Source organism: Anastrepha obliqua, chromosome 5, assembly GCF_027943255.1.
Source record: "Anastrepha obliqua isolate idAnaObli1 chromosome 5, idAnaObli1_1.0, whole genome shotgun sequence".
In the NCBI taxonomy this organism is placed as follows: domain Eukaryota; kingdom Metazoa; phylum Arthropoda; class Insecta; order Diptera; family Tephritidae; genus Anastrepha; species Anastrepha obliqua.
In genome coordinates this window covers 96,435,604-96,579,782 of record NC_072896.1, presented here as the reverse complement: position 1 = coordinate 96,579,782, position 144,179 = coordinate 96,435,604, and the positions used below count along the sequence as shown (strand labels likewise).

Genomic DNA, 144,179 nt, shown 5'->3' with positions numbered 1-144,179 from the left:
CTTACTTGCGAAATAACTGTTAAGTAGGTAAACATTTACTCCGATAGCTAAGCGGCAATTAGGACCCTGGGCTCTATTATGGTGCGCTCGAAACTGATCACGGAGTGTCTGGTTTCACTTTCGACTACATCCGAACTCTTTGACATAAGGCTAACCTGGGTACTTGGTCATAGCGGGACATTGCGGGAAACTGCGAAGCGGATGAGCTGGCCAGACAAGGGACCTGTGAGGTATTGTCCCCGGTGGGATCCCCTTGACAACCTCCGCTCTACTCCTGGAAAGATGGGATTCGCGTCAACTCAACGACTGCTGGGCAAGTACATAAACGTTTAAAGTCACGAAATCCTTTTGGCCACGGATACATCGGAGGTGTTCGAGGCATATTCTGAGGATGACGAAGTCTCAGCTCTCAAATTTTGTAGGCGTACCTACGGGGCATCATCCGTGGGGTATACATGCGGTGAGACTCGGAATTACTTCAAGTCCTTTTTATGGCAACTGTGTGCAGGATGAGGTGGAATTATCTCAGCACCTGCTGCACTGGACTAAGATTTAGGCATCTTGGTTCGCACTTCTTTCCTTCGCCTGCTGAAATAGCAGTCCTTCATATCAAAATTTGAGGCAATATAAATCGGCGAACACAACCGCAAATTAGTCACCGTTCGTAATCCACAAATACCTCCTTCTGAAGTAATTTTCGTATGAATATCTTATTTTTGGTTTGAAATATAGTAAAAATATTAAAAGAGATGAAGATCTAACATTTCAAGAAACGAAAATACCCATGAACTTTAACCAAAAATGTTTCTAAGTTAACAAAAGTATCAGCAAGTAAATCAATTATTAGTTGATTGTTTTATTTGCTTTCTATGAGGATAATTCAATTTGAATAAATTTCAACGAAGTAATCTATGCGTGGACGTGGTTTGATTTCATTTCAATTTGCCAACAACGCTGGGCATTCATCAGAAAATATATTCATTAATTTGTAACTATTTCGTCCATACATTTACACTCATACAAATACACATTTAGGGAGCTTTTGACAATTAAGACTAACAATTCAACTTAACCCTGCACAGTACAGTATTTTATGATCATGGCTACTTTTTTTCCCGTTGCAGTTAAGTTGGAGGAGCTTGAAGCTCCTCGGGAGTATGGTATAGTAACTCGAGGTGTGAGGGACGCGTGAGTTTGTCTGCGTTGGTCCTGCTGTGCGTTCCGTACTTGTTGTTGCGGCTTGATGTTGACGGTCGGCCGCGCCACGGGGACGGTTGCGGATCCAGAGCTCTGCAGCAGGGAGCAACGTAGTCACGTGTCCACTCACGGATGGTGCGCAGACCAGAGTACCCCCGAAAGTGGCAACAGCCACTGCAAGAATTGCACTTCACTGATGTTAGGTTCCGAGGAACCCTGACCTGACACATGGCAGAGAAGGGCGGGGGACCAAGACCTGCCGGTTTATCCCCAAAATGTGATTGGAGCAGGAAATTTGTGGGTCAGAGAGGGAGTTGTGTTGCACCGGTGGTCTCCTGACTAGTGATTAGTGGCGTCAGTTTGAAGTGCCGACACATTCGACGATGAAGCCTTTGAGGCCAGGGCCACCTGTTGGTAGCAGCAATAAGTAGCCACATACTCCATATGTATCTTAAGGCCTAAGCAGGTATTAAAATGATGCCACCCGTTGCACTTATTGCACTTAACCGAGGTGGAGTTCGCGTGGAGCCGTTTGTGGCATATGCAGCAGTAGAATACTTCTGGTCCAGGGTTGGTTGTCGATACCAGCCAGAGAAGTATTTGGAGCGTTGGTTGCCTAGTATTTCCAGGGTTTCCAACTATTGATTTGTCAGGGTAACCACCATCCTACACTTCTTCGCCAATAGTCAGTCCTCTTTACTTGTGTCTGAATGTGAATATGCAGAGCTTTCTGTTCCAAATGCTCTTCTATGACGAGTGTAGGAAGATTCTCGTGTATTTTGTTTCATTAATGCATACCAGGCTTTGAAGTTTACTGAGCATCTTATTAGTTCAATACTGATTGACTCCATCTGCCCAGACTGATTGCACTATCTAGCCTGTAGGTTGTCAGAGGTCTTACGGTCACTATGCAGTATTTTTGGGAAGTAGTCCCAACTCTGTCTTGCCATAGAACTAAAGGTCATTAGTAGGAGTGTTAAGCCGCGAGCGAAATCACATTGGGTGTATCATTGGGTATGGGAATAAGTTCCCGTCCTCCTCCGCTGCTGATACTATTTTTGTGTTCGCTCTAGAATATACTCTACGCTCTAGCAATAGACGGCTGCTAGTGCGCTTGAATTGAACTCTCAAAGAAAAGCGGTCGGAATGGGACGGCGGACATGGCAAACTGATTTTGGTGCATGACAACGCCAGGCCACATGTTGCTAAATCTGCCCAAAAACATTTAGAGGGACTGGAATGGGAAATATTACCCCACCCACCAGATTTCCCAGACATTGCACCTTCGGATTACCATCTGTTCCGATGAATGCAGTCAGCTCTTATTGCAGAGCGGTTCGCTTCTTACGAGAGCATTGTAAACTGGCTTAATGAATGGATGAAGTCAAAAGAACTCGAATTTTTCGTCAGAGAAATCCGTATGCTAACGAGGATGTGGCAACACAATGGTGCGGAAGCGCTAGTTGGATTCTGGAAGAATCACCACAAAAACCAACCAACCAATCCGTATGCTGCCTAAAAGATGGAGTAAAGTTGTAGCTTCCAATGGCACATACTTCATGTATGATTTAATTGTTTAAATAGTTCGTAACTTTGGCTAAGAAAGGACGAAAACTTATTCTCACACCCAATACTTTTATGAAAACATCAGCTTTCTCCCGCCAAATTTTATGAAGGTACTCTAAAACATTCTGAAATATGTAAATAAATAAATATCAAATTTTAACTTTGTGTTGATTTTACTTAACACATATAAATTATATAAGAATTCAAGCTCATTGGATCATTTACACCCTCGCATTAGTAATGCAGGGTTAATCTTTAACAATTTATCTCAGTTATTGTGTATGGTAATACAATTTATTTTCATGTTTACAAGAAATTTTACATGTAAATTTGTGTTTCCAACACACGAGCGCACAAGCATGCCGGCAGACGCGTGTCAATCAAAACTCTGATTCAACAAGACGTAAATACAGATGTGCAAACACTCACCTTGCGCAAACGTTTTTTGTAGCAACTCAACGGTATGCGTTTCCGCAATGCTGCATTTAATTGTTGCCAAGAAGTTTTTCTTTGAAAATGTAAAAATGTCAACTTTGAAGAATTCATCAAATTGGCACACACAGGGACATACACACACACATACATATGCTCACATTTTTCATAAGTCGCAAAAGTTTATTTAGCAAAGCCAAAAAAGTTCTATAAAATAACTTTTTAAGTGAAACTTTTCCGAGCATTCGCCCAACATCTGCAAATGTTTTCAATCCACCTACCTATCTCATCAGCCATCTTGCCATCTTCATTCCTGTTCGCCTTGTCGTTCGTTGTCGTTGTCAACGGTGCGCCACATAATTTTTTACCATTGTAAGTGACAAATTTGCTTAGGTGCGGCAATAATTCAAGTTAAACAGGCAGCATCATGCCGACCAGGTCTAGTCCAACGTGCGCTGAATCGTCTTCAGGTAAGCAGTAAAACCTCTATTTGTTGCTCCGCAGAGATGTCTAACTTCTTACATACATACAAATGCGGGTATGTGTATGGATATGTACATAAATGTGTATCGGTCATCCCTTTTTAGTACAGATTCCCAAATAGTTGTATAGTATACACATAAGCAAGCTTGTATGTATGTGTGGGGATGAGTTCTAAAGGGCAACCTGTCTGTTGCTGCGTCAAATAGCAAATCACATTAGCACTTAAGCACGCGGAAGTGACAAAGATGCCACAGCGACTTTGCCTCAACTAAGATGAGACCCACAAGACAGCATCCGCAACATTTGCCTACAAAGATGCCAAACAAGAACAAAAAGAAAAGCAGCTGTTTTCCTTCCGCACTGTGTCGCTGTGATGTATGAGGAAAAGAAAGTAATTTAACAATCAGCAGTGGCAGACAGTAGCAGCGAGTGAGAACTAGCCAAATGGCAGCAAGTAAGCAAATAAGCAGGTGAACAAAAATTAGACATCTAATTTTTACTTGTCACTATTGCCATAACCAAACCTAAAGTTCTCACAATGGCGGTTTTTTAGTGTTGTCACAGGCTGTGTTAATACTTGGGAGAGATATTTAAATTTATATACTTTATATATCTATAATTGGCTTGTACACCCTTTTTTAGGTGTTTGGCCGGGTTCCCCCTCCTATTTGTGGCTTGCGTCTTAATGTTGTTCCACAAATGGAGGGATCTACAGTTTCAAGCCGACTCCGAACAGCAAATATTTCTTATGAGGAAACTTTTCATGGCAAAAATACACTCGGACGGTTGCCATTGCCTGCCGAGGGGCGACCGCTATTAGAAAAAACATTTCCTTCATTTTTGTCTTTCACCGAGATTCGAACTTACGTTCTCTTAAATATCGTTTAAAAACATGTAAGCAACAAGGACTAATAATCTTTGTATCGCTTTGTAATCGCATTTATTGAGTATAGAATTTCGCAGTAATAAAAGATTTCACGCACTCAAGGACTATCGAGTTTGAGCCGAAAGACAAAATTGCCGATAACTCTTGAAAAAAATTTTTTTCGGGCGAACAAAAAAATACGTGTCTCATTATTTTGACCAGAGAGCAACATATTTAAGTTACATCGAAATCGAAGAACATGACCCGAATAGCCCGGTTGAATTGAAATGGAAAGCATCCCCTATAAAGTGTAATTGAGATAAAGAATATTGCCGGCAAACCATTCACGGCGCTTGGAAAATCTAGAATGGTTGACACTGAACCCAATTTTTGGAAGCAAATTTTAATGACTGACGAGGCACAGTCCTCTCTGAGAGCGTGCTTAACAAATTTGCCGCAGTTGGGAAACTGAGAATCCACACGAGATCCATGAAACGCCATTGCACGACCGGAAACTAGCTGTTTCGGCCGGCATTTGCGCCAAAACCATCATTGGGCCATATTTTTGCCGGGAAAACGAAACGGTCGATGGAAACCGATATCGATGGATGTTGGCTCATTATGTCTGCCCGCAAATGCGTGAGAAAGGTTTAGACTGCTACTGGTTTCAACAAGGCGGTGCGCCGTGCCACACTGCGAATACAACAATTGAATTTCTGCAACGGAAATTCCCGGGGCGCCTAGTGTCAAAAAGAGGCGACATCGACTGGCTCCCCAGATCACATAACTTAAATCCCCTACTACAAGTCCTACTTGCCCTCGGTAAATCCTTTCAGTTAAAGTTGTATAACTCCTTCAGTTTTCGTCTGATTTGCTTGAAAGAACACAACAATCGGATCAAAAAATCGGTAAAATAAGCCTAACGCCTCCCAAGCACCTACTTGCCCTCGCTAAATCCTTTCCAATTAGCCTACAGCTTCCCTCTGTCATCTTTCCCGCTGTGCAGTATTGTGTTACCATACGCTAACGTGCTTTTATCACTGCCGTTCCATCTCATTTCGCTTTCGCCGAGTATGTCGATGTAGTAGGTCGCCAGCTACACTTCGAATTGGGCTTGTCTGGATGCTTCCCTGCGAGTCCTAACATTCCATTGTGCTATTCGTGTCCTGGCTCGTGTGCCAAATGAGGTCATCATAGAGGAAATCGCATATCCGAGGCTTTTGCTGCGCACATTCACCGAAGTAAGCGCAGGATCGTCTCAGCTGTTACGATCAAACTAATGAGATCCCCATGTAAATGAAAAATTTCCACCCTTCCGTATCGTAGATTTTATGGTAGGATTTTGGAAAATTCCGTGGAATCCTGTCAGCTGAATTGCTTTCTCATCACACAGTGTTGCCAAATAGTACATTTCGAAATCATTTACTAAATAAGCTTAGAAAAATTTTAATTTTTATTAAAATAACTTAAAAACAATGTTGAATAATGTTAATTATAAACAAATTAACTATTTGCATATTTTGGTTTTTGGCTTTGGTTTATTAAACAATAAAACATTGTGACTGATAACGTGGATGTGTGAAAAAGTGTGTATGCAAAAGTATCAATGGCAACATTGTGTAGATACAACCAAACACAAACACACACAAGCCGATGTATAGTATTGTGTAAATATATAACTAAAAGAACGCAGTTGTTCTCTACGGGATAAGTTTTGCTCAATTTTGTGTTCTCTACGAGATAAGTTTTGCTCAATTTTGTATTCTCCACGCGCTGCGGTACGGGACCACAATATGTCGGTTAGTGTCCGCACTATTTGTCTTGCGTTGGTTATGTTAATTTATTAGATTACTGACAGGATAGGTGATTAGCCTGCCGCTACCACTCCTAAATAGTGAGAATGCCCAACTGTCGTTGCTTAGGAACAACGCCCTCTTACTGCTCGGAGAGCCATCTGTATTTCACATTTTTCAGCAACAAAGATTGCAGAGATGATTCAGGACTCCGCTAAATTTAGTGTGTCTGCGCTATTACTGCTATTGCCCGCTTACTCTTGTTGCCGCCACTGATGCAATGTGTAGCTGTGTGTTTTTCTTTGTTTTAGCAGCTACAAAGCAAATAATGCGCGGACCCCGGAGCAGAAGTAAAAATGGAAAGAATAAGTTTTTGGGTTTGAGGAATGAGTTTTTTTTATTGTTTTTTAGAAACAGGGAAAGTAGGTAAATTTGGGAAAGTGCGAGGACCGTGCTTCGCGAGAAATTCGAACCCACAACCTCTGGGATGGTAGGCTAGTACACCTACTAACTCGCTTAGTTTTGTTCTGATTGACTTGAAATTTCGTCACGTAATTGCAGAAGCGCCAGCCTCACCAAATCATCAAAAATCGGTTTTCAAACATCAAAACTGTCAAATCTCCTCAGAAAAACTGTTGTAACTCCCTCAATTTTACCCTGATTGGCTTAAAACTTTGACAAATAACCTTCCAGTAAAAGTGCTATAACTCGCTCAGCTTTGCTCTGATTGGCTTAAAATTTCGACACGTAATAGCACAAGCGTCGGCCTTTCTAAATATGTGAAAATCATGAAAATAGGTTGTCAAGCAACAAAACTCTCAAATCTCCTCAGTAAAAGGCCTGTAACTCCCTCAATTTTGCTCTCATTGGCCGGAAACTTTGAAAAATAACCTTCCAGTAAAATTGCTATTGCCGATTGCCTTAAAGTTTTCATTGCACGATAGCCAAGGCCCCGGCCCTTCCAACGATAACTCGCTCAGCTTTTCTTAAAATTTCCACACGTAATAGCAGAAGCGCCAGACTTTCTAAATATACTACAATAACGAAAATCGGTTGTCAAACAACAAAACTGTCAAATCTCCTCGGAAAAAGTGCTGTAACACCCTCCACTTTGCTCAATCAAGTTAAAATTGTGGAGATGCGAAAGCTGATATGGAAATATAATTAATTAGAGGATCATATATCAACATAGATAGATTTGAATTCAAATTTGCTAGTCGTCGGCCATCACTCACAATCCACACGAACTTTCCGCAGATGATTATTGAATTAAAAAAAAACAAACACTTATTGGCAACAGATATTTGCTACTGGACGTCAAGACTAACATTATTAATGGTTTCAGTGCTGTTCCTTAAGTTAAAAAAGCCGTTTAGTACTTCAAATCTACAAGTTTCGAAGATGCCGTGACCTCAGGTACTCCCATTTTTTGCTTGATGGTAATGGTAAGAAATAATTTATTTTTATTTACTAAAATTTGGTTTTTTGTGGGAAAACTAGCGACGCGGATGTTGATAGGATCGGAAGAATAAGGCTACCACTGCAGTGTCTTTCCAAATGAAGTAACATCACAGTCATGCTAGCATACTGCCTCTAAATCTTTACAGCCCAATAACACTCCCTCTATAGCTGGAGTTGAATGTAGAATTATTCAAAATAAGGTGGCTAAGCGGTACACCACCAATCTTGTCTGGGTCACTGAACACAGTGACATTCCTGGAAATTGCATCTCATATGAGCTGCAAGGAGGGGAGCTGATCTAAAATCTGTCATCTCTTTATAGTATTTTAGATAGCTCGGAATCAGGTCAGTACACATTGTGCCAGCCAATAATAGATACACCACCGAGTTCTTTTGTGAATAACAACTCAGGTAGAAGTGTTGAAAACATTAGTAGGTTCCCCATTTATTTCAACCGAACCCATCTACTTCAACCACAATAACATAACAAGCTACCCTTGTTTACGTATTGATGTACATATATTTAAAAAAATCACATTAAATAAGTAAAAAAAATCACATTGAGTATTTATAATTTGCTCTGGGACTATCCAGCAATTGGGCCACAGACTGTGGCTTAAGTGTAAACCCGAACAAAACTGAACTGATGCTATTCACTAAGAAAACAAAGGTACCAAACTTTAATCCCCCAAAATTAAACGGCATTAGTCTTATGTTAACCCAATAGGCAAAATACCAAGGTGTTATCTTAGATCCCAAACTCAGCGGGAGATCCAACGTAGAGTACAGGATAAAGAAAGCGAATATAGCATTTGACACGCGTAAGAGAATGTTGGGTAAAAAAATGGGGCCTCCACCCAAAACTATCCAATTGGTTCTACACAGCCATTGTAAGACCAATATTAACATATGCGGCACTAGTCTGGTGGCTCGCAATAGAAAAGAAATACAACCAAACCAAGATGAACAAGATACAAAGAACAGCGTGTATCTTAACTACAGGAGCGCTTAGCACCAGTCCTATTGAAGCGCTGAATGTACTAACTCATCTATTACAATTAGACTTACATATAAAAGCAATCGCTACATGCAGCGCGGTGAGGCTCAGAGACATAGGAAGCTGGACAACAAGGTCGTAGAGTCACAGCAAGGTCCTCCTACAGGCCCCGACCTTAACTTCAAGAAAGACTTTGCGGTATGTTTTCCACCGTGATCCGAATGGGGCAAAGGGAAGGTGATTGGAAGATACGAAATATTGAAATCTACACTGACGGTTCTAAGATGAACTATGGTGTATGAGCTGGCTTCCATTCGGAGCCACTCAACCTATCTCAGTCAATTCGGCTTCCTGACTATGCTACAGGCAGGACTTTTAGCGATCAGGGAAGCATGCAAATCACTAACAATCAACAAGAAAGTTGGTGCAAGAGTAGCTATCTTTTCAGACAGTCAAGCAGCTATCAAGGCCTTAGACTCCAACTCCATTTCATCCAAACTAGTCTTACAGTGTAAAGAGGAACTGTAATTGCTTAGTTATTAGCTTGGAATTACTCTGATATGGGTTCCCGGTCATAGGAACATACGTGGTAATGAGATAGTGGATGAGCTAGCAAGAAAAGGTTCGACACTAGACACAGCAGAGGCGGTGGCAGTCTCCACCCCACTCAACACAATAAAAGCATCCATTGCTTTACACTATCATGCTTACGTGTATTACAACAAAAAACAAATGACCGCCGTACAAAATCCAGAGGACGAATCACCTGTTAGGATGCTCTCGACCAAACATTATACGCATCAGTGCAACCCTTACAGATCATTGGAATGTGGGGGAACCTACAGCCAAACTCAACCTCCCCTTCAATCGCATCTGCAGAAGCTGTCAAGCGAAAGGGGTGAAGAAAAGTCTTTTCCACTACTTATGTGAAGGACCAGGGCTAGCTAGGGCACGACTTCGCTCTTTCGGTAAGAGCATTTAATACAGCAAATTAATGAGATCTCAGACATCGAGATAAAGAATTTTCTGCTATACTTGGCTCTCACAAAATGGATGTGACTTAGAAGAAAGAAAAAAAAACAAGACATCATCACACGAGGACAGTGGTAGTAAAACGGTGCTGGTCGCTAATTACGATTATTAGAGTAGAAATACTCAACCACTTCAACAACAAAAACTACATTTATAAGTTGGTGTTGTTGTTATTGTAGAATTGTATTAACCCTTGCCGTTAAAGTCTATTCACCTGTCCTTAATTTCAATTTCATCTGACGGTAGGCCCAAGAAACATTTTGCTTTGATGGTCTGGATTCCGAAGCTCTGAACCTGAGGTTTGTAAAATTTTTGCAAAAGTATTCGTCTCCAAATGCACAATATTTACAAATTTCGAGCACGCGATTACAATTTGAAAGAAAATTATGGAGGTCCAAGTAATTACATGCTCGGGCCAGTTGACATTTTTTAAGGGGGAACTGCACAAATTATTTCTCAGGAAAGCGCAGAAAAGATAGAGCTCCATTTCTTCATGTGCCATTTCGAACACCCTTTGGCCCCAATACGATATACGAAGGTCTCAGAAAGTTCTTTAGAACCCGCCTTCAATTCCATTCAATTTCCAAACTCGTAGGTGTGAAAAAGCTAGGTTTACCATTTAATTCCCATTGCAGAAGCTGTGGGGACCTTTCAGAGAAGGAGACTGCATTTTCTCTGTAAATGTCCAGGTTTGGCAGCTAGACGACTAAGGTCACTGAGCGCTCCTTTCTTCGACAGTCTGGGGCAGAGCGCCAACCTAAATCCCATCAATCTTCTCCGTTATATCAACAGCTTTGGCTGGCTGTAGATTACTGCCTGTTGGAGGTCTCATAATGGTATCAAAACGGCGCTTCAGTGCTACTTGAGGAGTGCCAGACCGGCACTTCAACCATTTCACCTGCCTATGTACATACCTACATAACGGCCATGTTGATAGTTTTTGGTTTTGAGGAGGTTATATATCAATACACGAAATAAAATTAAACCAGCACTTCGCTCAGAACAACCAGCTCCGTACACTTTTGAAATAAGCGCTCTTTACCCAACAATATTTATTATAAGAGGCTTATTTAATATTTATTGTATTTTATTCAGATTTTTTACCAACTATTTGAGCGAACCTACACATATTCGAGAGGTAAGTAGAATCGGTGAAAGGATTTTAATTTCTGAAAGGAAGTTTATATGTAGTTAAAAATAGTTAAAGTCAATAATAAAACCATCCACAGAAACACTAGAAGCATTAAAAAAAATTACATACACATACTTTATTTAAAAACAAAACGTACACAAGTTTCTAGGTATGTATGTAGATGTGCACCCACAAAGAGCAGCATACGTAGAGGCGCAACACCCAGTAATAGCATACATTAAAGCGAGAAAAATTTGAAAAAAAATTAAATACTTGTACAATAAGTGAATTCAGATTGGCCAAAATGCACAAAATTACAAACTAAATACATTTACAATTATTTTATCGCTGTATTTTGCAGAAGAAACAGCCTTACACGACAATTTGTATTTTGTTTTGCTTGTGTGTTTACGCATCGACAGTGGCGGCCAACCAGTTTAGGACAGCATGCGGGCCAAAGCGAAGAATAGCACGATGGCTGCAGCGATAGGAGCTGTGGCGCTGGAGCCGTTGCAGAGATTGCCAGTGCAAACATCGCACGACAACTGATTCACGAACGGCAAGGAGGGATCTGGCCGACAGCCGGATTGAGTGTTCGAGACATCACCAAAGTAGCAGGCGCGCACGATTTGTGGATGACCGGGCACTGAAATGTAAGAGACATGAAAAAGTGATGAGAAACGTTGTGGAATAATTAAAGATAATTTCAAAAGGCTAAATAAATTCACAACTAATGAGTTTTTAATGCGCGCAATTAATAAGTAAATAAACAGTGGAATTTGCTTGTAGTTGGCGCTGTACGCTTGCGTATGGCTGTGAACAAGTCAGCTTGGCGCAAAAGCTTGTTTTGCGAAATTATGATTACAATAAATAAATAACAAAAAAAGCAAGAAAAAATTGTTTAATGTGCTCACGCCTCAGTGCTTTCGGTACTACGAAATTTTATTACTCGTACGTACGTTTTGTTGACCTTGAAACCAGTTTTACGTGCGACATTATTTCACAGCCTAATGCTTTACGTAACGCTTGTAATTTTATATGCACTCAGGTAAGTATGTTTATTAGGCTGCATCAATCTCCATAAGAGAAAAATTGGTACTATTTTTTCAGGGATATTATAATACTTATCATATTAGTTTGGGGCGAAAGAAATCCATTATTTCACTACATCCATCTACCAAGAAAATAATGGATTTCTTTTTCCCCAGTTCATTACAGCCATCTACCGAGAAAATAGTGGATTTCTTTCTCCCCAAGCTAATAATTTAAGACTTCCTCCAAAATATTTAAAGATTATTAGGACTGACGCTGGCTGGCCTGCATTAAAAGTATCTTAAAAATGGCATTATTTTGAGTCTTTTGTTAAAATTTTTGAACATTTTTAGACAGATCTTTTAAGCTTAAGCTCTAATATCGTGATTTTTTCGGGAAAAATATTTTAAAAAACTAATTTTATTTATCAAAAACTCTATTTTTGTGGGTACTTTCAGTGCGGCGCACATAAATCTTAATATTTTTCCGAAATATTTGTCTGAAGTCTTAAAGTTTAAGGCATTTATAATTCCGGTGGAAAAACTGTACCTTTTCTTGGCGAGGCACACTAATGTATACATACTTGCCCTAACTGCTATTAATTCGTATCCTTACGATTGGTTATCATAGGTATACACTTTTTGGCAAAATGATAAACAAACCAATTTCTTTTTTTTTTATAAAAATACCAAAGAACACAAAGTTTCTAACTTTACACAAATTTTCCAAATTTTTTTTAATTTTCATTAAGACTTTCAACTTTTTACCAGAATTTTGAGAGTTTTTCTGGGTACGCAGGTTTATGACCCATTGAATCTTCTTTAATGTAACAAAGTGCAAGAGACAAGTGACTGCAAAATACCGATTATTGGCAGCTTTCATTTTTTGTTGACCATGCAAGACTTCTTCTATATAAAAAAATTGTACATGCAAAAATTGTACAAAGCAAGTAAAATCGGCAATGTTTCAGTGAGCTATAGAACTGCATACCCATAAAAATTCTAAAAACTCTGGTTAAAAAGTTGAATATTTTCATTAAATTTTATAGATGTTGAAAAATTTTGAAAATTTCTAAATATTTTTTAAAATTGTATGGAGAATTTCAATTTCCCTTATATAAGGTAATAGTTGTGGTACGATACTACAAAACTTATAAAAACAATTGTGGCGTGTTTAGAATTTTAAAACGTGGTGTACATGTGAAGAAGGCGACCTTGGTAGTCTAGCGTAAGGGCGCTAGCCTACGATCCCAGAGATTGTGAGTTCGAATTCCCCACGTGAAGCAAGGTCCACGCACTTTTCCAAATTTACCTACTTTCCCTCTTTCTAATAATTTTCCATCCCAAAAACGTTTTCAAACTCACTCCTCAAATCCAAGCTTATCCTTTGCATTGTGGCTGGTAAAATAAGCAAATACAAAGAAAAACACCCAGTTCAACATTGCATCGTGGCGACAGCAAAAGGAAGCGGGCATTACACATTGCATCCGTGGCGCCAGCAAAAGGAAGCGGGCATTACACATTGCATCAGTGGCGCCAGTAAGAGGAAGCGTGCAACCGCGGTAAAAGCGCAGACACATCAGCTTTAGCGAAGTCGTCAACCATCTGTGCGATCCTTCGGGCAGAAAAATGTAAAACACAGGACTGGTAGCGGCAAGCTAATCACCTACCCAGTCAGAAATCAAATAGTTTAACGTGAGCAACGCAAGACTAGCTTGTCCACGCCCTATGCTCCTGAAAGGAGTGAACAAGGAAACAAACAAAAAATATATGTGAAGAAATCGTGAGGCAAGAATTATTTGTGGTTAGTGTGAGTTACTTTGAGAAAGTGCTGGAGCCGCTGTTAAGCTATTTTCTTCTCAAACAGAATTTGACTATTACTTCTCTGAAGGTTTAAAAATATTATGAATATATATATTTTTTTTGGAGCATATTTTTTTTTTACTTTTTTAAATGCATATTCAAACAAGACCTGGTTAATTTTCATTGCGTTTGATTTATTAAAATGTTGTGTTGTTTCTATTAATCATAATGAAAAATATATGTAGTTTTTTATAACCCAGGAATTCGTAACTGATCATACATAAATGGTTATAATAAAAAAATACTGATTCTGACTGTTTTTAATTATTTTTTTTAGTACTGAATTATTTAAATTTAAATTTTAATTCACTGAAAGAAATAACAGCTGTTGTAGCTTTTTCAGTAGGGCAAACATAAACTATATTTATAAAGTTTAACTAAAAAACTGCAAGTAATTCATAAATAAAAAAAACCTCTAAGTGATTTATAAAAAAAAATCAGATTTATTTCTTTCGCGGAAAATTACAAATAATTCATAATAAAAAAAAATTACCGAAAAACCGATTTACCTAATAATTAAATTTCTTTCATTGAAAATTACAATTTATTCTTTATAACTAAAAAAATACGAATAAAAAATAAAAGTTATCTAAATAATTAATAAAAATATTCGTATTTGCTCACATTGGAACTATTTCTTTCATGGAAAATTGCAAATAATTCATAATAAAAAGTAAAAATTGTGGAAATTTTTTGTTGTTTTTTAATTATCAAAATAATTCATAAAAATAATCATATTTGCTGATATCTAATTTATTTTTTCATGGAAAATTAGAAATAATCCATTTAAAAAAATTACAAAATTTCCAAAAAAAAATATCTAAATAATTAATAAAACTAATCGAATTTGCTAACATCTGATATACTTCCCATAAAGAAAAATATAAAACATTCACAATAACAAAAAAAGAAAAAATCCCAAAAAGAAATAAATAAATAAAAAATTAATAGCAATAATCGTATTTGCTGATATCGGAGTTCTTTCTTTCATGGAAAATTGCTAATAATTCATATTAATAAAAAAAAATTACCAAAAAAATAATCTAGATAATTAATAGAAATAATCATATTTGCTAATAATATCAGATTTACTTCTTTAATGCAAAATTACAAATAATTCATAATAATAAAAAAGTACAAAAAAATGTACCAAAAAAAAAAAAATTAAAAACAATTAATAAAAATATTGGTATTTCTGATATCTGAATTATTTGTTTGAAAACTGAAAATAATTCAAAAAAAAAAAACAAAAATAATAATGAATAAACATATTAGTATTTCTAAGATCTGAATTATTTGTTTCATGGAAAATTGAAAATAATTCATAAAATACGAACAAAATCTTAAAAAAGACTGTACAAAAAAAATTATATAATAGATAATAATAAAAATAGCCGTATTTGCTCTGAATTATTTCTTTCCTAGAAAATTAAAAATAATCCATTAAAAAAAATGTACAACAAAAAAAGTGTAAATAATTAATAAAACTAATCGTATTTGGTGTTACCTGATTTATTTCTTAGATGGAAAATTATAAATATGATACTTCATTATATTATTATACCAAAAACAGTTATCAAAATAATTCATAAAAGTAATCGTATATTTCCATATCTAATTTTTAGTAGCAAACAATTTCTTTTCATAGCAAGGTAGGTACGTAGGTTGAGTGGCTGCCGCAACGACACACTTAGACCTTTCGCAGGTCCACTGTGATACCACTGAAGCTTATTCTTACCCTATGGGTTCCTTTTCAAGCCATCCGGTAGCTTTAATAAACGAGCAAAGCTTCGTTCGCGCTATGTCCGCTACCTCAGTTAAAAATGCCGTATCAAGAGTGCGCATCCTCCTCATAGGTAAACTTTCAGACTCACATAAAAGGTGTCTGACTGTTTTTTCTTCTTCTGTATTAAAGCAGCTTCTATAGAAATCGAAGTACGGGAGTCCTAACCTTCCAGCGTGGCTGCCTATTAAACAATGACCAGTTAATAAGCCTATAATTTTTCTTATGGCTTCTCTGCTATATCTAAACAAGATTTTCGATCGACCGCTGTTCCGTTTCGGCCATGTCTGTCTGCTCAGTTCGCATGTTATGAGGTTTTGCCAACTTGTATTTACCTTTTTGATGGTTTCTCTATCATAAGTAATTTGCTAGTGGCTATAGGCATAGGTATCAGCGTCTTATCCGGTTGGAGATCGAGCGTTGTACCGATTCGGGCAAGTTCATCTGCCTTGCAGTTCCCTGCTATATTTCTATGGCCTGGCACCCAAATAAGGTGCATTTTGTAGCACTTACATACGTCATTTAGAAGTTTAAAATATTCTAAGACTGTTTCTGACGAGTGTGTTTTAGATTCAAGCGCTTTGAATGCCCGAGTATATGAAGACTTCATTTGTGGATAATACTCTCGCATTTATTTCTGTAAGTCCCTCTTTTATGGCAGTGACTTCCGCCTGAAATACACTGCAATGATCAGGTAGGCAAAATAATTGGCATACTCCGAGTTTATCGGAGTAAACCCCTCCACCTACTTTGTTGTCTAGTTTTGAGTCATCTGTATAGATGTTTATATCATTTTTCCTAACAATAAGCACGTTATCCAATTCCTTTTTGGAAGGAAATACTGTGACGAAAGATTTATTTAAGTTGACATCCTTGGTCTTACAGAAATCCGTAGTATCAGGAATGCAGCGGAATTTTTCTAAAATTGAGGAGTCTCCTCTCTGGTTCGTTCTGAGTAGACTGATTTCTCTTAATCTGAAAGCTGCTTTGGCAGCTCTTTGCTTACCGAATTGCTTTATTGGTAATAGGTTAAGCATAGGGTGTAGGCCTAAGGGCCCCGCAGATGCAAAGACTGATCATTCTTTATACATGCACCACCATTGTTTTTTTAATATTTAACTTTTCTAAAACCGGCCACCATACTAGTATACCGTATGTTAGGATTGGTCTGACAATTGTATCTAATCTAAATCTTCAAACACTCTAAAACTCAAATTATTTCCGAAACTAAAGTGATTAGGGCAGAGATACGCTGCCGCCATTTTGTTTTTTCCTTCCACTGTTCTGCGGAGCTACATTTTCCACACTACCGTATAGATGTCTGAAGGTGTGCTTAACAAGTTTTGTTTTAGTAATTTACATACTTTCAAAACTTATTCTTTGTAATATTTAAATTAATCAAATTATATTAAATAAAAGATTTCTTTTATCAGCCGCATTCTAGTTTCCAACAGAAGCCTCATTTAATGTCAATCTGCGAGTTAGAAGCAAAATTTCGAATAAATTTATTCTGCACTGAAATCAGTTGATTACTTCATCGATACTCTCATATTTTTAAAAACACTTGCGTGCATAGTTATGAGGTCACTAATGTATATATATACGAGTATATGGGCATGAGGTAGACTCACATGATTTTTTTTGTCAGCATTTGCCGGCTGAGGCAAAGTGCGAGGAAATCTAAAGTCAAAATGAAAACAAATGGATGGGATTGTAGAAAACGAATGTTAGGTGGTTAGCCGGAGTATTGAGTGGCTGAATGAGTGGCGTTGCTAATGGGCATAAGCTCGCATAGAGGACGTATATATGTATGTATATATGAACAAATATGCAAAACAGCTACATATTATTCAAATTTTTTGAGCTTCAATAATTTTCTGTTTAAATTAAAATTGGAAAAGTTGATTTACTCTCATGCAAATTAGATAATATTTTCTCAAGGTTTTTACATACGGATGCCCATAGCTACGTATGTATTTGATGAGGCTGAACTGCAACTGAAAATGAAAATGCACTGCAAGTAAATACAATTTCACTAGCACAATTCCAAAAATGAAATAAGCAGTATTGAAAATAAATACAAATATTTTATATGTGCTTCATTACATTTAAAATGTTTTCGGCGGAAGCAAGCAATAATAAAAAAATAAAAAAACTCTGATTCTGCATGTCTTTAATTATTCTTCATTGTACTAAATTATTAAAAAAGAAATATTTTTCACTAAAAGAAATAATAGCTGTTATAGCTTTTTTCGGCAGGGCAAGAAAATATATTAATTTAAAGTTTAATGAAAAAATTACAAATAATTCATTAAAAAAACAAACAAAAAAATTTGGCGAATTTGGGAAAAAGTAATGAAAATAAGAAATAGTATTCGTGTTTGATATGCCCGTTATGCCTGTCATGGCTTGGAGGAGGCGGATAGCACTGAGCACTTTCTCTGTGAGTGTCCTGCCTTTGCTAGAGCGCGACTACGAGTTTTGGGTTCTGATGTCGGGAGAATGAGTAATATTCGTTCTCTAAAACTGGAGGATATTTACAGATTTGCCAAAGAATCTGGAAAATTCTAACAAGACTAACTATCTCTATCTCTGTCCCTATTCTTTCCTATCTCTTTCTCTGATACTTTTCTCCCTCCCTCCTTGACTATCTACCCCCTTTCCAGAGCTTTAAATACAATGGGCTTTTTAGCCTTGTTTTAGGAAAATCGGCCACCAAATCTCCTGGTGCTCCTTGGCTCGACCTCTTCAAATTCAATTCGTGTTTGATGATATCGGTTTTATTTCTTTAAAAATAAATAAAAATTTCAAAATTATGTTTAAAAAATATTCGGGCGAAGTTAGTGTAGAAAATCTTCTCTACTACTAGTTTTCTGCATTCCAAAAGGGAAAAATTTGAGTGTATGAAATACTGAGACTATTCTTTCAATAACTCAACTAAAACATGTAATAAAAATAAATAATAATAAAATAAAAATAATTAGAACCAAAATACGTATTGTACATCTTAACTTGAGCAAAAACTATTTCGGAACTCACAACAACGAATCTCGTAATTTCCGGGATTCAGAAAATTATCGCTGATTTAAATAAACGACTAGAGAACACCAAGTAAGAATTAATTTCATTTAGGGATATGGTTCATTGTTTAGGGATATGGTGCGGAAGCGCTGGTTGGATTCTGGAAGACTCACCACCTTAGCCAACCAACCAACCAAGGGATATGTGCAAGGTGACGCAAAATTAATCAACCAATTTTGTTTTTTAACACGTCTTTTACTAAATGAAAACAAAATGATTTTGAGTGATAAAAATCATTATTTTGACTTCTCTAAATTGGATGATTAATTTTGCGTCTCCTTGTATATGCATATTATGGCAAGACAATTTTTTTTGACAGACTCAAGCAGGTTCGGATTTTGGACAAAATTATAAGAAAAAAATCCAAATTTTAAGAGAAGGTTTACTGACTAAAGAAATAATGAAGTTAAAATCCAGATTAAGGGGTTATATACCTTGTGTTGGACTAAAAAATCGAAAATTTGTTTATGGTATATTCTAAAAGTACATCATCTTAAAAATATAAATTCAAAAAATCATAAAGATCGGAGTACTAGAACGAAAGTTACAGACCGTGGAAACGCGCGACCTTTCTTGGAACGAGAAGTGCAAGCAAAACTTTAGACGCGATTATCTCGAAGTCGTGTTTTTTTTTAAATTACCGTAGCGGTGATCATTATTTATCAAAAACTATAATATTTGACCGATTTGCATAAATTTTTTTTAATTATTCGGAGTTACAACCTCGTAAATCTGAACGGTTCAGTCTTTATGTATAAATATTTGCATAGTTCCCTGGAATTATTTTTTTTTTTTAATTTTTCAATCCCTCAAAAATCTTTTTTTTTTTTGGTGCAAAGCGGTTTTCATATCGAGAAAAGATTTTTTGGGTAAAAAAACCGTTCAGATTCACTAAAAAACATTTTTCTAATTACAATAATATTTCAGTTTTTTTGATTTCAGTTGAGCTGCTCATGCGCTACCGTGATCACCGCAAGCCTCTTCTAAAAAACGGCGTTTCGGGGAAGGGGTGATATCAACAATAAATAATAACATTTTTAAAAATAAAAACACCAAAATGTGTACTTCGAGAGTTGCCCTTCAGTATGATATATGCCTCATTTGAATAAAAGTTCTAAAACATGTTTAAAAAAAAAATTATGACAATCGTCCATTTTTTCGGGCTCAGAAGGTATATAACCCCTCAATATTAACTAAAGTACTATGAATGTTTTTTATTTTAATACAAACTTGTAGTTGAGGATTTTTTGCTAAGAAGAATGTGTTTTTGATAACCATTTTTTATTTAAAGAACCACAAGACAGTGTCACAAAGCAAATTATTATTTAAAATTGATTTTGAATGGTTTTTAATTTTATTTTTTTATATATATAAATCAAACTCAAACTTGCAAAAAACCAACAAAAAAACAATAAAATTTCGCAATATTTTAAAAATTTACTTTTATCTTTTTTCTACTCACAATTTTTTCCTTTTTAAATTAACAACGTTTTTATAATTATTGCAGTTTTAGATGCTTTTTACTTTCAATATGCGGTTAGGGGTAGTCAGAATTTTCAAAAAATTGGATATTTTTTTTGCGTTTTCTTAAATTATAATATTTTAAAAATATTGTGTGAAAATTTGAAGGGAATACGTCGAATACTTTTCGAGTTATTCAAGAATTAACAAAGGGCGCTCGGGCGGTCGAGAGGAAGTAGCTAGCAGCAGCCCCTATGAACGTCCATTTTGGTGTATATATAAGTATACCTAAACATGTATACTTCCTATTTATACCCTATTACATATATCTACAATTTCTAGGTAGTACAAGTAAAGTGCTGAAAAATATATTTTTTGTTACCAGTATGCATGTATGTAGTCGTTGCACTGAGCAATTTACTATAGGACGTGATTCTAGAAAGCTTTCAAGACAACTTCGGAGTTCTGAAAATATTAATAAGTCACGTTCAGTGAATAGAAAAAATGTGTTTTAATCCGAAAACAGCGAAATAATGAGTGCTGCCCGTATGAAGGTGGCAGATAAGCGCGCTAACGATAACAATCGAGGAGACAGAATGCTGCGTAGGCAACAGCAAATCGATGTTTTGTAAGGTGCTATGACGGCTAAAGAACTATTATATGGCCCAGGAATAGATGGCATAGCATAAGTAATAAATAATTCGTATAACTCTATATAAATCTATAGAAAAACTTTAAATGCATTTTTCGCAAAACTATGTTTTTTGAATTGGTGATCTCTGCAACTTAAAAACTGCTTGATAGATTTGAATAAAATTTATACTGCTTTTAAATAACATAAAAACTTAACAATTAAATTTGAAAAATTTTGAAAAATTAAAAAAAACAAACAGCTTCGATCAGGCACAAGATTATCTATAAATAAAACTAATTTCTCTTGTCCGATTGATTTTAGATGAAACTTCAAGGACTTGTGATGATCACCGCAGGGGACTTCTGGAGAAACGGACTGCACACATACAGCGATAACTTTTACAATTATTAATTTTTTTTTTTGAAATTTAGGTTAAGTCAAGTCGAAACATGATGTATTAATGCAATGTTTCTATTTTTGTAAAATAAAGCAATTGACTAGCAAAAAAAAAAAATTGGAAATCATTATTTCGTCATCGGGCCTCTGACTACCCCTAACCCCTTAAGAACAACATTTCGCAAAATTCAGTAGAAATAATCGTCCGAATGAGTCGGAAATTCAAAATTTGGTGAAAAAATTTCAAGAAACTGATTATGTTGAGGATAGAAAAAGGACTGGCAGACCGAAAACTTGTCATTCCGTTAAGAATATCACTGCTGTAGCGCAAAGTGTTGCTGATCAACCTTCAGCTACGATATCTTGACGTTCTCAACGGTCAGGCATTCATGAATTGACTGTTTGGCGGGCTTCTGACCACCCCTTAAAGACCGATTGCCACTTTTACCTACTTGCCGACCTTAGTTAGATACATAGCTTTTTTCACAATTTGTGATGTTCGAAATTGATTTTAGCGCTATACTCTAAGGGACTTTTTATCTCATAATTTTAAGTTAAATCCGAATCTGCTAGGAATGATGTCGGAAAAAATAGATCCATACAAATCGACCCACCCTAATGCATAAGTATATATTATTTTACCTAATGCTAGATATTACCCATTAAATGCTGTCCATCTATAACAATACAAACACGCATACAGTAGACATAATGTCATCGAACTCACTACACCCGCTCACAGCTGCAATTTTAGCCACTCAAGCTCATCATGATCTCATCTGCGAATGTACGAATGTCTAAATATAGTTATTACTAAAAGCTTAGATGAAGAATTGCCAAAAAGGGAAACTGATTTCAATTCTACTTTCGAATATATATGTATTTGCATGCATCTGTATGTGGCTACAAATATGATACAAGAAAGCAGATGATACTTTTTTTGTTTCGGACACAGGACTACAGATGCTGCTATTCTGTGAAAATGAAATTTTTGATTTTCCAAAAATTTAATGTTTCATCTCCAAGTAGTGGAAAGGAAAAACCCAAAGTTTATATGAAATGTTTGTATGAAAAAGTAAATATGAAATATGCAAGTGGATTTCATATTTAACAATTCTACTTATACACTTTCACTTTGCTTATTAAAAATAAAGATTCATGCGATTATAGTATTCAAAAGTTGCGTTGCCAATTCACCAATTTTAGACTTCACAATAAACATAAATTGTGCTAAAAGCAAACAGAGCTTGTGAAATGTAACATTTGCAATTTGAATTTACTGGGTGTGGAGAACTTAATAACAAATAGGGAAGAATATAGCTACAAATACCTAAATGTTGAGTATGAAAATGGGCTAAGTAAATTAATTAGTGGGCTAAAGTTTAACCAACGAAAGCACAAGTTCATAAGCGGACTCAGCATAAGGAAAGTCAAAAACCTTGGGTAAAGTTGGTATCATCTGATTCTTGTGAAGTCTGCGTTATTTAACTAATAATTTAAAAAAAAATCCTTTATTACAAAAAATAGCAACATTTTAATTGATTTGTTTCGTTAAAACTTTATAATAACTATATTATAAAAAAATAAATTTTAATCAAATTTTACGTAAGTGAAATTTGAGACGAATCCTAAGAAATGTGAAAGTATTTTAAGTAAATTTATACATACATACAACTACGCTTTATCTCATTAGTTGAGCTCTTCTCCTTTAGCTTCTGCAGTAATCCTCTTGAAGCTCCTGAATTTGTTTTTCACTCACAACATTTTCAATGTAGCCATTTTTGCAAAACTTTTTACTTGAATACACAGTAGAAAAAGTCTTGGCATGCATGGCCAATATTTTGCATATAAGCATCCCATATTTGCTATAAAATTCCCACTCACCAAGGCCAACTGTTTAGCAAAAAAATTGGAAATGGAACTATCTTCTTTCTTCTCACACGCATACAAATGTATGCCAAGAGACAGTATTTTATTATATCAGACCAAATGCAAGCAGCTAAGCCTTATTTTGGACAAATTGGCCCAAAATGTACATACACATACACACATAGATCTGGTATTTTCACACTTTCGCTTGACGTTTGCAAACTTTAATAGGTAAACTTAATAAATTCGTTGATGATATCAAAGTTTGTACTAAATTTTATATGTATGTATAAGGTGTGTATTAAAAATATGTATGTATATGTATATGTATATGTACATATATGTAGAATATGAATCGGCAATACGTATTTGTCGTACTTAATTAACCAAGCTTTAGGTCATACCATATTCGCCTTTGAAGATGAAGTGGCAGAGCTACTAAAAATACCATAGATGTATAAGCATGCACGAGTATGTATGTATGTATTTATATGCACACGCATGATAACTAATATATGCTGTACTTATTGCGTTAATTTTTATTAGTTCTAATTAAGAGATTCTTCCAACTACGTTCAGCCACTTTACTTTTATGCCGCAGTGGGCATCGAACCCAGGGCCATGTACATATGTAAATATGAATGTTAAAGAATCTATTTGGCTTTGTCTGCTTTTCTCGTGTTCTGTCTACGCATGGTAGACTAATTTCTTGAGGCGTTGTTAACGGCATTATTTAATTTTTTCTGGGGTAGCAATTTTTTTTTAGAGATGGAAATCGAGAAAATGATGCACTCGTAAGCAGGCATCGAAATATGATGTGCCTTCTGAATAAATATATTTTTTTTACTCTTAGTCTTAATAGTAATAATTTTACTATGCTTTAATTTTTCTTTGCTTTGCTATAAAAGTTATTGTGTTTGTAAATAAACCTATTAATTTTTATTAAATTATTATTTCTTCTTAAAACTAATATTTTATCACGAAATGAAGATGTGAAACAAAAAAAAACGGAGTATGAATTTTTAATAAAATTGTTTTTTAAGCTATTTAGTTTTATACAAATTATTACTTTGTCTTTAAGCTCATTCCTATAACCCCAAAATGAATCAAAGAGGGAGCCTCTAACTTCTAGAATGGTAGTTATGAGTTTTTGAAAGTTCACAGCCAACTAAAAATCATGGAATTCTAAAAATGTTGGGTCAATTTTCAAAAATAAAAAGATATTCGAATTCTCACCTCTTTCTTTTTGGTATAGAATCTTTAGAAAAATGTCATCCAAAGGGCTAATACGTTTTTTTTATAAATTTATTTACAAATTTGTATTAAATAATTTAGTACAAAATATTTTTAAATTAGTAGAAAAGTTGCAGCCAAATCGTTGGTACAATAATTTTGTATGTTATTTTTTTAAATCATTTTCAAATATTTATTATATTTAAATTATTTTTTTCAGCTCATTCATTAAACTTTGATTTGCTTCATTTTAAAAATAGACAAAAAATCCTCGAGTACTCATATTTTGATTTTCTATAAGAATTAGAGTAAATTTTTTTATCATTTTAACATTTTAACATTAAAGTTGTTATTTGTAAAGCTCATTTTTTAACCTTAAAATTGAAAAGTGAAGTGCCTAACACTTAGTCCGGGATTATTAATTTTTAAAAAAATTTGTTTAATTTTTATTTTTTCATTTTAATATTCTAGAGTTCTACAAGAGGAGTCATGATTTTTTACGATGCGTCGCCTAACCAAAATAACGAAATTCTCAAACTTTGATCCCACCATTTTACAAAAATTAAAAATTCTCTCGCACTCATTTCTTTCTTTCCGATATAAAATTGAAACAAATTGCTAATAATTATTATTAACTCATTTTAAAACTTTTAGAAAAACTATTTTTTGTAGTTAGGGTGAGGTTAATCCACTTAAACAATGAATAGGTTTCTTGTTAAGTCAAAAATACAAAATTCCCTCCACTCTCTTTCCAATATACAATTAGTAGCAAAATTTCAGTCAAATTGCAAGGAATTATTTTTTTGGTTATTATTATTTTTTAACTCATTTTCAAATTTGCCCATTCCTTGAGCTTCAAAATAAATATAAAAAGAAGTGTATCGCTTCTAGAATGCGGCCTTCGAATTTTTGAAAATGAGTTTCTTACCCAAAAATCACAAAATTCTCAAAATTTCATATCCTCTAAAAGCAAAAAAAAAATCACGAATGCTCATATTTTCCTTTTCCGTATAAAATCTTTAGAAAAATGTCAGCCAAATAGTTCGTAAGTTTTTTTATATTATTTTTTTAACTCATTTTCAACTTTGTGTTATCTAATTTGTTTAACCCATTTTCGGCAGCTGGTCGATTTTTCGACCACCAACTTCGGACTCCAATATCTCAGAAACTAAATGTAAATTTATTGATCAGTTTTCACAAGTTTTAAATTTGGAATTTAGTTAATTTCCAGAGCATAATTTTTTAAGAAAAAAAGGTTCAGGCAGATTTTTGTAAAAGAATGAAATTATCACTATTTTTACGTGCAGATGAAAAAATAATGAAAAACAAAAAAACAAATAATTGTTACTAATTTATTGTGAAGAGAAAAGATGAAATTAAGAGAATCAAAAAAGTAACATATCGATATTGCAATAATTTTTACTGTTTCATGGACGTAAACTTTAGTGGTCGAGAAATCGACCGCTGGCCAGGAACTGTCATGTAGGATAGAACAAAATCTAGCAATATTTTTTTCTTATTGAAAGAGATGGAAGTGATTATCTTTGTGGTATAGGAAAGGTACTACCCCTTCAGGGAAAATCACTACTAGTGAACCAAAATTCTAGTTCAGCACTAGTACCTTACCTCCAAAATCGAACCTGTCCTATATTGGATGGTACGGGACTATTAGAAAATACCTACAAATCGAACTAGTTCTCATTCGTCTAATATCGAACTAGGGCAGAACTATCCTAAAAGGGATGCAGCGGTGGAATGTTGGCATTCCGCTAAGATTTTTAGTTCTAGAGTTTTTCGCTTGAGTAAATCGGGTTTTGCCCGTCCCATATGGCGAAAACCCAGAGATTTTCAATACACAAGGACCGTAATAAATGTGGAAGCAATCAAATTGGAAGAAATGTTTTCTGAAATTGGTAAGCAATTAATCCTTTTTGTATACGTATATATAATTGCACTATTTTGTAGGCCCAAATCCCCCTATGATCTCTTTACATTGTTTTTTGATCACAAATATTACCACTTTCACAAAGGAGTATGCAAACCAACACAATGCTCCAATTAACATCACGCCAATCGAAATACGTAGGTTTATTGGAATATTGTACCTATCGGGGTACCATACTTTGGCACACATTGACCACTACTGGTCTGTTCGACCGGACATGGGAGTTCCAATTGTGAAGCAGGCTATGAGTCGTAATTGGTTTAAAAAAATTAAGCAGTTTTTCCATCTCGCTGACAACACGAATTTAAACGCAGCAGACCGTTTTGCGAAAGTTCGTCCTATTACTGACGCTCTCAACAAAAAGTTTATGTAGTTTGGAGTCTTTAGCCATAATCTCTCTATTGACGAACAGATGATTCCATACTTTGGACGCCACTCCTGCAAAATGTTTATCAAGGGAAAGCCAATCCGGTTTGGGTTGAAAACATGGTGCTTGTGATCTGAAAGTGGGTACTTATTTTCTAGTTCATTGTACGGGGGAGCAGCAACCCCTCACGATAAAACTATTGGTCTAGGCGCACAAACAGTCTTAGACTTGCTTGCCAATGTATCTGACCCCGAGTGCCACATCATTTTCTTTGATAATTTTTTTCTCTTCATACCGTCTAATGTGCCCTCTGAACGAACGTCGATTTTTTGCAACTGGTATTATTCGCGAAAATAGAATGGGCGATTCTCCTTAGAGAAATTTAAAAAAAGAAATACGAGGAACATTTGACCAACTACTTGATCATCAGCAAGAAATATTTACTGTTCGGTGGAATGATAATGCTGTAGTCAATGTTATAACTAATAACTCCACAGTCAATCCAATTATTAGCACTAAAAGATATTGTTCGGAAGAAAAAACAAACTATCACTATCCCGCAGCCAAAAGCTATTCAAGAGTATAATCATGGCATGGGTGGTGTGGATCTCCATGATAATGCGGTGGCAAAGTATAGAATAAAGTCACAACAGAATTATTGAATTACGACAAGGACGAGGACGAGTATGAAAACGAACATGGAGATGAAGGTCCATCGAACCTTCCTCGGATCAATGAAAGGCATGAGAAGCACTGAAAACAAATTTTGGCGGTGTAAATTTTGCAAGAAACATACTATTTTTACTTGCAAAAAGTGCAATATTCATTTACATATGTACTATATGTTTTGATGATTATCATAAAAATTTGTAAGCTGACTTTTCTATCAATAAAACAACAAAAAAATATTTGTATTTGAAATAAAATTAAATAAATTGACTTCGTGTGCTAAATTTTTTTCATAAATGTTGTATTTTTTTTTTAATATATTTGACGGTTTTTGGCCAGTGGTCGATTTTTCGACCAGTCCATATCTAAAACACCGATGGTCAGAATTTTTTTTTTTTTTTTAATTTTTCTTGATTATGGTCCTATAAGCACTGACTAAAAAGGAAATGGAAAAATTATGTCGAATTCTTGTAGCGGCCGAAGATGGGTTAACCTCGCTCTTTAACCTTCAAAATGAAACAGGTGTAGGTGTTTAGCTCCTAGAATGGGAGCTTTGCATTTCCTGAAAGAGTTTCTTCATCTGACTTTCAAAACTCAAGAGATTTATAAATTTAAACTGCATCGTATAAGTAGCTTCTACCAATATTATGATCTACGTCCTTGTAGATGCGAGTTCTTTTCAAAGCTCTTTCCCACAATCTCTGTTTGTTCATCGAGCTCACAGTTGACAGAAGTACATCTGTGTTAGTATTCCACAGCCTCCTATTTATTTTCAGGTTTTTATATGTAACAGAGTTCTTTTCGTTGTAATTTTTATAATTTAGGCACTGCATATTAAACACAAAAGCGGCTCAAAAAACTTGAGAAAAAATTTCCATAAAAAAGATACTCGTATACTCGTACATACGCATATGAATGTGAAGAAGATTAGCTCGCAATTTCTTACAACAAATCGATTTTCGTAACTATGGGAAATATAATAAATGAATAAATAAACGATATATCGTATGACAATAGACACATACATTCATATGGTACATTACACAGTGTTTATTTACAAAATAACTGCGCGATTAAGAATATTTCTGAAATGATACAAAAACCGGTTGGGGATTTCCGCTCGACTGCGAGCTTCGCTTAAAAGTTAAAGCGCAATAGCGGGCAAAACACGTACAACTTCATACCGAATAGACACACATACATACATATGTATACTTTAGTAAATTAATATGCTAGTATGTACATATGTATGTATGTAAAATGTATATGAACGTGCAGAAAATTAAGAGAAAAACTACAGGTATGCATGACATCATTGACATATTTGCTTGTAGTTAGAAATGTAGGAGCTTACTTATGTAAGTAAAAATAGTGATATACATATATACATATGTATATATTATATATGTACTAATATGAATGTACATATGTACAGTTACGTACAAAAAAAATGTTAAGTGCTTGTAGTGGGCAAGCAACGAGTGGAACTTTTAGCTATTCAGTATTATTTTTATGACAAAATGGATATAAAATTATAAAAAACTAAATAACTTTTAACACAGGGATGGGGTCTTGTATAGAGTTCTGCGCAGGGATATACATTTTTTAGATTTTTTAATTTGTTTGTATTTTTTATTTTATTTCAATGTTTTGTTTTTAATATATTATATATATATATATATATATATATATGGGGCATTCTTCGCCAACCGGACACCCCCATCTGCCCAGAACAGTTTTTATAAAAAAAATTTTTCCCTATGCCGAAATAAAAGCTTATGTCATGTACTTTAATTTGTCATGTGGCACTTTTTAAATATTCAAGATGGACGACGAATATTGACAAATATGTTGGAAAACACCAAAAAAAAATGAAGTAGTTTGTTAAGAAAAGTAGAGAGAGAGATTCTGGTGCAACGTTCGACTGTTTCATTAACAGCACTAGTTCTTGATGTATTTCACATGTCAAACGGTACAGAAATAATTTGAACAAATTATAGAAAAGTCTAAACGAATAAACTATTAAAAATAAATCTGTCAAACAGTTCTTTTTAGAACTATTATCGTCTAAAAAATGTCGGGAAAATCGATAAGAGATCGATGCATTAATCCCTTTAGAAAAGTAGGTCCATCTTGAATATTTAAAAAGTGCCACATGACAAATTAAAGTACATGACATAAGCTTTTATTTCGGCATAGGGAAAAATTGTTTTTATAAAAACTGTTCTGGGCAGATGGGGGTGTCCGGTTGGCGAAGAATGCCCCATATATATATATATATCGTTGTTGTAGTTGTTTGTTTTTTGTTGTGCATTACCCAAACTACGTTTAAAATTATACTGCCGTGCCCCCGTTAAGGTATATCATTACTTCGGGTGCATCAGCGGTTTTTTAGACCAACATCTATGAGTCAATTGACCCCAGATTGTTTTGAGGCCAGCAGGTATACAACTTAACGGAAAACTTTTTAGTTTATTTAGTTTAATCTACAAACGCTCCGGCTCTGAAAGTATTCAATTGGAGTATCAGCTGGTGATAGCAGATAAAAAGGAAAGCCTCCTCTGCGTTGCAAACATCAGGTGGAGAAGGACTTGGCCTCACTTGGCCTGATGTAACCAACTGGCGCCGGTTAGCACGAGAAAGAAACAACTTGCGCGCTTTGTTCAAATCAAGCAGCCAATCAAGAAGAAGAAGAAGAATGGTTGTCATACTCGTCGTATGCGACAGACGCTGATATTGATTAGAGTGCAGTCTATCGCTTCCATCCAAAAAAAAACAAGAATACCTTGGTCATCGCTTGCATTGAAGTTGATTTTTTCCACCGATCAACTTTTTAGTTTAACAGTAAAGTAAGTCATTAAGCGGCCTTTTTCTGGCAACAACAGTTTTTCAACAATTTTTCTACAACGACAACATTCCAGCGCTTTTATATGCCGGATCATGACAGATCTCCGATATGTTTCTTACGGTAAAATCTGCATTAAGAAGAACAGGATTTGTGGCCGATAGAGCTGTAAGGAAGAAAGTGGTATGCATCCTGAAGGAAAGAAAGAAAGCATTGTGCATCTGAAAGGGCTGATAGAAGAATAAGACATACAGCACTATTTCGCTTAATGGAAGATTCATATAGGGCGTTGTACTAATAAAAAAATGTTTATATTAAGGTGATAATATTTACTTAGGAAAATTAAGGAAAAGAGTTAGAAATGTTCTTATTTTACTTATTAATTAAAAAAATGTTCAAATAAATATGAAATAAAATCTTAAAAACACGAAAATACTTATTTCGCTTATTAATTAAAAAAAAATTTTAAAATAAATATGAAACAAATTCTTAAAATCACGAAAATGATTGCTACTCATATTTACTGTTTTGCTTATCCTCTGCAAAGTTCAAATATTCTACCCGAAACTGTATATTTATTAGATGTACACATTCGCACACCTTGAGCGCAGCCATAAAAATGCTAACCGAAAGTTGGTATTATATTAAAACACTTTCAGTTTTATTAGCCCCGGAGAAATTATGTCACTGAATGAGTAAACAAAGTACAACAACTGCGTTCACATAAAGTGCAACTGCTTTCTTTTTCTCTTACTAATCAAATATTTATTACTTACCATCGAGGACCTTCTTCATGCAGCCGGTGGCATTAACGTTGAATAGGTTCTGGAGGAAGCGTGGCGGGGAGACGCGTGCACAATCGAATTTCATATCATCGCTCGCTTCGAATTTCTCACCACATTTTGGATGAGTGGCTGAGTCACAGAGGTAGCACTGGATGGCGAATGCTGTAATGTGGCGGAGAGAGAGAGTGAAACGATTTAATTATTATTAAAAACTAAGTGGTTGTGGCTGTATTTGATTTCGATTTTTTTTTGTTTGGTTTTTTGTAGTTAGAAACTTCTAAAGTTTTGTTAATCGAATTCATTTTACTGAACTGTTTTACTGTTGTTTTAAATTGTGGTTAAATCTTAATATATTCTCAGTATGAGTTGTAATATAATTTTTATATTACATTTTTTGATTATATTATTATTTTTGCATGCAATTTTTATTATTATTAATAATTTCGTAATATATAATTCTTCTTTTCATTTCATGCAATTATTTTTTTTTTTCAAGTTGGATATTTATGCATCTCAATATAAGCAATTTAAGAAGTAAATTACGATAAATTTGATGAGGTTTGTCAGACGGAGTTTGACTATAAAGTCGGTTTTGGCGGCAACTGTAAAAAGCCAAAAGTATGCATTTCGGCTTGTTTTCCTAATTACTGTGGCATATTTCAGGCTGAAATTCTAGCCATTAATGGGAGAAGTCCAAATTTCTGAGAGAAGTCTATATCTACTCTGATAGCTAAGCGGCGATAAAATCTCTTGGTGGGATTGTCAATAATCAATTCATTTATCGTAAATGCTGGGCATCTCTTAACGAGATGACGGAATATTTTCGTATAGTGACATTCCAGGAAATTGTAAGGCGGATAAATCACCACTCGTCTACCTCTTGGTATAGAGTTTGTAGGTATACCCCTCTCAACCCATAAACTGCGTGGTGCAAGTAGCATTTCACTTCAGCCAACTCAATTTGGGTGGATAGTCTGACATGCAATGCTACAAAAAGTATTTGCCTAAACTGGGATGTAAGCCGCTCAAGGGCATTACTTAATCGGTCAAGGAAAAATTTCTCTATGTTATAGTAATTGTTTTGATCACAGACCATTAACTCCTAGGCCGGCATGCTTAACGAACAAAGTACCTCCCTTCGACAATTGCAGAAGCAGCAAGAATGAGGAGGAAGAAGAACATGCCGGACACATGTGTGGCATGCCACTAGATTTAAATACTTTAGCTCATCGTTCTTGCGTTATACTGATGACCTTAGGGATATGAGTGGAAGCCAGATAAATGGATTTGCACTTAAAATAAAATTATTTAACGAGGAGAAGAAGGTAAATTACTACTGTGGTATCACAAAGAATCGGCAAGGGTCGAAATGAGTTGGTTTAAAGACCGACTACCACTCTTAACTACCTACATACCTAGATGGAGCATACGTGGCATAGCAGAATGCTCAACAAACAGGTGGTAGAAAATTTTATTTGAAAAACTACTATAATAATCGAACTGCCAAATGAGGTGGACTTCCGCTATAACAAAAAAAATGTTTGGCGCTGCCACCTAAATTTTTTTTTTGAAAGTTCTTATTGCATTTTCGTGGTAAACATTTTTTCTTGATGCTAAAACCCAAATTTTTTTTTTAATTTTTTTGGTGCTGCCCTCTAAATTTTTTTTCGAAAATTCTTATTGCATTCCCTGGTAAATTTTTTTCTTGATCCTACGACCTAACATTTTTTTTTTAATTTTTTTGATGCTTCCACCTAAATTTTGTTTTGAAAATTCTTATTGCATTTCCATGGTAAACATTTTTTTTCTGGATGCTGCAACCTAATTTTTTTTTTAATTTTTTTGGTGCTGCCACCAAAACTTTTTTTTTAATTTTGACTTCATTCCCGTAGTAATTTTTGTTTCTTTATACTTTCTTTTAACTCTTATGACATTCCCGAGGTAACAATTTTTTTTATTCATGCTAGCCAAAACATTTTTTTTTTTAATTATCAGTGCAAGTTGCCCTAAATTTGTTTTGGGGTATGTTTCTTTACGCAAGTCTTTACTATAGTAACACAAGTGAAAGGTCCGAAGATCATAAACACCTTCGAAATGGCAGGACTAGGACGACTAGGATGGTTGCTATTGCGGAAAAGCATTTCATAGATACACATTTTTCTATTTAGTTATTTGATGGCACACAACTCTTGAATAAGTTGAGGAAAATTGAGGGATTGAGCACAGTAAAAGCTTACACTTTTTCTTACTAACCTGCTTGTTTGCTAAGCGTAAATTTACACACAGGGAACTAGAAATGGTGAATGACTGCGCAACCGTGTACCGATTCGAGCGACCACTGAAACGGTATCTGATGGCAAATTACCACATCATAATTAAAGTCCATTCACGCCAAGGGATTATTTGAACATCTTTATTTGTCTAAACATGGCTACGTTCTTTGAGTGAAAGTGCACGAAAAAGCGGTATTAAATTAACTACTACAGTCAACACGAATGGGAGTGTCAATGCGCACTGGCACTAAGAGCGAACATTTAAACTCGTTTGGTATAGAAAAATGTGTTATAATAGGTGTCAGGTTTCCACCTCTTTTACTTTATTAATATTTACATTATGCAGTCGAATAACAGTGGAGTAGTTTTTAACAAGTGAAACTCATTTATAGAAAATGCTGATTAAACAGAAACGAGCGTGCAAAGCTAACATTAAGACGAACATGTGAATGTGAATGTGAACTGTGAAGCTTATTATGGAGTTCTAGACTTGAAATAAAGACTTGAAAAGAAGCTCAGACCGACATTTAAAATGAGATATTATTGTATTTTCAATGCATTTTTATTACAAATTTTCAGATTGTACGAGCTATAGTGTGCAAATTTCAGCCATCAAATTCACTATGGGATGTTTCTGTTCCAGTGCTTTAAAGGACCAGTTTAAGTATACCGAAAACATAACCAGTCCGTCGATTATGGGGCGCTTACAGGATTTGAGACCACTTAGTTCACATTGCGGTGAGTTTTACGTAATAGAGAACTTGAGCTACAGGCTTACAAGCTTAAATCAACTCAAAAAGTATAACTTCTTGAACATTTGAGTACAGAAAATTCTACGCTTCAATTCTATGAGCTCTGTTAAAGTTGTGCTAAATTTTTATTGAAAACTCCTTTACTTTTGTCTTATTTTTGGATAGGATTAAATTCTTAACGTCGTTAATTCTTTCTTTATTTTGCTTTTATTTTAATTGAAATATTTTGAATAATGATTTCAGGCTATTATATTTATTTATATATATTTATTATTGTAATTCATTTGAAATACAGTGTTTTATGGTGCCATATTTCACAAAAATTGCGATATCAAAAATTTAGTGAAGAAAAATTTAGTTGTTATGCACTTAGTTAATATATTTCTGAGACTTAAACTAACTTCTAGAAAGAATGAATTTATGAAGAAATAATTAAAAAAAACAAAAATAACTAATAGATGGAAAAAACATTATTTAATTTTAAATTGTTTCGTATTACTTTAGTTTATTCTATTTCATTTTATTTAATATTAATTTATTTTATCTAATTTAGCTCTACATTAGGTTATAATATTATATTTTATTTAAACTTAACTTGTTTCATTTTATATTAGCTTATTCTTTTTCAATTTATTTAATTTTATTTACTTTTATTTGATTTAATTTTATTCTATATTAATTTATTATATTTTACTTAATTAAATTTTATTTATTTAATTTGATTTTTTTATTTAATTTATTTTTTTATTTGATTTTACTCTATTTTATTTTCTTCCTTTTATTTAATTTTGCTTTATTTAATTCTAGTTAAATTCATTTTGATTTATTCTATTTAATTTTATTTTATTTTAATTTATTTTGTTTTATTTTTATTTTGTTTCATTTTGTTCTACATTAATTTAATATATTTAATTTAATTTAGATCTATTTTATTTTCATCCCATTTTTCTTATTTTTTATACATTTTCTTAATTTAATTTAATTTAATTTTAGTTTATTTCATTTTATTCTATTTCCTTTTACTCTATTGTATTTCATTCTTTTTCTTTTTATTTATAAAATTATTTTTATTAAAAAAATTCTTAGAACTCACCTGAGCAGGCAACACTGGCAATCACGGCAAAAGCCAATAACGATTTAACTGCAGAAACCATTTTGTTTGTTTTGTAATTTGAATTGGTGGGTTTGATTCAAAAATTTGAACTGCATCGTTGGAAAACGTTGAGCGTTTGTATGGAAAATAAATAACAAAAACAAATTAATATATTTAAATTGCATAAATATATAATATATATATATAATATGTATGCATGTAAATGTAACTCAAAATAGCTTGAATGTTACTTTCCAAAAAATTTTGCAATAATTTTAATGTTAAAAAAAAATTTAACTCAAAGACCTTATAAAGGAGCATTTTATAAAAAAATTAAAAACGCTTCACCAATTCCTAGAGTTCCAATTTGGAGCCACATAGAGCAAAAACACTGGAAAAGCATTTGTATGTAATCTCTAAAACATCTACTTTTAAAAGTTTTCAATTTTTTTGCTAAAATATTGTTTGCCATTTACAAAAAGGCAGCTTTTTAACAAAACGATATTTTCCCATTAATAATAATAATAAGTAAAATTAGTTTTTCTCACAATATTTAGATTTGACATTTTAAAATTTATAATTTTTTAAATTTATAATTTTTTTAAATCAATAATTTTTTAAAATTAAAGTATTTTCTTGAATTTTATGTTATTATTTAATTCATCAGTATTTTGTACGAAAAAATTCGAACACTTCGTTTCTCCAAAACGAACAAAATTACTTTTCCTTTCAACGTAAAATTGGAAAAATTATAAATGAAAAGAAAAACATGAAAAATTGCACAAAATTCCTCGGAAAGCACTTTAAATTTTTTTTAAATAAAATTGTATTTACATATATATTTTTTTTATAAAACTGCAAAACACAACACTTCCTTTGCGCTAACCTGAGAGAATGATGCGTAGCAGACGTCTTGTAAGTAGCACGATACGGGCGCAACTGTGGCGGGCGTGGACACCCAAACACCGAACTGGATTAGTGACTAACTTGTCACATACAAACTGTATAAACCACACATACGCACACACACACACTCACAGTGTGGCAAATATACTCATACTCACAAATAGTAATGTTGTCATTCAAAGAAAAGCGCTACGCTTCAATGAATGCCGGTCTGATGCTCACTTTTGTTTTGAGTGAAATCAGCCACAAAACAAAACACAAAAAAAAAAAAAAACACAGCTGCCCAACCCAATGAACTTTCTCTCCCTACCCCCACAATAGAAGATATACACATATACGTATATGCATAAAGTAGGTGTAAGAGCACGTACCGAGTGTCATCACGTACATAGCAAGTGAATTGTTGCATCGCCATTTATTTGTGCAGTACAAAAATAAAAATAAAAACAAAAGTAGAAATAGAAACAAAATTTACTTATTCGTTGTTTATTATTAGGTTATTTCGTTGCTATTTTGAATTAAAAATATAAAAAAATCTTCAATGGCACTCATCTCTGGCGTTCACTCAATTCACGCTGAGCAATAGTTTGAGTGCAAAAGTGTAGCTGCTTTGGTGCTTGCACGACACCCCAACGGCCCCGTTTTTCGTGCGCTCCATCACTGCTTTGTTTTGAGTGCATATTTCTTTCATATCACTTTTTAAGATGATGTCAGCTGGTGTGCTGGTGTTAATTTTTGTTTTTCTTTGCATCTACGCTGTCGCTCTGGCTGAAGCATTTTTTTTGTGTCGATTGTTGTGAACAACTTTGGCTGCACTTTGGTATTCAAGTCGAATATTTCTGCGTTTTACTTTGAGAATTTTCGTAACAATTTTCAAACAAGTTGTGCCAGTTTTTTTCTTGATTTTTATTTGTATATGTATGTACATGCATATGTATGCATGGTTAATGTTATTTTCATTTATGAGGCAATGCTTATTAGGCGTACCGATAGGAAAATGATTACACCGCAGTGCGAGTATTACTGGGTTAGTGTTAGCCACACATTTCTGAGAAGCTTTAGCGTCGTAGTAACATGCAATGACAATTACAAATAATTTCAGTGGAGAACTTAGTAGAAGCTACTTTTATTTATAAGTATATTCAAGTGAAAATATTATTTGCGATTAATGAGTCAATTACTGAAAACAGTTGTGTTATTGCTATTGTAAAAAAATATATTTATTTATACAAGTACGAGTATCCCGAGTAAAAATGAACGTATATACTACATTAGAGATGTTATTCACGAAAATCCCGAAAACCCCGAAAATAATCCGGAAGCTAGCTGAAAGCGGTTCTTATATAACTCAAGGGGTACTCTTGCCATCTAACCTAGCACTCAAGGGCGACTTTTCAAAGTCAAAGTGTAGGTTAGGTTAGGTATATCTGGCTGATCTGAATAGATGTGACATATCACAAGAGTCCGTAGTAATGTTGGAGTCATGTTCAACGTAGTTCGCGATACATGTTTTGCCAAGTTTTAATAAGCATTTTAAGCTTTTTGCAGCAATATTCTCCATAGATGAAAAATATACCGATCTCAGGTAGTTGTAACGAGTTCTGCTTAGAGCAGGGCAGTGGCAGAGGAAGTGTTCTAACATACCCCTTTATTGTTCGTATAAGTTACACGCGTCGTTCTGAACCAATCAATTTTTAGCTACAAGATATGGAGTGAGACAATGTGCCGTCAGTACTCCAACCAATATTTTACATTCCTTCCTTGGTAGTGATATAATAAAGTTGACTGTTTTCATGTTGCAAGTTCGTAGCATAATTTTGGAAATCCTGTGGGAGGTGGTGGCTTCCCATATAGACTGCGCTTTCAGAGTTAGTTTCTCGTCTAGTTCCATCTTCAAAAATTAGAGTGAGGCATAAATGTACGACGTACTTATGCTAGGCAAGCGAGTAGCCGCCCGCCCGCAAGCTCCTAAATTTATAATGAGAAGAATTTATAAAAATAAATTCCAAATGAGAAACAATAAATTCCAAATGAGAAAAAATAAATTTTAAATGAGAGCAAGTAAATTCAAAATGGGAGTACGTAAATTCCAAATGAAAAGAAATAAATTCCGAATTAGAAAAACTAAATTTCAAATGAGAAAAAGTGAATTCCAAATGTGGAAAAGTAAATTTCAAATGAGAAAAAGTAAATTTAAAACGAGAGAAAGTAAATTCAAAATGAGAAAATTTAAATTCTAAATTAGAAAAAGTAAATTTCAAATGAGAAAAAGTAAATTCAAAATGAGAAAAGGTAAATTTCAAATGAGAAAAAGTGAATTCAAAATGACAAAAGGTAAATTTATAATGAGAATATGCAAATGAGAGTATGTAAATTTCAAATGACAAAAAATAAATTCAAAATGAGAAAATGTTAATTCCAAATGAGAAAACGTAAAATTTAAAGTGATAATATGTAATATCAAAAGTAGCTGGTTATACGGTGAACAGTTTAGTAATTTACACCTACCGAATAAACAAAGGTTACCCTATCTTCTGGGCGGGTTGCAACACTTGCAATATACCCGCGACGTGCTTTGTATTTCTGTTATATTTCTTTCGGATATAATTATCTTTTTCTTTTGAAAAGTCACTAGTAATAAAAGACAAATAGAGACAAATACGAAATACATGCAAATATTAAGTTCTTACCAGTAATATTTGCTCTGTCAATTGGCTAGATTAGGATAGAATGGTTGCCCGGAGAGAGGGCACACTTGGACGAAAATCTGCTAATAGGACAATTAGACATTAGAGCTACAAAACTATCTATAGATTGCGTATGAAACATGTCTTAGCAAAATTATGTTTTTTCCACTTTCAAAATACCTTTTCTCATTTTGGATTTATATGTTCTCAATATGTATTTATATCTCTCAACATCAACTTTTTTATTTTTAAAAAAACTTTTTATACTTTTTCATTTCGATTTATATATTTAAATTTTGGACTTACATATCTTCAATTTACAATTTCTCAATATAATCATACATTTTCTATTTTGGAACTTAAAAATATGTTGCTTCTATTTTAAAAATTATTTGGTTGTGTTATTTTTAGCTAGAAAAATAATACATACATTTTTGATTTCATATTTATTTATTTATTTATTTATGAGTTTTCATCTCGAACTGATGAATTAGTAGGGGTTTTTTTTGTCTAATGGAGTTCGATTTCTAAGTCGCGAAGATCAAAAAAAAAATTCGAAATGTAATATTTCCGCCATAACTGAATAGGTTGGTGCGTGACTACAATTCGGAATTCGGAGAAGGTAGGTTTGAATCTGCACAAAAATGAAGAAAAAGTATTTTCTAATAGCGGTTGTCCCTCTGCAGGAAATAGCAAAACACCGAATATATTTCTGGCATGAAAAAGCGCCTCATAAAAAATATCTGCCATTCGGAGTAGGCTTAAAACTGCAGGTCCCTCCATTTATAGAACAACATCAAGACGCGCACCCCAAATAGAAGTAGAAGCTCGGCTAAACACCTAACAGAAGTGTTCGCGCCAATTATTTATTCTATTTTTTAAACCGAGCTTCGACATCGCGGGTCCAGTGATTTTGCAACGAAGTATCCAGGAATCAGTTAAATAATCAGCAAAATCCTGGCCTGGTATGTTAATCGACGATTTTGTTGGAAATTTTGGATTCCCATAAATCCTCGAAACTAATGGCTACTTGGAAATGTAATTAAAAATATAATAAAAACAATAATTTAACAGAATCTCAACACCTATCGCTCTTTATGTTTCTTTGTCTGAAACAAGTTTTACTGATATTCTGAATACGATGCCCTAATTTAAATATAATTGTTAATTAGTCTGTTAGAAATTATTGACACATAGACTAAATATGCAAACAAATAAATAAATATGTACTTCTTAGCTTTCAGAGAATGGATAATTACTAATACCTTCTCTCCAAAAGAGTAGCCTCTAACAAATCAGAAAATTTTCAGCTAAAGCTGTTATGGCATTACCATTCAACCAGCAAGTTTTTTGGCAGTTCAATAAGGCATGAATAGGGTTCAATAAGGCCATGTGAGAGTCCACTTGGACAAGACATTCAAATCTCGTTCCTTGTGAAGATAAAAGGAAGAAATATAGGCAAGAAAGGATAGAGTAGAGGACCAGATTAAAGTTCTCCAACTCAGCGGGGTTTACAGCGATATGAGCTATTTGGAAATCAATACTAAGATTTCATGAAAGGTGTTGATATCATTTTTTTTCATGTAAAATTATTCTTTTATAAATTAAATATTTCGTATAAATTTCCTCAACTTATGACGTTTGGAGTCCTTGGTTTGGAGCATTACTCTCATACATAGCATTTTTTGCGTGTTAAATATTTTTGATATTCAAAGAACATATTCCATCCCTATTGTCCTAAATTTGAGAAGCCAACAAAATAGCTCTGCAACCCCCATAAGAAGCAAGACTACGCTAGTAAAATCCGCTTAATCACCAAATATTTTCAGAGCGGGGAAAATAAAGTTTTATAACATCAGTTAACCTAGAAAACAATAGTTTGCATGTAACCTCATACATGTAAGTATATAAATATGTATGTATGTGTATACTTACGTTTTTGTAGAGTTCTCCCACTTGTCGCCAATAGGCCATGTCTGCGCCAGCAGGATGTGGCTGTACCTTGTACTTATATATGGCAATAAATGCCAAAAGGAAGCACGCGACATAGTTAACCAAAGAATCCAGTCGCGATTTTGTGTTTTCCTTAGTTGTACTTTATTTTGTTATGAATTAATTTTTGGTACTTATTTTTGAAGGGCTATGAGGGTGAAACTCCACTAAGGAAAAAAACTACATACATATGTATGTATGTATGTGGTGTGAAACACAAATTGATGACATCACAACAAGAAAACAATAGAATTGGCGCAATAAACTGCGAGGGTAACTACTTATGTTTTTCTATTTTTTTCTGTTAGGTTTAGCTTGTAGAAGAAAAGTTGAAAAAATTTAAATTTTTTTTATGGGAAAACGGACCTCACTTGAAAAAAGGGACGACGCTATTCGTCATTATAAAGAGGGCAAAAGCCAACGAAAAACTGCAGAAATTATTGCTATTAGTTCCTCAACTGTCCAGCACATTATAAATAGAAAGGTTTCATGACGAAAACAGGATTGAAGATAAGAGCAGATCTGCGCCAGATAAAATATTTAATGCTGCAGATAATAGTTGGATTGTTCGCAAAGTTAAAGAAAAACCCGATTTAAGTGCTCCAAAATGAATGAACGAAGTCAAAAAATACTTAGGCAAGATCTGTAGTCCTGAAACTATTTGTAGAGTTCTGGCGAAAAAAAATTCACAGCGAAGGACTGCCCGAAGTAAGCCGTGGATTAATGCTCGTAATAGAAAACAAAGAACAGAGTTTTGCAGACAACATTTGAACAAAGATATCTTATCTTCTTATCTTATATCTCATATCCAAATATGCATTTTAGAAATAATTTCGGTATCAATTTTTTGCTTTTCAAGCTTAACTAATTGTCATGGATAGATAGGTACAATTGTTTTTCTCCAATTAAGGGCTGTGGACAACCTTTTCAGCTAAGAGGTGGGCACATCGCCCTACCAAAGACATTTCGTTCTGGAAGTCCGTTGTTTTTGCAGATAAAAGCAAATTTAATATTTTCAGGTCTAATTGGAAGTTCTGCGTTTGGAGAAAACCAAACACCACGCTTCCACCATGTAATTTACGCTCTACAGTTCAACACGGCGGGGGCAGTGTGATGGTATGGGGTTGCATGTCCTATTCAGGCGTCGGAAACTTAACATTTATCGAAGGAAATCTGAATAAAGAGTTATATCTCGATCTGCTAAAAGATAATTTAGTACAAAGTGCGGATAAAATGGGCATTATTGATTCGTTTAGGTTCTATCAAGACAACGATCCTAAGCATACGTCTGGTATTGTAAAAACTTGGCTTATTTGGAACTGTCCACATATAGTAGAGACACCGAAACCCGCACAGAGAGTCCAAAATTTGAAGGCAGTGCTGGAAAATAAATTAAGAAGTCACAATATTTCTAATGCTTCTGATTTGAAACAGGCTCTACAGGAAGAATGGGATAAAATTAGTTCCGATTATACAGCAAAACTTGTAGAATCTATGAATTCCCGATCAAAAGCTGTTCTTAGTCAAAAGGGATACCCCACTAAGTATTAACTGGAATTATGAAATCGAAATATTAATGTGTTTATGTTTTGTGAATACTTTTAATTTGGTGCAAAATTAAAACTGTGACTTCAAAACTGTAACTGAATTATTTTAATTTGCCATATCTTTCTTATGAAAAAACATTTTTTGTTATTTTTTGTTATTAAATAAAACATATGATTTAACAATAAAAAATATAAAATTTTTTTCTGTAATGGAAATGCCATTTGATATTTTATTGTAATAAGAAGAAAACATGTTTTTTTATTCAAAATTAGCTTTATTCATCAACGTAATTTCCATCAAGAACAACAATCCTTCCAGCGCCGCACAGTGGGGATTTTTGTACAGAGATGCGGAAAAAAGTATACATCCCAAAAAATATTTACATTTTTACTACTAACGAAGTTGTATATATTTGTGTATGAAAAGAACATGTCTAAAAACTATTTTTTAAAAAAATTAAAAAAAAATTTTTTTTTTTAATTCATAAATTTTAATTTTTTTTTTTATTAATATAAGCCAGCAAATATTTACGCACAGGATACATGTAAGTTCATAATTCTGAATTACCCTCAAAATGTCAAAACAAAATTAAAAGTGTTTCGTTATCATTATGCACACACTAGAAAGCGTTTAGTTATTATCATTGCCAAAAAATAATCAGTGGCGCCTAGTGGCACCTGGTGGCACCCGCAATTGATTAAAACTGAAAGAGACGTTATTAAGCAACACGTTGATACTAGTTTCTGACCGTAGGTAAATGTAGCTCAACTTGCAGATCCAAGAATATGAAGGAATATGACTTTATAAAAAAAAACTGTAAGTCGGAGTTTAGTAATTCTTTTTGATTTTATTGTTGGTTCTATTCTGGAATTTAGAAATACCATTAAACATTGCGTAGGTGGTATGTTGCAAATTTGACTTTTTCCGCAAAATCCCCAGTGTGCGCCGCTCTAACATTTCAATACCACTTTTGTAGAACGATTATCTTTTGCCTCTAAATAGGCCTCAGTTTCAGCGATAACCTCTTCATTAGAGCGAAATTGGTTACCGACGAGAAGTTTTAACGGGTCTGCGAGCATCCAGTAGTCGCTGCGAGCCAAATCTAGCGAATATTGTGAGTGTGGCTGCAATTCGAAGTTCAATTCATAAAACTGCATGCTATTGTTTTGATTGACTAGTAACACGGTGCGGTGTCTTGATAAAACAAAGTGGTGAGCGAACGCGGCACCAACTGTGAACAGGGTTTCTTCACAGTCAAATGCTCATGAATATTTGATAACTTTCCATATCGTTACGATGTCAGCTAACTCACGCTACTCCACTTTTCGATCATTCAAATCATTTGGTGGATTTTTGTGATCTTTTCTGGTGTTACCGCCTCTTTTGGACGTCCACTGCGTTGTGCATCATTGCATCATCGGCGCCACTACGGCCACGATTGAAGTCAGCAAACAAACGTTTTATTGTTGTTTCTGATGGAGCGGAGTCCCCATAAGACTTTTCAAACAATTGCGAGGGCAATGTCTTTCATTTGGGTCACAGATGGTAAGAGAGAGCTCTGATAGTATTAAGAAGTATGCAAAGTTTTGATGTGACATGAAAGCATTTATTGATATTAAGCGGCAATTGATTTTTGTAGCACCATTCATTGGCTCTATTTATGTCGCACTGCATTAAGGGGTTACATACGTCCAGAAATTTCATCTCTCATCTTTTGATAAATTTTTTTTTTACGGATTATTATTCTTAATAGTTTTAGGCGTATTTTTGTGTAAGTCGATTGTAAATATTCTCCATAGATGCGAAGTTGTGGTAGAAAATGTAACTGCCCGACGAGAGTTTGATGCGCACAGGTAGCTGCCCTTCGTTTGAGGCAGCTGGCCATTACTTTTTCCTGCACGGTCTGCATGATAACTTATACAGTTTGTAATATTTTTTGATGCGGTTTTTTTTAAATATTCGAAAGTGTTTACTCTGTAGTTTTCGAGCCAGGTTTTTTGATATTTTTATTGCATTTATAAACATAATCAAAGTATGACATTTATGACGTAAAAGGCATACTTTTTTTAAAAATCCGAATTGACAGACTATAACTACAACTTTAGTTTACAAGATTTTTTTTATACTTTTTACAGATCCATCAACATTTCATGGAGAAATGATGGAGACCGTGAAACAACTTTTTTCATTGTACTTTGGGTCACGTAAGTTTTTATATACTAATTTTTGTAAAGAAAAATTAAAATAATTTTTTTTATAATGCTTAAGTACTAATAAATAATGTAAGAAATTTTTTTATATTTATTTTTATTGTTATCCCTTCTAAAAACAGTTTTCTTTCAGCGGAATTGATATTAAAAATTGATATAAAAAAATTATTATATTCAACAATTCACCTTGCGCTACTTTTTTGTAGCGAAAAGTGTCATAACTATTTGTGCATTAATATATATAGATATATATATTTATATATATAATTGGCGCATACACCCTTTTTGGGTATTTGGCCGAGCTCCTGCTCCTATTTGTGTCGTGCATCTGGATGTTGTTCCACAAATAGTGGGACCTACAGTTTCAATCCGACTCCGAACGGTAGATATTTTTATGAGGCGCTTTTTTATGGCAGAAATACATTCGGAGGTTTGCCATTGCCTACCGAGGGGCGACCGTTATTAGAAACAACTTTTCTTCATTTTGGTGTTTCACCGAGATTCGAACCTACGTTCTCTCTGTGAATTCCGAATGGTAGTCACGCACCAACCCATTCGGCTACGGCGGCCGTGCATTAATGGGAATTGGAAATATTGTTTTGCTAGGCTTGCAAGCGCTACCTTTCAAAGTTTAAATTAAACCAAGTGGAGAGGCCTATAGAAATATACATATGTACATATGTTTACCCATTTATAAGTACTAGTTCCACTTCACTTTACTTTACATATTTCTACGTAAATAAAATGGAAATTAGTCCATTTGTTAGTGAGTGAGTCATATAATATATTTTTTAACAGTATAATTAGCGTTGAGAGTACACAAAGACTTGCCTAAGTTTGACACATCGTAAGTGTAAGCAAGTATGTGTATGTTTAAGTATACAGAGTCCATGGAGTGAATACTTTTTAAATATAAATATATCGCAACTTTCAAATTGACAGGTATATGCGAAATGAGCAAACCAAACAATACAAACAATGACACTTACTCACACACCGTGAATATTTACAGTACTATGAACTTGCAAATAAAAATGATAATTGCCTTACAATTATTTTTACAGCTTTGTTCCTTTTTCGCTTTGTTACGTTCGTACCGAACACTCATGCACGTAAACAAAGTAGTTATGGAAGTAGTTAAATGCAATACATACGTAGATATGTGCTTAGAAGCGAGTATGTATGAGTGTACACTCTACAAATTAATGTTCCTTTCTACATTAAAACAATTTGAGTCGCTATAAAAATGCTTTCAGTTCCAATTATGTGCGCTAATCAAAATTTGTACACTAACGGCTTCCGCAGCCGAGAGTATTTGTTTGTGGCCTATTAATCTGAAGGATGGATTATTCGGATTATTCGCCAAATCAATCAAGAAATTTCATATAAAATATCAAAAGCGAGTAAGTAGTGCAACTTGGTGTTAATTTCAGCGCCTTGAGAATGAGGTGGAATCATATCAGCACTTACTTCACAGCAGCCCTGCTTTCGCGTTACTAAGATGAAAGCATCTGGACTTGCATTATTTACCTACTCTTAGATTATAATAGATTTGTGGGGGGTTGGACAAGCGCAAGCACTCAGTCAGGAGACCATTGTACTACACCCTGATAGATTCCAGTAGAAAGAATAGAGAGATAAGAAATATAAAATGTGTGATTGGTAAGACGGAAAAATTTGTTTGAGGTCACTCTTCAACAAATCTCTTGGATTCATTGATGAATCTGAAGAGATCCGGAAGAGGAAGAACTTTATCTATACTCAGTATATCGCAATCCAATATCCTAAGTCTGGTTCTGGAAAACGCCGGACAGCTACAGAGAAAATGCTCTGCAGAGTCGTCAACTTCAAGACAGGCTAGGCATATCTCACTGTCGACGACCCCCATGGCAACCATATGCATTCACCGACTAACTTCGAATAGCAACGTGGGTTAGCAAGGGCTTTCAGTGCAGCTTGAAGAAGTCACTACAAATTCCAATACTGCTACCCCGCCACTTTTTCTCAATTAGCCAGTATGCCTCGTTCAAAACCGCATATACTTCCGTAAAGAATACCGTGGCCATCTCAGATAGTCTTGCTGCAAAAGCAGGCCCGAATATAGGCGGCGAAATATCATCGGCAGCACAAGGCAATCACCACATTCTTAACAGGTCGTTCGGCAATTGAGGAAGTCATTATGAGGAAATTAATTGATTTAAAGAAGCAATTTATTATTATCAGGGGACTTAGGAAGATCTACTGCGCCTCCTCCATGGATTCAGGGTACAGTAATTCTCTCAACAACGCGATAATTTTATTACGCATTTCATATTGCTTTCGCTGAGCCCAACTTCCTCAATAAATTCTAGTATTTGCCCTATTTTACTGAATTTATCAGTGCTGGTGCCAATGCGTCAGTATTGGGGCCGATGAGAGCACATGTTTGATGGGTTCATCTTCCTTCCTTCAAAAGCAGCGAGTTCCATTGGAGCATATTTTCAGGTTTGTAAATGTTAACTCAATCAACTAGGGATATGTTAGAATTCCTGTGATGAAAATTGCATACAATTTTTAAACCGGTTTAGGCCATTGATTTTGATTGCAATAAACAGCGGTGCATTGTCCCGGCGGTGCATTGTCCCGGTATAATCTCCTTTGTGTTTTCTCCTCCGTCCTGAATTACAGAGAGAAGAAATTGTCCTTACCTAAGACACAAAATGATTTTTCGATATAAATGTGGCGGACACCCATTTTCTTAGCTACTAATCTGTCATTCGTTCGCAGTAACTCCTTTGTGCTCTGTAACCCACAGGACAAGCACCCGGTTCTTCTGATCTAAAATATTCAGTTTAGAGCTTTGCTTCCTGCCTGGCTATCAATAAGGATGGACCTGTGCTTCCGTTATTACAGGTATAGTTGGATTCAAAGCTAAAACGAGCTCATCTTTCTTTAGCGTACATGTAATTGCGCTTGAATATTTAATATTTACCAAGGCGAACCCATACAAGATGGTGACACGAGAGCAGCTGATTTTGCGACTTAATTGGGAAAGTGTCCTGCGTCTTTGTTGTTTGTTCGTTTAGATTCTCACGGAAATTCTGACATTAAGAATCACTTTTGCGAAAGCTAAAACGTGTAAATGTTGTTGTTGTTGCTCGAGTGCTTTCACCCTAAATAGATTCGCCTTGGTCTTTATCTATCTCTATTCCCTTTTATCAATGATTGATTGCAATCGGATCACTGGGCACATAGTCTAGATGTCAGTGGTGATTAATTCCCAGACCGTAACTTTTTTATGCCATCTGTGACATTTGACAATTTTAATCATGGATACTTGCATGGTACAACGCGTTAAAATTACTGCAACTTATTGCGGAAACAGTCGATCTTTAAGAAGAACCTATCACAAAATCCGATGGAAATAATCATCCGAAAGGGTTAACAATTCAAAAGTTGTTGAAAAAATTTGAGCAAACTGATTATGTTGAGGATAGAAAAGGGACTGAGAGACCAAAAACTGGACGTTCTGTTAAGAATATCGCTGCTGTAGCGCAAAGTGTTGCTGAACAACCTTCAGCAACGGTATCGCGACGTTCTCAACAATTAGGCATTCATAAATTGATTGTTTGGCGGATTTGCGGTAGACGCACTCATGATGGACATATAATTGTTGAGAGCCGTAACTGCTTTGAATAAAGATAGTGAAACTGAAAGAACCTAAGTTTTTACGTTTTTTATTTTAATAAAAACCTATTATCTAGTCTTTTGAATGACCTCTTACATTAATTGTTAAAATACGTGACTGCCATAGGTGCGCTGCTGTATTTAATGTACAAATTAAATGCACATTGGAACTTAGGGACTTTTTTTAGAATAATACTTCAGTGGAAAAGTGCTAAAGCTTCAAAGTGCTAGTACAGCTTTCTTAAATCTATAAGTACATTTATACCAATACATGCTTATGCACTCGTACTTTCATATATTGGCATACAAATATATAAGAATAAAATGAGGTACTTAATATCCCAAACAGGTTTTTTTGTTCTAACTGATGTTGCCGAACTGTCAGTTGTCGGTTGCATTCAGCACATTTTAACTGTTAAGAATAAAAATATTTTTTATAAAAATTATTTTATACATGATTATTAATGCGTGCCAAATACATGAGATATGTAATTAAGTATTTGAGTTTATATATATAACTAGAAAGGTATGGATGCGCCTATACCCAACAGAGAAATCCACTAGTACCGAAGTAATTTAAGAATTTTGAGTCATGACTTGATTCAGGAATGAGGAAGTGTCTTTTTTTCCTCACCCTATTACCTTTTTGATAGTAGAGGAAGTAGAAATTCATAAGATAGATGAGTCTTAGTACGCTTTACATTCCTCTTTCGATTATTCCAAGTCAGCATTTCTATATTTTCTGATAAGCCCTTAGTTCAATCCAAAATAAAAATCGTAATATTCCAATTTTTGTATAGTATTTATGCAAATTCGACGAGTTTTTATACCAATTTTAAATCACAATAAAAAAAAATTGGTACGCAAAAATCAAAATTTATGAAAATTCGAAAAGTTTTCTTAAAAAAATTGTATTGAAATTACAAAAAAAAATTGAGTACGCAGTTTTATAGTCTATTATAATAAGTTTTATTATAACAAAGTACAACTTTGAAGTGGCTCAAATTTCTCGCTTATTTTTGATAATTTTTTTCCTGACGATGTTTTCCATTTTTGTTCATTTCTTTATTTTCTTTATTTATGTTAATGGCAACAACCTTACTGACTAGATTTACAGGAATACATAGCAAAAGCTTAAAAACTAAAATTAAATAGATAGTTATTTAATAAATAATAAGACTAATAAGTGTCTTAAATAGAAGACGCGGCATCGCAAAATCAAGATAAAATCTTCTAAGCTCTTCCTGTCCTGTTATAAGAGAGAAGCAATTAAGGTAATTAGATCTGAGAACTTCAACATAAAATGAATTATAAGAGGGAAGTACTCTACTGAGACCATTGAAAATTATTTGACCGTGTAGTTCTGAACAGTCAATGGTACCGGGTATTATGGCGTATATAAACCTTAAGCTTTGAGCAAGTCGTCGGATCTCAAGTGGTAAAATATTGATAAGCCTGAGCCTATCACTATATTATGGCAAGGGACTATCAAAATTTAAAGGTTGAAGAGCAAAACGTACAAACTTACGTTGAACTCTTTCAATTCTAAGAGAATGTGAAAAATATATCGGATTCCAGATAACGGAGGCATACTACAACTTCGAACGGACTAACGCATTCCATAAGGATCGAACGTAAAAGACGAATTAAAAAACACCAAAAATCACGAATTTCATTGACTGAGACAAGAGTTACATTTGAAATATAATAAGTTGACGATAGGGGATTCATGGACTCGGAAACCGTCATGTGATAACACTTACTACTATTAAAACATAGATTGCGCCCAATCAGTTAGAGCATTCAAGTCTTCCTGTAATAACAATGAACCCTATGATCAGAAAGTACCGGAAATGTTTAAATAAAACAAAACAGAGTTAAATTTCAGGCAAATTTATTTTATCTCCTTCAAAATATGACCCGTCTGAAGCAACACATATGTATATGCCAACGTTTAACCCAGTCCTTCATGCACCCCTGGTAGGCGAAGAAAGGATGACCTACAGCTCCTTCGTCGCATTCCCTTTGATGTCCTCTATCGACGAAATGGTCACTTCAACTTGGGAAACAAAAAGAAGTCCACGGGGGCATATCAGGTGAATACGGTTCTTGCACGATGGTATTTACTTGGTGTTTGGTCAAATAATCCAGCACAATTTGGGCTCGGTGCGATGGCGCTTATCATCATGCAAAATCCAATAATTTTCCACTGTTTGCGACGTACAGCATCTCTCAAATGCTTCAAAACGGATAAATAATATTCTTTATTGACTGTCTGGACCGATGGAAGGTACTCATGGTGCACTACGCCTTGACAATCGAAGAAAACAGTCAACATCACTTTCTCGGTACTTTTTGATCATAGGGTAGATCCCGATAGACATGAGATTCTGCAAAGTTTCAAATCGTCTGCATATAGTAAATATTTAGAAAAGTATAAACAAGATAGAACCAACGATGCTACCTTGAAGTACTCCAGAAGTTGCAAAAAATGTGTCATCATCAACAGTAACTGTTTCCTCTAGTGGAGTTTAGGGCCTGGATAAAATATCTCCATCTTGTTCTGTTCTTAGCCAGTAGCTTAATTTCGGTCCACGTCTTTCCAGACTCTTCGATTTTTTTCTAAACCGTTCTTTTCCGTAACATTTTTGGGTGACCAACCTCGCGAGCACCTTGTGGGTTCCTGTCCAAGACTTGGCGACAAATTTCCCCTGCGCCTTTGCGAAGTGTATGGCCTATCCATCTCCACTTTTTTATCCATATCAAATCAGCTACCGGTTGAATTTTGCACTTCTCGCCTACAGCTCGTCATTGCTTATAGTATTGGGTCACCATATCTTCCATATCATGCGCATACATCTGTTTACGCAGCTTTGAATTTTGTTCACAATCCAGATGTTTGTAAGCCAGGTTTCTGAGCCATACATTAGCACCGGCACCACATTTGACTTGAATATTCGGAGTTTTATGTGCACGCTGAAGATACTCGATGACCATATGGAACGAAGTTGTGCGTTTGCTTTGCTTATTCTGGCGGTAGCATCTAACTTAGCACTATCTTCCGTGGCTATGATACCGTTTAAGTATGAAAAAGTATCTACGCTCTCAATTTGATAAAAATTCAAAGAGATCAAGCAATTTTGTGTAGACCGAATACTCATCGCCTTAGTTTCTTTCGTGGTTTATTTTCAAACCTGTCCTTAGTGATGTTGAGAATAAGTCGACAATTATGTTTTGTATATCGGCGAATTTGACGGATAAGAGGCAGATATCATCGACGTAAGCGATAACTTCAAGGTGCTCATGGAAGTTCCAATGAATACCTCCCCTTTTCCTCGCGTTAAAGCTTTTCAGGATATTATCAATCAAAATCCGGAATAACAACGGAGAAAAAAGGCATCCTTGTCGGAAACAAATGCATGGGATTTTGTATTCCCAATTTCAACAATCGAGATAAGCTGAATGGAAGCATAGATTTTCAGGTTTCCAGAGAAGAATTTTGTGCGAGACCGTGGCAATTGTTTTCGAAAAATCAATGCATTTGATGGCAATTTTACGCGATTTACACAACTGATTTTCTAGTGTTATTGAACTCCAGTTTCATTTACATATTTGATATTTAACTTTTCTTGTACATGAAAAATAGCCAGCTCCAGACTTTCAGCTCGCCTCGAACCAGTAACTACTATCCCACGGCCTAATGTGCAGAAAGCATGGTTTTTGTGTATACTTCGGTTTTGAAATTGCCATATTGAGAAAACAGTTTTATCTACTCGCAACAGGCTCCGTGTCTCCTCTCGAAAGTTGTAAATTGGTTCAACTGCTTGTTGTTTTACCTGCAGGGTCTGTCCTATGCAGCGTAAATTCTCATCCGATTAGCTATATACATATAGACTTATGTGTGTAGTTTAGCATTTTTTATTTAATTATGCTGCATAGCTTAGTTTTGAGTCCACGTACACACACATACATACATATAAGTTTATGTACGAGTACCTATACACATCCACACGCAGGGCTTAATTGCTAAGTGGGAGGAAATTTGTTACAATTAGCCTTTTGCTGGGTAAGGGTCAGACAGAGTTCAAATGGATTTCGACTGTCCAAGTGTAGCAAAGGCACAGCCACATATGTTTGCGAGAGTGTGTATAACTGTGTGTGGTGTCGAGTGATGTACGAGTGATAAATTAAAATATAAAGAAAACATAATTCAAGTTAAGTAAATTTGGGTTTTAATTGGTAAAAGAGTAGGTCTCTAATGCAGGCAGCAATTATACGAAATAAAAATGTAGCGCTGGCGTTTGCTAGCCCTCTCATTAAATATGAACTTGAATTTAGGCTATTAGAGTTGACAGGAATGCAAAGGGATGCTGAGTTTTTTCACTCTGAAAATATGTGGCTCAATCAACAATAAATGTAAATTTCTTTTTACACACATACATGCGCATATACTACATATACGTATTGCACATACACATAAATGCATGTGAGACTATTTATAAACCCTGCAGAGAAAACCTGTACTAGTGAAACTATTATCTGGTTCAGTAATATATATATCATACTTTTCTTTCCGATATATCTTCAGAAACTGTGAAATGTATTTCAGAAAAAGTTAAGTATAATTCAGAATAACCGAATTTACTTCAAAGAGCGAGAATTGTACTTTTAAAGGCATGAAACACGCTTCACAAGTTAAATGTATTTTAAAAATATGTACTCGATATCTTCCGACGTACATTTCATCTAATCTGGCGCTCATGTAATTTTTGTTTTATAAAACTGTAGTTTATTCTAAAGTAACCCACGTCTTCATTAAAATCTCAAGCTTAATAAGAATTTAAAAAATAGTGGGTGCGTAGTTGTTTAGCCCATGAAACTTTTCCAAATGCACGACACTTTTTTTTATACGCAGAATATACGAAACATCGTCTGGGGAAAAAAATTATCAAAAATCAGCAAGAATTTTGAGTGGCTTTAAGCTTGCACTTTGTTGTATTAAAACTTCATAGGATATACAATCGCGTCCCCAATTTTTTTTTTAATTTTTATTAAAATTTTTTTTTGAAAACTTGTCGAATTTTAATCGATTTTAATTTTTGCGTACCCAATTTGCTTTTTAATTTTGATTAAAAAATTGTATGAAAACTTGTCGAATTTTAATTACTTTGAGCTTTTTGCGCACCTAAATATTTTTTTAAATTTGGTTGAGACATTTTTATGAAAACCAATGAATTTAATTCTAATTTTGCGTACCCAATTTTTTTTTTAATTTTGCTTACTAACTTCTGTTTACTAAATGTTTTTTTTTTTTAATTTTGCTTACAAATTCTTATGAAAACTTATCGAATTTTAATTAATTTTAGTTTTTACGTAACTATTTTTTTTATGTTGACTAAAAATTTTGATTAAAACTAGTCGAATTTGATTTTTGTGTACTCAATTTTTTTTTTAATTTTGATAACATTTTTTTATTAAACCTCGTCGAATTAGAGTTAATTTTAATTTTTGCGTACCCATTTTTTGTTTGTTTTGTATTTTAATTTTGCTTACAAATTTTTATGAAAACTTATCGAATTTTAATTAATTTTAGTTTTTAATATACGTAACTATTTTTTTTATTTTGACTAAGAATTTTGATTAAAACTAGTCGAATTTGATTTTTGCGTACCCAATTTTTTTTTTAATTTTAATAACATTTTTTTTATTAAAACTTGTCGAATTTTAATTAATTTTGATTATTGCGTACCGAATGTTTTTTTTTAATTTTGATAACTTTTTTTATGAAAACTTGTCGAATTAGAATTAATTTTAATTTTTGCGTACCAAATTTTTTTTTAAGTTTGATTAAAATTTTGTATGAAACTATAGAATTTTTATAAACCTTGTACAAAGCTTGAATTATTGTGGTCTTTGTTAAAGATGAACTATATTAAAAAAAACAAATATTTGAAAAAAGGATTATAAGTAAATAGTCACAATTTGTCAATACGTGATGCCTTCATAATAATGTCAGGGAGTGTACTTATGTATGTTTCTAAATCCAGTTCAGTACTATTGAGTTTCTCTGCAGGGTAAGTTTCGCACTGGTAATTCTCCCTAAACACTTTTATACGCCTACACTTGAAATTCCATTTCGTGTACCCGATTCAATCGCATTTAGTTCCAGTAATTCTTTTTAAATGTGTTTTAAGGGCATATGGTAATTAGCTTAGCTACGAGTAATTGTTAAATGTGAAGCGTGTAAAGCATTGAATTAAAAATAATACTGGGAACAAATTCTGAATAATATTTACATTTAAGTTTGTTTTTAATTTCCGATAATCTTTCTTTGTCTAAGCACGATTTTAGCATTCATTGCGCTTTTTTAATGATACTCTGTAGTAGAAAAAGTGGTTTTATTTAATTCGCTTTTTATAAAATGGCAATTTGGCGAATTCATTTAGAATAAAACTTGTGTAAGTAATCAGGTGCGAATGTAATTGTACCTACATACAGACGTTTTATTCTTTATATATGTATTTAAGGACAAAACTGTGTTATTAAATTTGAACTGTACTCAACTGTACCCTAACAGAAGTAGCAGAAATTGAAAAATCTCACAGTGTTCAATTTGAAGATCTTAGCTCAATTTATTTTTTATATTGAACCATCTTGAATCTGCTATTTTGAATTGCGAAAAATTTACATTGAATTTAGAATCAGCGACCCTAAAAGACCCCCTAGTAGTTATTATTCTAAGTTTGACTCAATATAATTTAATAATTTGGAATTCGCACTTTCGATCTTAAAGGGTTAACCTCATTTAATTCAAAGGACTTATAATATAATTTTTTTAGAAATTTGCATATATGGATAATACAGTGTACGATCCAAGCTTTAATGAGATGATGACTTGACACAGCCAACGAAGTCGCTGGATCTCTATTCGCTGCGCTATATCTATGTCGTCGTAAAGCTCATCGTTCCATTGCCTGCGATGCTCGCGGTCACGAATGGACAAATGTCCAAAAATCTTTCTCAGAATCCTTCTCTCAAATACTCCAAGGGATGCCGCATCAGATATTGTCATCGTGCAAACTTCTGCGCTATACGATAGGACGCGTATGATGAGAGCTTCGTAGAGTATTACTTTTGTGGCATCATGTAACAGAACTGCAGATGCTTTTTTTTTATTAGCAGACTTTACGTAAAAAAGCTTTGTAATTGCAATACGGATCGAATCCAAACCTTACTGCCAGTATTTAAAGAGAAAAGAAAATTAAATTCAAAAGGGAAACGATACGATTTGTATTGTTTCGTATTGCTTCTCATTTTTTTTTTATTTCGAGTCCACAACGTAGCGGAAGGTGAATTGAATTGTGAAAAGCTGGCATAGAATCAGCGACCCCAAAAAAAGCCCCAGTAATTATTTTTATAAACTTAACTCAAGGTAGTCAAATAATTTAGTAATTCACACATAGGGAATTAAAAGGTTAACGTAATTTTATTCAAAACTGATTATATTTTAGTACTACTCGTATATGGGTTGGTTGGTTGGTTGGTGTAGGTGTTGTCTGAGTGACACAGCCATTTTGATACACCTCTGTCGTTATTTAGTCAAACCATCTTGAATTGACTATGAATATGCCTATAGCATCAATATTGTTTTCTGCAATTTTTTTTCAAGTTGGCCATCGAGAATTTCCCCAGCATTCTATGTCATAGAGCACTCAGACTTGGGCACTCACACAGATAGTGAGAAACTGTTTCTTTAGCTTCTTCTTGATTGCAGTTTCTACCCATATTGTTGTACGGCCACCCCATCTTCCTGGCATGGTCTTCCAAAGGCCAGTGGCCGGTTATTGTTCACGTAATTCTGAAAATGTCTGCTCGTGGTTTTCTTAACCACTCATCAGTTCTGGAGTTGATGAAATTGGGCCACGTTTGTTTAGTTAATTTGCAGGTATCCGTGTTAGTCCATCTGTCAGGGACCTGCTACTGAAATAGCGAAAAGATCTCCCTTTTGCAATATATGTGTATTATAGTGTAAGATTCAAGCTCTAATTTGAGGTGGTAATTAGGTGGTAATCTACAACACATTTTTATCAGCTGCTGGGCAGTTGTGGTCTTCAACGCATAAAAAATAATAAATAAAAATAACAAAAAATTAAAAAAAAAGGAATTTCCATCCCTCAGAGTTCAATTGCTTCATATTAACAGTTCGCTAATCAAAGTTCGATTGTTTTCGCTTTAAGAAGTCCATATTTAATATTTTAAAAAATTTAGTAATTTAATATTTTATATTTTTCAATATATTTTATATTTATGTATATTTTATATTTAAAATATTTTAAAATATTATTAATTTTTAATATCTTAAATATTTCAGTATATTCAATTCATTTATGTGAATATTATTGCATGACTCACTTGGCTTTGCCAGCGTTGCACCATTCTTTCGATTTTTGGAAAACCCGAAAACCGATTTTTTTGTATAGTACACAGTTTTTCTCCAAAATCTGATGCATTCGCATGAGATAACTTGTATTTAACATTTATAGGCATTTATGTAAATATCTTCACCATGTCTTATCACGTTTTGCGCAAATACCAAACACCAACTTTCGAAAAATTTGAAAAACTATTATCAAAAAATTAAAATTTTAAAAATAAAATAAGAAAAAAAAATGATTTAAAAAGAACTGTTGATGCAGAAACTTTGTATTTTCTTACTTACCCCCAAAAAATAGTAAAAAAATTAAAAATTTTAAAAACTAATGACGCATTTTGTATTTTTATACAGTGAGCACATATTAAAAAAATTTAATTTTTTGATATATTCCACAAATAACACAAAAAAAGTGTTGCACATCACCCCACCTCATCTTATGTATCGGTACGTGCATCGAGAAAAAAATTGTTTGCAGCTCAACTTAAATTTCCTTGCTTGCTTACTACTTTAGCACAAAAAATCATTTTACCAAATTAGTAGGCGTTAAAAACTCAACAAGTGGCGTGTATGGCCAGTAAAGATAATACAAAGCCGATAACCATGTTAATGAATCAATGTGATTGAATAATATTAGCATCGACTGTGAAAACAACTGTGCATACATATGTGTGTGCATGTGTATGCCAAGAGTGTATGCCTTACACATAACGAAGAGCCAAAATGTAGGCAACAAATACGCACAAATATTGATCACTCAGCTGGCGCACAGCCAATTTGATAAACAGCACCAAGCCAAAGTGTCTGCCAGTATTGGACCTCCTTTTTGTACACAATTTTAATTAAGAAAGTTAATCTAATCTAAAAATAGAACAACGTCGTCTGGAAGAGTGTCTACTTTCGACGCCAGGGAACTCAATAAAACCGTATCATGATTTGCATAGAATTAATGAAATAGTTCGAAATTGAGTAGCCTGATTACATCTAAGGGTGGGGTAAACCAAGATAATTTAAAAAGAATGATGTAAGAAGATAGTAAGGAAAGTAAACAAAGCCAATGGCGAAATCGGAAAGATATTATGTCATTAGGGTAGTTATTGAAGAGATTCGAAATATCAGTGCTTAAGTCGACTTAAGATAAAAATTAAATTATTTTTTTTAAGAGGCGTTGAATTCAGCTATTAATATTGAATTAAATTCGTTGCATTAATTTTAAATTTACTGTCATTTAAAAACGGAATTTTTATAATATTATTACAAATATACTTACGTATACCTACCAAATTTAAAATAACCCTAAGTTGGCATATTTACATACTTACCTTTTAATATAAAAGAGCCACTACATATAAATTGTCAGATAAGTTTTTGGTTAAGCAATGCTATAAAAAATTGGTTTAAGAATAAAAAAAAAATGCTCCTAAAGTAAAACTAAAAGCGCAAATGTCTTTCCAATTTACGAATGATAAAATACGAAGGTAGTATCGGACACATTTTGTTTCGCGCAATCCTAAAACAAAAAGTGGGAAAATTTAATCTTCAAAACGCTGAATATTTTTCAGTTTTCTGAATAGCGTTCTAAATACTAAACGGTTCGAATAATTTTCTAGTTATTCCTTTATTTATTATTGTTAGGATTCGTTAAATATTAAACAAAGGTGAAAAGACTTATACACTGCGTTAAATATTTTTGTTTTTTTATCGGGACATCTAGCAAGTGCAGCACTCAGACATGAATTAATTCCATTGTACTACACTTGGATTCCCTTGTAATTTTATTTAAAACTACCCGATCTCCGAAGAAATCTGAGTAGAACTTGTGGTGCCAAGGAACCAAGATGGTCGCTTCTTAAGACCTCAAACCTGATTCGAGCGAAGGCGGGGCAGACGCAGACTGCGTTAAATAACTTTAACAAGTTTCCGAAAATTTATTTCTTTCGTACTTAATTTTACTAATATAATAATAATAATAATAATAATTTTTTAGTTTATTCTACTAAAAAGATCTAAGATGCAAACAAACTACACGAAATTTCCATCAAAAATTTAGCCCATTGCATTTCTATATAATAAAGTGCAAATTGCGAGTGGCGAAAAATCGCATTGACTTTAGACAATTTTTTGCTGTCGGTCCCAACCATTTCCTCCGTATGCAAAAAAAAAAAAATTAAATCACAGAGACACTTGCATACCTCGTGCAGACGATGATATATGTAGTATGGTTGAGCAAAAAGCTAGACGACCATCCCAATAAATTTGCCCCAAATCTCCTTCTAAACGAATGTCACACACGATTGAGGAAAAACGACATTTTCAACTCTGCACTAGCTTAATTATCTCATCTTGCAAGAGGGTCCATCGACGAAGAAATCTCGGCCATTCTGTTCGACCTCATCGTCATGAGAGATAAAGGAAGTTTCAAGGGAGCCTGGAAACTAGGTCTTTCTGGCTATCAATTACAAAGAATCGGAGACCGGAAACCGGTTCTTTCTGGCTCTCTCCATCCATCACAAGGAAACATAAGATTCATAAACTTTTTGTTAGTTTTTTATACAAGAAATATTCAATAAATAAAGAAACAAATCAAAAGCTTGCAAATAAAAAAAATATAATATATTTGAATATAAAAAAAGTAAATTAATTAGTTTATTCATTTAAGCTAAATCTTTTTGCCGCGCATGTGAATCAAACTTGCGGAAGTTTTTGAAAAACCTTTCATTTAATAAAAAGTTATGTATTAGTAAAAAATTAAAAATATTTAAAATAATGTAAGAAGAACCAACAGAGTAGAAAAATTTAGAAAAGGAATCTTAACCTATTACGTTTTGAGCAGAAACTCTCGTACACTCTCAAACCCGAAATGAGTTTTCTGCACACTAACATCTCTTGTAGCATTTCCTATCGTGTAAGCAAAAACATGTAATAATATAAGCTTCTACTACTACTTGTTTTATAATTTCGCACCCTCAGAATTCAATAATTTTGTCTATTTGGAAAAAGTTTTGCTACTAATCTATGAGATTAATATTCCTATTGGGCACAAAATTTATTTATGGTGCTTGAAATAAAAAAAAATAAATAAATAAATAAATAATTGGCGCGTACACTTCTGTTACGTGTTTGGCCAGGCTCCACCTCCTATTTGTGTCGTGCGTCTTGATGTTGCTGCACAAATGGAGTGATCTACAGTTTTAAGCCGACTCCGAAAGGCAAATATTTTTAAGAGGCATTTTTTTCATGGCAGAAATACACTCGGAGGTTTGCCATTGCTTGCCAAGGGGCCACCGATATTAGGAAAAAACTGTTTCTATAATTTTGCTGATTCATGCATGGAGATTCGAATCCACGCACTCCCGAATCGTAGTCACGCATCAACCCATTCGGCTACGGCGGCCGCTTCGATGCCTCAAATACAAGAGGCAATTCTCTGTAGGATGGTTGATGATTGAGGAAGTTTGGCCAATCTGTTATGGGGGAAAAACAAAATTTGAGCGAGCAACTTCTGTTGCTACGTCACCTGGTACTCGGCAGGAGCTATAGATTTCTAGGTTTGCTCTTTAACTATGGTAAAAAAAAATTGTGAAGGGAGTTTTGGCTGTAATGTCACTTAGGGATTCGGCAGCCGAATTCTGCACTATCATTTCATACGTATTTACACACTCGTCCAATCAATCGAAGCATGTCATGAGCAATGCTTGCGTTGATTTTTTTCGTGTGACATCAACATATTCTCTGTTATTTCGTAAGCAAGCCACACTCATGGCCCCGATGACGTCGGCTAATCAGCTGATTCTTTCAATTTCACTGAGAGTCGGTTAACGGTCTGATCTTTGCAACAACTTCTGAGTTATTTTCAACAGGCAATTGTATTGTGTTTCAGTTGAATTTAATACTTTAACACCTCTCAGTGCTATTTTCATCAGATGGTATCGATAGAAGCAAGTTTTCAGGTTGAGGAAAAAAAAATTGTTTTGAATGAGATTTATTTTTTTTTGAAACTATTCTGGATACGCTCCAGCGTAACTTAACCTTGAACATAATTTACAACAATTATTTTTAATTTAAACGATGCTAGTCAAATCGCAAGTGCGTTTTCCACTAATAACACATTTTTACTTTAAAAGTGTTTTACTTATCAGGTTGCAAATAGTTATGGTTCTCCAACTTTAACCGCTTATATTATATTAAATCAAGTAGGATATTTTGCATTGCCGTTTCCACATAATCCGCAAATTTCGTAGTGTTGTCGCATGCGACTGCCTTATATCCGCCGGATGAAACTGCCTTATATTCGTCCATGTACTGTCACTTTAGCAGCATTCGCACGAAATATATGCTGAATGTTTGATACTGCTGCGACAACTGTGTTAATGGCCGTACCATTGCAATCAAATTCGGGCTTAATTATTTGTAAGAAAACAAGCGTAAAAGTGGATTCTTCAAAACTTTTTGTGATACTTGGAATTGGCGTGGCTTGGCTATCATATACTGGAACTGGTTCGTTAATAAAAAAATATATATACTTATACGCAATTCAATTATCATTTAATGGATATCACTGAAAGGAGATGTTTAACAAATTTCTAATTTCTGTATTTTTGAGCCAATTTCCTTACACTATTTCATATATTTCTATTAAATTTAAAGATTTATTTAAGTATGCAATATACCCAATAACACAACCTGTATATTTTCATAGCTAGAAAAATATTTCTAAAAAAAAATCGACCCATCCTAATGTACATGTTTACTTCGAGCATATACTCAACTTCTCTCTACCAACTCAGTCGTGCATATTTGCTTCTACACTTCTTTATCGACTCGCCATCAGCCAAGCATAGCTCCACTTACCGAATTTTAGGCGCCTATTCCTCTATTCTTCTATGCGTGACTAGCATGAAACCAAAAAAATAATTGAAGCCTCAACGGATTTGAGGTAGTAAGTAACTACAAAAATAAACAAAAAATATACAAAATAAGTTATGCTAATTTGCAAGCTCTTACCAGCGTAAAAACGCCCTTCAAATTGCGCGTCCCTGAAGCATATGGCGTGACTGGTTGCTGTTCATTAACTCTTCTCTGTTTTACTTAGCCTACTTTTTCCTGTAAAATACTTATTTCCATGCCACTACGTGTTTACATACATACATACATACACATATTATTGTGAAATATTATAACGGTATGTTTGCATATCCTTTGTTTGTGAAACCAAAATCCAGGCGTTGCCCTTGAACTTAGGAAGAGGTTTGGCAAAATTACTTAACAAAAAATGTAATCACACACCAAATGCCTCTACCTGAGGTTAGAAAAAGAGGTTCCGGTGTAAGTAAGTATTGCAATATTTTTTATGCAGTTGAAGGACATTCACCCTTAGCGTGTCAACGGACTATTAAATATAAATTAATTTTGACGCAAAGGTGCACGAGATTATGAGCAGAATCTGTAGTGTAGTGTCTAGGGTGTTCAAAATGTAAAGTACTCTCATACATAATATTCAAATAATTTGGATAATATATGTTTAATATCAGGCTTGAGTTTTGAGGGCAATTAAAAAAATGTGAAGCATTCGTTTTATGGAGAAAATGCGCGAAACACCTTACTTACTTACATAGGTGGCCATAACAACCCGTTACCGAGCTACGGCCAACATCACTAGCTTTCTCCAGGCGCCTCTGCTCTGCGCGCGCCTTCTCCAATTCTGTACACCAAGCGAGCATAGAGTTTCCTCCACCTAGTCTTTCCACCGGAGCAATGGTCTTCCTCTGCGTCGGCTTCCTTGGACTTCGCCCTCGAACACCTTCTTTGCTGGAGCTTCTTCATCCATACGCACGATATGCCCTAACCAAAGCAGGCGTTGGATGGCGATGCGTTGAACTACGTCAATGTCGGCGTAGAGCTCATAGGTACAGCTCGCACAAAACATCAGCGAAAAAAAATTCTCAAAAATCAACCCGAAAATTTGCCGAGTTTTTATAAACTTTTTAAAAAGTTTGAAACCATTTGTGGAAAAACATCAAGACGCACGAGACAAATAAAAAGAGGAGCTCGGCCAAACACCAAATAAATAATGTGAGCACCAATTATATGTAGTTGGGCCTTTTAAAAAAAATTTCACGTAGGTAATGCCATGCGCCTTTGACTAAACCTACTTTTCTGTACCCTATCAAAGAATCCGATGCCATGGCAATAGAGTAGAGTAATTTAATTGGAGGTTTGCGCTTCGATCTAAAGGTGCCCATGCCATGACAATACTGGGTATAATTTTTTAATTCAAGTAAAAACCGAGATATTTAAATGAGGCATCAAGATTGTAGCCTCAGTATCTGATTTTCCTCAAGTGGTCTGGCAGCCTTTTCAAAAATGTCGATGTATTGCCAACCAATCCTTCGAAATGGCTCGGTTTCTCGAATCCAGTGCTGGTTTTTTTCAGTTCGGTGATTACTAAAATGACACCATGTGATTGCGAAAATAGACTTTCCTGGAGAATTGCAGTAACCTGTAGTTCTAGTTAAGTAGAAAAAAATGCATACTCGTAGTTTACATTAGACTCAAAATCTGGACCAAATACATACACATGTGATCAAAATAATAGGTACATGTTGGAAGTTCTGACAGAAATCAAAGTTATTATTTATTAATGAATTCAGTACAAAAAAAGGTTGTACTCGTTTATTATATATACATACTTTACCATAAGCAAAAACTTAAAATTTTTAGCACAATTCTGCAATGCTAAGAAAAAAAACCCAAAATTGCATAAACCGCCATAAAAAGCTGCTCAAAAAATCGGTACATTACAGCATTTATATTAAAAAAACCTTGAAATGGTATAAAAAAAAACTTTTTGTTTTGTACAAAGTTAGTAACCAGTATATCCACCCTTTTGCGATATAACTTTCGATATCCTTCTTGGCATGCTCCTAATTAGGGATCTACACGTATCTTCACTGATTTCATACCAACATTTTTGGACTGCACTCCACAAATCTTGCTTATTTGTAAAACTTTGTTTGCCCAATTTTTGTTTAAGATGATCCCCATAAGTTTTCAATTGGGTTTAAGTCCGGGGATTGGCTAGGCCAAGTTAGAAGGGGAACTTTGTAATCCTCGAAAATTTTTTTTTAAAAGCTTGGAGGTAAGTTTTGGATCGTTGTCTTGTTGAAAGACCCAACGCAGTGGCATGTTTTCCTCCGCATATGGAAGCATTACTCTCTCCATTATTTCCCTGTACTCCAAAGCTGTCATTTTGTTTGTTGTCTGGAAAATCGGGCCAACCCCATACCATGAAAAGCAGCCCCATACCATTATGCACCCACCTCCATGCTTTATAGTGTTTTTGGTAAACCTGATATGGAATTCTTTGCCTTTGGGACATCTCACATGTCTCTGACAGTCGTTTCCAAACAGGTTTATCTTAGTTTCATCACTCCATAAAATATTTGTCCATTTCTTTTCACCTTCAGGACCGGACCAGTTTGAATGCGATTCAGCAAATTGTAAACGCATCTGTAAATTTTTTTTGCGCATAAGGGGAACTTTTCTGGCTAATCTTCCAGGAAGATTTGCTTTTTGTAAACGCCTTCTTACTGTCGAAGGACTTACAATGTTGCCGATTTCTGCAGAAATCACCTTTGAAGAGCAAAATGGATTCTTTTTTGCCATAGCTAATATGCGACGATCATCACAATCAGTGTTCCGTGGTCTTCCACGGGTTTCTTTTGCCGCTTTTAACTTTAAGGCATTCTGTCAAAGATTTTCCATCCTTTCTAAGGTTCATTACCAATCGTCTCTCCTCAGATGTACAGTGACTTTTGCGACACATGGCTGCATAAAAAATTGTTTTATTTTTGGTAAGTAAGCTTCTACACATAATACCCTTACCAATTCGAAGCAGAAAAACATCAAAATCAAAATTTTATAACGCAAATCTATACAACAAGACGAATGTACCTATTATTTTGATCAACTGAAATTGCGCTCAAATTAAACAACGTCAATAAAAATTTACAGTTACGTCAAGTGACGCTTTGTTTTTATACTGAGCAGAGTTGCCAGACATAACACCGCAAGTATGGTTAACAACTACTTCACAGAGATGTTAAAGTTGAACAAAATACTACTTTTAAATATATCGTTTCTAGTGTACTTATTATTTTGATCACATGTGTATATTTCGTTGGATGAAGCATTTACTTACCCGTAACTTCAAAGATATTTATTCGGTGAGAAGGTTTTGTGTGTTATTCAAAAAAAGGTATTTAGCAGCTAAAAATGGTCCATAAGTGTTAAATACCTTGAGAAATGTGGGAACAAGAACCTAAAATATAAGGACCAATTAAAATTTTTGTACATGTTTTCATTTTGCATATCGTTATCAGTTTATGTTTAAGCTTACAAGCGAAAGAAATTACTTTCAATACTTTTTTCAATGAGCTGTGTAATTTATGAAATTCCACTGAGGTTCGGCGAAGGCATTTGACCCTTTTATTTTATCATAAACAAATTCTCCATACATATTCTGATAAAAAATGAGAAAAGGATTGAGTAAACATTTTTAACTCTTAAAAACATAAAAAAATTGGCCTTTACACTCCTGTTAGATGTTTGACCGAGCTTGTCCTCCTATTTACCATATGGCGTGCGTCTCGATGTTGTTTCACCTATGAAGGGACCTAACGTTTTAACCTAAATGGTTTTTTATGAGGAGCTTTTTCAGAAATGCACTCGGAGGTTTGCCATTGCCAATTGCCATTTTTAACCCCTTGCGATCGGTAAATTTCTCTCATGGAAGTGCAGCTAGTCGGAGCAAATTTAGCTTTTCGGAGTTATTTCTCCCTTAGTCATTTAAAGCAATATACGGATATTAATATAGAAAATGTTATGTATTGAACGTATGATATTTATTAAAGTGAAACTGTGTAATTCTGGTATACATATGTATGTAGTGTATGTGTAAAATATTGGAATCCGCGGGACAACTTGTTCGGTCGGTGTCTCAATTACGTCTGTGTTTTTCTCATACATGACACCCCTTAACACCCAGAGGCGGAGTAGAATTGTGGGGCCTGTCGGTCGCGCTTCGATCTGCGCGGTTCTTCCGGTGTAGGCGATGACGAGGCGACAGGCTGTAGATTCGTTGATGGCCCTGGCGATTGAGTCTCCACGACGTGACCAGAAGTACTTGAATCAACTTCATCAGATGATTGGATTGTGCTGGCTTCGACGTCTTCGGTTGACAGTCTTTCGCAATCGGAATCTTCTGATGCCACCCGACTACGATGCTGGTCCTGATGTCGTTTGATGACCCTAGAATCGTTCAACCGAACCTCATAAGATATAGGCCCAGCCTGATTTTCCACCAGGCCCTCGATCCATCTCGGGCCCGTCGAATGATTACGAACCCATACTGGACTGCCTGAAATAAAAGGTTTAGTACTGACAGGGTCGGTGACCTTACCGTAAACTATTTCGTGAGGTTGAATTTTGTCGAAATAAGTTTTTAGCTCACGATTGAACAGTAGCTCTGCAGGCGAGCGGTTCGTTGTTGAGTGCGGAGTGGTGTGTTGGTGGAACAAATATCTAGCCAGGCTGAGATCGATGTTTATGCCAGGCTCTGCTTTCTTCAAATAATTTTTGGTACTTTGAACCATTCGCTCCGCCTGCCCGTTTGTAGAAGGATGGAACGGTGCAGAACGGATATGTCGAATTAGATTGTTCTTCATAAAGTTCTTAAACTCCTCAGATGTGAAAGCTGTTCCGTTGTCCGACACGAGCTCATCAGGTAGCCCATGCATGGCGAATATTTGGTGTAACACCTTAATAGCGGCCGCTGATGAAGTTGAATTAACGACGGCCACTTCAAGCCATTTAGAGTAGGAGTCGATGAGTATGAAGAATAATTTGCCTCGAAAAGGACCTGCGAAATCCACATGCAGGCGGGACCATGGACGTTTTGCAGATTCCCAGTGGTGCGTTGTTGTTTGGGGTTGATCGTTACGATTTTGCTGACATGAACTCCATAACTTCGAGCAACGGCCTTCATTTTGACGATGCCAGGATGTGGTGCATGTAGAGTTTTCAAAATAGACCCTCGAAGAGTAGACGGGATTACAGCATTGCCCATTCTAAGACCAGCGCGGTGTACCAAATTGAAGTGGTACGCGTTGAGAAAAATTGATCGACGAAGCATTGTGTTCGAAATTACGTTGGGGACTGGTTTTGTTGTGGTGAAAATTCCCAAGAGTGGACGGTGATAGGTGACAAGCGTAAAAAATCTGCTATATAAGTATAGTTCTTTAAAACTGATTTATTGTGTTTAAGAACACTTATGTATCTACATACACAGTCTGCCAAGACATTGAAAATAAATTTAATTTTTCGATTTAAATAGAAAAAATAGCACTCTTTATTTATCTTTGACCTTTTTGTTTCGTTTTTTCACAGCATTTAAAGGGAATTAATAAAAAAAATAAAATTCTTGTGAAAAGCATCAACTGTAGCAATAAAAACAAATAACATACTATCCGACAATGTGAAATTTTTTCTATTGAAATTGAAAAACTGAATTTATTTTGAATGAGATTTAAAGATTTTTTACATTTGTATTAATTTTTCTTTTTGCTTTTGTTAAAAATACGTGTGTTTAAAGACTCTAAGCTGCATATTTTAAAATATTAAAAATTGGAAATCTTTCCTTTCCTCTAAATAATATTTTGCCGCTAGACTGGCGGCACTGAATTTCACGAGGACTTGCGAATGCCGCCACTGTGGCGGTATCGAACGCAATGGGTTAATTTTTTGTGCATATGAAAATTGAATAGCCTGCGCTTTTATGTTCTTATACTTATTATACGTAGAAATACAGAAAACTAAAAAATATGAAAAGAATAAATTCAACGGCATTCGAATGAAGAAGACTTGTACTATAAGATGCTGCGTATGTTTTTTAGAAATAAAGAAATTGTGACGCTACTTAAACTGATATATAGGCAAAAACTCTTTTTTTTATTTTCTATTTTTGGTTGAAATATATCGTAAATTTGAGTTATCATGCGTTGTTGTGACCATGGATTCAAATCCAGCATGTCGGAAACCCCTTAGAAAATATACTCTGGTTTCTAGTAAAATTACTTGTCAGTCTGTTTATTGGTTTGTGCAAAAAAAGAGAATGGCTCTGTATGAAGGCTAGGCAGATTAGTAATGTTTTTGATTTCCATTCGTCTGGAATTCGCCAAATATCGCGCTATTGCATGTGCAAATTATTTTGCAGCCCACAAATTCCAGTTTTTAATAGGTAATATACCAGTATCTATTAAATATCCTTTGAAGCATTAATGAATGCGAGAAGTCAACCTTACATCTGACACTGCTTGAGCGTATTTGGCATGCAGACCCACCAAGCGTTCATTGCAGCGTTCATTGCAGCGTTCACACGGTAAGTAGGTAGGTAGGTCTGGCAACTGCCAATGTGATACACTTGATCTCTCGAATATCCATTGTGAATATCCACTGGAACTTTTCCTTTCATTATGGGTTCCTTTTTAAACCATTCTGTAGCTTTTATCAACGAGCAAAGCTTTGTTAGTTTTAGATGCGCTATATCCGCTACATCTATTAACCTTCCTATACCCGCGTTAATTTTTGTAACACATATACCCGCGCACGGTCTCACAGACCGAAAGTTCAAACTACATAAAATATTAGTTTTTTCAAACAAAACTAAAAACAAATTATTATTTTTCAATCCCGTAGATGTAATAAAAAAATAAAACTACGCATTAAATTTGTATTCACTTATTTTATTGATTTTAAGTGATTAACAAAAAGAAAGAGAGAAAGAGAGAACAAAAAAGCCATCAGAATCGATATTTTTTTCTTAAGTACTACAAAAACAAAACAATAACATATTTTTTTATTTACATAAATAAAAATAAGTTATAATAACTGAAAAACACTTGTTGGACAATACATAAATTATAAATTATATTAGTTTTTAGTCTTGAAATAATATCGCAATTCATGTAAAAATCTGCCTTAAAAGGAAAACTTACGCTTTTACCTCTTAAAAAAAAAAAGAAAACATTCCTTTTCTAGCTTAAAAAATATTTATTTGCAATAAAAACGTCAAACTAAACTGGGACACACTGTAGTATTTTTGAAACGCGGCTACAACTTCTTCAAATAATTCCCTTATTGGAGCTAGTTTATCTACGGCAGTCCTTTCCGCTCGCATGAATTTATTGTCAAATCTTAGACAACGCATTAATAAATAAAAGCGATTCCAGCTCATAGTTAATCGAAATATTTCCGAAGAGGAACCATCTGTTTTGAAAAAATCTTTAGCATTGAAGCGACTATTTCTCCTAACTCCAGCAAAGATTAAAAGGCCTAAAAAGGGCTTCGATTTCTATGTTGCCTGTATAGGTACAGTCGCTTTCTCTTGAAAAATTAGGTTTTATGAGATCAATATGTTCATTAGTATACTTTACAATACGATTTATAACAACTTCAGTAAAAAATAATCTCCAAACCTCGCCTATTTCCTTCAAGTTTTTTGCTGCTTTTCTAGGCCCTGGCAGTTGAGTGACTATATTCCTAGCGAGACGTCTTAAACGATTTGACGGAGCATCATTATTCCACCTAGAGTGTCCTTCTTTACCAAGATAAAATTCTCTATCATCTATCTCATTCAACTCCTCGTCGATGTCTTCATCATCTGCTTGCTCGGTATCATAACTTTCTACATCTCCTGCAACAAAGTCTTCAACGTCGCTGTCATTTTCATCCTCATAATCAGAAGTCGAATTTTTTTCCTCCAAAAGTCTGATTTGCTCTTCATTCATTATAATATTAAAAAGTACCTGCAAAATAGTAAAACGTAAAAAAATAAGAAAGAAACAAAAAATAAAATAACTGCTTTCACTTCACAAAAAATTGCACATAACCGCGTCGGTCTCACAGACCAATTTTTATAAAAATCACCAACACGCCTGTCTAGTGCAAACGCCAAACAACACTAATATAGAGCTTGCAAGAAAACCGGAAGCTAGCAGTAAATTCAACTTTGTAGAGTTTCTAGAAAAACAAAAATTTACGTAAAATCATTTTCTCGGTCTCACGGGTATAGGAAGGTTAAGAATGCAATAGCAAGCGTGTAAACTCTCACAAACTCACAAAGGAGGCGTAGTTACCTGTTAGGCAATGACTAGTTAATACACCTATCCTGTTACCTGTACCTTCTCTATTAAATCTCAAAAGGCTTTTTGAGCGATCGCTGTTCCATTTCGGCCATGTCTTTTTGCTTAGTTCGCTTGTAGTCAGGTTTTGCTAAATTGTATTTACCCTGTTGATGGTTTTCCTATCTATTAGTAATGTACAAGTGACTATGGCCATAGGTATCAATGTTTTATCCAATTGACTATCAAGAGTTGTACCAATTCGGGCAAGTTCATCTGCTTTGCAGTTTAAAATATTCCGTGATTATTTTTGACGACTGTGTTCTGAACTCTAACGCTTTTATAGCTGCTTGACAGTCTGAGTAAATGAAGACTTCATTTGTGGATAATACTCGCGTTTTTATCGCTGTAAGTCACTCCTTTAAAGCCGTGACTTCCGTTTGAAATACACTGCAGTGGCACACACAGCTCGCTAAATACGAATATTCATTTTAAAATCTTCCTCACTGGACGGTGCACTAGGAGCAGTCACATAAAATTTACTACAAATGTTAGAATCCTCTTATGGGAAACTCTCCTCAAAAAGTCTCAAAGTCTCTCAAAGTGCTTAAATTTTCCGTTTAGGCAGAGCCAAATAGTAATAGAATCTGAGTAGTCTTCTTATTCCCTAAATCTAAAAATTTTTTGGCTGAAATACGTCTATGAAATTTGCGTTAAAGTACAATAACAACAACAAAATTTTGTTATTATGATAAATGTCTTGATTTAGCTTCTCCAGCTATTTGTGGTGGGCAAATGTTATTTATTTAAGTTAATTACGAGGTGGCGCAAAATTAATCATCCTATCGTAAGATTTATAATTTTTGCAAATGGCGTCGTACGTCAATCCTATTTAACACTAGCGATCTAGACAGTTGCCGCATATAAACAGCAATAGAACGCGAAAATGCCAAATGAAATATTTCAAATACTGAAATTCTTTTTGTTTTTATTTTTTGTAAACAAAATTTTCAAAAACAAAATTGTATGATTAATTTTGCGCCACCTATTATGTTGACCATTTGTATTCAAAGCTTTTCTGCACATCGGATATTTCATATGCTTGAAGGACCGAAACACATTTTTTTGTTTAATTTTATGAACTTTATTTCTTAGTTATCTGGATTCGGCGGACAATTTGATTTTTGAATATTTTTTACAATTAATCGTACATTAAGGAATTGATATTGTGTGTGTTAAGGTAAGAATGTGCTTAAATGTATGTGGGTATGTATATTTTAAATCTATTGTAGTTTTTGTTATTTCATTCAGAGTTGCTGGGTTGACTAATGAATATTTTTTTTGTGATTGAAGAACAGGTTTATGTAACATTTTGAAAAGAACAACGATTTATATACTATAACATGAATTTATATAGCTAGGCAGACATGCATACATACATAAATACTTAGTGTGTTAAATGTGTTTTTGTTTTTTTCTTGTGAAAATAATTACAATATTTGTATGTAGATTTTATTGTTTTAAGTTTTGTATTAAATTCGAAATTTGGTACTGCGTTCCATGCCTACTATGGCAATCTATGTTTGTCTGGATGTATGTATGTATGTATTTGAAAATGCAACAAGTGGTTGTTGTGCTCTAATGACTTAATTTGTTTGCTTTGTTTTGCTATTCAATTAATGATTTTGCTGACTTAAAAATTAAAGATTAGAGTTTTCTTTGAAATTAGACTACATTTCTTTTAATAAATAGTTTAAAACTAATTAAAATTAAATTTAAACAAAGCAGCTAAATATTTAAAAGTCTTTCAATATTACTAAAATAAGTTAAATGATTTTTAACAAATATTTTCAACAATTAAAAGCTATAATACTTTTGATTTTTTATTAAAAAAATTTTAGAATTTCTAAAGAGATAGTAAAATTCAATATTTGTGCAAGTAATTCTAAAAAAAAAGAGTAAAAAACCCATTATTTTGCGTCTCTAGACGGCTTTAGTAATTTCTAGCTTGCGTTCATTAACATCAGTTCCTGTTTCTCCCATTGCAGTATAGGGCCTCAAGCTTGCGTTGCCTACGCGCAATCAGGCTAAACTAAATCACATTAGAAAGGTAAGATATCTTACTAAATAAATGTCTCAGACAGTTCTGGTATTGCTTTACCCAGTATTGTTTCAGCGCGCCTTAAAGATGCACATCAGCAAAGAGAAGATACACATTATCTTTGAAAAAGTTAAACATGCAATCAAGGCGACTGAAAATGTGCCTAGTGAACTGTGAATTGTGTTTATGGTCCTGATACTAAAACAATCGATCAAGCGCAATTTTAATTTAGTCAACACTCTGGAAGGCAAAGGAGCTAATTAATACACAAAAAGCCGTTTGGACCTATACGAATGAAGCTGAATGCAAAAAGAAGCTCAATGCCAGTGTCAGGCCAGTTCCAGGTGCTAGGCAATTAAACCACATAAACCGAATTTCCATCTTCGTATTGCTGCTGAATCGCATTTCATGCAAAATAATGGATTTCTTTTTACTAGAATTTATACTATTTTATTACAATTTATACTTAAACTCTGAACTGTAATATAATAAAAGAAGGAAAGTAGTTCGTTTCTATGATAGTTTGTTCCCATTCTACATTACTAGAATGGCCAAGCAATTTTTGAATATTTTTCCATAAATCCGTTACAATATAAAACAACATTAATACAGAAAAAAAAGATTCGATCGAACTGCTGAAACTCCACTTTGGGTTTGTTCAAAAAAAATGTATGGAAAAAAATTATAAATAAAAAAAATATATGGAAAGTAGCTGCAACTGAATGAACATGGCAGAACTCAGAGCAATAGAAAGATATTTGGCTATTGCGGAATGAAATCTTAAGAAGGATGAGCGAGTACTTCTAATATCTATTCGGTATGGAAATAATTTTCCGTCCATACGGATTCCTCTGACGAAAAATTCGAGTTCTTTTGACTTGATCCATTAATTGCGCCATTTTACGATGCTCTCGTAAGAAGTCAACCGCTCTCCAATAAGGGCTGACTGCATTGATCGGAACAGATGGTAATCCGAAGGTCCGTGGAATACTGTGGGTATGTCAAGATTTCCCAATTCAGTCCTTCTAAGTATTTCTGGAAAGATTTAGTAACTTGTGGCTTGGCGTTATCATGCAGCAAAATCAGTTTGTCATGTCTAACGCCCCATTCCGGCCGCTTGAGATCGCTATTCAAACGCATTAGCTCCCATCGGTTTCAGATGGTTTAAGTTGTTCATAAAAGATGACGCCTTTCTGATTCCACCAGATGCACAACATAACCTTTGCAGCATGAATATTTTTTTCGCTGCCTATAGGCCTGGTTCACTTGGCAGACTCCAGCATTTCCGACGCTTTCATTATAGATTCATTTTTCATCCCCAGTCACGATGAGATGCAACAAACCTTTTCTGCCGTTCAAGAAGCATCTCACACGTCACCAAACGTCTCTCGATATCGCTCTCTTTCAATTGATGTGGCTTTCAGTTACTTACTTTCTGTACCATTCCCATCGCATTTACTGACGGTTGAGCTGTCAACATCAGCTGCACTTTTCTTTGAAAGGTAATAATGAAGCATGACTTCACGCAAATGCTGTTTTTTCGGGTCGAACGTAGACATTTTTGACGTCAGATAAGAAAGGATCTTTACGCTTCAAACGAAAGTCAACTACTGCGATCGAGACCTCACATATACACCTTCAAATCACCAGTGTATTACTAGAGCGAACACAAAAATAGTATCAGCAGTGACACCTCTTTTACGAGGGCGGAAATTTATTCCCAAAACCCAATACTTAATAGTACGAAAAAGTGCCTCGCAGCCACTTCGAAAAAAACAAAAAAATTAAGCTAACAAAATTACTTAATCTATATTTAATTTCAAATTTATTTCTCTTCTGGGCTTAAACCATCTAGGCAAATAATTCATTTTTTGTTTTCAACTGACAAGTTCGGAATTTTGAATTTATCAATTTTTGTATACAAATTCAAGTAGAAAAATAAGTTTAGTTGAAATAAATTATTTAAATTTTTTTCTTTTTGGAAGTTGATGAAACAAATTATTTGTTCTTAACCAAAAACTTTGATAAGCATCCAAAAAAATATTGAAAAAAAAAACAAAAAATAAATTACAGAAAAAGTAAGTAAAAAAATAAATTTATTTAAAACTAATTTTGAAGTTATAGTTTTTTTATTCTTTTAATGTAAGCAGAAAAATAAATATATTTAAAAAAAAACTATGCTGAAGTATTAATATTTTTTGTTGAACAAAAAATTAAGAAATTATAAATTGTTTGTACCGAACCTAAATAAAAATACAAAATAAAAATTAATTTAATTAATAAAACTAAAATCTAATTAAATTAAACTAAAAATGAATTAAATTAATTTTGAGTTTTAAAAACTAAATAAATTAATTTTAAGTTTTAATTTAAGCAGAAAAATACAATATAAAATATACAGAAAAATAAATCTATTTAAAAAAATTTAAAACTTTACTGTTATTTTTTTTTATAATTTGACTAAACCAAGAAAACCAATCAAAAAACTCGACAAGAATTTAAATATCATAACTTGTTTGTACCAAAAAAAGATTTGGAAAAAAAAAATTATATAGGAATTGCAAAAAAATTATCAAATAAATTTGAGCAGAAATATAAATTTATTTAAAAATATTAAAAAGATAAGCGTACAACTAAATACAGTAGGTTCTGTTTTTATGCGGTAGATACGTTCCGCAAGAAACAGCATAAAAAAAAAACAGCATAAAAAAAGCTACTAGTTCTATAGTAAAATTATAGATACGTTTCAAAGTGCTAAAACCGCATAAATCTGAAATAATGTAATAAAATCGCATAAAAAATCGCACTAGTCCCATATTATAACTATAGATACGTTCCATAGACCGCATGAATCTGAAATAATTAAATAAAATCGTATAAACAAAATATTGTATTTTTGAAAATTATATCTTTATTTAAGAAACGTCAGAAACTAGATATATTTTTACTTTGTCAGAAATAGAATCAGACAATACCCGCATGTTGCGCGTTCGTTTAGGATTTGGCGTAAAATCAGTTTCGTCACTTGAGGAAATGTACACGTCTGATCTAGATGGTTATGCAGGCGGTTCCATACTTGTAGGGTTAGCATTTCTGATGTAATCTGTGATGAGTTTTTGCTTAGCTGGTTTAGAATCTTGTTTATATATACAATTCCCGATAGGTCGACATGCATTTTGTAATTAAAAAAAAAACCGCACTATTTCAAAACCGCATAAAAAAAAGCCGCATAAAAACAGAACCTACTGTAATTTAATTTTAAATTTATCTATTTGTGTTTTTTTTTTTGTTTTGGAAAAAAATGCAAGAAACTAAATTTGTTAACTAAATTTGTTAACAAGTAGTAAGAAAAAAAATTAATTAAATTAATTAAAAAATATAACAAAAATTAAAAGAAAATTAGGTAAAATAATAGGGATATACCTATGAAATGAGACTTTCGCCTATTAGTCCATAGATGTCGCTAGGAGTATTTTTAAACCTTCCCAAATATCTTGTTTTTTTCGCCTGTCATCAGTCAACAACATTCAGTTCATTATTTGTTACGTTTCATACAACAATGCATTTTTGTCGCTCTTAAAAATGCCGAATTTCGTGGCTTCAAACTACGATTTGCGGACATCGTTGATTTTCTGTTATCAGTTGAAGAACGCTTGTCAAGCTCATTAAATGCTTATAGAAGGTTATGGTGGACATGCTCTAAGTAGAGCACAGTGCTTCAGGTGGTTTGAAAAATTCCGAAGAGTTGATTTTGGCGTGTAGAACGAGGACCGTGACCGGCCACCGAAAAAGTTTGAGGGCGCCAAATGGCAAGCATTGTTGGATGATAGCAGAGCAATTGGGAGTGACCCAAAAAATCATTTCCAAACGTTTGAAAGACATGGGTATGATTTTAAAGGTCGGAAGATGTGTGCCGCATGAACTGACTGAAAAACCACTTGTGAAATGCTGCTCTCCCGGCTCAAAAGCACGTCTTTTTTGCATCGAATCGTTACGGGTGATGAAAAATGGATGTATTTCTCCAATTCCAACCGTAAACGATCCTATGGTCCGCCCGGCCACAAGCCAAAAACAACGGCCAAACCAAATCGCTTCGGCCGCAAGGCAATGCTGTGTGTTTTCTGGGATCAGCGTGGTATGATTCGGTACGAACTATTAAAACCAGGTGAAACAGTCGACGGCGCACGCTACCAACGACAATTGGCCGATTTGGATAGCGCTATACACCGAAAACGCCCAGAATATGCCGATTGGCGTCACAAAGTAATTTGTCTTGATGACAATGCACCGTCACATCGAACAAGAGCGACCCGGGAATTGGTGGAGACGTACGATTGGGAACCGCTGGCTTACTCACCAGACTTGGCGCCTTCCGATTATCATTTGTTTGCATCGATGGGCCATGCACTTTCCGAGCAGCGCTTCAATTCTCACGATGAAGCCAAAAGACGACCAATTTTTTGGCGCGGCATCCACAAATTGCCTGAGAGATGGAAAAAATGTGTCGCTAGCGATGGCTATTATTTTGAAGATTAAATTTTTTTTGTTAATAAACGTTTGAAATTGAAAAAAGTCTCATTTCATAAGTATCTACCGCCATATTAAAATTTCTTTTACCGAATTTATAAAAAAATAAAATAAATTTAAGTAGACATATAAATTTTTCAAAAAATAATTAATTAAGGTATTAGGTTTTTTTAACAAAAAAAAAACAAAATTTGACAAAAAAAAAATGTTTCGCCTTTCATCGAAAACTCGGTGAGGTATTAGCGGTACGACGGCGAAGCACCTGGATATTAGATTGACATTCAAAAGTCATTGATTAAGTTTTAATTAATTAAAAAAAAAATTTTAATTATTTGTTTACGTTTGAAAAAAATCAGCATTTTCAAGGTTTAGCAAAACATAAGCCGATAATTTGCTTGCGAAATATTTACCGCTAAGGCTAAAATATTTTCACGTCGAAATTAGTAATCCAACTTCCTGCTTTTTAGATGATTAAAATAATGGGTTAAAAATCACTGTTTCTATAAACAAATTAGCATTGTTGCTTTCATAAATTTAATTTATTTTTTGTAACTCACAGTCATTAAGTACTAAAACGCAGCGTCCAAATATGAATTGTGAAACTCCATTTAAAGGCCAATTTACAACAACCAATTGGCAACCAAAAAGCACAGTTGAACTACTTTCTTTCTATTATAAAAAAATGTACTAAATAAGTAAATAACTTTTACGTATTAATATTCTTACAATATTATTTTTCAAATCAATAGCATCAAAAAGAATATAAATTTAATTTTTTTTTTTAAATCATTACGTAAAATTGATTTTTTAATTTCCTAACTAAAACTGCCCATAGCTCGAATTTGTCTAATTCTATTATAACTTAAAAGCACACCGCTTTAGCCAACACTAATGGTAGCAATTGGCTGAGCCATGAGACAAATTGTTGGCCGCCACCATTGCATTGATCGGTGAGACAATCCTGGCAAAATATTCGCTTAACATTATTTTCGGTTAGCTCCTCCATGCAATGCTCCAGCGAATCCGACTTGTTGGTGTAATAGCAAAAGCGTTTTGTGATCGTTTTGCCGTTGACTACAAGGAAAGGAATACCAGGAAAGTTGAAATGTTAGTAATTACATATGTACAGTTATTCTTGTTGGGTATTAGATGCGCTCACTCTCTTCCACAGTTTTGCGACAAACAGGTCGCTCGTGCTCCGAATGTGTGGTGCTGCTGCAATTACGCAAAACGCTGATGTTATGTTCCTTCATCACTTCTGGCCTGGGAATGTTATCCTCATCAAAGGTTACGTCGCAGAAGTCCTCGGCACCAATGGTCTCCGAGCTGCAGTGCCAGCATTCCAATTGTCTTGGCTGGTTGGCTGTACAGTTAATAAAATTAGAATAAAAGAATATTTAATAAGAGGAATTTCAGTGTGGCTATATTAGTTTTTTACTAGGTAAATAACAAAATATTTATTTTAAGGGGGGATTCCCATTCCCCGGCTTAAAAATATCGATTATTTTTTTACCGATTCTTGTTTACTATACTTTCAAAGAACTCTGGGCAAAATTTCATGACAAAATTCGTTAAATTGACGAAGTTATGCGTGATCGATGAACTCGGCGCGCTCCATAATACTGAGAAAGCACGCGAGCAATAGCAATAGTTTTCTCAAAACAGCATTTTTCTATACGGCCGCCATGATATCTCGAGAACTATTCGGTTGATTGCTGTCAAATTTGACACGAATCTCGAAATAATATCTGTCTCTATCATAAACTACGGAAAATAAGATACAAGCATGCCTTTTTTTTATAAATAAAAATCCCAGGAAAAAATTTGCGAAAAAACAAACTTTGTCTTTCAACCATCGCAGATATATTAATTTTCGAAAACATTTTTTTTCAATAGCTCATAGTGAAACTATATTCATAAGGAGTAAAATGCCATTTGAATTTTTCCTTGCAGACAACCTGGAGCTGAGTTATCGTGGCGGCCAGCGAATCATAGAAATTCCACTACCAGCGTTGTCAAAGCCACAATTTTCCAGAAGTTGATTTTATATAATGCATAATAAATATGGCTGTAAATTTTCCAAAAGATTCAACTGATAGTTTTCCCAATTGGAGTGTAACCAATTAGGTTGTACTCTTTACATGAACAGAAGACATGATCTATAAGCCTCTCATAATGTACGACGCTGAAGTGTGAAAGAAATTCTTTCAATTCTTCTTCCTCATGGGCAGTTAGAAGCACCAAGAGTTCACAGTTCATTCCTTAATTCTTCTAACTAGCAGAACTGTAACTGCTTGTTGAACTGAAGTTTTGGAATACATTCCTTCGATATGGCCTAGTCAATTGGTTTGGGTGAGCTAATAATAGTGAGCTTGGCAATGCCAATTTTGCAAGTACACCAAGTAACTTTTAGAGGAGTTTACCCGAATACTATAATAGTAAAAAATAACCATAAACTGAAAATCTTTTCTGAACGATACTGAGACTTAATAAAAAGATAGGCACACGTCCATACATTTTTTTTGCCCATGCCCTAAAGAAGGAATAAATTAGTTGGGTGTGGTATCAATCGTAGAACATCAAATTGTAAGACGAAATTTCGTTCTGCATTCCTTAGTATTTTTTTGATATTTTTTGCCGTATTTAGATATTAGTTTGGAGAAATCCAAGTTGGAGTTTGGAAATCCATTACTTTCACGTAGTGGTAAATGGTTAAAACGGTTTGATGTTCGATTTTTAGCTCCTGGGCTATGCTACGACTGCTAACATGCCGGTCAACTTCGATTATTTATGTGATTTAATCGACACTTCCGACGGCAGGCCTGCCTGTGCGAGGTGCATCGTTAACATTAAAAAACGGAACCGACGAAGCCAAAATTTCATTTACGATTTCAGCGGCCTGGCTTGCATTTACGCCTTTATCAAAGAAAAACTCTAAAATGCACCGAATTTTCTCTTTGCTTACTTCCATTATTAACACCCTGTAACTCACAACTGAATGGAACAAACCAAAGAAGACAAAATATTTTTTTTATTGTGAAATGTCACCTTGACAACGAGGATAAACTTTAAATTGTTGGACCAATACTTTACGAGATATCGATCACTATCAGCTATCTACTGAAAAAATAATGGACTTCTTTTTCCCCAAACTAATATTTTGCGTCTAAGATTTTACAAACATGTTTGGATTAAACTAGTTAAAGGATAAATATCTTTCAGAAAACATTATTTACTTATTTTACAGTTTTCTTAAAAGCGGAGAAATTTTTCAGTCCACTAGATGCCCGCATTAGGGAGAGTACACTGTATAGAGAATGGAAAATGCGTAAAATTATTTGTTAATAAAAAATAAGTATAAACATTCATAGAGCTTGTTGTCATTACTAACTGGCATATTCACTTTTTGTAACTTCTACGCATTCTTCAAAATGTGTTCGGTTAATTGTGAGCTTGCGGAGAAAATTGTGCGCAAAAGTTTTCATTTGTCGCAGAATGCCATAACATAAACTTTAAATTGTCCGAAAAGTACGATAACTTATGTCGAAAAACTGTTTAATATTGTAAAAGCTTGTCGGGGGATCGAAGGCCTGGCAGTGGAAGAAAAAAAAACGGATTTTCATCGCAGTCAAAAGCCAAAGAAGTGGTACCATTATTTCGAAAAAAACTTGACCTTCACTTCGAGATGCTGCAAAACAGGTTGATATGTCGAAAGATTATGTCCAAAAAATGCACAAATGTGAAGTTTTACGATCATATAAAAAGAATGTAAAACCCGATCGAAATAATAAACAAAAGAAAAATAATACAACACGTGCGCAAAAATTATACAGTCAAGACATCCTTGAATATGGACGATGAAACAGCCGACTTTAAGCAGATTCGGGGCACTGAGTCTTATACTGCAACTAACAGAGGAGGAGTCCCAAGCGCCCTTAAGCTAAAAATATTGGACAAGTTCCATCTGTTAGTGTAGTATGAAGAGCAAAACTTTCATTACCACGGACATTATGAACCAAAAAAATTTATTTGAAGGAGTGTTTGCAAAAACGTTTGCAGTCATTTATAAAACAACATACAGACTCAGTTTTGTTCAGGCCGGATTTAGCAACGTGTCATTATAGCCGTCTTGCCATCAACTGATATGAAAATCACGGGGTAAATATTGTTCAAAAGGCCCCAACCAATCAAACTGTCCATAACTGCGAGCCACTGAAAAATATTGGGCAATTGTTAAAAGGAAATTGCTAAAAATAAAAAAAAAATTAAAAATAAGCAACAGTTTAAAATGAATTGGCAGAAAGCAGCAGATGCTGTACCAAAAACTGGTAAAGAAGAAAATTAAATAAAAATAATAAAAAGTAAACAAGTTATTTGATAGTTTATACCGACCAATATTTTTCGTGTCCATTCTTTATTATTCGAAAAATTTTCCTACATTTTCGATTCATATTTACTTTATTTATTTATTTATTAGAAATATAATTATAAATAACTATATTACATTACGAAAGGCACTAGTAGCTAGGACTATCGGCCTATATTTACTTTATAGACATCGTATCTGTACTGCTTGGGATACCCCAATAGAATCATACCATAAGGAGAGATTTTTTGTTTTGTTTTTAAATGCCTGCACATATAAGCATTATTTTCTTTCTAGGTGCGCTAAAATATAATACAGGTATGACCTCATTTTGGTTAACAATTCGTTAGAAACTCATTGCTTAGTTGGCCGTGCCTTTTTCTTGTTTTTTTTTTGGATGGCACAAATTTATTAAATTTTTTAGGGTAACTTGAACCTTAAAGGAAATAAATTTCCTGTCTTTTCATTTTCAAATAAGATTTTATATGAAAAAGTAGGTTTTTCTACGCTTTTCACGGTCTCACATAACAAATCAAAATATTGTCACGACCGTTGTGATATGTATAGTAAAGCAAAAGTAAAGAAGAAGAAAAAGAAGAAAACCAAGAATAGTTGTGGGTTAAAGTTATTGTAAACATCTAGGATGGCACACATAAAGGAATGCTATGCTTATGGCATACATACATACATACATCTACATATACATACACACACACTATTATACTTATGAGTATTTGTACACTCAGCCAGCAAATTGACAACGCTGACATCATCACAGTGCCCAAGTAATGAGGCTGATGAAGAAACTCGTATAAATTCATATGCACACATATACATATATATGTATGTATACACACACATGCACAAAAGAAGAATGCTTGCGAATTTATTATTACTTCGCCTTTTTTGAATTATTGGCACATTCCGACAGGAAATCCCAGTCAGCTGGGCGCCCACGTTCTTAAAACATATTTTGCTTTTGAACAGTGCCACTATGGCACTTATACTCGTACATACATATTTGCTCGGGAGTGTAGGTAGTTGTGTGCATACAGGAAATCAGAAATAATTGACACTTGCGTTGGTGAAATGTTTTTCCCTCTGCAGAAGCTTTCAAATTAAAAGGAAAGTGAAATAAACTGCAAAATGCAGAATGCGGAATGCAACATGTGGTTGAAGCGAAAGCGCATAACGGTTAACGCATTTCGTAAATTACTGACTAAGCTTTCACTTATCTTCCTTCCACTTGTGCGCTAGTAAATGATGATGTGATAAAAATTTTCATTACTTGCAAATTATGGCCTTTTGTGATGACTTAGTTGGCTTTGAATGCGCATCAAAAAACGCCACCCACTATCCTCTATCTCCCTTTCCTTAAGCTTTTTCGTTGCTTATTTTCCCTTTGATTTTATCAATGTCGTTTTATGAGAAAATGTCACCGCTTGGCGCCAATTTTGCATAACTACCGAGTGAAATACCATTTCAAAGGACACAGCGAAAGGACACAGTCAGACAATTGGCGCCGCCATGACGCGTGTTCTAATTTTCAACGGAATTTTAGTTATTGTTTACGTTTTTGTTGTACTCTTTGCCATTGGCATGGCTCCATTGATATTGGTTGGCGACATACAAATTTTACACAACATAAACTCTTTTAAAACTTACTGCTATACTGGTTGCCAACTACTCCCACTATGACTTTACTTGCAAAGCAATGCGCTGTGCTGTTAAAGGCGCTCTCATTAGGGATCTAGTAGGAGTGAATTAGTTATCATCGTTCGATGCTCCGTATTCGCTTATGAAACAGCAAATGATAGAACAAATTTTTTCTAATGAAACAATTTTTTTCGAATGAACTTCTGGGAGGAAAAATGCTTCTTTTGCGCTTACAGTGGAAGTTTCCAAAAATATATTAAAATAATAATAAAAATGTATATACTATAAAAAATTGTCATATAAAATTAGGGGGTAAAATAAAGGGTGGTTAAGTTTCAAGGGCCGGTGTTGATTTTGAATCAAATAAAATTTTTTTAGGAAATTATTGTCATTTCTCTTTATTATGATAATATTGGTATAGTTCAATTACGCATAGAATAAAATATCGGCCAAATGGCCGCCACGGCCTCGGCGGCACACCTCCATCCGATAATTTTCAATGACGCTGAGGCATAATTGAGGTTGTATGAATTATCTCATCCTTTAGCTCTTGAATTGTTGCTGGCTGATCGACGTACACCTTTTCTTTAAAACAATCCCAAAGAAAGAAGTCCAACGGTGTCAAATCACATGATCGACGTAAGATTATTCGGCCATTAAATTTTTCGCGCAAATGAGCCATTGTTTCGTTAACTGTGTGACAAGTGGTACCGTCCTGTTGAAACCACATATCGTCCACATCACTATCTTCCAATTTGAGCCATAGCGAACACTATTCACAGTAGCTGCCTGACCGGCCTCATTTTGAAAAAAGTACGGCCCAATGATGCCGCCGGCCCATGAACCGCACCAAACAGTCACTCTTTGTGGGTGCATTGGTTTTTCGGCAATTCTGCTTATTGACGGGGTAGTCAGAGGTTCGAAAAAGTGATGCTTTTCAATAATTTCTTTGTTTGCTAGTCAGTTGCTTTATTTTACAAAAATAAAAATATGGCATTAATACGTCATATTTCGACTTGACTTGACAAAATTTCAACAAAAAACATAAAACATTAATAATTGTAAAAGTTATCGCTGTTTATGTGGAGCCCGTTTCTCCAGTTGGAGTCGTTGGAGTTTCATCTACTTGTACAATCAATAAAAAAATAAATAAATAAATAATTGGCGCGTACACTTCTGTTAGGTGTTTGGCCGAGCTCCTCCTCCTATTTGTGGTGTGCGTCTTGATGTTGTTCTACAAATGGAGGGACCTACAGTTTCAAGCCGACTCCGAACGGCAAATATTTTTATGAGGAGCTTTTTCATGGCAGAAATACACTCGGAGGTTTGCCATTGCTTGCCGAGGGGCCACCGCTATTAGAAAAATGTTTTTATTAATTTTGCTTTCACCGAGATTCGAACCAACGACCTCTCAGTGAATTCCGAATGGTGATCACGCACCAACCCATTCGGCTACGGCGACCGGCACTTGTAAAATCAATAGTTCAAAAAAAATTAGTTTTATTAATAGATAATCTTCTGCCTGATCGAAGATTTTTCTGCTTTTTCAAATTTCTCAGGAAACATTTTTCAAATTTTCGAGAAAACTTCCGACAATTAATTGTAAAAAAAATCGAAATTTTTGAAAAAAACAATCCTTTGATCGGGCCCAAGTTTTTTATGTTTTTCGAAAGCAGTATAAATTTGATTGTAATCTACCAAGCGGTTTTTAAGTTACAGTGATCACCAGTTCAAGAAACATAATTTTGAGAAAAACGCATTTAAAGTTTTGCTGCCTCCGCTCGAACACTCTTTGTTAATTGTAGAATAACTCGAAAAGTATTTGTCGGATTCACTTCAAATTTTCACACAATATTTTTAAGATATCATAATTTAATGAAATGAAAGAAAATCTAATTTTTTGAAAATTCTAACTACTCTTAACCCCTTAAATACTTCAGTAGCAGCGATGTGTCGTCTGCCCTTTCACTAGAATAAACCTTCGTGGGATATTGCATCTCCACCCATTCTTTTCTGCATTTTTTCTCTATATCAGAGTCGGCTTTAAACCTTCCTTTTTAGGGCAACATCAAGTCTCGCATCACAAATTAGAGGAGGAACTCACCCAAATACTTCAACATGACATGTACGCACTAATAACAAATCGCTAACTTAGAGTGAAAATTTGCTAGGGCCGGTTTTTCAAATTTTACATGAACATAACATCTCGTATACAAAATTCTTCGTATTCCAAGATAAAGAAACATCAATCGAATCGATTTCCGCAACTTTGATGAAACATTTTTGTATTTTTGTATTCTTTGAGTAGTAGTTTGAACGTGACAAAGTTGCTCATCATTGAATGGAATCGTTTAAAAATAAAACAGGTAGTTTGATATTTTAAGTAATGATGGATTTATTTATATTTTTCTTGCTTCTTGCATTAAAATAGATTTTCTTAGCAAAAGTGGGCTGGACTTCATAATTTTTCACTCTAAGCTAAGCGGTATTATCCATAAACTTAAATATCCAAAAAACCTTCAATCAGGTCGAAAAATATACAAAAAATTGCCACATAAAAATGAACCCCAGAAAGTGCGAAAAAATCTTGTTTAGGCCGCCCGTAAAAAAATGTAGTCGAGATATACGAAAAAATAGGAAACATTTTGAAATAAAATCAAACCCAAATGACTCAAGTATCTCGGTGTGGAGCGCAGTGAAATATTTAGGATGAACCTGAACAAGTTTTTGTACTTCAATCATCACGTAAATCAACAGTTGGAGTGGGCCACAAACGCATTCTTTTTATATAAAAATTATCTATATTAGATCATCCATCTATAATTACATACGCTGTTCCCACATAATTGAGCATATCTCCATCCTTTATGGAAAGGATTAGAATTTTTGAAAGAAAATATGTCTGAGTATGCATACATAATATTAAGTTTTTTAATTTGTATGCCCTTTCGACAGTTTGCTCTGCTTCTCGGCACAAACAAACGCAAGTTCCACTAAGATCCAGAAACGCAATAAAGTATTTAAATAGGTAGATAGGTAGCACTTGAGGCAAACGCAAAAATGTAATAGGCAATAGCAATTCGATTCCGAACTACGCTGCCCCCGTTGAGTCTCCTGTGATACGCAGTGGATTAAGCTTTAGACCTATTAGAATACTGCCACCAAGACAGCCACGGGATACTTCCTAATGTCTCTCCCGCGCCATCTTCACAACGAGGCTACAATGCTTCCAGTTAGGGAGCATAGTAAGATGCTCAGCAAGCAATTTGTGTGGAATTGATACCATAGGAACCACCTCTACAGGCATTTGTTGGAGGCTGTGTCACCTCCCATTTGAGTGAGGAACATCTCTTGAGCTATACTGACGAGATTCAGGACCTAACACTACTGCAACTGCTGCATCAGACAGACAGGCATTAGACGACATTCATCGGGAGCCTCTTACGAATTTCCTAAACTCCCGACCCCCGAATGCTGTCAGCGGATTTCAACCACCACCCATCACAGAAGAAGGGCTTTAGTTCTCCTTTTGGATACAACCGGTTAATACAGTATGCTTTCTGGGTCTATCGTTAAACGAGATGATGACGTTGAGTGGCTAAACCGTACTTGCAAAGCTTAATGAACTGCTACAACAACAGTCATTATATCTTATTTATCGCATTTTTCTTTAAATGCAAAGATTACTCAGACAATTTGTCGAATAACCGAGATTTTAATTATTTTAAATTTACATTTTTAAGTTTTAAAAATATTTCCTTTAATCCTATGCTTAAGGAGAGAAATTGTTCTAAATATATTAATTTCTTGAAGTAATGCCCGATGGTTTTATTTTATATGGAGAAAATGCTCATTACCGTCAGGAAAAAAATCTGAAATCAACGAAACGTTGAGCCATTTAAAACTTGCTTTTTATTATTGTACTTAAATTCAATTGGGTTAAAATTGCATACCAACAATATTTCTAGAAATTCCTGTGAAAAAGCTTGAACCTTTGAAGAAACTCTGCCTTTTTGATTTTTGTACAAAGTTTAAAATTTAGATCTACACGCTTTTTTGTTAGATGATAAGCTATGCTTTTATAAAAAAGAAGTAGTGAACATTAAATAAAAAGAAAAAAAAAATTCGGAAAAAAATCCAAACTGGTCCAAATATTGAGCTGCTGTAGTTTCTTCGCAGGCTGTTTTGCATACTTCAAAAACAAATCTCGCATTTATGACTCAGCGCAAAAAGTTGCTTGGGTTTTTGCGCAGTACTGTTTATGTGGGGGAGTATTCTTGTTACTTGTTGTTGTTGCTTTGCAGACATATATTTATGTATGACATGTCGTCATCATCCACCCCAGTGTGCATCAATAAATTAATATTCGTACAAGGGATTACTCTCACGTACTTTCTCTTTTGACTTTCGATTACTTATTTAGTACAATACAAAAATTGTATTTCTTTAAAAATAAAAGTTCTGCGCAGACTCACTTAATTCGTCTCCCCATAGCAGCTTATTTTTTAGATAAAGGAATGCAAGTCTAGCTGAATGTAAGTAAGCTCCTATTTATACACAGATATGTCCATGTGGGGGTCTAGTTTGAATTTTCATAACTGGAAAAGCTCTGTATTTCGGTTTCAATGCTCGTGTAGGTTTAAGAATATAATAATCTTTAATTCCGGGTGAAACGTAGTTTTTAGAATAACTCAGTTTTTTCCTTCTACGCTATTTATTTTTTGTTGATATAAAAGGCTGTTTTGAGAGTGCCTGGAATTATTGAGTTTAGGAAGGTGGTAAGAGACTCCCGCTAATGTCGTTTAATGTCTGTATGAAAACCGTCTGATCCAGTAGTTGTTGTTGTGCTCGATCCTGGATCACAGGTATAAATAAATTGCGTGATATGAGTAAAGCACTATGACTTATTGACAAGTTTTCACATTTTGGGTATTTTTTATTTAATTTTAATATTTTTTATGAAAAATACAATATAAATATATAATTGGCGCGTACACTTCTGTTAGGTGTTTGGCCGAGCTCCTCCTCCTATTTGTAGCGTGCGTTTTGATGATGGATGCACTACACTTTCAAGCCGACTCCGAACGCCAGATATTTTTATGAGACGTTTTTTCATGGCAGAAATACACTCGGAGGTTTGCCATTGCCTGCCGAGGGGCGACCGCTATTAGAAAAAACTTTTTCTTAATTTTGGTGTTTGACCGAGATTCGAACCTACGTTCTGTCTGAAGTCCGAATGGTAGTAACGCACCAACACATTCGACTACAGCGGACAAAAGCTATATAAATCCAACTTTCAAGCTTTCTGGATACTCAACGAACAACAAAAAAAAGGATCGGCAAATTTCAGGAATCTCGGTTTTGGTGATTTTTTTTTCGAATTTAAACAAAGTTTGAAACTTGCATACAATTCCATAAAAAAAACATAAGTTGTCGAAAATTGTTAACAAGGAAAAAGCGCTGAACAAGTCGAATCATATCGGTCCATCGTCCTATTGCCTATTGCCTCTAAAGTAATGGAATCCCTTTTTCTCAAAACAATATGCCCATTATTGAAGAACGAAATATTTATAATCCCAAATCATCAATTCGTTTTCAGGAAAAACACACTACCATCGAACAAGTCCATAGACTAATAAACTGCGTACACGAAACATTTGAACAAAAAAAAGACTATTACACACCGGGTTTTCTCGAGCCTTTGACCACGTTTGGTATGATGGCTTACTCTATAAAATAAAATACACTCTTCCAATAAATCATGATATATTTATTAAGTCCTACCTCAAAAATCGATGTTTTTTGTACAGCAAGGCGAAGAACAATCTGAACTATGTGAAAGTTCAGCTGGTGTACCAGAAGGCACTATTATGGGCCCAATCCTATACTTGCTATACACAAACGATCTACAAGCTTCTGAAGAAACAATAGTTGGAACGTACGCGGATGACACTACCGTACTCACAATTGACTTCCACCCCTATGTGGCCTCCCAATAACTCCAGAAAATACTTGATAAAATAACTCATTGGTTGAAAGAGTGGCGCATTAATCCAAATGAGATAAAATCTTCCCAAGTCAATTTTACACTAAATCGAAGCTCAATAATATAACTTTAATCATCCTCCAAACCAAATTCACAAAAAATCTCGGCATGCATTTTGATGACAAACTTTCATGGAAAACCCATACTTTCACCAAACTGAAGGCTCTAGGAATAAGACTTAGAAACCTAAGTTGGTTACTGCATCCTCTCGAAAGTAAGCACTCTCTTTACTCAGCTATCTCGAAACCGATATGGACACATGGCATTCAACTTTGCGGCCAACTGCAGCTAACTCAGACATCGAAATAATTCAAGGATTCCAGTCGAAAATCCTCAGAATGATCTCAAACGCCCTTTGCTATATCACAAATGCACAAAATATTCGTGATTCCAAAGTATCTACAATAATTGCAGAAAAAAATATGCAACATCATACAACACTCGAATCCAATCGCACTCAAACCCTCTTCTCACATAAATAACTGCACAACCCATAACCTTCACCAGACTCAAGAGAAAGTCTACAACAGACCTCATATCATTATAAATTAGCCTATATTATTATTTATCATAAAATTAGTAAATGGTTGCATTAATGGGTGCATTTCACAAATGTATGTTAAATTAATTAAATAGCTTTAAATAAAAATATTGCTTAATGTTTAAAAAACAGGTCGGAATAAATAAAAGGATTAAAAAAAAGCGAAAAAAAATTTGCTAAAAAGTTCTAGTTCTTTATTTATTTAACGCTGTGTAGGTCTCAAAATTGAAAAAAAAATGTATATATTCTTACCGGCTTGGACTCGCTCTATGCAGTTTGCGTGCAATTTAATTATAATCGTGGAATTGGGAAGAATAGTTTGTAGAATTTATCCAATTTTTGTTTTCATTTTGAGAACTGAGATCTTATGATTTTTATTACAAAATTAAAAATACCTTATATCAAAATAATGAAAAAAAAACAAAAACTAAAATTGGTAAAGATTTTGATGCCCAGCATTTTGTCTCGGGTGTAATTAATTTTATCCAAAATTATCAGAAAGCCAAGCTACATTAACATTTTACATACTTTTTTTCTCTCTCTCTCTCTTTCTTTATCTCTCTCTCTCTCTTCATCTCTCTCTATCGCTCTTTATCTCTCTCTCTCTCTTTCTTTATCTCTCTTTCTCTATCTCTCTTTATCTCTCTCTCTATAAGAATCTCACAGCGATATCTGCGAATCGCCATCCGGCTTTCAGTGAATTTGACTTTGAATTTGACAGCTGATTCAGATTTGCTGACTTCGTAATTAGATATTTGTTTTCATGTTATTTTGGTATTTTTATATTCATTTTTATTTTTATTCACGAGCATATTTATCGCTCTACGCCATTCCCTCTCCTGTTTTAGCCAGAAGAAATTTCATAGCTAGAAATACTCTCACGAATGTCGCAAGCTTGTAAACTATCATTTTTAGGCACTTAATACAACTTAACCTCCTAAATTCACAGTAAAAAAAAAAACGAATATTTTTGTTTTAAATCAAAGTTGCTATACTGCTTTGTGTGGCCCTTTTTCTTCAAGACCTTTTCTGAAAATATTTTCTGTATTCATAGAATCTAACTCTAACTAATCTCGTGTTGGAGGTATTAAAAACTATAACTGCTTGAAGTTATGCCGTTAAATATTTCATATTTCCTCTTTCACAGCAGGGAGTACTAAAAAGTAAATTACACTTCTCGCCCACTTCCATACGTATTGCTCAAACTGGTGAAATGGCAATGGGTTAATATTATATATAGTAAAGAAATGCGAAAATTGGCAACCATACAAGGCAGCGTATACGGATATGTAACCTAGTAACACAATTTATGCTTTTCAATGTATATGCGCGTTCGCGAAAGCCATAAAATCACCCAGTGCCTCATCGCAAATTTGTTTCGCAGTTGCATGCAGTCCCTCACTTTTCTGGCAAGAAAGTGTATGAAAGTGCATAACTATAAATATGAGTCCGCATACACACGCACATGCAGATCTCCACACTTTCTTCTACATACACGCACATTGACCAATCGCTTGGTTGGTTGTCATGGCGAGTTATAACCTACTTGGCATGAAAAAAGTATGCTTTTGCAAGGCTGCACCTCAAATTCAATTGAAAGTTTCAACAGCGAGCGGTTGTGGCCAGGTGGATCTTCATACCCGTCCACATCGCCATCGCCTTCAAATGCCTGTTATCGTCACCGCTGAAGACAGCGTTTAACTCATTTCTCGTATGCTATTACTTTAATAATTAGGATTAGGTGTATGTTTGTAATAATGCCTTCATGCTTACGTGCTTGGCGTCTGCTAAAGGTGCGCCAAAAAGATTGCACGACAGGTTGCGCATACGCCATGTACTACCACCAGACATTTGTATGCTTTGTATTCTAGTTTAAGGCGCAATGCGAACATTTTCAAGCGAGTAATCGCTTTGCAAAAGTATGCAAATTTATGGAATTTTTCAAATTTTCTATTACTATGACCTTTTCTCTCACTTATAGCTTTATTATGTCGTCGAAAGCTTGGCTGTTGCTGCGACTACTTAGCTACCAACTAATGAAGTGGTTCAATTAGCAACTGTTATCCAATACTTAATTGCAATGTACACCTAAATGCATATTGAAGCAGAAAAACAAGTTTACATATTCGAAGCGTATTGATTACCATTCTTGGCGTATGACTTTGTTTCTTGAACGCATATTGTTTACCATCAGTCACTGTCAAGTGCTTGATATTTGTGGTTGCCAAGGAGCAGATAAATTTAATGAGCAGTCAATCCGTATGATACGCCAGCAACTGCCCTTACACCAACAAACATTTATGTTCTGTTTTAATAAGCATATTGTGTGTCGCTGGAATCTGGTGAACCACCTCTCCATTTTAGCACTGAGCTTCTTTGTTCTTAGTTCATTTATTTGATTTCTGTTTTGCATTGTTATACAAAGCGAATTTAATACCTTCTACACCTAAAAGCTCTCACATTAATGCTTTGCTTGTTTTTGTATATTTATATTTTGTCAAAGCATTGGCGGTGAAAATGACGGTCAAGAGTAACGCAAGTAAAGCGTGAGATACACAAGTTTTGCATGAATAATGTGGATATGTACGTGCGCATGTATATGTTAAATTATAAATAATATGATTAGAGTTTAAGAGATATTATTATAAAAAGTTCTGAGCACTTTATTTCTTCTTTTTGTTCAAGTTATCTGGCTCAAGTTATACGGAGTCCCTTGCAAAACACAACGAAGCTGGACATTATGGTATTGCAGGGTACGAGTTCGCTGACAAACTGTCTAATGAAGGCTCTGCAAGCGTACCACTAGGCCCTGAATCCTTTCTAGATGCTAATGCTACATCAATTCAACTATGGATTGACGACTTGCTGAGGTCTACCCATAGAAGACATTGGTCTGAGTTGGGCTCCTGCAGAGTAACCAAGTGCGTTGTCAAAGAACCAAAAACGAAATGAGCGACCCTTCTCTTAAAACTTAGTAGGAAGATTCTGAGAGCACTGGTGGGTGTAATTACAACGCTCAACGCTCATATGGCTACGATGGGAATCATTGACGACCCAATATGCCTATACTGCCGTGAGGAAGAGGGCATTGCAGACCATTTTCCTTGTAGCTAACCGGCGTTTTCTAGAATCAATCTTAGTCGGTTGGGGTGCGATGTTCTAAGTATCGATAAAGTTCATACTCTTCCTCTTCTGGACAGCTTAAGATTCATCAATGTATCCAAATGATTCGCGGAAGAGTGACCTCTAACCAATTTTTGAGTCTTACCATCCATATAGTATCTACCCTGTCTCCCTATTCTTTCTACTGTAATCTATTCTGGTGTAGTGCAATGGCTTTCCTGACTAAGTGTTTGGACTTTACCAGCCCCCACACATCTAATTTAATCTACTTCCTCTCTATTAGGGGGAAAAGGCTTTAACCACCTCATTTTCGCAAAACTTCTCTTGAAGCCAGTTCTGTATAATCAATGCAATTTTGCAAATGCTTGAAAATGTGAGAATCAGTTGGTGCTAGGTCTGAGCTATATGGTCGATGTGGTAGAACCACCTACACAAGCTCTTACAACTGCTGATGCATTATTAAATATGCATTGCGGCCTTAAGTTGTCTTGTTTGATTAAAAGACTCTTTCTATTCACCAATTCTGGCCTCTTCTGGTCGATTGTCTGCTTCAACCTGGGCAGTTATTAACAGCAGAGTTCCGTATTGAGTGCTTTGCTCGATGGAAGCAGTTTTCTCATTGTGGATATTCCTCTTCCAATCCCTTTAAAGGTATAACAAAATCTTTGGTTTATTAATCTGGGCTAAAAAATCGTTCGGGTCAGCTCTTAGCAATTCGAAAATGATCTTTTGCAACTATTTCCCCAGTATATGAGCCATTTTTCGCTGCCAGTTAACTTCAGTTGCAAAAATGAATGACTTCAGCGTTAGTTCGTGTGACATTCATATATCGAGCTTCAATTTGAGACCAGCCTCATTCAAAGAAATTTAAAGAATTTTGTAGCTTATCCTCAGGTTGGTTGTATGGCTGGCAAAATCGACATGGCGTGAAGGAAGTTTCGATACAAGGTGAAAAGATGAGCTCCATAGGTGCCAACGAAATCGAAAAATGCACAAAATATTTCAAAATTTTCGTCGAAAATCATGGTTTTACCCGTTTTCAATATTGATGAAACGGGTCTGAACTATAAAGCACTCCCAAAAAAGACACTTGATTTTTGTGTGAATAGCTATGCACCTGGATGAAAAATGCAAAAGCAACAAATAACATTGATGGCTAGCGCAAATTCAAGTCGTTATAGGCTCCCATTAGTTGTAGGTCATACGGCTAAACGTCCACGTCGTTACACAAAATTAAACATGAATGTTCTTCCTGTCTCTTATTATGCTCAAAAGAAAGCTTGGATGGATAAAACGATTTTTCGCGACTGGTTCATGAACAGTTTTGTTCCAAATGCTCGAAATTATTTAATGTCGATAGGATTATTACAAAAAGCAGTTTTGGTTCTCGATAATGCCCCAAAACATCCAGTTGGAGATTTAAAAAGTGATGATGGTAATATTTATATTATTATATCCTGCCACCGAATTCAACTGCAGTTCTACAACCCATAGATCAATCAGTAATTGAAACTTTAAAGCGTCGATATTGGAAAAAATTTATTTAGGACCTCGTTTCGCAAGAGAATATTGATTTGGCAGATTATTGGAAGAACTACAACACTAAATACGCAATTGATAATGTAGCTGATTCATGGTTTGAGCTATCGTCGGCAACATTGGAAAAATGTTGGAACAAACTATGGCCAAATACAGAATCGCCTTCGAATAACAGTGACGATGTCTCACAGACTGATGTTGTGACTAGTACATCTTCGGCTTTGCCATTGGAAAATAGTGAAACGATCAATGAATGGTTGAATTGTGACGAAAATGATTGTGGTTATGAGCTTTTGAAGAAGAAAATAATGATGATTACGATGGAACAGATAACAGTAATGAAAATGGTCACAATCCTACTGCTTCATTTCTAAGACAAGAAGCCAAAATTGCCTGGCATGAAATGCAAGATGAAGCCGGCTTGGCTGATACAATTCGTTTGCGCCAATTTCTTCTTTTCGCAAAGAATAAAACTCAAGTCACTCTAAAGCAAAAGACACTAACTGAATTATTTTCAAAAACAAACTAAACTCGTAATAGAATAATAATATAATCATGTAATGCATGTAAATTTTACCGTTTGTTCATTTCTCTAAAAATTTCAGTGTACTTTTCGATTCTGTACACAATCTAGAGGTTTGTTTCTGTTAACCGTCATTTTTGATTATCCGTCATAGCTGGGTTACATTGACTGACGGATAATCCAAGGAGTACTGTACATTAAAAATGTCTCGACTTCCACAAAGAATCATAGCCGTCAATTCGTGTGGCGTTCGTACATCGCGCTTCTGTATGAGACCAACCTAATTAATTCAAACAGGTTCAAACGATTTTCTGGTTAATCATCAAATTTTGAGCTATACAATAAATTTGCAGTTGCCAATTTAGCTTGAGGAATACCACGATTTTTACTGGTCTAGCTCAGTGTGTCTCATCTTCAGCGCTCATATTACCAGATACAGATAATTGGAATCATAATTTGTTTTTATTGCATGTGATACTGAATTCGGTCTATAAGCAGCAAACAATTTTTGACCGCCTTTCCTCACATTACACCTTGGTTGTGGTGGAGCTGAAGGATGTATTGGATTTTCATTTTTATTACCTACATTTTGTAATGCTGCAACTCACAACTGAATTTCCCAACTACAATAATGCCAGAGAACTTTTTTTGAGGCACGAAATTGTCTTTAAACTTCTGTATAGTTTATACAATTAGAATATATTTTGATAAATTTGACTAACTAAGAATATTTTGAAAAAAAAACGCTCTGAATTTTTTGTTTCACGTTACTAAACAGCTTTTTTCTGCTTTGTTACATTCCTTTATATGATCAATTGCAAATTTTGGTGAGTATCTGCCGACGGATATTTTTACTGCGTCTTACTTCGCATCTCTTTCTTTCAACAGGTTAGAGCCCACAGTCGTGCGAATACTGGAGGTGTGACCGCCATCAGACCAGCGGTTATTTCAGCAAAGTAGAAGAAATCAGCTGATTTGCTGATGTCATAAAGGAGGTGACAGCCGTTTGTTTACAACGGAGATCGGCAAAGTTGAGATTGTGTTGGGGATACACAAAAAATCAATCAACGCATCCACTGCCGAGTTTACTCCGTTGTTGTCTGAACAACTGCTGAATGCGCGAGAACTCGAGCGAAATGCACTTGAAAATTTAAACTCGTTTTTTTCGAAACTACTTTTTCCGACCATCTGCATGATACCTCATACAGTGTTTAGTATTTTTTGATGCGTTTTTTTTCTAATATTCGAAACTGTTTTCCCTACAGGCGTCGAGCCGGATTTGTGATATATTTATTAAAAAATGTTATGAACAAAATTAAAGTGCGACATTTATGACGTAATACGCATATTTTTTGAATGCCGTAAATTACAAAATTTTTCGAAATTCAAAAATCCGGCTTGGCACTGTAACTACACCATTATTTTACAAGATTTTTTTTACTTTTTACAGATCCATCAAAATTTCAAGGAGAAATGAAGCAGACCGAGGAGCAGTTTTTTTCCAATTGCACTTTGGGTCACGTGATTTTTTATATACTAGTTTTTGTAAAGAAAAAACTAAAATAAATTTTTGTATAAAGTTTAAGTACTAATAAGCAATGTTTAAAATTTTTTTATATTTATTTCTTTTGTTATCCCTTAATTGGAAGACTATTTGTATTAAACTAACCTCACTTTACATATTTTGTTTTCATTTTATTCGCCGTCAAATCTCATATAACGTAACAGACTATGTCACTCACAAAATATTGCTTTGGGTTGCCAATAACTGGAGCAAAAACAATAATGAATCAATTATTGTAGGGCAGTTACCAGCCTATAGCTCGAATTTCACGACAGAAATGTATATATAATTGGCACATACACCCTTATCGGGTGTTTGGCGGAGCTCCTCCTCCTATTTGTGATGTGCGTCTTGATGTTGTTCCACAAATGGAGGGACCTACAGTTTCAAGCCGACTCCGAACGGCAGATATTTTCTATGAGGAGTTTTTTCATGGCAGAAATACACTCGGAGGTTTGCCATTGCCTGCCGAGGGGCGACCACTATTAGAAAAATGTTTTTCTTAATTTTGTTGTTTCACCGAGATTCGAACCTACATTCTCTCTGTGAATTCCGAATAGTAATCACGCTCCAACCCACGCTCCGCCTTAAAATTTGCCAGACACGGTCGAGGTAAATTTGCGATAGCCACAGACTCAATTTCATCTCTCGAAACCATAAAAAAGTCTAAAAGAGAATAACAATTATGCAAGCAGCACACGAAATTCGCTTATAAGAAATAAAATAAAACTTGTCTGGGTACCAAACCAAAACAGTACGTACGACAAAACTGCAACTTGGTATAAAAAAATAAGCCCGCAAAAATTAACTGTTACCGAAATCTCCAAAATCGACCAGAACTTTGAACTGACAAGAAAGAACCTGGTTAAAGTTGCAAGAAAAAGATTAGGATACAGCACTTTGGCAAGCTGATATTTAATAGATAAAAACGTTACCAATATAAATATAAGTAAGATATTGCAATGTATCCCCAATCAACATAGAACAAATATTAGAAAAATGTCAATTTTCAACCAATATTAAAGCTCTCTAATCAATACAAAGCCAATGAACCTTCTTATAAGCCGAACCCTAGAAAACCTCAAAACTTTTTTAAGATACTTAAAATATTGAAATATATATGACAAAATCTAACCAACACCAATTACTAAAAGCTATTTAAGTTTTTCTTATTATTGATAAGCACTTATTAGCTTGAGAGCACCGCAGTCATAGCTTCGATTTTTGTTGGAATTAAGATTTGACTATCAGTACAACAAACTTAATAAAAAATAAAAAAAACCATCTATTCATCAGAAATAAATGAAATTTGCAGTTGTTAAAATACAAATTCCTTTCCTAAGTAGTTCATAACTTTATGTTCGGATATATTATATTTAAATGCACGTGTGTGATAAATACAAACATTTGTTTGGTTACCGTTTCTCTTTCACACGGAAACTAACAATTTCTTGAATTGGTAAACAATTTTTTTTACATTTTTTCGATATGAGGAATGAAAATTGCGAAAATATGTTCCAACGTAAACACCTTCTTCTTGATTGGCGCAAAAACCTCCTAAAAGTTTGAATGGCATACACCAACATTCTTTTGATTACCTGAATACTAATCGGTTGTGGAAAATTGTATTTCATTCAAATTAAAATAACTTCACCCATCCATATATATGAATTTCGACATGTCTTTGGTATGAAAAATATCTGGAAAATTATTTAGGAAAACTAATAAAAATTTTACGACTCTGTTAATGCTCCTAAACCAGCACTTTGGCGGTATTCTTTGTTGTATTTAGTTTTTTTTTTTGGATTTTACATATCTGCTTCACACCTTCGTAGAATATTTTTATTCAAAATATTCAAATTTTCAGAAGGTAAGGATGAAATTTGTAAGTAGTAAAGAGCAAAGCCAATTATAGAATAGAAATACTTGTGGTAAGCTAAAAAATATAAAATTTATTTTTTTCAAATTATAATTTTTTCCAAAGAGAAGTGCAATTCGACCTGTATAGAATCAGTTCTTCCATAGAACTATAGCGCCACAGACCTGCTCGATTAATAGTATATTATTTGACTTTAATTATCTATGACTCAAAAAAATTAGCTTTGAGGTAGCATAGAACTAAAAATGTCTAAAGGGAACGTTGAAGTTCGATGTTAGCAGAAAAAAAACATCCACTCATCCAACTCAATTTGGTAGACGCTTTCGCGGCCATTTCAGCATAGGAGGGTAAATCGCATATCTGAAAATGGCATAAATTCCGTTAAAAAAAAACATATAAAAAAATGTTTAAACGCTCGATGCACACATCACTTGACAATATCTTCTTTCTATTGACGAAATATCTTTTTTCTATAAAAATGTAACCAAAAGTCCAAAACAGGAATCCAAATTTATATGGCTTGTTTAGAGCTCCAAATATCACTAGTTAAAGCTTTGAACACAATTTAGTGCCAACGAAAGCGTTAAGTGAAAAAATTGAATAAGTGGATTCTAGATGAACTAAATGTAAGCGAAAAATAAGAGCATTTGGAGGCTTGCTTTGACACTCTTTCTCATAACGAATCCGAACTAATTCTGAATCGGTTGTCACTTTTGTTAAGAAAGAATTCAAAATGACAATCACCAACATTCAGCACAGAGTTTGGATAAGGATGAGTCACCAAAAGAGGTATCATGAGATATTATTACTCGTATATGTACTATATATAATAAGAAAAACCACCTTGCTATCCTGACCAGTTAACATAGCGCCTGGTTGAGCGATCATCAAAGTAGTATTAGGTGCGCAACTAAGTTCTCACTGTTTTTTTGATGAAAATACAACTTTATTCTGAAAAAAAGTTTACAAGTGAATTTATGAAAGTATTGCCCATCGCTGGTTATTACTTCTTCCCATCTTTCTGGTAGATCTCGTATACCGTCGCGGTAAAACTGTTCATCTTTTGAGGCTATTCACGGATCAAGCCATTTTTTGATGTCTTCATATGAATGGAACTGCTGGTCAACTAGACCATTTGCCATCGATCGGAAAAGGTGATAATCGGACTGGAGAGTATGGCAGGTGGGGTAGGATTTCCCATTTCTGTGTTTCCAGGTAGGTTTTAACGGACCTGGCAACGTGAGGCCGTGCGCTGTCATGCTGTAGAATCACTTTTTCATGCCTCTCTGCGTATTGCGGCCGTTTTTCACGCAGTGCTCAGCTCAATCGCATCAATTGAAGTCGATACCGATCTCCAGTGATGGTTTTGCTTAGTTTTAACAGTTCATAATAAACAACACCAACTTGGTCCCACCAAATACATAACATAACCTTCGCAGCGTGAATATTCGGCCGAGGCGACGACGTAAAAGCATGACCGGGCAGTCCCCATGACTTTCTTTTCTTTGGATTGCTATAATGAATCTATTTTTCATCACCCGTCACGATGCGATACAGAAAACCCTTCCTTTTTTGCATTTTTTGCCACTGGAGCAGTTGTTCACAGGCGAAAAAACGAGGTTCAACATCCCTCGGTTTTAACTCATAAGGAACCTAAGTCCTCGGTTTTTGAATCATTCCCAAAGCATGCAATTGTTGGAAATGGATTGGCGGGTAACTCCTAATACTGAAGCAAGCTCTTCTTGCGTTTGACAAGATCCTCATTGAGCAATGCCTCCAATTCAGCGTTTTTAAAGGTTTTTGGCCTTCCTTCACGCGGACGGTCGTCAACATTAAAATCACCGTCTTTGAAGCGACGGAACCAATCTCGGCAGGTTGTTTCACATAAAGCAGCATCTCCAGAAACTTTTTGTAGCTCTCGATGCGCTTCAGCCGCCGTTTTTTTCGAATGAAAGAGGAAAATCAACACTTACCGCAAATGACGATTATTCGGCACAAAATTAGACATTTTCACAAAACCACAAAACCAAAAGTATAAGATACCAAAACAAAATCACTAATGTGTCGAAGCAGTTCGTTTACCATATGTCTAAGCTTGGTTTATGACGTTTAGGTTATGTTAGAATTGAACAGTTGGAACTTAATTGCGCACCTAATATAATACAAGGTGGCGCAAAAATAATCTCCTTATCGAAAGACTTATAATTGTTGCAAATGTCAACGTACCGCAATCATATTTGATACTTGTGAACTAGATAGCTGTGGTATATACCTACAATAAAAAGACACGCAATAGGTCAAGACGATTTGCTTTTGTCAAAGCAAAGTTTTGCATCACTCAAAATCATTTTTTTTTAATTTGTATAAAGTTCTTCAAAAATAAATTTAGATGATTAATTTTGCGACGAAAGTTAAAAAACGAAGAGAATGCCAGCCTATCTACTACAACCCTCGATGAAATTCTTCTTAATTGAAATGATTTAACTTCTACTTTCACCCCTATATTCATCACAAATATACACCCTGTGTAGTGACAACTGACTAGTGACTAGTGACAAGTTACTTGTGACAAGCGACTGCAATTCCATTACCCACCCTTTTCATCAGAATTAGCTCCCATTCGTGACTACTTCTGTGAAAAACTGGTCCGCCAGGAATTCATTGACCTTCATTCGCCAGCATTCAATTACCTAGCAACTTTGACTTTCCTGTTAAAAATTTCATTCCGGACGATCTGGAAATCTCAATTTCTGGGAATAGACTATTATCGGTGAAAGTAGCTCTAAACTAATTCTAATTGGCCTCATAAGTTGTTTGCATGATGGGATTTGATACACTAGTTTTGTTAGGTAAACGGACTGGAATTGCAGCTTCTTTGTCTTTATACGTTTCCACGAATATAGTTTCGACACACATTAAAGTGTAGCTCATTGTTGGCTGATAGTATTTGTATTTTTAGTGTTTCAGTATATGCTTTTAAGGAGCGGATATTCACTAAAAAAAATTTTCTAATACTAAAATATTTTAATATTTAATAAATAAAAAAATATTTTAATAATTTAATTAATTTTATTAATATTTTAATAAATTATTTTTTTCTATTCCAATACCGCCTTGATTAGGTATATGTATATTGTTGAGGCCTTACTCTTGATTATCAAATTGGATTTGGAGTTTCTATTAAAGATATCATCCGAGTTTTCACAATTTATTAATTCCTTAAGGTCGTAGACTAGGTTATAAATAATAGAAACATGTGTTTGCGTACCCTTTTTGTGATTAAACTAAGTCCTAGAATAATTGGCTGGCTATCCAAGTACTTCAAAGCTAGCTGGGCAATTCATTGGTTCGGCTTGACTGTATTGGTAAAAGTAACGCGCTAAACCTACTCTGCTAATAAGGCTAACGAGGATACTACCCTAAAAAGAAAAAACTCACCCACACTGGCATAAAATTGGGAGAGTCGATATACTTTAGCTAAGACGCATGTGGTCATCGAATCTGAAAAGGCTCTAAGCAAGTTGTTTGTTTTTGCCCCCTAATCAGTTTAAGTAATACTTCCTTTAATCAAAGGAAATGGTCGGTGAAGTTGGATAATCCTCTTAAATGACGAAAACGGATCATTGAGTGTAGATTAGTAGGCGAAGGTGATGGCGCATTTTCAGGCAACAAGCATAGGTGAGCTTTTAGGTAGATGAGAACGCAAAACGCTTACTGTACGTCTTTTTCTCACCTTCGCTATAATCGGGCTGGAGTTTTTGGAATATAAAAAAAAAATTTTTGAAAGGCAAACCTCAGCTGTGCTGCAGAAGTACACCTTTCCTAACTTGCTACTCTGTGACGCCGACAAAAACGAAATACGTGCACATACATACACACATTGAATTTGAATTTGAAAAGGTCGAGCCAAGGAGCACCAGGAGATTTGGTGGCTCCCAAAACACTCAGGCTAAAAAGCCCATTGTATTTAAAGCTCTGGAAAGGGGGTAGATAGTCAAGGAGGGAGGGAGAAAAGTATCAGAGAAAGAGATAGGAAAGAATAGAGACAGAGATAGAGATAGTTAGTCCTGTGAGAATTTTCCAGATTCTTTGACAAATCTGTAAATATCCTCCAGTTTTAGAGAACGAATATTACCCATTCCCATGACATCGGAACCCAATACCCGTAGTCGCGCTCTAGCAAAGGCAGGACACTCACAGAGAAAGTGCTCAGTGCTATCCGCCTCCTCCAAGCATGACAGGCATACCGGGTCCTCGATGATTCCAATGGTGGTCATATGCTGACCCCATGGGTTGTGTCCTGTAATGATGCCGACCATCAACCGAATGTCTTTCCTTCTAAGTTTTAGTAGAAAGTTTGACAGTTTTCTGTTCGGACTTGTCACAAAACACTTTGCAGTTCTGCAGCGTTCTAGACCGGACCATCGCTCTTTATGTAGATTGCCTACATAATCGTTGATCCAGTTCTTGATTCCTGCGGGACTGATTCCGATTATTGGCTCTGGCCCCTGTGGGGGCACCGCTGATCCACGGTTGGCCAATTCGTCGGCAATTTCGTTTCCTTGAACACCGGAGTGTCCCGGAACCCATATAAGTACAAGCCTGTTTTGTCTTGCGACAGAATTAAGCTTCTTCTTACATTCTTGAACAATCTTTGAGGTTTGCTTCGCGTTCTCCAGGGCCTTCAATGCAGCCTGACTGTCACTGAAGACTCCAATCTGTTTCCCGCTCCATCTCCTCTCGATTATCCATTCGGCTACTTTTAGGATGGCAAAAACTTCTGTTTGGAAAACAGTTGCCATTCCCCCCATAGCGTAGTGATACTTATTACTATCGTTTAAGTACCATCCGGCTCCAGACCCTATTTCAGTCTTGGACCCATCGGTAAAGAAAATATCCGTCAAACCTCCCTGCATGCCTCCTGGATTGCTCCATTGCTCACGCAATGGAAATCTGACATCAAATTTCCTTCCGAATGAAACTGTGGGTATCAGGTCATCTTTAGGTGCCAAAAACAGTGGACACTGCTCCGACAGCAACTTAAAGATTTCTCTGTGTCCCGAAGTTCCATCTTCGTGCCAGAGACCATATTTATGGAGTCTGCACATTGCTTTTATTGCTTCCTGTTGTATCTTAAGATCCAGGGGGAGCAAATCGAGCATAGCATTTAGGGCATCTCCAGAGGTTGTACTCATGGCACCCGTGATGCATAAACATACACTTCTTTGCAGCCTGTATAGTTCCCGGATTGTGGACTTAACCATGCTCCGTCGCCACCAGACCACAGAAGCGTAAGTGATGATTGGTCTGATAAGTGCCGTGTATATCCATAGGACCACAGCAGGTTTCAGACCCCAAGTTTTGCCAAAGGCTCTACGGCATTGCTGAAAAATCTTCAATGCACGATTCACCTTCAGTGAAACGTGTGTCTCCCAAGTCAGCTTCTTATCCAAAATTACTCCTAGATATTTAACTTCGTTGGAAAGACCAAGTGTCACACCTTTCAGTGTTGGAAGACTGAGTCCATCCAATTTCCGTTTTCTCGTAAACAAGACTATGGTTGTTTTGTTCGGATTAACGGAAAGACCTTGTCTCATGCACCAATCATCGATTTTGTCAAGAATCCTCTGCACTTTCGTGCAAAGCCTCCTTAAGGATTTATCCGATGTTAGCGCACAGACGTCGTCCGCATATGCTTGGACATGAAAGCCGAGTTCCTGCATCTCCACTAATAGGGAGTCTACGACGAAGCACCACAGCAGCGGAGAAAGAACACCCCCTTGGGGACATCCTTGCTTGGCCCTGACTGTGATTTGCTCGTCATCGCTCCCACCAGCGGTTAACAGCCTCTCAGAGAGCATGGAGTATATCCATTTTATAATGGCTTGATTAACTCCGTGTCGTTCGGCAGAAGAACATATCGAGCCGAAAGTGGCATTATCAAAAGCCCCCTCAATGTCCACGAACACGCCCATTGTGTATTCGTCAGCTTCCAGCCCAGCTTCAATCTTGCTAACAAGATCGTGTAAGGCTGATTCACATGATTTTCCACTCTGGTAAGCGTGTTGATTTCTACTAAGTGGACTTCTCGGCAATACCCCCACTCGAATATGTTTCTCCACCACTCGTTCCAGACTTTTCAACATGAACGATGTCAAACTGATTGGTCTAAAACTTTTTGCTAGGGAATAGTCATCTTTTCCTGGTTTCGGAATAAATACTACTCTTACGCGTCGCCATAGGGATGGTATATAACCAAATGCAAGACAGGCTGTAAAGATCCTTTTCAGGGCCTCAATCAGCCTGTCTCCTCCTTTTTTAAGCATTGCTGGATATATTCCGTCAGGTCCAGGGGACTTAAAGTTTTCAAAGGAAGATAAGGAAAACCTTATCGATTTCCTTGTCACTATCCGACTAGCAATATACCAGCTGTACCTAGAGGTTCCACCATTGCCACCGTTGTTGTTCATGCCACTCTCACCTTCAGAGAGAGTTCTACTACCCGGAAAGTGGGTTTCGAGTAAAGCATTAAACGTTTCCGATTTGGAAATGGTGTATGAACCATCAGGTTTTCGAATGGAATCCAGCCTTACTGAGCGGTCTAAATGAAGGACCTTACAAAGTCTCGCTGTTTCCCTCATTTCTTCGACGTTACTGCAGAAATTTCTATAGGATTCAAGTTTGGCTTGCCGTACTTTCTTCTTATATTCTCTCTGTGTAAGTCGATGATTGGCCCAGTCCTCTTCTGTTTTGGTCTTCAAGGCCTTATTAAGAAGTTTCCTGGACCGTACACGAAGCTTCGACAGTTCAGGGTTCCACCAAGGAACCGCTTTCCCCTGTCTGCTTTGCCTGAGTGGACACAGTTCCTCGAAGCAATTGATTAAAGTACCTTCTAATTTCTTAGTCGCATCTTCAATCATTTCTGCTGATTTGAGTTTTTTCAGGTTTGGTAATCGCTCTGTTACAAGCTCACCATACCTGTCCCAGTCCACATTTCGAGGATTCCTACCGGAAGGTATTGATATTGTGTCAATTCCCAGTCGGAATTCGATAAGACGATGATCAGAAAGAGAGTCCTCTTCCAAAACTCGCCATCGGTTGATTTGATTTCCAACTGACCTATTGGTAAGTGTTAAATCAATCACCTCTTGTCTCCTTCTGGTCACAAAAGTTGGTTTGTTACCAGTGTTTTGAATGACCAAATCGGATGACAGGATAAAATCCAGTAACTTGAGACCTCTGGGGTTGCATTTGCTGCTTCCCCACACAATGTTCTGTGAATTTGCGTCACAGCCCACTATTAGCCCCAGATTATTGGATTCTGCGTACTTGACCACTTCTCTTAGCTCCCTCGAAGGAGGTGGCTGTACAGAGTCATAGGGTAGGTAGGCCGAAACTATGATAGCTTCGACACTGTTCCCACTTTTCCAGTACTTTATTTTTGCAGCAACGATATCTCCAGAGCATAGCTCTTTTAACATCGTGTGTTCGATCAACCTCGGCATGATAATACATGCTCGCGGTCTCACATTCCCTTCACAATGAAGTATTTGTCCCCACGACATAGCACTTAGACCACAGATACGCTTGTGACATACCCATGGTTCTTGTATAAGTATTATGTGTGGGCTTGTTTGCAGTTTTGCATGCCTACGGCACAAGAGAGCCGTAGACGCTTTGCTATGCTGCAGATTAATCTGTGTAAATATTACTTCAGTCATGAGACTGAGTATATTTACGCTTTGTCCTCCACCTTATCCTGGACGCGGAACTGGATCCGCCCCAGATGTAGGTGAGGACGGCAACCGTACTTCGACTTAAGCACCTTGAGGGACCCAAGATCGATACCCAGTACCAGGTGGGAACCCGTCTCCGAAGTGGTGGCGGATTTCTGCCTGGTGCAGGAGTATACTCTCCAGAGAGTCGTGTCAAGATCCTTGTTCTGAACACGGATGCGTTTGAGGAGTTCTGCTGAATTACAGGAAGGACCCGGAATCCAGACACTCGCTCGTACCAGCCTTTCTTTGCTACTCTCAACAAGAATAAACTTGCTGTTTTCGCAGGCTGGAATCTTTGCTATAGCTTTTTCTAGCCATTCTCGGGAAAAAGCATTGGAACAGTGCACCTTTACGATGCCGTCCACCACGCTTTTCCCCTCGAACGTCGGCGCGTCTTTCGACTCACCGATAGCTTTCCAAAGATAGCTATCAAGATAGTCTTGTTGCCCTTTGGACAGTAGACCATCTTGTTTGTCGGTATGTATCTCCACCGTCATTGCCTTTGCTGCCATTCTCGCGAATGATTCGCCAGACGTTGACGGAAGAGTGTCATTCGACATTTGAGGTCCCTTAGCCTCTGCCTTGTCAGGCAAAGGTTTGTCTGCCTTGGATTGGGTCGAGGATGCAGGCATTTCCGAATTCCGTCTCTCGACTTTCCTCTTCTTTGCCTTTCTCCTCTTCCCTGTCGTTGGCACAGACCCCGTTTCGTTTCCGGAAGAGCGCAGCGCTACAGAGGAATCCTCTGTTCTGCCACGCTTTCCCGTTTCCGTTACAGGTGTCGAAGTTGACGGAGCTTGAGTCCTTGCCTTAGCTAGTGCTTCGGCTTGCCTCGCCTTCTGTCTCCTTCGTTTGATCTGCCTTGCGGTTAGACCAACACCTGCGTTCGAATCTCCAATAACTTCGGTCTTTTTACCGGTACTTACCTGATTCGCACCAGGTTTAACCGTTATCAAAGACTTACTCGGTACCAGAGATCCGTCTGAGTCTACTGAGAGATTGTCCGCCATCTCCACATCCTCCACAACTTGTTCAGTTGCTTCAGATCGTTTCGACGGCGGTGTATCACTCACACTCACTCGGCTCTCCATTGGCATAGCCAATGTGCCATGTTTCACCACTAGTAGTTTGCTTCCTCCGGAACCCTGGGTGTCAGTTCCGGTCATAGGGGAATGTGGGGTTCGGGCCTGCACATCCGATGCCCGAGCCGTCGATTGCTCGACGGGAGGATTTCCCAGAAGTGGGTTACCTCGTGCAGAGAGATCCTTGTTGAGCCTCCACATTGTAGAAAAATGCATTTTATACCTCCTGCCAGGTTGTCGGTACGGTACTCTCCACATAGTACTTGGGTGGCCACCAATTCCGCCGTTCCGCGGTTGAGTGGATACCCAATTCCTATGTGGAGCTGCCCTCTTAGTTCGTGGTAAGTTAATCTCCATAGAATGGGGTTAACTCCCCACTTAAGCCTCATCCCCGCGGCAAGGAGACCGACATGACAAGGTACACTTCAACACACTGAGTTTCGTGATTTATGTGTATTCAGGTGAGATATTCCAAACATATCAGCACACGAAATTTACTAATTTATGATGTTTTCGTAGAATGCTAAAAGTGATGTGAATAAACCAATATTTTAAAACTATTTGCGAAAATCTCAAAGTGCACAATCACCAGGCAGCTAAACAAACAAGCCACGATGCATTTTTATGGAATACTCTTTGAAAATATTTCCCACTACATTCACTCATCCACAGATACCTTTGCAAATACCGAATAAATTTGTACTGTATATTTCTACTTCTTACAATTTTTGTATGCAACCACATCTATTTACCCGAGGTCATTACTGCATATATTCTAATCACCTTGCTGACATTTATGCATCGACAAGTTCAATGCTTGTTTAAAATTTATTTAACACCGCAATAATTTGCGCTAAACCATAGCGGTGTGGCCAGCCGACAGACATGTGGAAAACACAAGAACATCCAAAAATAGAGAAAATACATGAAAACACCTGTACGCATGAGAAATAGTCTGAAAGTAAAAACACGGCTATGCCAAAATTAATTACAGAACATTTTTCATCAATCGCCCCTTCCAGCCTCTCACATTTGCGTGCTGATCTGTTGATCTGTTGGCTTGCTGCTCGTTTGTTTATTCCACTTTGCTACAAGTGAAATCTTTAAAAATTCTTAATATTTTTTGTAAAAATTGCTCTAACAATGCGCTCTGTGTTGGGTCCTATTTTTATACCCTTTACTAAATTGAGGTGAGCATGTGGAGCTTCATTCACTTTGTTCGAGACAGATAGAAACAAATGGAATAAAGGGGTAATAACTGCATTGAAATGATGAGAATGAAAAGGGGCATAAGTGTATAAGTCGTCATGCTCCTTGGCCTCTATGCAAGAACACTAATATCTAAGTACTCGCCAAGCGTTGGCGAGTGGCGAACAGATGAAAGAATTAGTTTAAATAAATATTCGTTGGATATATTGGAAAGGTCTTCATAAATGGCTATATTTATGGCCTAATGAAACTATCTTAAAAGAGACTTAGGTTAGGTTCGCCAGGATGCTTGTCGAAAACAAGACACTAGGTGGCTCTAGGACCCATTGTAATACCTGCATTTGACTTCCATCCCCTCAGTAAGGGGCTTAAACCACCATTGAGATATTTTTCAAATTTCATAGGTCTTCAAGGAAATAATCGCAAAAATATTCGGCACGGCTTCTTTAAAGTGCAGGGCATTCACTGAGGAGGTGAATGTACCCACTCAATTTCTTCGTCATCTTCAAAACTCCTGCAAAAGTCATTGTGAGGTACACCCATTCTACTGGCTAGGGTGTCAATAGTGCAGTGACCCGTTATAACACCTGTCAGGACGCGATTACGCTCAAAGCAACCGCAGTGTATAGTTCGTTTAGAGGTATGCTTATAACTCACTGAAGGTCAAGCTCAGAGCTTTTCCTTTTCCCTCCTTTTTCCTCATCCACTCTTTCATTTCCCTTCACTCCAGAGTTGCAGGGGACCCAAAAAAATATGGTGTTGTGTTGTTGGATAAGCGACAGCAACCTCCTGCATTCTTTAACATCTTAAATTAATGCGCGCTGAGACCAGTGCCTTGATCACTGCTTGACTATCATCAGCTTGGAAGACGTACCGGAATGGGAGTCTAAAGGATCAACTTAAGAATAATTGTTCTTAGTACACTGCCGATCCAGTGACATTGTCCATCTATGAGCCGTCAGTACAAATATGGTGACTACTGGGGTCCGATATGACTCTGGTCTGCCAATCCTTTCTGTCGGGTTTTCGTATTTTGTAGCCTTTGTTCGTGCATCTTTTTTTTTTAGCAGTCACTTATACCAGTTTTATGAGGTATAAGCACACTCGATAGCGGCGCATCTTGCTCGACAACTTTGATGTTGCTTTCACACACCAATTTTACATCAAGAGGGCAGAGCCGAAACTTAGCGAGCCGAGAAATGGCGAATCGAAGGCGCCTAGTGACCTAAGAATAAGGCTACTCATAATATGGGGATGATTATTAGATTATTTCTCATCATAGGGAAAAAATTGGTAATCAAAAGGCAAATTAATTTATCAGCAAAGCTATTGCAGGATACTTTATTCTTTGACCAAATCATCACTGCAACTTGTCATCTTTTAGAAAATATATTGACCAGAACAGCTGCACCACAGGGCAACTGCTAACCAGGATATAAACAAACAAACATTTTAATGTTTAATATCTAGTTCTAAAAAAGGAAAGCCTTTACCCTGGATTCAATAGGAATAATACTCGCAATGCAAGGTTTTGCTTTGCTGGTCTGTAAAATTTAAAAAAATCACTTCTTCAGCGTGGATCCACACACGAAAGTAGGTGTTTGCTGTTTATTAGCCACTATTATATCGTACCCCTACGATTTCGTCTTATATGTGTACACCCCCATGCAAAATTATAAACACATTAATATTTTTTTTATAAAAAAATACAGTTCATACCAAATATAACGGAATAATGACAAAAATGTTCAAACTTTTTCAAAATTTCATCAAAACTTTCAACTTTTTAACCAGAATTTTTGGAATGTAAAGTTATAAATACACCACTAATTTTTATATAAAAAAATAAAGTTCATCTATATATATAAATGTGAAAATCTGTCCCTATATTCGCTTAAAACTCGCGAACGGGCTCACCTATCCAAACCAAATTTTTAGGCTTTGTTTGGACTATTCAGTAGATGGTTTGTGTTTTAAAATTTTAAGAATCGGATACCAGGGTCTCGAGATATAATCCGAAACGTGGACCCGGGTAACCCTAGGATGTGTTTGTACAATATGGGTAGCAAATGGAAGCTGCTGATGATTCTATAGTATAGAGTATTTTTGATGCCGCTCCGTAACTAGGGTCTCGAGATATCGCCCAAAATGTGGACCCCGATAACTTAAGGATGTGTTCGTACAATATGGGTAGCAAATGGAAGCTGTTGATGATTTCTATAGTATAGAGTATTTTTCATACCGTTCCGTGACTAGGGTCTCGAGATATAATCCAAAACGTGGACCCGGGTAACTCTAGGATGTGTTTGTACAATATGGGTAGCAAATGGAAGCTGCTGATGATTCTATAGTATAGAGTATTTTTAATGCCCCTCCGTAACTAGGGTCTCGAGATATAGACACTTGACAATATCTTCTTTCTATTGACGAAATATCTTTTTTCTATAAAAATGTAACCAAAAGTCCAAAACAGGAATCCAAATTTATATGGCTTGTTTAGAGCTCCAAATATCACTAGTTAAAGCTTTGAACACAATTTAGTGCCAACGAAAGCGTTAAGTGAAAAAATTGAATAAGTGGATTCTAGATGAACTAAATGTAAGCGAAAAATAAGAGCATTTGGAGGCTTGCTTTGACACTCTTTCTCATAACGAATCCGAACTAATTCTGAATCGGTTGTCACTTTTGTTAAGAAAGAATTCAAAATGACAATCACCAACATTCAGCACAGAGTTTGGATAAGGATGAGTCACCAAAAGAGGTATCATGAGATATTATTACTCGTATATGTACTATATATAATAAGAAAAACCACCTTGCTATCCTGACCAGTTAACATAGCGCCTGGTTGAGCGATCATCAAAGTAATATAGTATTAGGTGCGCAACTAAGTTCTCACTGTTTTTTTGATGAAAATACAACTTTATTCTGAAAAAAAGTTTACAAGTGAATTTATGAAAGTATTGCCCATCGCTGGTTATTACTTCTTCCCATCTTTCTGGTAGATCTCGTATACCGTCGCGGTAAAACTGTTCATCTTTTGAGGCTATCCACGGATCAAGCCATTTTTTGATGTCTCATGATGGATGTGTTCGTACAATATGGGTAGCAAATGGAAGCTGTTGATGATTTCTATAGTATAGAGTATTTTTCATACCGTTCCGTGACTAGGGTCTCGAGATATAATCCAAAACGTGGACCCGGGTAACTCTAGGATGTGTTTGTACAATATGGGTAGCAAATGGAAGCTGCTGATGATTCTATAGTATAGAGTATTTTTAATGCCCCTCCGTAACTAGGGTCTCGAGATATAGACCAAAACGTGGACCTGGATAACCCTAGGATGTGTTTGAACCGGTACCTTACCTGTATATAGGTGACCCCCACAATCAAATTTTAAAAAAGTACAGAAAAGGCTATTGTGACATCTTTAGAAAGTATGTTGAATGAAAAAAATCAACAAATTCAACTGTTTAAACATTTTACGAGTTCTATAAAGAAAACTTAATATGAAAAATTTCTTGCGATATAAAACAAACATTTTATGTATGGTGGTGCGAAGCCCACTGGGTGATGCTAGTACTACAATAAAAACCATGAGACACAAAATTTTAAACTTTGCAAACATTTTTCAAACTTTTTTAAAATTTCATCAAAACTTTCAACTTTTTAACCAGAATTTTTGAAATGTTTCTGGGTATGCAGTTTTATAGCAAATTCAATTTTGACTGACAAAATGCAAGTTTTAATTGACTACAAAATACATTTCATTTTTTTTAATTTTTTTTCCTGAGGTATGGATCATTTTCTTCTACGCAAAGTTCAAGCTCGAATTTTTAGATGTAAGAAAATTCCTACTAGTGTCAAGTAACAAAGATATTGTGCCTGCTTGGAAATCGAAGGGGTACTTTGAACATCTAATTTAATCCGGTTTTTTGTTAATATTAATAGTTTTAATATCTTTAGCATGCCCAATGCCCTACCACATGCTTTAGAAGTAGTTAATACTAGTCCTCTTGACTGGCACTACTGCCATTAAATGTATTACATCAGGTTCTATTAAGAGGCGTTATCTGCCTCAGGCTGGAAATTCTTTCAGTAAATTTTCTGGCTTGCGAACAAATTTCAGTTTATCTACAAGAGGCGCATTCTTGATTTCATGCGGATCCATTTGATCTCGATGAAAGATGAGCATTCTTGTCTTTGCCAAAGCAATACGAGTACAGTTCCACAAGATATGCTCTGTGGTTTGCTTTGTGTGCTTGTAATAAAAAAAAAAAAATATAAAAAATAAAAATAAAATAAAAAGGTTTTTGCAAGCAAATGTTTCAGAAAAAAATGATTTGTCATATCGCCAAAGTTTGCACGTTCATATTTTTTAAGGCTTTTTTGCTTCTTTTGGAGCAACATTTTGTAAAAATGTGTACGATAGAACCTTAATATGATGGTCCAATGCAGGCCGCCTTTGCCTGTCATATCTTTCATTTAATTCGGTTTGATGATTGGTGTCTTATCTTGCACATTTTTACTATTAAAAAATATTCGCAATATTTTTTCACAGCTTCTAGTTAACATCATAATTCAAAAGTGTCTTATGTATTACTGAATATGGTTAACATCTCTGTTTTCTTTTTCTTTTTTCGAATCATTTGAGTGTTACAATAGTATTCAAAGCGCCAATTTGGTCATACAAGCTTTCAAAACCCAGCAAATCAAGTACAGCAAGCAAAGCAGCCTGCATTGGGTCAACACCTTTAGAAGTGATATTAAAAGGCCGGATTTGCATTCATCCAACATTATTTTGTATAGAACTTACTACCTTAATTTTGTGCACGTCTAAAAATCTCTAATTTTCAATTTAGTGTAGGGTATATGTCTTCGAAAAATCATTGATATTAAATGCTTCATACGAGGAGTGAAATTAAAAACAAAAAAGGAAAATAAAGGCCCAGCTGCGACTTACTAATCGGCAACCTGTCATTTGAAATCCATTGCGAAAAAGTATTAAAAATCGCATTAAAAGCCACAAGTGGCCGCAAATACACAAATGTTTTGGTAGGTACGAGTACCTCTCGCCCCGGCGTGCCATCGATGGCTGCACCATCTTAATTTGGCCGCTCATAGGCTTGGGCGGTAATAGCGTCTAAGTACTATATACGTACAGTTCGCGCAGAGGGCACACAGGAACGACTGTATATGAAAATTTTTGAATTGTATAAGTACTTCTCTGTTTTGTTAATACTTTTTCTATACAATGCTTACATAAATAGTATGTATCGTATGTATAAGTATACATACATATATTATATCATATATTTCTGCGAGCTTCTTCTGTCAATGCAGCTTCTGAATGTCAATCGAATTCATTTTCAGCCACGATCGCTTTCAAATATTAAAGGTAGGAAAAACCGAGAAGAAATTTCCCTTTACCATTTAAGAAAGTGGACACCCATTAGATTTTGAGTAATACAATGAATGCTTGCGCAGAAAATTTTTTTTTACATTTTCTTTCCTCTTGCAAATCAATAGCAAATACAAACAAGACAGATGATCGATATAAATTATTTGGAGAAGACTATTTTCAATATGTACGAATTTATAAGTAATCAAAATATGAAGGCATATATCACACATAGACATACACATACATTTGTACTAGCATTTCGCTTGAGAAGCATTTGGTTTTTTGGCAGCCGATTCGTAATGTGAATTTTAAATGAGTTCGCTGTCAAATATGATTGAATCTAAAGAGGTAAAAATACTAAAGTACTTGCAGAAAGCAACAAGATATGCTTTATTTTTACTTGGTAGGGTGCAGTGACCCCGGACAAATTTGGTGAAATATTTTAAGCTTCCAACTGCCCTTTAAGCTAACTTTCATAAAACAACTAAAGTATAATATACTGAAAAAATTGTAGTAACAACAGGAGACCATCTAACTGCACTTTTAATTAACTTTCACAAAACTTTTTTTAGAAAAGGGCAAAAAGACCCAATCTACTAAAATTAGAGGGTAAAAATGTTGTACAATTTTTTTTTTAAATACATTTTTTTAAGGACAGGTCTTTGGAAACCTTTCATTTGCATTTTTAATTAACTTTCTCAAAACCTCTTCGGGAAAGGGTTGAAAATATGATACTAATTCAAGTAGAAGTTAGGAATTTGATATATTAAAACAATTTTTTTTTGATTAATTCTATTAAGTATAGATGTTTGGAGATTTTTTAGCTGGACTTTTAATTAACATTCACAAAAATTTTTTCAGAACGGGTCAAAAAGACCCATTCAACATTTTTTTGAAATGTATATTACAAAAAATGTTTGCAATAAAATTTATTAAGGATGGGTCTTTGGATATCTTTTAACACAACTTCTAATAAACTTTTTTCAAAACGGGTCTAAAAGACCCATTATATTAGAAGTTAAGGGTAAAAATGTTGTAAAAACAAATTTTTCATCCTTGGTGTTTTTTTCTTGTACTTTTATTTGGCTTCCACATAACTTCCTTTAAAAAATCAATCCAAGTAGAAGTTAAGAGCGTTAAAATGTTGTACAAAGAATTTTTTAAATACATTTCATTAAGTATAGGGTTTCGAAGACCTTCTTACTGCACTTTAACTTAAGTTTCACAAAACTTTTTTCAAAAAGGGGTCATAAAGTCCATATCAAGTAGAAGCCAAGAGGTTAAGATGTTGTACAAAAAAATGTTTTAATACTTTTTATTAAATATAGGCCTTTAAAGACCTTCTAACTGCACTTTAGTAAATTTTCAGGAAACTTTTTCAAAAAAGGATCACAAAGGCCCATTAGTTAGACGGTTAAAATATTTTGCAAACAGTTGCTATTAATTATAGAGCTTTGGATACCTTCTAACTGCACTTTTAATTAAATTTCGCAAAACTATTTTCAAAAATAGCCGAAAAGACCCATTTTGATAGAAGCTGAGCAGACAAAATGTGGTACCAAAAATTTTGTAAATAAATTTCATTAAGTATAAGCTTTTGAAGACCTTCGTACTGGGGGCTAACGACTTGAGCTTCTAGGTGGCTTCCTAAACTTTAATTTTCTATCGATAAGTGGATATATTAAAAAAAAAAATAAATAATTGGCGCGTACACTTTTGTTAGGTGTTTGGCCGAGCTCCTCCTCCTATTTGTGGTGTGCGCCTTGATGTTGTTCCACAAATGGAGGGACCTACAGTTTCAAGCCGACTCCGAACGGCAGATATTTTTATGAGGAGCTTTTTCATGGCAGAAATACACTCGGAGGTTTGCCATTGCCTGCCGAGGGGCGACCGCTATTAGAAAATGTTTTTATTAATTTTGCTTTCACCGAGATTCGAACCAACGACCTCTCAGTGAATTCCGAATGGTGATCACGCACCAATCCATTCGGCTACGGCGGCCGCCCGTGGATATATTATAACTGTTTAAAAAGGATCCCCGAACAGCACGAAAAAAAAGCCAGACCCGGGTGTCCAGCCAAAGTTATTAAAAAAGATGTTCAACGGAGGGTTAATTAACTTCCACAACAACATTTTCAAAAATAGTCCACAAAGACCTACTGAAGTATAAGTTACGGGATTAAAATATTGTACAAATAATTTACTCAACAAATTTTATTATTATACAATAGAAGCCTTTAGATATAGAAATTATATTGGAAATATTTTATAAATAATATTACAAATTATAAATAATAGTCGTCTGATGGATTCAAGATTCGTATTAATTTTATAAATTTCAACAAATTATTTTGAAAATAAACACTGTATTTGCCGTTGATGGCGCTAAATAAATCGAATTTTTTATTTCTATTTTATTTTGTCAATTTATGAACTCGTATTTATTAATTGTATTTACAAAACCACATAAGCGACGCCAAGCAAATTGCCGAGGGGCCATTATCAATTATAATGGCTCAGCATGGCGAAGCATGCGGAATATGGCTCTTTATTAAAAAAATTTGGGCTAATTAATGAACGTATGCAGATATACTCGTACTTAAATACTGTTAACAAAGTACTAAGATCTTAAAATTTAAAACAAGATTTATTGAATTCTTGGCTGATGGTTAGATGGTAAATGAAAAAGATTATCTAAACGTTATACCGCTTTTCGGAGGGAAAAAGATAGAATTTTTCGAGGAAAAATAATGAATTTGGCGCCACTTCAACGAGATATTATTGTCCATACATTTCTGGCCCAGAACTCAACAAGTGCCATGTTATATGAATTGATCTGATCTAACTACGACTGACTTATTTCTCTCGCTGACAAAGCTCGAGCTCCTAATATGAAATGAAATGAAGTCGATTTCGGCAAATGAATTTGAAAAACTTTTTATTGGCCTACGTGAAAAGTGATATAATGAATAAATTTGAAATAAAATAAGAAGGAGTAATAAATATTTTGTGTCTTATTGCCAATTCTTGGAAAATTTTCCACAAAGTGTATTAGCTTATCTACATATTAATTGAGTAAATATTTGCGTAGTGGCTGCCAATGTTATTTTGAATGGAAATATTGCATATAATTAATTAAATATGCATTTGAATGCATATAATTCGCGTGTGTTTCGATGAATTTGCTTCAACATAGAAAGCTTTCGAAAGGGGACCACTGGCTTCAACTGCTTTAGTAAATAAATATTTTGGACATTTCTATTGAATATATTCTGAATAATTACTTTGCAATAGCAGCCACTTGGCAAATATTTATTTAGAAATTGCAGAAATTCACGTTGCATGCGCCAAGTTACCGAGCACTTCACACACACACGATGATGCACTTCTTTGACCAACGAAGCAGCTTAGAGTAGATTCGGTTTATTGTTCGAGTTATCTAATTTATATATAACTTCATTCTTATTTAATTTATATATAATTTTAATCTAATCTATGGATCATCTTCACACTGTGCGAGCCGATGAGGTTATCGTGTCTCTAGCATTTAGTTCGACGGACTAATCATACTCGTATTTGTTGCTTTTGCTTCTATATGCCGCTTAACGTAGTTTCTGCCCATCAAATATTTGGAAGATTCTAAGGAGATTCTTTCACCTGATGTTGGAGAGCATCGTACGAGCCGCAGAACTTAATCGCTCAGGCACAATTTTTTATAAGAGCGTACAATTGCTGGCGTATGCCGATTATATTGACATCATCGGCCTTAACAACCGCGCTGTTAGTTCTGCCTTCTCCAAACTGGATCAAGAGGCAAAGCGAATGGGTTTGGTGGTGAACGAGGACAAAACGAAGTACCTCCTGTCTTCAAACAAACAGTCGGCGCACTCGCGTATCGGCACCCACGTCACTGTTGACAGTTATAATTTCGAGGTTGTAAAAGACTTCGTGTATTTGGGAACCAGCATTAACACCGATAAAAATGTCAGCCTTGAAATCCAACGTAGAATCTCTCTTGCCAAGAAGTGCTACTTTGGACTAAGTAGGCAATTGAGCAGTAAAGTCCTCTCTCGACGAACAAAACTAACACTCTACAAGACTCTCATCATGCCCGTCCTAACGTATGGCGCAGAAGCTTGGACGATGACAACATCCGATGAAGCGACGCTTGGAGTGTTCGAGAGAAAGATTCTGCGTAAGATTTTTGGACCTTTGCACGTTGGCAACGGCGAATATCGTAGACTATGGAACGATGAGCTGTATGAGCTTTACGACGACATAGACATAGCGCAGCGAATAAAGATCCAGCGGCTACGTTGGCTGGGTCATGTCGTCCGAATGGATACAAACGCTCCGGCTTTGAAAGTATTCGATGCGGTACCAGCTGGTGGTAGCAGAGGAAAAGGAAGGCCTCCTCTGCGTTGGAAAGATCAGGTGGAGAAGGACTTGGCTTCACTTGGTGTGTCCAATTGGCGCCGGTTAGCACGAGAAAGAAACGACTGGCGCGCTTTGTTAATCTCGGCCAAAATCGCGTAAGCGGTTATCGCGCGAATTAAGAAGAAGAAGAAGCGGATTTAATTCAAGATTTAAGATAAAGAAATTTTATTTGTGTCATAAGTTCGTTAAATAAACTAATACTCAATGAAAATTGTAACCAAATTTTTTCTATTAAGAGGCTCATTTCTTCGTATGTCGTAAGCAAAATTGTCACATTTGAAAAACCAAAAAAAAAAAAAAAATATGCACCGGATACTCGAAATTTCCCTACACTTCAAGAAGGTGGCAGTTTGGAGTTTTTTAATTGCACGAGACATCGTGGTGCTCCCTTTTTTTATGGTTCTGATTTTATTAAAACTGATGGTGATGATGGTAGAGCCAACATTACCATCAAAGGTAATATGTAAGTACTGCTAAATGATTCACTCCCTTTTCCACTTGCTAAAAGACAACACTTTCATACCCAGAAAATCGGCACTATTGGTCACAATAATGCAAACGAACGATTCAATGGATCATTTGCTTTCTTATCGCTCAGTTTGGACTACAGAGCAGCATAATTGAATTTCACCCGCTTGATGAAAAGAAAAGATAAATATTTTGCCACTTCGGCCGCCGTAACCGAATTTGCGGCTGCTATAGCCAAACGGGTTGGTGCGTAACTACCGTACGGAAGGATCTATTTGTGGAACCAGATCTAGAAGCACAATACAAATAGGAGGAGGAGCTCTGCCAAACGCCTAGTAGAAGTGGTAATTATTTATTTATTTCATTTTTCCAAGGTCTTCTTTTTCTTCCTGCCCTTAATCCTTCGTTGGGTGTAAATCCTACTCTATGCCTCCTGGACGCGCTTACGGACGTAGCTCGGACACACACTAGTCAAAGCAGCGGGCAATGAACGACACTGTATTCTGCGAGAGCAGGGCCGTACTGTGTATTAGCTTAAGTTGCTGCTGAAGAAAGAGATGCATGATCTCTGTGACTATGCTGCTTAATCCAACGGCTAGGCTAACGTTAGCTCAGAGGGCGTAAATGCTAGTTGCAGGCGGATGATAACCAGCTTTCTTTTTTTTATCTCTGGGCTTCTTTAACATCTTTGAAGTCGTGGTTAGGATAGGTACAATGAGCTACTCCTAGGTTATATGGAAATGGCGGTGTATAAGCCTCTTGTGGTTTAACGGCGGTGTTTCAAGCACAGAAGACGGTTACTGGTAAAATAAAGCTGTTTGTAGTCTATAAGGAGGAAACGCTACCAGAAACGAGGTGAATAGGCTAGTCTCATATTTTCTTCAAAATCTTTGCGGCAACGATACATTTTTTCAGTTAATGAATATAAATTTTTATTTTTTTTTTTAATTTCCAAATAATTTTTTAATTTCTAAACATTTTTCTAAATATTTATTCAACAATTTTGACATACAAAAACATTTTGGCAAAAATATAACAGCTAAAAAACATTTTTTGTAATTTGAAAATAAAATTTGGGCAACAAATTTGAATCTCCAGAATATCAAGCTTCATTTAGCTCATTTCAGAATCAAGGCTAGGCGGAATTGAGATTTAGTTCATCTTGAATATTTTTCCAATTACAAAAAATCATTTTCGTAACTCTTGCCTTTAAGGGGTTCCTTTGAGACCAATTCTTTCGGATTTTAGTCACTAGTTTTTTACATTAGCTAGCATTTTTCTCAAAGAATGAAATAAACTTTGAATAAGCTGCTAGGCATTTCCTTCGAATAGCAAGTGTTTTTTCTTTAATTTTTAATTTTACCAGGTTAGGTTGGCTTGAAGCGATTATCCTACGGGACACCCTTTGGCTCATAGCCCTTGTGAGGAACGCGGTGGGAACTTGTCCTTATCTCTCTTAAAACCAGTGTGGGCTTTTTAAAAATTTTATACTAAATTTCCTTGATTTCTGCAGAACTGAAATCTTCCAATTCATTAAAGGATTGTCTACCTAAAATGGTGAGTCTAAGATTGAATAGAGCAGGATTATGGCTCAGAAAGTGTGGGATCCTTTCTTTCTCTTCCTCATCTAAACAGATTCTTATCATAGAACGATAAAAGCACGGACACATTTGTTTTTTCAAAAATCACACAGAATCATAAAAAAAATCGATGAAAGGTCCCCTCGACCAGACTAGGTTATTGTCTCTTTTGTGGTCGCTTAAACTAAAACCGGCCAATGGCAAACCTCCGTGTGTATTTCTGCCATGAAAAAACTCCTCATAAAAACGATTTGCCATTCGGAATCGGCTTAAAATTGTAGGTCCCTCCATTTGTGGAACAACAGCAAGGTGGAGGAGGTGGAGCTCGGTCAAAGATAGAAGATAGAAGCAAGATGTAGCGAATTTTATATGACATAATTTTTTTTAAGATTGCTAGACTTGCGGGAAACTCGTCAATCGACAAGTTTCTGAGGTCGCACAAAAGAATTTAATTTTATGCACTTTTTCTGGTGGTACTTTTTCCGAAAGTAATCACCTTATCTTATAACAAAAATTTATTATAACTAATGTAGCAAAGCAGGTATAATATTTTTTAAACAATTTTTGAGATATATAATATTCCATTCGTACAAAGACCAGTGTAGGAATGGAATATTATATACCCTTACAAACAAAATAATATAATCGCCATATTTTGAGCAGGATTTACTATTTTAATTTAATTTTTTTTTAATTTTCATACATTTTTTGTAAAACTATAACTCATTCTATAACGAATATCATCAATCAAAGTTTCAAACTTTGTACGAGATTTATAAAAGTTGCAAACATTTTCATCTAACATTTCAAATTTTTTAATCAGAATTTAATATAAAAAATCGTTCATTTGTTAACTTGGAGAAAATGCACAACACCTTCGGAAAAAATTATCAAGAAGCAACAATAATTTGGGTCACTTCAAACCTGCAAAGGGGCTATGAGACTGTGGCCCCAATTTTTTTCCCCCATTCACATATGAAAATTTTAAATTTTGGTACCAGTTGGTCGAATTTTTCTAAATTTTGTACATAGTTTTGAACTTAAACTTATATGATATTTGTTGAAGAATGAGCTTTATTTTTATAAAAAATTAATGTAAATTGAAAAAATAGTAAGAAAAGAAAAGTAGTCAAAACCAGTAGTAGGCTCAAATCTCTTATTTTATCCGTAAGCGTATAAGAAACATTTGTTGATACCTTCGCAAATTTTCGTAAAAGTTTGTACGAAAACCAAAATAACTACGGTATATTATAGACATTACGAGCTCTCCAAAAACTCAAAATTATATTTTCCCATACAAAAAAACTTTTATTAGTCTTATAAAAACCAATACCAACCTTGACTGCAATGCATCAGCAAAATCAGGCTAATTCCGGCTAAGAAAATTTTCAAGCTGTTTTCCATTTCTTGCACAATTTTTCAAACTGTAATACAATAATTACAAATCGTTTACTTCCGGCTAACTATCGTCAATGGCTGACAAGTATTTCCTTTGAAATTTAAACGCAAACTGTGACCTTCGAAAAAATGTTCGCCTCAAGCGATTTTGTTTTTATTCTATTATTTCTAGTTTATGCTATTATGCATAAGAAATATTTATTCCAACTCACAAATGGAAAATATAAATTCCCAAATTTATTTATTCTTCAAATACTCGCACAATTGCCCCGACAATATGGCGCCATAAACCGTTAAAATTCAAAAACTATGCACACTTAAGTCACACAATAACATTCAGGAGATTATTCGCACGTGACCAAAGCACAACGCGATGCAGACACTTTCTCTAGTGAACTTCGACTAAAGTGGCCAGTAGCCAACGTCAACGGAAGAAGCTACCAATTGAACAACTAGAAAGGCAAATGCGGCTAGGCAGCTAGCAGCCCATCGACTAGCAAAAGCAGCCGGCATGCCAAAAACAAAGCATCGCAATTTTCAACTTTTCACTAGTGACGTCGTTCAGTAGTGCTGCCTGCTATGCACACACATACATTCGCACATACGTACTTCTCCGGCTGCAAATACAGTTTTCGCTGCCTCGCTGCTGTTGCTGTCTGCTTGCGTCCACCATCGTCTCTATTCGTGCCTTTCTGCACGCTGCGAAAGGCTTTGGAGTGCTTGCTTTGCACGCCTTCCATGGCGCCAATGCGTCGTTGGTGCTGGTATTGTTGGTGGTGGTGGTGGTAGCAGTCCTCATGGCGCCATGCGAAGTCTTGAATGGCAAACGAAGTGCTGCTTTGGTCCTTTGGGAAGGGGGATGCTGTTAACAGCTGCTATTGGACACCGCTCTGTTGCTTAACAGAAAGTAAACTACGTTAAAGTTTCAGAAGCACTGGAGTGCTAACATTTTTGGCCTCTATCCGGTTGTTGTATGAAATGATAAGAGTTTGATAGCCATTCGCGCTTTGTGGGGTTCTCGACTGTTATTAACAGCGATTCCGTAATGTTGTAACAGAGAATGTTATTGGAATGAGAAGACGCGAACAGAGAATGTTAATGATTATTTTAATAAATTGATGTGCTGAGTGCTCGGGCTCGTCTGAGAAGCGCGATGTAATTTTCATAAGCTCGAGTCTCTTCATAAGTAATGATGATCACTAACATTTGGGCCTTAAGAATCGACTTAAACATCGACCAGCAGTGGAATTCACAGATATGTTTTAATGATATTCGCATTGGTACCTTTATTTAACCGCAATTTTAACGATTTTTCTATTGAGTAACCCGTTTCCTAGAGAACAAGAAATCGCTTCATAACAAAAATTGAGAAAACAAAATCAGCTGTTTTAGTTAACCAGTCGGCTATCACAAATTAGACGACAACAATTTTGGTGTCGCTAACTCAAAACGGTGAAATTACATTATCAAAAAGATATGATATTAATTATTTGGTTAATGATGTATTGCGTGGAGATGAGGTAGTGAGCCCTGAAACAGTAGATCAACGTTTGCTCCGGGCTGTGGACAATCCATTCCATTTAACCGCAATGGAGTTTCAAAAACTATTCCGCCTAACTCTAGACTCGGCTAAAGACCTAATTTCTCAGCTTAATAGCCAAATTAGAGGTTCCAGAAAAACAGGTAAATCTTATAACCTTCAAGCTTATTCAATTCTAAATTCAGCCTTTATATTACTAGCTTCTAGTTGCATTGGGATTTTTGTAACTGAATGTTGTCAACGACCCGTAGGTGATCAATAGGGAACATCCATGAGCCAGCCGTCCGGTGTTGTATAATAGATGCAATCAACCGCTTTATACGAGTATTTTGCGCAAAGTTGAGGTTTCTTATGACTCAAGCGGAGTGGCATGCTATAAAAGAAATTTTTGATTGAGTTGCTTGGCTGTGACGCGCCTTATTTTAGGGGCTTTCGATGTCATCCTAAAGCAATACATATGTGTACCAAAAGTATTAAGTAAACATTAATTATTATAAATTTGAATAAATAGCAGAGGGCAGCTAGTGTTAGTTAACATAAATTTGTGAATAGGACAATTGTTAGCGCAAATAGCAAATATTATAGACAAAAATTTCAATTGACAGATCGTTTAAAGCTAGTGAATTGCACTCGATTCCTATGCTTATGCGCTGATCTTCGAGTAGAATTTAGTTAACTGTTTTGGCAATCACTGATTTGCCTGGATAACCTGAACGAGGCAAATAATAGAACACAGCACATTGTCAATTCATCAAAAGCTACCGCTCCCTCTCAGAACATTTTGTTGAAAACATAAAATTTCTGATATTTTTCCCACATCTTTGCGAATGTCGAATTTTCAAAGCAATACGCGTTTGACAGAATGACCTATCAAGAATGATAGATAGCGCTCAAAAGTGACACGTAAACGACAAGCAGATATGCCAACCATATAAACAAATTATCGAACGTTCTTTGTATCGAAACAAATATATGAATTGTAAAAAAAAATTGCGAAAAATCGACCGTATTTTTTAGTTACTTGCAATTTAGACTTAATCATATTAGAATTGAATGGACTATAAAACTGCATACTCGAAATTTTTTAAAAAATTCAGACTAAAAGATTTGAAATTTTGGTGAAGATTTGCAGAATTTTCATAACTTCCATAATCTATACAAAAAGTTTGAAAAATTGTTTAAATATTTTTTCTTGTATAAAGAATTAAACTTTATAGAAAGTGCCTACTAGGCACTAAAAAAAACTAAAGAAAAATAGCCAAAACTGGTCAAAATGTCGTACACCTACTTTATTGCCTATGAGTTTATGTACAGTTTGTCGACTTTTGGCATACTAAAATATTCGAGTTATTTGCGCTTTATAAAGGGTGGTCAATTTGCAGGTATCGGATTTTAAATTGAAACAGAACAACGAAAACTGAAATTGATTCGTTAACCTTTATTATTTTTGTGTGGAACCATTCATGGTATTTATTTTTTAAAGATAATCCCTTTCAAATGTTGGCCGCAACTACGCCGTAATTCGATTCTTCCGTGAACACCAATTTTGAATGACTCGCTGGAGGACTTCGGTCGGTTCGGCCCACAAATAAAAGTCCAAAGAAGTAAAATCGCATGATCTTGGTGGCCAATCCACTGGTCCGACACGAGAAATAAATTGCTCAACGAGAACGAGTAAGTCCATTGTTTCACGGGGTGTTGGAACTAATAAATCAAATGTTGTGGAGATCATGGGCTTCAATTTTCGGCATCCGGCATCAAAAAGTCGTTTGTCAAGGGGTGTTTTGTTTTTTTGTGTGTGTTTTTTTTTTGCTATGAATACATCTCTATGGCTTTAATTCGTATTCAATAAATTCATTTAAAGAGGTTTTAAGTGCTAAGAAAAGTTGAAAGAAGAAGATCCAACATTTTTGCATAACTTCAAAAGGAGAAAAAAAGGAGATTGGCACTTTCAAAACATCAAATTTTATAAAGATCAAGTAGTTTTCAGTAGCACTGAAATCTTCTCAACATAAGCTTTGAATGCATGAGTGGCCCTTTTTATAGTTTTTTTTTTTTAGGTATAAAAATATTTTTTTTTAACTTACGTTTTACAATAAATTAAAAGAAGCAACAAACAAACACCAAACTCAAAAATGTTCGCATTTTGGGTATAAAAAAATACTAAATTTGTTACGAAGAGCAAAGGGTTGGCAACACTTCACAACTGCACTAATGTGATGTCACCCACTCTCTGAATGGCGCAATCGTGTTTAATCTATTAACTGCAAATGTAAAACGACTTTCTTGTGAGCTGCGTTTGAAGTGTTTATTATTCTTGCTTTTTATTTTTGTGTTATTTTTAAGAGGAATAACTGCACTTCATGTGCTATTTCAAAAACCTTTTGGTCCCAATACAATAAATGGAGAACTCGGAAAGTGCTGGTGACTCCACGCCACTCAATTTTCAAACTCGTGGTTATGTTTACCCGCCATTGGACGATCGGCACACACGCGGAAAATCTCGGTTTACCATTTAATTCCCATTGCAGAAGATGTGGGAACCTTTTAGAGAGGGAGGCTGTTGACTACTTTCTCTGTAAGTGTCTGGGCTTGGCAGTTACACGATTATGGTCACTGGGTGCTACTTTTTTAACAGCCTAAGGCAGTACGCCAACCTAAATCCCAAAAAATCCAAGAACAGAGGAGGGATATTTTTAGTGGAATCACCACACACGTAGTAGCGACGGTTACTATACTTTTTACCCAACCTCACCGCCAAAAAACAAAAAAAAAAAAATTACCTAAATCCCATCAATCTTCTCCATTATATCAACAGCTCTGGTTGGCTGTAGATATCTGCCTGTTGGAGGTCTTATAATGGTATCAAAACGGCGCTTTAGTGCTACTTGGGGAGTCCCAGTACCCCTCTATACTCTTCAATCATTTCATCTTCCTACCTAACTGTCTTTTTAATATTAGCTTACGAATTATTTAATATAATCAAATATTGAAAGAAAAACATAAAAAAGAAACATAATTTCGCTAGATAAAAAAAAAAAATAAATAATTGGCGCGTACACTTCTGTTAGGTGTTTGGTCGAGCTCCTCCTCCTATTTGTGGTGTGCGTCTTGATGTTGTTCCACAAATGGAGGGACCTACAGTTTCAAGCCGACTCCGAACGGCAGATATTTTTATGAGGAGCTTTTTCATGGCAGAAATACACTCGGAGGTTTGCCATTGCGTGCTGAGGGGCGACCGCTATTAGAAAAATGTTTTTATTAATTTTGCTTTCACCGAGATTCGAACCAACGACCTCTCTGTGAATTCCGAACGGTAATCACGCACCAACCCATTCTGCTACGGCGGCCGCTAGATTAGTAGTTGTCAAAATACTTCTTTGACAAACTGTATGTAGAAAGAGAAGAAAACCGTTTCGGACACTCCAGCCAGTCTTATCATAATTTTCAAATTTTTTCATTAGTTCCCACTACTATATTTATTACATGCGAGGTTGCCACCTATTCCGCACATAACTTAATTCAACCAGCTAAACTACCAAATTAAGTATTACATTGCAGCCCATAAATAATCAGTATTTATTAACTATTCATTGCCCAACACTCATGTTATTGCACAAAACAAAAAAAAAACATTTCTGTGAAAAATCACAGCAAACAAAAAAGTTGCGACAAACTCGCTTCTACAATATCTATGAGTTTATATGCAAATTTTGGCATTAATCTTATTCATTAAACGACAACAAAATCGAATGGCGATCAGCCCGTGACAAAGCAGAATTGCGGGATAGCAAAGGAGAGGAGAGCTAACAAGAAAGAATCAGACAGTTTATATGTAAATACTCACACACACACACACTACTATACGTCCATTTGTATGTGTGCAATGACTGCAATTGAACGCAAAGTGCGTGACAGCCTAAAAGTTGTGAGTAGACGGCGCACATGCGCAATGCGTTACGCCTGGCATTTTCCGTTGGTCATAAGTAGATATTATTATTTTGTTGTTGCAAACCGTCAAATGTAAGCAAAAAATTATTTAGCAAACAAACCAGCTGACTTGATTTCTAAACATGGCAGCATAAATTCACCAAATATTGTTTACATTGTTCGCTGATAATGCAAAATAAATCTTTGCTGCAACAAAAATGCAAAGGAAAACTACAATAAATCGAATAAATAGACTTCATGCCACATGTCAATTGCCTCGGGCGGCAGCAATGGCAGCGGCAGCCACTCCAACTGCCTCGGGCGACAGCATTTTGTGCGTACATAATTTAGTTTTTGCTTTGCCAGAGTTGACCATAAAGCATTTTAAAGGCATGGCGCACGGCCAGTGGGCAAGCCAAACCGGCCAATCAAGCAACTGGCCGCACGCATGCATTCTATTCTGGCGGACATTGCGAAAGACAATCGAGAAAACACATTTGCCATTTTTTGGTTTTGTTTTTCTGTTTTTTTCTTTTTTTTTATATTTATTTGCCAACTAATTTCAAGGCTCTAAATTTGCTTAAATTAAAATTAGAAAATATTTACCTCAATGTAAGTATTTTTCTTCTAATCAAGTTTTTAAATTACAAATTTTTGGATTTTCGTGAAAAGAAGTTTAAAACTATTTTAAGAAATTAAAAATTTTCCAGATTAGATTAGTTGTTTTACGACTTTTATTACCGCTGAAAAGTGATGATTTGTACAACAAATTACAGCCTAACCTAAAAGTAACAGAATAATAAAAATAAAGAAACCACTATAAGTAAAATCCAAGCCTTATATTTACGAAATTATATCAAATTATAATCTGACATTACCTTGATTCCAAACCGGGTGCAACAAAATGATCTGCTTTAATACCCAGCCATGGACTGTTACTTCAGCAGTATTTTCCAAATAAATTATAAAGGGAATGTGTATGATGTGTTGCAACAACAACATCCACCATAACTCAGCTCTAGCAGATTGTCAAAGTGGTATCTGCTCAACCTCCTTCTGGTTCTACAAAATGCTCAACAGCTCACCCTGAAGGATTGCGAATATTTGCAGCTAGGACACGCCGTCTCATAAACGACCAGACGTCACTCGAACGCGTTTCTCCATCAGCTTCAGTACCTTCAATACCTACAACTGCTTTACAGCCGGTTTTAAAATGCCTGAATGAGAGAGAGCCGCTGTATTCTGCTTGGAGCTTCACATTTCACGGATATTCAAGCCGAAATCTATACTATAATCAAATGCACTGAGTTGACAGCTGACAGTTGGCAGCTGAGTTGACAGTTATTTGGCGACTATGAGCTCTGTTAGGCAATGCTCAGATTTTCCTTAATTTTCATATAAACTTAGAGCACCTCACCAAGACAGCACCAGCCATATTAGTTTTTAATCGTCCAAGTTTATGGTACAATGCTTCATTTTTGTTTCTTTTCTTGGTTGGTTGGTTGGTTTAAGTGGTGATTCTTCCAGAATCCAACTAGCGCTTCCGCACCATTTTGTTGCCACATCCTCATTATCAACTTGCTTACCAGTTGTTTACAGCATGACTATATCCAGTCTGTGCGATTCACGAACCTTATCAGGTTGTTGCTATCTAATCCAGACAGCTGTACCCAGGGTTAACAATTTGCCCTTTCATAGGGCAGAGCATTCGCAGAGGAAATGGAAGATTGTTTCCTTTTTCTCCGGTTGTTTACAATTGTGACAGTATGTGTTGTGAGGGATGCCTTTTTTTGGCTGCTTGTTCTCCCATAGACCAAAAGCCAGTTATGACTGCCGTTAGTCTCCATGCTTAAGGTTGTAGGTGGGCCATAACGTTCTGCTAATTTTGTATTTCGTCTAGTCTCTCCATCTATAATCTGCGATTCGGAGGTATTTTAGGGAAATTTCACTCTTGACTGCATCTAATGGTGTGAATACCGATTCTGCAAGATCATTATTCATGGCAGATCCCCTTCTTGCCAGTTCATCCGCTTTTTCGTTGCCTTCAATGCTCCGATGTCCAAGGACCCAGATTAAGGTGACTTTATGGTTCTCGCTCAAGGTGGTGAGGCTACTCCTGCTTTGCTCCACTACTTTAGAGGTTGTTGTAGCTGAACCCAGTGCCTGGACTGCGGCTTGGCTAACCGAAAGAATAGCTATATTGTCCTTAAAAGAGGGATCTGCGATTAGTAACCTACAAGCTTCCCAACTGCCAGTACTTCCGCCTGAAAGACACTGCAAGCATTAGGGAGACGCACAGATCTTTCAATTCTATGCCTATAAGAATATATACCAGCTCCAACACCACAATCCATTTTACTGCCATCTGTATAGACTGTAGTGTCGAACTTGTTTAGTGAGCATCCCTTATTCCATTATTTCCGAGATGGAAAGAGAGTGACAAAATTTCTGCCGAATATTACCGCCGAGACGATGTAGTCAGTCCTCTTCGAAGTATACTGGGTTTGTCGCAGTAATAGACTGGCATGGCCATGAGCTTTTTCCTTCCAGCGACCCACTTTATTTAACCTAACCTAAACCTTGTACATAGATCTACCAGAATAACGTGTGTCACTGCGTTCAGGGCCTCCCTAGGACATGGTCTGATTTCACCGACTGTTATTGCACAGGCTAATCTTTGTATTCTGCCAAGTAATTTGATATTGTATTCTCTCTCTAGAGCTTTCCACCAAACTACAGAGCCATACGTCAAAATTGGTCCCATAACCGCCTTATACAACCATAATGCATACTTGGGTTGAAGACCCCATCTTCTTCCTAGCATACGTTTATAGGCATATAAAGCGATTTCTGTTTGCTTTACCCGTTCTTTAAAGTTTAATTTTCAGTTAAGTTGAGAGTCCAGAATTACCCCTAAGTACTTTGATCTGGGTGAAAGTGAGAGGGTTTGTCCGTTAATATTTATTATTTCCTTACTTTGTCTTTAAATTCGACAGTTCGCTTTGACGCGTTGCCATAAGTTTTACATTTTTTTTTACGGCATGTGGAAGAAATTTAGTCGCAGTCGACATTGGTATGAAATGATGTGGCAGCAAATTCTCTTACTGATCTCAATTCACATAAAATACTTAACTTAGGAAAATGCTAAATCACACAGATCTCTATATTTTCTATGCTTAGTATAGTACAAAGTTAGCGTTTCATATGAAATGCCTGTCGAAATCCATACAAATTGCATTGCCGTGAAATATGCGTGAAATTTCATATGTATTTCACGGCAAAGTAGTACTCAGTTTACGCCGTGAAAACACTGAGTTCGCACCTATTTAAAATGCACATACCATTGAGCGGAAACTGGCCGTTATTTTACGAGTGAAGTGTCTCGAGTTCAAATAATCTGAAGCGAAAGGTCTTAAGCGAAAAGTGTTCGGAAAGAGTGTAAGTAAATCTTCTTTATATATAATTTGTTTAAAAAATTTATAATCGAATTTTTTATTTTATTTTTTACTAATTTATTTATTATTTTATTTATAATAATTTTTATAATTTGTTTTAAAACAGTTTTCTTACCAGAATCGCCAATTGCTACTGTGGAGATACATAAATTTGACGTTTCTTTTCATTTGACAATCAATGTTGCTGGCGAAAATTCACGGTTGTGGAATTTGTACTATGCCTTAGGCTGAATTTTCTAGTCGCCCGCAACTTTCTCATATCTGTCGACTGTGAGTGAAAAAAGATTTGCCACAATGACGTTTTACAGTATTCGAAATTATCAGGTCAGTCCATAAGTTCGTGCGTATTTTAGCCATAATTTCACTTTTGTACGATTTTTGCATACAAAAAATTATTCGCGGAATATAACGGAACTGCATTCACCAAGTGATTTTAATCGCGGATAGAAGCACGTGTTGTTAAAAAATAAAATGGAATCTTCGAACGCGTATAAGAGGCATAGGTATTTTGTTTTTTTTTATAAACGTGGTAAAAATGCAACAACTACTGCTGCAGAAATAAACACTGTTCACGGAGAGGATACCTTGAGTGTAAGGACTACGCAAAAGTGGTTTTCAAAATTCCGAAGTGGTAACTGCGACGTGGAGATTGCCCCGCGCGCTGGTCGTCCTGAAGTCGTTAACTCCGACGCCTTGCTCGAACTCGTTGAAGCTGAGCCAAATTTGACAGTCGATATGATAGTTCAGATTAAATTCATCGCATGGAACAGTTCACCGGCACCTGGTTCAGTTGGGAAAGGTTTCCAAGCTGGGCAAATGGGTGCAGCATAGACTTTTCGTCGCCAACCTTCAGCAGAGAGTGAATGTGTGTTCTCAGCTGCTACAACGGCTTGATAATTAAAGTTTTTTGAACCGTATCGTTACTGGTGATGAAAAATGGGTCCTTTACAATAACCCGGTTCGCAAACGCCAATGGTTAGATAAAAATGAAACACCAGAACCGACCTCTAGAGATGGCCTTCACCCCAAGAAAATTCTTCTGTCTATTTGGTGGGATATGGCCGGTATTGTTTATTATGAACTTCTGGAACCAAACCAGACGATAACTGCTGATTATTATTCCCATCAGCTATCAAACCTGAATGAGGCACTTAACAAAAATCGCCCGTCTTTAGTGAATAGACGCAAAGTTTTGTTTCACCACGACAACGCAAGACCTCATACCGCAAGGCAAACATTAGGCAAGCTGAACGAGCTCGGTGGGAATTAATGCCGCATCCACCATACTCTTCGGATATTGCACCTTGTGATTATCACCTTTTCCGTGGACTTCAAACCCATAAGAGTAACAAGAACTACTCCTAAAAAGAAGCTATAAAAAGGGATATCAAGGGATATCAAAGGATATCATTTTCACAAAATTTCGAACTTTTTAGCTTAGTTTTAGATTTGTTTTCTGTTATGCAGTTTTATAGCATTTAATTGCAGAGCAGCAAAGTGCAGCTTGAAGCTACTGCAAATTATCGTTGTTTTTTATTTTTTTTTTGGGCTGATGGACTTGAACACATTTTTACTTATATATTTGTACCTATTGGAACGAAGCAAATGCAGAGACGTCAACTGAAAAACAATTTTTCCGATTTGTGCCGCTTTTGTTATACTAGAAACTATGTTTTAATAGAAAAATAACGAAAAAGAATTAAACCAGAAAAACTTTGTGGATATGGAAGAAAACAAGTCACTGTGCCAAGACTTTTTGGACTCACTATATGTGCGGCCCTCGTATGTATCAAAGCATACATTAAAATAGCAAAACAAGCGCAAGCTTTTACATTTCACCTAAATTGGCTTTGTCTACTAATTTAAGCATTTTACAATATTTATCATCTCTCTTCCTACGTTGTTCTAAGCAATCCAATTGCGCACGCGTTCTGCTTGCTTTTAGATTTTGTTTTGTTGTTCAGCCAGCTGCATTCTTTTTCGTACATAATAAATTAATTACGTACATTTTTATATTTCTACTACTAATTGGTCGCATAATGTTGCCAGTTGCTGTGGGAATTGAAGTCGCTCGTACACAAAGTCGCATATGTATGGGGATGTACATATAAGTATGTATGTGTGTGTGTGTTTCTTGTCTTTAAGTGCATAAATTGATATTCTTTGGGGAGATTTGGAAGACAGCGCCTTTTGGTTATAATTACCCGCAAATGGCTACGGTATGTTGATATCTAATAATTTGACTATTCAGAGACTTAATTAAATAAGTGGCTTATGGAGTTTTTATAAATTGCACGACTGCGATTACATTTGTAAATTAATGTGTATGAACATTGGCACTAATAAAATAAGGCATTTAAGGCTTTTAAAAGAATAAGCCAACCAAGAAAAAAACAGATTAAGTCATTTGAAAGTATATCCGTTCCGAATCCGCATTTCAAAGGTAGAAAGAATATAATTTTCTTCTTTTTTCTTTTCTTCTCTAAATTGGAGAATCTTTTTTGCTTTTTTTTGGTTTGTATTGCATCTTCAAATATTCAAAACTTCTAAAGCTTTAGAAACTCCTTCCTTCCTTCATTTCAAAGATAATTTTTCAATATTTTTTATAATTCAGCTGGAATATGGAACAAAATTTGGAAAATCAAAAATTAGTGTCATTTAACCCTTTCGATCCGAAAAGCCGCTGAGGTAAAGGGAACTTGTTTTATGTGTTTAATCGTTACAATAGGGAAAATAAAAGTATTCCATCACTTCAGGATTTGAATCGGGTAAAAAGGGGTAGTGGGAGGGGTTGGGACATATATGCCCCGTCAGTGTTTTTGAATGGGACTTATATGTCCCGATTAGTATTTTATGATCCGGTACCTCATATATAATTGCACTTTGGTTTTATATAAAACTAATTTTATTTGGAATTCAATTAATTGTTTCGGTAAAGAATATAATAAAAAATAATACTAAAGCAATATATTTAACATAAAAAAGTTTGGTCTTTATTTAGGTACAGAGCGAAGAAATCTTTGCAGAGAGGAATCTGACATTCTTCGCAAATCGTTTTTGTTCTCCTCTCTTTTTTTTGCTCTGCACAACCTGTGGAACGGAATGGGTAGGTGACCTGCGGCTAGTTTCCTTTTTCTTCCTGACGTGCCACTGCGTTGAACAGCTGCTCTTTCCTTCCCTTCAGCAGTCATGTGTTCCGCCAGCTCTATCATAAGGTCTATAAATGGTTTTTGTTTCCGTGAAAGTTGCGAGTTGATTACCCAACAATTTCCTACTGACATCATTAAAAATCGGTAAAAAACTTTTTTCCACCATTTATTAGACTTCCGATCCAACTCATATTGCTCTGAAATTTGATCAGCTCGGTCAACTCCCCTCATTATCTGTCTGTAGAATTTTATCATTTCGGGACAGTCCACGTTAACTTTTTGACCATTTTTTAATTTATTTTCTATTATGGAGATTTCAGAGAAGTGACAAATGCTTACAACTACTACTTCCATGGTATCTTGCCATTTAGCATAAATTATACCAGTGTTGCTTTCTCGGAAAGCGCATTGACCTCTGTTTAGCTTTGTACTGATGACTGGCAATTTTTTGCGATTCGACATTATAGTTCCTAACGCTGCGTAATTAATAGTCTCTAGAAGATTGATACTTGTGAAGAACCGATCGAAACACCGAGTCACAGCCGTTTCTCGAATTGTTGCAGCTAACTGATTTACCACGCGCTCGCCTAGAGTTCCTTCGACATTTCCATCTTCTCTCCCACAATAGATATTAAAATCGGAAGTATAGCCAGTAAGAGCGTCACATCTGAGCCACATTTGATACCACGTTTAGCAGGCTTCAATGGTAAGTATTCTTTCATAGAGGAGTGTGCCTTGAATTTCGTCATGCTTTTATCGATACTTTGGTAAAAACTTTCGTTCGGTGGACTTGCAATTCGAGACTTTAGGCACTCAACCATATCTTCCACGTAATAAAGTGTGGATGCTCTCTCAAGCTTTTCAAGTGAAGTAAAGTACATTTTCGATGATAGTAACTGAAATCTATCCCGCGTTGTAGCCGATTTTACTGCATCGTTTCCAATAGAATAGAATTACAGATGGCAAATGGTTATATGGCATAATTATCGTGCAACCAATAACGATTTTAATTTCTTCAATATCTGTTAGCTTTATATTTTTGTACGCTGGTTTTGAGTTTCGCATTATCTAATTACGTTCGTTCGTGCACTGGGTAATACGCATAAAAAGGCTTTCAGGGAAAACTTTCATAAATATATTGTAAGGATTGTCAATCCTCTCAAAGCTATGAGCAATATCGGGAAGTCGATAGCTAGTTATTCTTTTTATTGGTACAAACTCCGCACGGGGAGAAGACCATATAGTGGCAATATTTGCAGAATCAGCTGTAGAATATGTTAAAAAATAAATAAATAATTGGCGCGTACACTTCTGTTAGGTGTTTGGCCGAGCTCCTCCTCCTATTTGTGGTGTGCGTCTTGGTGTTGTTCCATAAATGGAGGGACCTACAGTTTCAAGCCGACTCCGAACGGCAGATATTTTTATAAGGAGCTTTTTCATGGCAGAAACACACTCGGAGGTTTGCCATTGCCTGCCGAGGGGCGACCGCTATTAGAAAAATGTTTTTATTAATTTTGCTTTCACCGAGATTTGAACCAACGACCTCTCAGTGAATTCCGAATGGTGATCACGCACCAACCCATTCGGCTACGGTGGCCATGTTACTGCCAAAATATTTTCTGCATCCTCCTCATTACTATCATCCATATCTCATTCATCAGCAGATGAAACCTCACTATAAGAAGGCTCATAATTATTACTGCTACCGTTTGAAAAGTCATCATCCTCATTAGATGATTCCAAAATATTAGCAATGGCAATGGCAATAGCAACGATACCCTATCTATTGAATTTGAGCGAAATCACCACTGTTTCTTACATTTAATAAGGAATGACTGCATATGCATACTTAGCTGATGCAAATATATTGCATTCACATAGTGAGATGATGTTTGCCTTCGCAGGTGCTATTCTCTCAACACACGCTTCAATAGAAAACCCTTCCCTGATCCTAATGCACACACAATATTTTCCTTCAGCATTTTCATAGGTGAATAACACTTTCAAACGGAGACTAACTCTTGCCAACAGGTGTTACTTTGGGCTCAGTTGGTAACTGAGAAGCATAGCTCTCTCTCGAAGGACGAAACTGGAACTATACAAAACTCTTATCATTCCCGTCCTAATACGAGCATGGACGATGTTAACAGCGGATGAAAAAGTTTTGGGAACCTTCGAGAGAAAACTTTTACGTAAGATCTTTGCTACTCCCGCATTAGTGCGGAGTACCGCGTACGGTGGAGCCGCGAGTTGTATGAACTTTATAGGGACATCGACATCGTTAACATGCATGGACATGTTAGCCGTATGAAAACAGACGCTTCAGCAAGGCAAACGAGACGGTACACCAAGAAGGAAGGCGTAGGTAGCGCCACATAAGTAAGTAAGTATTTTTATAGAATATGGTAGGTTATGTGAAAAGCTAAGGGAGTCCCACTGCGAAACTTTCAGGATTTACTGAGCTTTTACTAATCTATTAATAAAAAAATTTGCTAAAAATATCTGAGTGGGTTTTTATCGAAAAAAATTTAATATTTTTCCAAAAAAAAATGTTTCTTTTTTACAAAATTTTCAACAAAAACTCCTTACTCATATATCAAAATTTTCAACATCGAATAAATAACAAAACTATTAATTTTCTTACAATTCTTTTCAGTTTACTTCTTATTATTAATGAAACATATAGGATATACATAAATTTTTTATTTTAACAAGTTTTTAACAAAATAAGTTCAATATTTTCTAAACATTTTTTTTTTGTAACATAAAAAAAAAAACAATTTTTATTTTAACAAAAAATTATATTTTTCCGAAAAATTCAAGAATTCAAAATTGATTTAAAATTTTTTTAAAAATATGTTTTATTTAAATTTAATTTAATATAATTTAGAAACAAAGCCTAAATTATAAATATAACCAAATTTATTTCACTTAAAAAATTTTTTTTCTAACAAAAAATTATATTTTTCCGAAAAATTTTAAAAATTTAAAAATAATTTAAAACATTTTTTCAAAATATTTTTTATTTTAAAAATTTAGAAACTATTTTTAAATTTTAAAAAGAACCAAATTTATTTCGCTAACTTTCGTACCGGAAATTTTTAGTTTCGATGACGCTGAGACATAATTGAGGTTCTCTTGAATTGTTGCTGCCTTATCGACGTAAACCTTTTCTTTCAAATAATCCCAAAGAAAGAAGTCCAACGGTATCAAATCACATGATCATGGCAGCGAATTGAAATCGCCGCGACGTTATATTATTCGGCCATCAAATTTTTCGCGCAAAAGAGCCATTGTTTCGTTAGCTGTGTGACCTGTTGAAACCACATATCGTCTACATCCATATCTTCCAATTCGGGCCATAAAAAGTTCGTTATCATCTCACGATAGCGAACACTATTCACAGTAACTGCCTGACCGGCCTCATTTTGTCAAAAATACGGCCCAATCATGCCGCCGGCCCATAAACCGCATCAAGAAGTCACTCTTTGTGGGTGCATTGGTTTTTCGGCAATCACTCTTGGATTATCATTTGCCCAAATGCGGCAATTCTGCTTATTGACAAATCCACTGATGTGAAAATGTGCCTCATCACTGAAGATGAGTTTCTTCGAAAATTAGTCATTCACTGTTGCCATTTCCTGCCAACATTCGGACCATTTACGACGCTTGAAATGGTCAAGAGGCTTTAGTTCTTGAGTCAATTGCACCTTGTAAGCATGTAAATGCAAGTCTTTATGCATAATGTTCATCAATGACGAGCGTGCAATTGTTGGGCACGACGACGAGTTGAGGTGGACGGCCCTTCAACCACACTATCGCGAACAGCAGCAATATTTTCTGCAGTACGAGCTGCACGAGCATGCACTGGTGTTTTCACATCTCCTACAGACCCGGTTTGCTCGCACATTTGTACGCACATTTGGACGATTAAATTGACCAAAAAAAATCACGAAGTGCGCGATATGCATTTTGATTTGAACGCCCGTTTTCATAATAAGCCTGAATAACTTTAACGGTTTAAATTGAATTAGTCTGAAATTGAAAAATTTCAAATGAAATGCAAAAAAAAACTTGACGTTTAGGTGTGGTTCACATTGAACATCGGCCCTTTAAATTTAACCATCCTTTATTTTGGCTCTACTGGGCACAATAAAAATTGCCACGCAGATTCCTTTGTACAAGCCTTAAGATTTTCTTGCATATACTACGATTTATCGAGGAATCTTAAATTTGAGCAATACTATTGTTTTGAAGTTCAAAACTTCTCTCGACTTTTTCACAAAAATCTTGTTCTGGAAAGTTTATAGTTGGAGATATTTTTTTCTCGGAAGAAACTCGTTAGAATATTTAGACTTTCGCTGAATATGATGTATACAAGTGTCTCTGTGTAAAAATTAATCATTAAATTTTGCTTTTGAATCACTTTCTCCGAAATAAAAAAAATATTTTGAGTGATGGAAATCTGTATTTTGGCCATAATGCGCTGCATTGCTTGTCTGTTTGTATACTGCAGCTGTCATGGTTACAAGTGTCAAATAGGATTGTAATTCGATAACAATTGCAAAAATTATAAATTATTCCTACAGGGTGATTAATTTTGTGCCACCTTTTACGTAAAAATCAATAAATATGCTGCTACTATATATCATTGGATGATTTTTATTTGCCACTGCATCTGCTTGAAAAAAATAGAAGGATAGCTAAGCACGATTCCGAAATAATTTAAGAGGACACCAGCTCCAAGCCAGCACACTTTTACACCGACATTAATCTTTAGGGTATTCATTGGCTTATGTTCAGATAAGCAAGTCTGCTTTCATGTACTTCTCTAAAACACTTTCGCCTGACCAGTACCTAAGCTTCGCGCAATTAAATCTGCCTCTGTATGAGCTTGGATATGAGCATACATTTTTTTTGTAACATAATTAATTTCTACCCCGACTCTCAGGCAGGGTCATTGCCAATTGAATAACGCACGGAATTGGAAATGCATCGGTCAAAGGCCGCTTCCCTCGAGCAGCGCTAACGAGCAGCTCGTGCGTGGGTGGAGTATGGGTAATGATTCAGAAAAAACCTGACACACGTATGTAAAAAGAAGGAAAGAGTAAAATGCGAATATAAAAGTTTAGTTTGTAGAGAATGCAGACGAAATTAAATCATGACAAAGAAGCGTTGTAAAAAAGAAGAATAGCAGCGATTGCACATAATTGCATTTCCGCTTATTTGAGAGAGTGAATTAAGAGCTGCATTGCTCGAATGTGCACTGATTCACGTTCTTCATATGATGAGGCAGAATTTTAGAGATTTACTCGCTTGACAAGGAAAAACTATTATTTTTTCTTGCATATCAAATATAGATGCCCTAATGTATTATTTGGTGAGTTAATTGTTAAAAAGTACGCACAGATGAATTGTGTGGTACCCTTAGTTCACATACTACAAACCAAAACAAAAAAAAAATAAACAAAAACACAAAAATTGCAATACAAATAAATATAAAATAAAATTTAGAAAATAATTAAAAAATGTGGCAGAAGGTGGGACTCCAACTTTATTCGTTCAAAAAACATAAAAAATAGTAGCAATAGAAATAAAATGACATTTAAAAAATAGTAAAACAATGTGGACGTAACAGGTGGGACCCCAACGTTGTCGGTTCCAAAAAAAAAAATTTAATAAAAAAAATTTATTTTATATATAAAAATGAAAGTTTGTCTGTGTGTCATCGATGAACTTAAAAACTATTGGACCGATTCTTATAAAAATTGGTATGTATGTATATGTATTTTTCCATGAAGAAGGTTTGTAGAATATGCTCATTGATGTCACTCACCACCAGGTGGCGCTGCAGAGTAGCAACTTCTGCCCCGTTTAACCGATTGTCATAAAAATTAGTAGTCCAGTCAAAAGAGACGAAAAAAATAGCCAACTTCGTAATTTTAGGAGTATGCGAGTTTATGGTTTTATTATGTAAAACCCATCACTGTGAACTTAAATTTGAGTTTTCGGGGTCGGGGGTTGTGTCCCGCGGCCGCCATATTGGAAATAAGGTTGCAACTGGTTTTTTGCGATTATCTCGTGAATTTCGAAAGTTACGAAAATTTTGTAAAATATTCATTCAAAACATTTTTGAAATGAAAATTTCCAAATGCGATATCTCTGCGAAAAAAATGATATTTGAGCAAACAAAACGCCATTTGAAAAAAGAAGGATTGTATTTAAAAATGCCATCCTTTAATTTTGGTGAAAAAAAACATCTGCAAGGCTACATAACCTCAAATATGGGCAAAAATGGTGTTTTTTGCACTTTTAGGTTAGGATATCTCGAAAACCAGAGCTGATAGAGCAATTCTGAGGCCAGATTTGGATTTAGCGCATCATAAACCTTTGGAAATATATAGTCTGGTTTCTGGGTCTGAATGTTGGTTAAATTTTGTCGGCCTGTGTAATCATGTACGCGCTTCGCTAATGTATTGGTTGCTCCGCTTAGCAGCTCAAAATCATACGACTAAATAAAGATAGCGGAAAAAACTTTTAGACAAAAATGTTCACAAAAGAATGCTCTATAAAAAAGCTCTGATGTATATTTTCCATAAAATCAATAAAAAAAAAGTTATTACGCTTTAAAACAATGCATCCCTTAATTTTTCGCGTAATTTTGTTTATAACTTTTTTATTATTAATTTTACAATAAAACGTTTTGAATGAAAGTTGTAGATAATATTATTATCTACAAAAAAGTATTTTACAAAATTTTCGTAACTTTCGAAATTCACGAGATAATCGCAAAAAACCAGTTGCACCCTTATTTCCAATATGGCGTCCGCGGGACACAACCCCCGACCCCGAAAACTCAAACTTAAGTTCACAGTGATGGGCTTTACATATTATAATAAAACCATAAACTCGCATACTCCTAAAATTACGAAGTTAAATCCTCTTTTGACTGGACTATAGTAAGACCATGTATTTTTACAAAGAGGAAACGAATATGACATGTTCACACAATATATCATATCACCCTATCAGCAAACTTCTGTAAGATCACAGAAAGCATCCACGAATTGGTGCAAAAAGTTTTCCCAAACATTGCACAACACTACAGTACGCGTGCTATATTAGCAGCCAAAAACATCGATGTCAATAGCATCAACTTCACCATTCAGCATTGAATACCCAGTGAAACGACAACATATAAGTCCATCGATACTATGGAAAATCAAGATGAGATTGTCAACTATCCAACTGAAATCTTACATTTGCCAGGCATGCCACCGCACGTTCTTACATTGAAAATTGTCGTACCCATCATTCTTCCTCGAAACATAAATCCACCACGACTTAGCAACGGAATCAGACTCTCAGTCAAGAAAATGATGAACAATGTTATCGAGGCAACAATTTTGACTGGAAAACTCAAAGGTGAAGACGTACTGTTGCCATGTATCCCAATGATCCCGACAGATATGCCATTCGAATTCCAACGTTTACAGTTCCCGGTGCGACTCGCTTTCGCAATGACTATTAACAAAGCACAAAGACAATCGTTACAAGTGTGTGGATTAAACTTGGAGAACCCATGCTTCTCTGATGGACAGCTCTATGAGGCTTGCTCACGTGTCGGAAAACCTTCTGATTTATTCGTCAACGCACCAGATGGAAAAACAAGAAATATTTTGTATCCCACAGAACTTCAATAAACATCGAATTGAAACTAAACTTTGTAATGTCACAATTAGGGGGGTATTTCAAAATACCAGTCTAGATTTTGTTCTAAAATAAAAATATAAAAATGTGTATTCTTTCAGGTTTCACTATTTTAATTCAAAATACGACTCTTAACAATGATATGTGAAAAAATACATCTTTTAAATGTCTACAGGTTGTCAAACGGGATGAAAATTTTGAAGCTCTCGCTCACACGAATATTGTGTTACAGCTCTGGAATCATTATTGGCTTATTCACATAGACTTTACTTTTCAAAAAACCGCAGTCTGGCCTGCCAGTCCTTTTTCTATCCTTGACAGAACCAGTTACTTGAAATTTTTGACCAACCTTTGAATTGTTGACTCATTCGGATGATTACTACCACCAAAAAAATTACTAACTTTGCGATATGTTGTTATTAAAAATAGACAACTTTCATAACCAGTTTCAATAACTTTAACGTTGTTATATTTTATGTACGAATATAAAATTATACATCTGTCTACTTGACACTCAAAGATGATATAAAAAAGGTACCGTTTAGGAATTATTCACTACTGAAAGGCCCTTTATAAGGCGAAAGAAAGAAAGAAAAAATCTGTTCTAATGATATTATATACTTGCCTAGAAAAAATTAAATAAATGTGCCCATAATTAGGAAAGTGGTCCAAGTGAAAATTTCAGAAATATCAGTTTATCACGATTTCACATCCACATTATCTAAACTACAGGGTGAACGATATGAAGTGTCAAGTAAACACGATCGTTTTGAGTGTTTATGAACTGCTCAATTGGGAAATTTTTTTCATCAGAAAACACAATGTTAGGAAATTCGCCACGTTCGTGCAAGCGCAACAACTCCTTTGCTCTTTCACACCGAACTTTTTTTTGCTGGGGTGAAAGATCGTGTGCTTTTCGGAACTTGTAAGCCTTGACCTTGAGCTCATTTTTCAATATGCATCGAATGCTGTCTTGCGATATTTTCAGTTTGTTGGCCATTTTTCTTCCACTTCGACGTGGATTTCGTTCAAGTCGAGTCTTCACTTTCCGAACCATTTCTGGCGTTGTTGCGGTTTTTTTTGGTCCACCTCCATAGCGTGTTACAATGCTACCAGTATCATTGTAACGTTTTATGGTGCGATACACAAGCATTTTATTCACTTTGAGGTGACTGAGCTCACGAACAATGGCTCGTTGTGATTTTCCAGCCAAATATAACGCAATCACACTATTACGTTTGAATTCCATAACAGAAAAAAAATCAAAAAACTGAGACGCAAATGGTTTGGATGGCTTATAAACAATATATTCAACTGTCATTAGAAAAATTTTGACGTTGATGTCATGAGCTGGTTTACAGATACAAGCAGTGTGAAGTTGGTTATTTATAACTTGTCGATGGGTTGATTTCTTTGCAGCCTCCAGTTCTTTTATTGTTACTGTGTTTTTCAAGGGTGGAGTAATGCCTTCCTGTTGTTTTCTTTATTTGCTGTTCAACAGTTGGGGCCATGAGGTCTTGGTGAATGTCGTTAATAGTTTTATCTTCCTGAGTGTTGAGCTACCATCATTGACCTTAACATAGAAGTAACGTTCAGTAATATAACTTTTTCGAATTTGCAAATAGATTTTTGCCAGTAACCGTTCTAACTTCCAGAAAAGGCCGTTGTGCCAGACCTTGTCGAATGCCTTTTCTATGTCAAGATAAACTCCAATGGAAAACTTCTTATGGTCAAGGTTGAAGTTGAATGTTTGCATCTAATCCAAATTGATGGTTAGGAAACGCTTTTTCGTTGTCAAGTATTGGCCTTAGTCTGTCGATTAATAATTTTTCGAATACTTTGCTATTGCTAGCAATAAGCTTATAGGTCTATATGACCATGGAATAGTAGAGTCTTTTCCTGGTTTAGGTATGGCTATCAATTCGTAATTTTGACGTTGGGCCCCTCGACTATACGCAGATCCGTCAAGAGGGGCACCCCTCAGGGCGGTGTACTTTCTCCTCTGCTGTGAATTCTTGCAATGAATCAATTGTTGAAGAATCTAGAGGAAGGGAGGATACACGTAGTGGCCTAGGCAGACGATGTTGCAATATTAATAAGAGGGAAATTCCCAGATACCCTCTGCAACATAATGCAAAATGCTTTGAACGATGTAAGCCGGTGGGCTGCATCGAGTGGTCTTGGGATAAATCCCAACAAAACAGAATTAATAATGTTCACCATAAAATACAGGATACCTAAGCCGCCCTACCCTTGAGGGAATCACACTGTTAGTTAGAGAAGAGGCGAGCTACCTAGGACTAGTATTAGATAGGAGGCTCTCGTGAAAACATACTATTAATGATAGAGTAAAAAAAAAACAGCCACAGCACTCTATACATGCAAAAGAATTGCGGGGGCAAAATGGGGCCTAACCCCAAAAATAGTACACTGGCTATATACAGTAGTGGTACGGCCTATCATGACATACGGTGTCTTAGTCTGGTGGCCCACACTCGAGAAAAGAACAACAATAAAATGCCTAGAAAGTATTCAAAGGGGTGTTAGTCTCTGCATAAGCGGGGCACTAAAGACTACTAAGACAAAGGCAGCGATGAATGAATGCTGCACTTATTACCGATTGAGGCCTACAGCAAACAGCTGGCGGCGAAATCGCCTAAGCGCCGAAAAAATCTTCTAACTGAGCCACTAACAGAAGAGGGCACGCAAGAATAATAGACGAATACCCCTTCCTACATCAAACGACAGACTTTTGTAGCTCAGTAGAGTGGCATTTAAACACATCCTTTACCACAACTTTCCCAACGAGTGAAGATTGAGACAATGGGGTAATGGACAATAGAAGCGGAATCAGCATCTATACTGATGGTTTCAAGCTAAATGATCAAGTAGGCGGAGGCCTTCATTCTGAAGGAATGAATACCAACATCTCATTCCGGTTACCGGATCACTGCAGTGTATTTCAAGCTGAAATATTGGCTATCAGGAATGGCCTGCTAGCCCTAAATAAAAGTGTCCTCACAACAAGAGATATAAACATATATTCAGTTATCCCATCGGCCCTGAAAGCTTTAAAATCGCCTAATATTAACTCGAAGACAGTAAAAGAATGTATCGACGTTTTGACAGAACTATCACAGTACTTTGTCATAAACCTGCTCGGGGTGCCTAGGTGTGTCAACCGACAACCACTATACGTGTCCCCATAGTCTGGGGAAGTATTGCAGCCGTAGCAGAGAGTTGTAGAGATTTCGGAGATATTAAAGTCCTTTTAAAGGTAGCTCCCTTAAGAGGACGCCGGTTATCTGATCGTGGTCTTGAACTTTATTTTTGTTTATTTTAGTTTTAAGGCATTTTTTATGTTGTCAGATGTAATTATTTAATAAGTAATTGTTATATCAGGAGATCTGTCAGGGTCCATTCCTGTTGGATTAATTATAGTCGCATTGCTAGATGAAAAAACTTGTTAATTTTAATGGTTTTATTACTTTTTAAAGACAGGATCCTCATTCGTAAGGTGA

General features: G+C 35.5%; 3 protein-coding genes across 3 annotated transcripts; all 3 read right to left on the bottom strand.

The window, feature by feature from the left end:
* Window positions 1-11,069: 11,069 nt before the first annotated feature.
* On the bottom strand, window positions 11,070-36,027 carry LOC129248365 (uncharacterized). Its single transcript, XM_054887890.1, has 4 exons — window positions 35,925-36,027; window positions 35,039-35,148; window positions 30,912-31,082; window positions 11,070-11,604 (listed from the first exon to the last, which is right to left on the bottom strand). Exons 2-4 carry the CDS (start codon window positions 35,097-35,099, stop codon window positions 11,396-11,398), a joined length of 441 nt encoding a protein of 146 aa, XP_054743865.1. The 5' UTR covers window positions 35,100-35,148; window positions 35,925-36,027; the 3' UTR covers window positions 11,070-11,395.
* Window positions 36,028-65,513: 29,486 nt separating this feature from the next.
* Window positions 65,514-69,323, bottom strand: LOC129248891 (uncharacterized protein K02A2.6-like). Its single transcript, XM_054888503.1, has 2 exons — window positions 69,140-69,323; window positions 65,514-66,517 (listed from the first exon to the last, which is right to left on the bottom strand). Exons 1-2 carry the CDS (start codon window positions 69,321-69,323, stop codon window positions 65,514-65,516), a joined length of 1,188 nt encoding a protein of 395 aa, XP_054744478.1.
* A 7,780-nt stretch (window positions 69,324-77,103) lies between these two features.
* On the bottom strand, window positions 77,104-120,978 carry LOC129249264 (uncharacterized). The gene is made up of 3 exons (XM_054888963.1): window positions 120,814-120,978; window positions 77,444-77,647; window positions 77,104-77,358 (listed from the first exon to the last, which is right to left on the bottom strand). The coding sequence occupies exons 1-3, from the start codon at window positions 120,878-120,880 to the stop codon at window positions 77,147-77,149; spliced, it is 483 nt and encodes a 160-aa protein (XP_054744938.1). The 5' UTR covers window positions 120,881-120,978; the 3' UTR covers window positions 77,104-77,146.
* Between the last annotated feature and the right edge of the window lie 23,201 nt (window positions 120,979-144,179).

Bases quoted from the DNA above. Each gene is read 5' to 3' on its own strand.
- LOC129248365 (XM_054887890.1), bottom strand. From the start codon at position 35,099: ATGGTTTCTGCAGTTAAATCGTTATTGGCTTTTGCCGTGATTGCCAGT. The intron at 31,083-35,038 runs GTGAGTTCTAAG...GCCACATTACAG, and splicing joins TGCCAGTGTTGCCTGCTCAG to CATTCGCCATCCAGTGCTAC. The intron at 11,605-30,911 runs GTAAGTAATAAA...CTTACATTTCAG, and splicing joins CATGAAGAAGGTCCTCGATG to TGCCCGGTCATCCACAAATC.
- LOC129248891 (XM_054888503.1), bottom strand. From the start codon at position 69,323: ATGAATGAAGAGCAAATCAGACTTTTGGAGGAAAAAAATTCGACTTCT. The intron at 66,518-69,139 runs GTAAAGAAGGAC...GTCAAAATGAAG, and splicing joins TGATAGAGAATTTTATCTTG to GCCGTTGCTCGAAGTTATGG.
- LOC129249264 (XM_054888963.1), bottom strand. From the start codon at position 120,880: ATGGAAAACAGCTTGAAAATTTTCTTAGCCGGAATTAGCCTGATTTTG. The intron at 77,648-120,813 runs GTTGGTATTGGT...TTAACTGTACAG, and splicing joins GCTGATGCATTGCAGTCAAG to CCAACCAGCCAAGACAATTG. The intron at 77,359-77,443 runs GTGAGCGCATCT...CTTTCCTTGTAG, and splicing joins TCGCAAAACTGTGGAAGAGA to TCAACGGCAAAACGATCACA.